General features: G+C 39.7%; 2 protein-coding genes across 9 annotated transcripts; one reads left to right on the top strand and one right to left on the bottom strand.

Moving 5' to 3' along the window:
* Window positions 1-357: 357 nt before the first annotated feature.
* Window positions 358-34,401, top strand: IL31RA (interleukin 31 receptor A). 4 transcript variants are annotated; one of them, XM_065662948.1, is made up of 17 exons: window positions 359-549; window positions 1,746-1,907; window positions 10,826-10,907; window positions 11,632-11,928; window positions 13,277-13,397; window positions 14,073-14,254; window positions 14,866-15,017; window positions 17,956-18,121; window positions 18,713-18,795; window positions 20,004-20,220; window positions 21,733-21,915; window positions 23,438-23,539; window positions 24,859-25,005; window positions 27,349-27,489; window positions 28,844-28,937; window positions 30,471-30,549; window positions 31,355-34,401. In XM_065662948.1, the coding sequence occupies exons 3-17, from the start codon at window positions 10,856-10,858 to the stop codon at window positions 31,952-31,954; spliced, it is 2,616 nt and encodes an 871-aa protein (XP_065519020.1). In that variant the 5' UTR covers window positions 359-549; window positions 1,746-1,907; window positions 10,826-10,855; the 3' UTR covers window positions 31,955-34,401. The 4 variants fall into 4 exon arrangements, with proteins under 4 accessions (XP_065519024.1, XP_065519020.1, XP_065519021.1 ...); XM_065662949.1 differs by having other exon boundaries at window positions 359-560; XM_065662950.1 differs by lacking the exon at window positions 359-549 and adding an exon at window positions 1,269-1,465.
* An 11,678-nt stretch (window positions 34,402-46,079) lies between these two features.
* On the bottom strand, window positions 46,080-81,820 carry IL6ST (interleukin 6 cytokine family signal transducer). 5 transcript variants are annotated; one of them, XM_065662001.1, is made up of 16 exons: window positions 81,705-81,820; window positions 74,540-74,620; window positions 73,188-73,499; window positions 71,266-71,398; window positions 69,852-70,012; window positions 69,358-69,509; window positions 67,390-67,549; window positions 61,974-62,056; window positions 60,585-60,804; window positions 59,335-59,511; window positions 58,560-58,661; window positions 57,838-57,984; window positions 56,765-56,905; window positions 55,404-55,500; window positions 52,772-52,853; window positions 46,080-51,911 (listed from the first exon to the last, which is right to left on the bottom strand). In XM_065662001.1, the coding sequence occupies exons 2-16, from the start codon at window positions 74,604-74,606 to the stop codon at window positions 51,186-51,188; spliced, it is 2,760 nt and encodes a 919-aa protein (XP_065518073.1). In that variant the 5' UTR covers window positions 74,607-74,620; window positions 81,705-81,820; the 3' UTR covers window positions 46,080-51,185. The 5 variants fall into 5 exon arrangements, with proteins under 5 accessions (XP_065518073.1, XP_065518072.1, XP_065518075.1 ...); XM_065662000.1 differs by lacking the exon at window positions 81,705-81,820 and adding an exon at window positions 77,354-77,384; XM_065662003.1 differs by lacking the exon at window positions 81,705-81,820 and adding an exon at window positions 75,679-75,698.
* Between the last annotated feature and the right edge of the window lie 25,196 nt (window positions 81,821-107,016).

Raw genomic sequence — 107,016 nt, 5'->3', positions numbered from 1 at the left:
TTCCCTGTGAGGGTGGTGGGTCCCTGGCACGGGTTGCCCAGAGAAGCTGCGGCTGCCCCATCCCTGGCAGCGCTCAGGGCCAGGCTGGACGAGGCTCTGAGCATCCTGCTCTAGTGCAGGGTGTCCCTGCCCACGACAGGGGTTGGAGCTGGGTGCACTTCAAGGTCCTTTCCCTCCCAGCCCGCTCTGCGACGCCCTGGCAGGGGCCCTGGCGTCACGAGCCCCGGCGGCGCCCACCGCCCGCCCGCCGCCCCGCCCGGCAGGTGAGGGGGCCGCGGCGGGCGGGGCGGGCCCGGGGAGCAGCGCGGCGGAGGCGTCGCCCCTCGGCGCCCGCGGGTCCCTCAGCGGTGGCTGCGCGGGGCGGGAGGGGCCCCGCTGCCCCCAGCCCCGCCCGGCGGCCGCCTTCGGGAGCGCGGCGGGGGGAGGCTGACCGCGCGGGGCTTGTGCCTTTCACGCTGCGGTAGAAAGCGTTACTTGCGCGCTGACTTCCTATTTGGCTGTGTCGGTGGCGGGGAGGCAGAGGTCCTGAGGCATCGCTCTGCGGCTGCCGTAAGTGGAAGGTTCGTTCGTGTGTCCGTGCGTTGCTCATTAGCAGAGGGCCCTCTGTTCCTTTGACAGTACGGAGCGTGGCAAAGCGTGATGTTCTTGCGCGGAGTGTTACTGGAGTGGATCCTGGCCAGCGGCGCTGGTCCCTGCCTTCACATCCCTTCAGATGCTCATCCCACGCTTGAGGCAGTGCCTGCTGCTTGTGCCTGCGAGCCAAGCGGCTCCTTTCAGTTTCTTTCTTTCCAGGCCATGAGACAGAATTGAAACTTCCTATTTTATCTGTTTGCAGCTGTCTCTTTTTGGGGAAGAATGTGATCCAGATGCTTGGCGGTGGTTTTCTTTGTGTGTGCAGCGCGAAGGCTTAGTTCTTAAAAATTTTGCAATATATGCAGTCATCAAAGACAGTAAAAGCTCTTTCCTAACTGCTGGCTGCTTAAGTTGTTTGATTTCACTCACATTTTCCAAAAGCGGCATATCAGATTTAAATACACTGCTCCCATCCTGCTTTTGTGCCTCCTGGAAAAATACGACTTTGTGTTACCCTTCTGTACACAGCTGTCATGAGTATCACCTGCCTGCACTCATGCTTAAATTGAGGAAGCTGTGAGGAACTTCTTATATGTAATGGACTGTTACTGGTCTTTTGAAGGTGATTATCTAGAATAGTTGAAATCCAGCTTCTAGCCTCTCTTTGTGGATTAAGACACTGGGCAAAAGAATGTTTCTATGCTTTAACAAAGCTCCATGTATTGGGCAGAAGAGCAGAATGGTCAGTTCAGATTTTTCTATTAGAGGCTAATTGGTAACAAGACAGGTCTCAGAAGGGATAAAAACAGGGACAAAAAAAAAAGCTTTAGGTTTACATCATAGAGGTTGCAGTACTGAATGTTAAAGATCTCGATTTTTCTATAATAATCAGGTAAGTCTGGTAATTTTTTGCATTGTTTGATACTTGTAGGGAACATTTTCAACTAAAAAATGTTCTACTGGGAGATCTCAAAACACAGCTGTTTTTCGTAGGTTCAATGGAGCCTGGTTTCACAGGCTGTGCCAGCTAGCAGTTTTGACTAAGATGTAAAATTATGGTTTTATGAACCATATAGTTTACAGTATATGCCATAAGCAAAAGAAAACCGGGATGTATAACCATTATGAGATGATCTGAATTAGCAGGGTGATATGGCATTTCTCTTATGCAGGTCAACACCAAGATAAATATATTTGGGATCAGAGAATACAGAGGATGCTCATCGGTACGAAAAGCTCTTGGAAAGCAGAAACATAAAGACCATTTTAGGTGACTGTATCCTCTGCTGCTGAAAAAAGGGGCTAATGATCTGCTTAGAGTAATAGGATAGCAGGTAAGTGTCTGGTAGTGATCTTACATTCCTGTAACGAGGTACATGAGGTGTTTAGCATCCAGCAGTGAAAGGTGGCGAGGAAGAGGTGAAGGTTAGCTCTGCAGAGGCTTCCCTATCATGTTGCACATTCACTGCATTAATGCAATGGAGTGTAGATCTAGATCCGACTACTCAGATATTGGGTCTGCACTTGAGGAGGCGTGTGAAATACAGGAGAACCTTCAAAAGAAAGAGAATATAAAAAAAAATAACCAAAAGAAATGTAAATCCAACTTTTATAAAAGGACTTAATATATAACTTTTATGTTTATATAAGGTTGAGATTAATATGGAGAAAAATATTTGATAGTGGGAGTGTAAATAAGCTTCTAATGGTGAAGATGTAAGCTGAAATGCTGTGTAGGAGTTGTTTGTATTGCAGATTAACTCATAAAAACGAGCAAATGATGTAGTAGCATCATAAATGTCCCTGTTGGCTGAGTCTTTAAGGAGTCTGAATTTATAATGTTTTCTGGAATATATGGTTACATCTCACTTTTCAGAATGGCCTGTTACGGGTACAGGTAAGCTGCAGGATCACAGTCGTCTTTTCTGAGGGGTAAGAAAGTATGAGAGTGAGGTTATGCTCTTTCCTACATATGCCTGTTGGGAGCACAGGATTACCTGCATTGCTGTCTGCATTCTTGTAACACTTGCAGCACTCCAGTGTTAAGTGTAAAGACAGGGATTACAATTACAGTCTGTGTTTTGGGGCTATAACTGATTTCCCTGAAGAGTTTCAGCCAGTCAAGTTTTTATTTGCTTTCTTGTGAAACACAGTTTAGTAATGTTAAGTGGATATGTGTTTTGCCTTGGAACATCTGGAACTGGTCTTAGTTTAAGAAGCAAGGCTGGACAAGGCGAATATTGCTCTAAAGTAGCACAGAAAATCTTCCTTTGGATTTCTGAGAGGTGTGTATTCTGCACAAACTTCAGGTTAAAAATACCCAATCTGAGAGGTCACGACAGTCCGAAGCAGAGTCATCTCCCAGAGTAGACTCTTGTAGCCAAAATAGACTTTGTATTCCCTCAGATGCTGAGCCTGAGAGGAAGGCTCTAAGCCCCAGCTTGGCTGTTCTTTCTTAGTGAAAGCAGAGCAAGGAATGACAGTGCCTCTATGAGAACCGCAGTTCTTTCTGGTAGTATCACCAGCATTTGTTTCTAGTGGTATTGATCGCCTAGCCTTCCTTTCAGCGAGCATTATCAAATCAGATATAGTCATGTAGTTAAAGTGAGAAGAGTGACCAATATATAAAATTTAAATCTTGGTTTGTGTTTGTAACTTTAAGCCTTTCCCCTATTTTTTTTTTTTTTTAATTGTGAGGTCTAATACATTGATTAGCAAACAAATACTTATTTTGCAGCTTTTGCATCTAGGTGAGCATTTTAATCCTTAAGATATATTTAGAGGCTTATTTGTTATGTTTGTTTAGAGAATAATGAATTCTATTTACTAGATAAGGATTATTTTTCTGTATTGGTATCAGGTTGCATTTAGGCAAAAATTGTACTTAAATTCCAGTGTACAGCATTTTATATTAAAATGTATTAATATTCATATGCTGCTAAGTATTAAATGTAAGTATTGTTCTGTAAAAAAAGAAAAGGTTTATCAAGAAATGTTTTGCTTCTGTAACTCCAGGGTATGCTAAGCAAAATAACTGTTATGAGCGGTTATTAACTGAACTGACCTTTCCTGATCACTGTCCTTCAGGATTTTAGAACAAAAGTATCTTATCCTTTTGTGGCATTTTTTTTTTTTTGTATTTAGAGAATGAAAGAGGAAAACAACTTTCCTGCCTTTTCTGTTTTGAGTTGATTTGCAGCTTTTGTATTAACAAGTCACTGAACTTGATGAATACAGCCTTTATTTCCTTCATTTTTTCCCCACTATTGCATTTTTAGAACAAGGTTCCGTGGTCAAAAGTTGGCACAGCATTTTTAGAGGCTCTGCTCCAAGCTGCTCCTTCAGATGTGTCCATAAGCTTAGTGGTTTCTGTTTTCTTAATAAGTATGTATTTGACTTAAGTGATTTTAGTAGATTTATGATAGCATTATGTTTTAAGTTGGGCTGTCATAATTTCACATTTAAATAGGGGTTATTTTTAAAAAGAAAGTGTTTGGATCAAGTTCTATTTAAATGTTAAAATCTCAATTTTATTCATCCTGGTATAATGTTCAGCTGAGTATTTTTAGCTTGGTTAAGGACTTGGTTAGTTAGACTTGGTTAGGACTTCATAACTAAGGCTTATGAAACCAGTGTGCTCAGATCTTTTGCTACAGTGTCTGTCATTTTTCCCATGGATAAGTTTGTCAGTGTGTGATTTATAGGGATTTGAGAGCTGGGAAAGGCCATGAGCTGTTCTTCACATCTGTTGCTTCCTCCAGTAAATTTACACATCATTCTCTTTTCTGACCTATGTAGAGAAATCTCTGTTTTTCTCTTCTGTTGCTCACTGGGACTCACTCTTGATGGAACCCTGACCAATCCTGGAAGTTGATGTTTCTACACCCTGTTATCTGGGAACGAGACTGAAGTTCACATTTGGATCATTAGCCTGATATGTTCTCTTTCAGAGAATCACAGAATGGTTTTGGTTGCAAGGGACTTTAAAGATCATCTGGTTCCAACCGCCTGCCATGGGCAGGGACACCTCCAAGTAGACCAGGTTGCTCCAAGCCCTGTCCGACCTGACCTTGAACGCTGCCAGGGATGGACAGCCACAGCTTTTTGGAGAAACCTGGTCCAGTGTCTCAGCACCCTCACAGGGAAGAACTTCTTCCTGATATCTAACCTAAATCTACCCTTCTTCGGTTTAAAGCCACGCCTCCTGGACCTACCCCTACGTGTCTCACTATATGCCTTTTCCCTCTAAGATTTGTGTAAGCACTGTTTAATTTGACTCTTGGAGTTCTGAAAACTGATGGTTATGGCTTTTCCTATTGCATCTGTCTATAACTTCATGGTCAGGTGCCCCAGTGGGGCAGAATGTGGGCTAGGGCTCCTGGTGTTCAGCATTGGCTGATCTCATATAGGGTAAGGTGTGTCTCTCCTTGTGGTAGCTGGCATGGCAGAGCTGTAGCCATTGCTACTTAAGCCTAAATAAAAGATAGCAATGACTATTCAGTGCCTTTCTTCTCTCACAGTTAGTAGAAGAGTGTCAGACTTAGTAGGAAAGGATGCCCTGTCAGGTTCCAGCGAAGCTGTTAAAAATTCTTGAAGATCACTGTGCTTATGTTTTATAAAGGCTAAAGGCATACTGCCTTTCCATTTATAGATGTACTGTGTTCTTTATTGTTGGTGTAACAGCCACACTGCATGCAGAAGTATGTGTTTGTGTAGTTAAAACCAATCTTGTAATTGGATCTGACTGGAAAAAGCTTTCCTGTCCCTAAATGGGGGAGAATTAAGAAATAATATTAAATACAGCATGGGTAATTTAGCACCATAGCTCTTTCAAGCAACCTAAATTTCAAAGTGAAAATAGAAATTCAGAGGTTTTGGTATTGAGCAAGCCTTGTTACACCAACAATGTTACACAATTTTTTATTTATCTAATGAGACCTTCATTGAGATTGACCCTTCCTGCAAGAAATCTGGCTTTGGTGAATCAGGGTTTTTTTTTTTTGTTTTTAATAGCTGAAGACCACAGTTCTGTTCATGGTATTTGCTTAGACATTAGAATTTAGCTTTTATAGTTATCTTTAAGTGAAGCGCTTCTGAATTTATGATGTGACTTTCACTTCAGGGATGTTCTTTCAACAATTTACACGCGCAGTTGTTCAAGTAAACAACCCAAAAGGATTTAGTCAAGTACCAGTATAATGACAACCATGTCAGACATGGGCAGGGTTGTAACCTGCTGTGTTACTATCATGACATACAGTAAATAGCAGCTAGCATGTCAAAGAAATGGCTGCTAATTGGTATTGGAGAAAGTGGAAGGAGGTGCAACATAGCATCAGGACTGAACTAAACTAACAGCTCACAGCTGGGAAGAAATGAGATGGAGGTCTCTCTCCCCCCATCGTCCTCTATTTCTCCACTTTTGGCAAGTGGGGAGTGACTTACGGTGTGATGCACATTAGAGGAGCAAAAGGAGAGAGAAAAGGTAGGTATGGTTATAGGATGAGGACCGCTTGCAGGATGAGGACCGCTCACTGAATGTGGATGGAATCTTTGGCTGTTTAAGGTTTCTGGTGAGCATGTGGAACTAGAATTTTTCAAGGGCTTGTAACTTGGATGCCAGATTTGCTATGCCTGATCTTTTAGTGCTGTACTCTCATGTGGTGGAAAATGCAATGGTATGTGCTGGTTTTGGCACATGCATAATTAAAACAATACTGTTATGATTTCCCAGTGCTTCTGAGTTCCAATTCTTGGCTAAAATAGTGTGTGGGGCTGTTGGGCCTTGTCAGAGGAATATGATAAAAAAAGTACTTCTGTTATTCTTAGAAACAGCTGAACTATTTTGGCTGAAATGCAGCTTCTTCTGTTTCATGTCCTCTCAAAAACAGTGAACCAGCATGTGCAGAGCATCAGCAGAAACTGCTAGAGCTTTGCCAAGTTGTAAGCAAAGACAAACAGTGGGAAGTGATAAGCTTATCAGGCTTTTCCTTTTTATTTTTTTTAATTTTTTTTAATATTTAGCAGATTGTTCGTCACCTCCCTCCTAGATTTTTGCACCTTTGAAGTGTTCTATGCTCTGACCAGAGTCATAGTTGTGCTCATGCTGTCTCTTCACTTTTCTGACAAGCCCTCAGAAAAGATCTATACAATAATTTAATTTCCGGGAGCACAGCTGCTCCCAGATAAAGTCGAGTCTGTTCAAATCATAGTTGCTTTTTCCTTTTTTTCAGTGGATTGTCTATTGAAATGGTTTGTCAATTTTATTAGAAATGTTTTGTAGATTGATTTTTTTCCTGGGCTGTAAAAAATCAATGACCTGTTAGCTGATTTTTTCATTTCTTTTTTTTTTTTTTTTGAGTAGACCGTGAAGTAGAAAAAGCTGTTAGCGCTTAGAACAGTGTAATCGTGTTCAGTATTGACAGCTGCTCTGTGGTGACATTGCTTTTCTCTCTTTTTGCTCAATTCTGTTATAGTTGCATATATTTGAAATTATGCTGCTGCCTGTATGACCTGGAAGCAGTTGTTTCTTGACATTCTGTTATCTAATCTATGTCAGCTTTTTACTGTTCTTTGTTACTGTGTAGTTCTGTTCAGTGAGTCTAAGGAAGGAGTCAGTCACCAAGGGAAATGCTTTAATTAGTCACGACCATAACATATAAGCGTTGTACTCCCATGGTTGATGCAGACAAGTGGAAAATCTCTGTTTTGAACTACTGGTTTTATTTCACAAGATCTTTACAATACCGAATACTCAGTCAGCTTTTATTACATGTTGCTAGCAGTTAAGCCTATGGAAAAGAAAGAATAGTGCTTTGTTATTTATATTAAGTGCCTTAAGCTCTTTCCTTTAAACAATTACATATACACTAATCTTTACATGCAGCACAGAAGATTTGGTATTCTCATGAATGAATGTAAGCTCCAAGATTAAAGCCGTATTTATAGAGCTGTTGTAAAAACAGTTGACTAATATGATTATTTACTTCTTTAAGTTTTAAAAGAAGTGGTTATGCCAGTGTAGCGTTTGTAACTCATTATTGATTTTTCTTTGACTCATCCTGTCAAAGTTTTGCTTAGGCAGATAATCTTGCAGTGCTCTTGGTTATTTTGCTTGCTTTTGTTGCTGCTGGTAATTATCTTCGAGGTGTGTTGGTTTTCTTAACTACTGGTTTCCCAGCTAATGAAGTACTGTCTACATCCGTGTTTACCACAGCTGTATAACAACCATTGGTGTGTGTTGCTGTGAAGTTGGCAAAGCCTTTTTTAGGTTAATAATTACAACTTTTCTTTGGTTTTGAATGGAAAGTACTTTTCGTATAGCCATGGCTTTGGGACTGATTTTTTCACTTTGAGATCTTTCTTAAACTTAAAAAAAAATATAATGATTGCATGCTTTAGTGCTTACAGAATATACTCCTAGCTTTAACAGAGCGGAACTTCTAGTATCTCATCAGCATTGCTACGGACTATATTTATTCTAAAATTTTAAAATAGCTTAATATTTTAAAATCTGCATCTGTTTTTAGTTCTGCACCTCCTCATGCAGAATACTGGAACAATTTCTTAAGGTTCTTTGTATTTATTGCCATCAACAGGGTAATTTGTCTTTACCGCATTGAGAACAAGAAGTTACCCTAGGTAAAGCTGCAATATGTTCTCTTTTGTAATTGCTTTGTTTCTTGCTGTGGTACACATCTTGTTACAGGTGAATTTGAGGAATGTGTCACTGTGCAAACTCCTCTTTCGTTTATCTTTTTATGCCATATGTCCTTTTCATTTTTTTCCTTCTGTTTTGCACTGTCACAACCTCAAAGTTTATCAAACGGTTCCTGAGAGAGTGTGAAAACAATGTTTAAGATGAGTTCTGGCAGAAACTGAGTACAAAACAATTTTTTTGTTATGGTTTTCTCTTTTAGGATACCATAAAACTTTATCTCGTAGCAAAACCAGGAAGTTTTTGTGCAAGGAACCTTAAAGTGAGGTTCACCATAGAGTAAACCCCTTCTGCCTACTCCCACCTATAGATCTGTGTCCCAAACAGTGACCTCGTGCACACCCGCTTCCTAGCGTTGTCTGAACCTGTCCTACCTTGTTTGGTCTGAAAGCTGCTGGTGTGCCTGTTCTAGGGAGATAGCACTTGCTTCCTGCCTGGAGTCCCCCTGAGATACAGGTTTGCATGGAGAACTGAAACCCCAGCAGCTCCTCAAGTGAATCTGAAATCCTAATGTGAAACAGGGACCCTAACTAACCGCAGCAATAGTAATGTCTGCTTTTGATATGAGCATGATAGAGCTACTTGTCCAGTAAGTAGGAATATTGGACCCTAGGCCCTCATCTGCTAAAGGGGATCTGGAACCTCTATTTTCCACAAGCAGATCTCCTGATTACTTGCCAAAGGGGTAGTCTGGGTTGCAATATATTCTGCCCTTCCTGCTGCAGTTGGGCCACTTTGCAGACAGGAATTGTTAGAGACAAGCTGGACTGATGAACAGACACTGAGGTGGGTTGAAAACTGGCTGAACAAATGGGCCCGGAAGGGCAGCTATCAGTGACACAAAGTCTGGTTGGAGTCCAGTGACTAGTGGTGTATCCCAGAGATCAGCACTGGTTCCAGTCCTGTTTATCATCATCACTAACGATCTGGATGATGGGGCAGAGCATGCCCTCAGCAAGGTTGCTGATGACACGAAACTGTGAGGGGTGGCTGTTATGCCCGGTGTTGTGTGGCCATCCAGAGGGAACCTTGGCAAGCTGGAGAAATGGGCTGCCAGGAACCTTATCAAAGAGAACTACCAAACCCAGCACCTGAGGAGGAGCAACCTCGGACACCAGTACAGGTGTCTGTAGGAGGGCAGCTTTGCCCTGAGGGTCCTGGTGGACACCAGGTAGCACATGAGCCAGTGATGTGCCCTTGTGGCAAAGAAAGCAAGTGGTATCCTGGGCTGCAGCATGAGGAGTGTAACCAGCAGGTAAACAGAGGTGATCCTTCCCATCTGCTCAGCACTGGTGAGGCCACAGTTGGAGTACTGTGTCCAGATGTGGGCTCCCTGGTGCAAGAGAGATACAGACATACTAGAGAGAATCCAGTGAACAGCCACAAAGATGATTAAGGGACTGGAGCATCTGTCATATTGGAAAAAAGGCTGAGGGAGCTGGGACCATTCAGCAAGAATGAGAAGGATCAGGGGGATCTCATTAATGGCTAAAGGGAGGGTGCAAAGAGGGGAGAGCCAGACTTTCTAGTGATGCTCAGTGGCAGAGCAATAGGCACTGAAACGCGGAAGGTTCCCTCTAATCATCAGGAAACATGTTTTCACTGTGAGGGTGACTGATCACGGGAGCAGGTGGACCGGAGGGTTTGTGGACTTCCCATCCTTGGAGATCTTCAAAAGCCATCTGGACATGTTCCTGGGCAAGTGGCTGTGGGTGGCTGTGCGTGGACAGAGTGGCTGGACCAGATGACCTCCAAAAGTCCTTTCCAATCTCAGCTGCTCTGTGATTGTTTGAATGATGACAGCAGTGCTTAGGGCAAGGGGAAATGTTTGACTGCTGTCATTTTCACCCTAGGACTCTAGATAAAGCTCTTCCTTTAGAAGACATAATTCTATTTTGTGTTTTTCCTTCTTCCCCAGAGTTTTGTGGTGGTTTTGGCTGCACAGCAGTTCAGCTTCAAAGAACAAGGCAAAGAGAGGTGCCTTCCCTTGTCTTTGCAGAGTGCTCCTCAAGTCCAGTGCCTGGGACACTTAGCTGGGATAAAAATGTGCTCACCCTCTCTTGGGCGGCTGATGACTGGAACTGTTGCCCACTTCCTGAACAATTGTTTTATTGAGTGGTGATGCACAAGGGATGAGGATCAATCCTTCTTCTGCAACAGCCTTCCTTTTTCGAAGAGTTCACACTGCTAAGCGGCTGCTCAGGAGATGGCTAGGCAGGCTGGATTTCAAGTAGATAGAGATGTATTTCTTACCAATTCTTTACACGGTCATTGGAACGCAAATTACTTTGGTGGATTGGATTGCCCTCAGAAGGATTTCAGGTGTAGTTGCTTCTCTCTTTATACAAAACGTATATGCTGATCTGAGGAAAATTGCATCAAACTTCTCCCATCGTGCAAGAAAGTAATAGACAAAGCAATACTTGACTTGAATGTATGTGAGAAATGCTGAATAGCGTTACTAACTCATACAAATGCTAACAAAGTATTAGGGGGCACCCTTAATTCAAGTATATTATTTTTATTTTATGACAGCATTTCCTGCCCATAGTTACTGAAAAGGAAATGTTCATCTGTGCGATTTTGATGTTCATCCTGCTCTGCAGCTCTATAGCAGGTATGTTACTTGACTGTTAGCACCTGCCTTGCCATAAGAAAGTTTTCCAAACAGTGACCTTCTCCACATGAAATTTCAAAGAATTCTGAAAAAAAGGAAAAAGTATTTTAAAAATAGAAGTTGATAGCTGATTGGCTTAGTAGTGTACAGTATGTAGAGAAAGATTTATTTATGGCAGTCTTGATTTATGCTTGTGGAATATTAACTGTGGCCATGATAGCCTGTGTTTGTTTTCTTTTGTATTTAAGGTATTAAAAAAGAGTATTACCTATTCAGAGATTCGTGCAATTACTACTAATGTTCTCATTCCTGATCTAAAAAGTCACCTAACAATGTGTGACTATTGTTGGGGTTTTTTTATGTGATAGTTCCATAGCCAGTTTAAGCTGACACAGGTAACTGCTGAAGTTGGAAGATCAGGTAGTTCCACACTCTTTTTGGCTCTCCTTCGGCTGGAGTGCATGTTTGTGTGGCTAGTTGTGAGCAATCTGATCTAGATGGGATAGAAACATCATTCTTACATAGTGCCTATGGTAATATAGTAATTAGTATGAACTGGCTTTCCAAACAGTGATATCTGATTCAAGTGACTGAGCATTTTATTTGAACTCCATATGGAAAAAAATCTAATTAAGTGATCTGTAGATAAAAGTAACTTATCTTTTTTTTCCACTGATATTTTAAAAGAAATTAGGTTATGTGATTTCTTCGATTTTGCTTTTAGATGAAAACTCTGTTGGAGGTGCTGACATTTTCCCTTCAGCTCCTGAAATTGAGAGAGGATCCACCCTGAGACTATTTTGTGTTCTCGGAAAACACTACACACCTCACCGAAATGCAAGCCATATCATCTGGAAATTGAATCATGAATTGATCACTGAGGAAAACTATAACATTGTGAACGAGACTGTGTCTAGTGTAACCATCCGTAATTTCACTTACAGCAAAGCTCATGTGAAATGTTTCATTAAGTACTTGGGCGAGGAACAGCTTTTGGTTCACACTGAAGTTAAATCTGGCTGTAAGTAGAAAAGCAAAAAAAGTAATTTTAACATTTTTTAAAATGCTGTAAAAATTTTGCTTTTAAAATAATTACTTTTTCCTTTTTTTAATCTTGTGGGATTCTAGGACATGTGTTCAAGTATCTCCTTTTTTTCTGAAATAAAGCATGAAATTGCAGGCATTCCTTACACACTGTGGTCCATAACCTCTCTGACCCCGACTTTTGGCCAGCTGAAGTGAGTGAAGGTTTTCTGTGAGTTCAGATGGTACCAAGTGTTTCCCTTTGGTTACGTCTTTTGTCTAGTTTAGCCAATGTTAGCTTTCTCTGGAAAGTATTTCCTCTTTAATAATCTGTTCCAAAACAATTATAATTACCATCTCTGCTGGAGAAAGCTACAGGATAAATATGTATGTGAATTCTCTAGTTTATTTAACAGATTAAGTCCAGATTATATTAATTTATATCTGGGAGTCCCATTCTAGTAAAGAAGCAATAAATGCAGATAAATAGATCTGTGGAATAAAATCCAGCAGAAGGTATTACGTGTCTGCGAAGTTAGGTGTGCCATAAGCTTGACAATAAAAGAAAGATCTTTTCAGTCTTATATTAGGTGGGACAGAAAAGTGCTTTTTTGGAGAGAGGGCTTTTTCAACCCATTTATTTCACTGGGCGGTGTTCTCTTCCTTTCAATTGCAGTTTTTCCTATTGAGTGAAGGAATCTGCCTTTAACATAGAAGTCTTTGAAGGTGTTAATTTTTTATGGATGACTTCAGACTACAGAGATCAGAGAGGATTGTTTTCTTTGTTCTATCTTGTTTATAAAATAAAGAGAGTCCAGAATTAGTACTCTTTTCAAGATCATACAGATATGTCGGCCAGCAAATTGTCTTCTGTACTCTTAGATTGTGCAGGCTTTTCAGACTAGGGGTTTTCATAGGGTATGTGGTAAGTCATTCTGGGAAGGAACCAAGAGGAGTTTTACCTTTCAGAGAATGGCTTTTCCTCAGCTTCTGTTTGTTTTCCTTGTACTCTCTGGACTGGCCTTAAAATACAGGTTCAGGACAATGTATGTAGTGGTTAGATATAAAATAGTTAATGAGTTACTGTGAAAATACCTTCAGGCCCCCTTAGTTAAGTACTTTAAGAAGTAGATGAAGAGAATCTCCTTGTCTCACAGGGAAGAATGGTTTCAATTTTAATTTTGTAACAAGTTCTGAAGGCAGTAAAAAATTATAAAATGAAGTGCTATGCAAGACGATTGGTGAAGTGTGCTGTAATCTGCTTTTTCATCAACAAAATCAGTTATACTCTAAAGTCACTTATTTTTACTAGAATTTTTTTTCATTTTAAATCTTTGTCATTTTAGTTCCACCAGACACACCAGGAAATATTTCCTGCATTTATTACTTTGATGTTGAACTTACCTGCACCTGGACTTCAGGAAGAGAAACTAATCTTAGGACAAACTATACTCTTTACCGAAAATTGTAAGTATAAAGTGTGTTGGGAACTGGGTTGCTGGGGTGAGACCTCCAACTCCCTTCCCCTCACATCCTGATTTCTGTGCAAAAAACCCCTGGAAATGTAGAATCATTTAGGTTCAGAGTCATGATATTTACTCAGTAAATTCAATTAATTTGGGGATGGTATTGGTTGGAAATAGTTGCAGTCTAAACCAATATTCAGTAGACAAATGTTTACATTAGAATTGACATTCACTTATTTCCTTGAAGTAACATTACTGATTAGATCAAAAGCTGAGTGAGCCTCGGCACAAATGGCGAATGGATGCACTTTTGTTGGAAGCGTTACTGAGGAACTTTCTGTGTAACTAACTATCCTCATTTTGGATGGGTAAAAGATTAAAGCCCATGTCAATTCTGCTTGGCACCAGTTGGGTTTAACCTAAGGGCCTCCGTAGTCCTAATGTTACAGTGAAAGAATCCAGAATTAGTTGTCATTTTTAGATCGCTCCCATCTGGGGATTTGTGTTTACAAAGACAAATTTTGTAGTCTCTTGCTGTTTGGTGACCTCATTTTAGAAACATAAATACTTGATTCTTTCATTTACCATTACATTTTAAACACTGTTTAGGACTTTACTTTTTTATAAGCTACTGCGAATGTGGTGAGATCAGTGTTGTTTATTTTTTCTTTTTTAGGATGACAGAAGGAGGTGTGACTCTTCCAAGTACAGTGGGCTTCTGTGAAAGCAAAATGGAGTCGTGTTCATTTTATTATCCAGATACTCCGTATAGTAGTTCTTTTTGTTTTCAGGTGAAAGCTGAAAATGTTTTGGGTGAAGCCTCATCAGGTTGTGTTCCTATGCCTATGGAAAAAATAGGTAATTTAAAAAAATGTTAAATAAAGCAGTGTATGTTGAGCTGTCTGCACTGCCTGCAATTCTTTTTTCCGTACAGATGAGAGAGCTCTGAAACAAATTGTGCAATCAAAGAAGAAAATAATGAAAAAAAAAAAATCAGTATACTAGTTTTGAAACTATTATTTGGGTTTCATTTGGTTTTAAATTGGTTTCAGTTTTGAAATGCTATGTAATTTTAATTGTTATCTAAAAGCATGAAGTCTCTGAAGTTACATTTAGGGTTTAATAAAATGTTTCATCCTTCCCAGATTTTTTTCATCCCAATTTGAATGCTTAGAATTTAGTTGAAGCAAGTCTCTTGTTACGTTTTTGATATGCCTTTCCATGTAAAATTCTTTGATCTGATTGGTAGTACAGCAGCAGTTTTCCGCAATTTCTTGGTCTTACTGAGAGGTGGTTAAAAATGACAATGTGGTGTATGCATACTATGAACCATCTAACTATATTTTTATTAAGCTGATGTCTTAATAGGATGTATGTTACTGCGATAATGATCAAACACAAATAGACGGCACAATTCTGAACTCTTAGAAGCATTTTTCCCTGTTAATGTTTTTGTTTCTCCATTCTAGAGAAATTTGAACCTCCTGAAATACTTTCAGTTAAAAAAATCACTGGTATAAAGCAGTTGCTTACAGTAACCTGGAAAATGCCTGAGAAGATTATCCCTTCACAAGATTTAATTTGCCAGGTTCAATACAGAAACTTATATTCAAACTCTTCGGTAAGCTATATAAATTTCCTTCTGAATGTTAGCTTCTTTGTGACTAATTAATGTTATAAAAGGCTGAATAGAAGAAAGGCAACATCTAGTTGGAAAAAACAATTAAAACCTTGTTATTTTAACAAAGTCATTGTTTTGTTGTCTGGGATGAATTGTTCTCTCTTCCTTTTGGTCAATGTCTGTTTTGGTACATACGATGCTTCTGAATATATTTCTGTGAAAGGCTGAAGGATTACCTTAGGCTAAAGGATTACACACACAGCCAAAATATTTTGTTTTCCTGTCACATTCTTGGTGTTGAAAACAGCATTTACTCCCAACCACAATAGTTGAATCGGATTAGCATACCCTAATAATACATTCATTTTTAATTACTTAAATTCATAATACATGAATTAAAGTATTATTTTGCAAGATAGAAAATAAGGGAAGTTATTTTTCTGAGTTTGTCTTTCTCACACTTAAATGTAACTGCTGTAGGAAAAAACAGTAGTCATTTGCTTCTTTCAGATGGCCTATTCCAATGCTCTTCACTATACAAGTGATTCAGTTTGCAGTCTTACTGTTTCCTCTTCCAAAACTAAGAACAGGCCAGGTTGCTTGTCTTTAGGGCTTTTTTTTTAAGCTAATTGAACTGAGATGTCTGCCTTGACCTTACTATTTTATAGATTAGATGTGTAATTCTGGGAGAGAAGAGTCATGAGGGTAACTAATACTAGTCTTCAGAGTTCTAAAAAAGTTCCTGATTCTAAAGATGTTTTTAATTAGCATCCTTCTCACATTCTCATGGCATTAAAGTGTCTTCAGTGTAGAGATGACATAGTAGTTGTTTGATCCAGGTTATGATATTCAGGATGATCTGATGGGCAGGAAGGCTCAGGTCCACCTGGGATATTAGAAACTGAAGTAATATTTATTTAAAAGACCTTTTCAAGACGTTGATCCCTTTGGAGTCAGGACACTGGTGTCCTACATGGATATGAGATCCTTCCCAGATGTTGAAAACATTTGTATTTCTGTGAAGTTAAGGTAACATTGTGTATTGTGTCTTTGTCATCACCTGCATAAGAAAACGCATGTCTACTTTTTCTCCATCAAATACAGTCTACATCCATTTTCTTCATCAAAACTTCCCTGCGTTTTAACACAGACATTCTAGAGAGAAAATAGTAGCAATGATTAATAATGACAAAAATTCAGTGAGTTTAGTTCTGCAGGATCTTACACAGGCATGATTCATAGTTTTGTCTGTAGCTGATCCAATTGCAGTGGCCAACAAAGACAGCCTCAAACAATCAGTTAGATATAGGAGCTTTTTTCCGTCTGTCAGCGCATACATGGGAGAAAAAGAATTAGAATTGTTTGAGCAAATTTTCTTGACCTTTTGAGCATTTGTACCAAAACAAGCTAAATGGATTGTTGTGAACTGCTTTTACTGACCTATTTTTCTACTTGTGTTATACGAAGTTTAACTAAATATTATTAGCAGCCTTTTGGCAAGTAACTAAAAGCTAATCTGGGGTATTTGCAATTCTATGCCAGGTTCTGCTAGAGTTTGGTAATAGTTTCTAAGACTGAATTCTCCTACAAGTAGTTTGCTATTTTTGAGAATGAGTTTTGTGAGATGAGAATGTACTAGAATTTTCAGTTTCATAAGGTAGTGCACTTCCCATTGCGGTGTTCAAAGGAGTGGGTGTCTGGATTTTGTCTTGTTATGGTTTGATTCACTTTTTGTTGGAAGGTTCAACTGGTGGAAGACAAAAATTTCTTCAGTTTTTTTGGCCCAATTATTGTCATTCTGCATGATATTACTACTTCAGTTTGGCTCCCAAGAGGGAATCTTCCTTAATCTAAAACTTATTTTCACTGATCTGGTTGTAATTTAGCTAGCTTGAAAATTTATTTTAGCACATTTCTGTTTCAGTCATCTGAAAGTTTAGCAGGGGAGAGTTGTTAATTACTGATTAATTTTTGCAGTTTGGAAGGGAAGACATTAATAATGGTGTAGTGATTATATCAATCCTTTACACAAACACTCAAATATTTCTGTAGTTCCCCTTGTTTTCTTCTACTTGCTGTTGTCAGTCCAGTTGAGTTGGTGCATCCACTCCAGTTCCTGTGTTTTGTGTCTTCTTTTGCCTTTTGCTTTGGAACAATTTAGCTTCTATCAGTGAGATGTGAGTGGATTCCTTTTAAGATGATCTAATTATGCTGTCATCACTTTTCCAAGAAGATATTCTTGCGCCATTTCTGGTATTCTTATCTTCCTTCACCATTTAAAGGCTCCCTCTGTTGTTTTTTTTTTGTTGTTGTTTGGGTTTTTTTGTTTGTTTTTTGGTTTTTTGTTGGTTTTTTTTTTTCTCTTGGTACCAGAGTTTTCTGTGTTTTCATTTGTCTTTTTATTTTAATCATATGCTGATAATCTTTGGGGTGGCCTACAGCCACACTGCTATATGGGTAAGACCTAGGAACCCTGTAGCCCAGAAAAGAAGACCAAGAAACAAGTACCTAGCTGGCTCACAAGCTGCAGGTGATCACTGCTTCCCCAGGGATGCTTCTGCTGTGCGCTGGAGCTGTATCAGGATGTTATGGTGATCCTGGCCTTAGCAGTACCCAGTTGCTTCCCAGCAGTGGGAAATGCAATCATCCAGCACTTCCTGTGCCAGCACAGCTGCTCTAGAATCACGTGTGAGCTGCACACACTTTGTGCCATCAGTCGGTCAGTACAGACCTAGTTATGGCTCAGGTTTTTCAAACCCTGGAGTTTTACAGGGTGAATGGATGCTACACAGAAAAATGAAATGTGAAACAAGTAATGTTGAATTTCAGAGGTGTGAGGTGGACACATGAAAACTGCATCCTTTGTGGTTTTTTTAAAACTAAGTCATATATCTGCATGCAATTTTATAGCAAATAACTTCTGTTCACATATTTTCAGGAATTTATCACTGTCCTACTGAATTCTGTGGAGAAAATAGGATCATGCAATCTCACAGGTCTGTGGGACTCCACAGAATATTCAGTTGCCATTCGGTGTATGAGTGCTGTGTCAATATTCTGGAGTGAATGGAGTAGAGGGAAAAGAGCAAGCACTGAAGAGAAAGGTAACCTAACTATTTTCTGAGCTTTTCTTTGCTTATGCTTCAGGGTATTAGTATTCAATAATGGAAAACTGTATTTTTAGCATATTACATCTGTTGAAGATAGAATTCTGTTTTTAGAGAGAACGTATATTTTGTTTAAATACAGAAGGACAAAAGCAATTTGTGGAGGAGATTTAAAAATTGATACACCCAACATGGGCTGAGGAAGAAAATGAGTGCATAGGCATTGAAGATGAGAGAAATGAAATGTAAATGGAGACTGAACATTGCTAGGTAGCATAGTAACAGAAATGCAGTGTAGCAAGTATGCCCAAGAAAAATAATTTTAAGTAGAGAAATTAAATTGCCAGTTATAAAACGCACCTAGAAATTTTCCTATAGAACTTAAGAAATAAAAGAAAGCAGAAGGAAATGTATTGAAAGATGGAGGCTGTAGTAATTAGAGAATTAAGGCACATTACCCAAGGGAAAAGGTTTTAACTAAGTTGCTCTCAGATTGCAGTTTTGAAACCTTTTTTATTGTTTCTGCTATGTTACAGTATCTTTTAAATATAACAACAAATGTCAAGATATTTTTATGTCTTTAAATAGCTCCTTTAGAAAAAGTGGATTTGTGGAGAGTCATTGAGCCTTCACACCCAGCTGGAAGTAGATCTGTACATCTTATGTGGAAGGTATATACTCTCTGTGAATTGGTAATCGTATTGGTATCCTGCAGCTGATGTTAGAATCATAGAATGGTTTGGTTTGGAAAGGACCTTAAGATCATGAAGTTCCAATCCCCCTACCATGGGCAGGTACACCTCGCACTAAACGATGTCACCCAAGGCTCTGTCCAACCTGGCCTTGAATGCTGCCAGGGATGGAGCATTTACCACCTGCTTGAGCAACACATTCCAGTGCCTCACAATCCTTACAGTAAAGAACTTCTTCCTGAAGTTAAACCCGTTACCCCTTGTCCTATCACTACAGTCCCTAATGAAGAGTCCCTCACCAGCATCCTTTTAAGCCCCCTTCCGATACTGGAAGGCTGCTATGAGGTGTCCACGCAGCCTTCTCTTCTCCAGGCTGAGCAGCCCCAAATTTCTCAGCCTATCTTCATACGGGAGGTGCTCCAGTCCCCTGATCATCCTCGTGGCCCTCCTCTGGACTTGTTCCAACAGTTCCGTGTCCTTTTTATGTTGAGGACACCAGAACTGCACACAATGCTCCAGGTGAGGTCTCACAAGAGCAGAGTAGAGGGGCAGGATCACCTCCTTCGACCTGCTGGTCACGCTCCTTTTGATGCAGCCCAGGATACGGTTGGTTTCTGAGCTGCGAGTGCACACTGAAGCTGGCTTGTATTCAGTTTCTCATCAGCCAACACCCCCAAGTCCTTCATGTTGTGTTGAAGTATTTTAGTGTTGTAGGACATGTAGCTGCCACGAGGTTTTGCTGTTTTTGGGAAAAAGCCTCACTGAACTGAATCAGAATAGAAAAGACTTTTTTTTTTTTTTTTTTTTTTTATTGAACAGTAGATAAATAGATTTTTGTGATCTGTGCAGAAAGGAAGGGTTTAATTTAATTCAAATCACTGGAAATCTGATTGAAATTCCTTGCAACTGCACTTAAATAATACAAATTACCAGAGCTGTGCTTAAGTTATCTTTAGTCTAGTAGAGTGACCAGAGGCTCTTTGTGTTTCTAATCTCAGTATTTGACTTCTGAACCTTTCCTTCAATGAAGTTGTTACAGCTCATTGTCCTGAAAATGGGAATTAAGAAAGCACCTTTCTTTTCTAAATATATATAATCATTTTGTAATTTGACCTTTAATACAGTATATACTTTTGATTATACAAATAACACTCTGAAATACTTACTACTGAATGTTTTTGTAATAGCCATTAAACAGCTTTCCACCTTCTGGGAGAATTCTAGGCTACAAAATACAGTATTTTCCAGAAACCAATGCTGCCCTTATAAAGACAAACATCTCTACTGATAAGAAGATGATTTTACTTTTAAATGAAGAGGCATATATAATATCTGTTGCTGCCTATAACTCTGCTGGAAATTCTCCTGAAGCTATTTTGAGGATTCCATCCACTGATGAAAGATGTAAGATTTCTCAAAGTTTTGCTGCATTTTTCTCATTAACAAAACAAAAAAAAAAAAAAAAAATTCTTCTTGACGTCTCTTTAAGTTCTGTTATAGTGGAAGCAAAGTTGTGCTAGGAACTTTTATCTCACATACATGTGTATATATACATATATATATACATATATATACATATATATACATATATATATATGTACGTATGTCTATATGTAGTATTTACAAAGCTGTGTAGTCCAGTACTTTTTAGTAGAACAATATTATCTGGTTATCTTATTTTGCTATTGCATATCATGCTTTCGTTGTAGGTGATTATTGTTAGGGTTTTTGCTTTGAGATGTAGTTGTTAAGATATCAGCACTTTCTGATATCTTATTAGAATTTCTATGTTATTACTTTCTGAGGGTTTTTTGGTTTGGTTTGGTTTGGTTTTTTAGCCTTGGGTCTCCAAATGAATTTATAGAGTCCCACTTAATTCTGTCTCATCCCTCTACTAGGTCACAAAATTTGTTACCACAGGGCATTATTGCAGTGCATTTAACATCATTCAAACGTGTTTAATACAAGTCCTTAAGAGATGTCAGTGGAAGCAGAGAGAGAAACACCGTGTTTATTCTCATTTCCTGTGCATTACCAAAATACCTCATCCCATCTACTGCCAGGAAGGGTCAGGAAGCTGGATTGCTCTAGCACGAAAGTTGTGTTCTTTGGCTTTTATGTTTAATTCTGATATCTCTGTGAGCCTTGCATTGCAACATCCTTATGCCTACCCATGATCCAGAAGAGAGGTTCACCTACACTGCTCACATATCAGTTGTTCATGAAATAAATGCAGGTGTTCCCCTGGAACTCCTCAGTCAAATTCCACTTCTAATCAGAAAACTGGGTATGTAGATGTGAAGTCATCTTGTTGTGGAGTTGGCTGGCTACATCTGTATACACTTACGTGTTCCACAATAAATGTTTTACTGATTTTTCCATGCTGTGACATGCTTTTTTTTTCCTTGCATACATTTGTTTTCCTTCTACTTCACCAAGTCTTTTTTGCCAGGTTGTGTTTTCACTCTGACGTTCATTATCTCTGTTCTGCAGTTTTGCCTCACTGTCATTCATGAACTTGCTGACTTGATTTACTGTTTTGCTATTGCCTTTGTAAGCTCAATCAAAACTTATCGACATTACCTGTAAAACTGGTTTGTGAAACTTTACAGTCTGTGAAATTTAGATCCTTAGATACTGGTCTTTGATTCTGTATGTGTAAATGTCCTTGAGTATCATGTTTTCAATTTCCCCTCCCCTTTTTCATTGTAATAATTCATATATGCTTAATTTTAAAGTATTTTGAGTACCTGCATGTTAACACAGGTGTAAACTAACTTTAAAATATCCTTTTTAACAAAACCTTGACTAAGTCCCATATTCTTCTAAAGGAGCAATCTCAGCTTGCTGTGAGTATTTTTCTTGCTGCAGTTTTTATTTCAATAGAACTGATGACACTTTCTGTTAAACTTTTAGCTTCTCAGATTATTGAAACAGTGAGGACCTTTATGACCAGTGAAGAAGTGGTTGTGAAATGGGTAGCCTTTGAACCGGAAGTAACTGAATATGTAGTGGAGTGGTATGAGGAATTGGAGACAGATCCTTTTGGTAGATCATGGCAATATGTATCAAATTCTACAAACTGGAGAACTAACAAAAGTATGTTCATTTATCAGTTACAGCTGTAATAATGCACAGATAGATACGTATTTATGTGTATTTATTTATAGGTAGACCAGAAAGAACAAACCAGTTTAAAAAATAACAGTATTATTATATGCTTTATTAAAATCTTTGCATATTATTTAGGGAAATTTTAACTTTCTTAAATTGTCATGCGGTATGCAAGATGATGTTTTCAAAGTTTTCAGAAAATATGTACCCTGCCTTTTCTAAAGTGTAAAGGAACACTCTTTTTATTAATTATAACTGTGATGAGCTTGCCCATGAAATTTGTCTTACAGACTTAGACAACAGTGATTTAAATACTGTTTTTATGCTACAGTAAAACAAATCAAAAATCTGCTTGAAGCAAATTCAACAGCAGTTAATTACACATTGAACTGAGATGGGCTAGTTGAGTCATATGCTGAAAAGTATGCTAATTCAGCAATTTACTGTGTGGAGTCAACACAGTTTATGGCTGTTCTCAATATATAAAACCCCCAGCTTTCCTCCTCAGCATTATTAGGAGATCTTTTTTTACCCTAAGCACAAGTCACATTAGAAATTTCAAGGCAAATTCAGACTTAATCAGGCCTAGTTCTGGCATTCTTTTGTAAGTTTTTTTTAAGGATGATATGCGGACCATCATAACTTCTGCTGGGCTGTAATAGGTATCAGGGACTGAAAAAGCATCAGAGAATTGATACAACACAGGCATCTGTTGATAGCTGTATTCTCACTGAACAAGTTGCAGAGCTTGAGGATGAACAGTTTAGGAAATTCTTTACACTACTTTCATCCCATGAGGAGTAATGCTACAGATGTGTCCTCTCAGTGTTGATGAGAGTTTCTTGTGAGTAGGATTGCACTCAATTACTTGGCTGCTGGATAGTTCAGAGTTCAAAACTTCATTTTCAGAAGCTCAAACTATGTCTTGAAACATGTGAAACATATAAGATTATACAGCAGACATTTCACTTGTACAATTGTACTTCTGAGTCAAGCTGCTTAGAGGCAGATCTGTGGTTGGCATAACTGGGAACATCAATGTAGAGTTAAGAGCCGGGGCTCCATTGTGCCTTTTAAGCTGTTTGATGCATGAGACAAAACTTTATTCTGCAGAGCAGTTAATTTAAAGACATGTGAAATTAAAAATACTCCTGGAAGTACCATTTTATACTGGTTATTTGAAAAGAAAAAACATCCGAAACCTTAGACTGTTACAAGATGAGTAAGTTGCTTCCTATAGAGAAGCTGAATAACGCTGGAGTATAATTACTCATTCAAATTTCTAGTTGAAAAATGAGTCAGAAACCTTATGAATACTACTAAATAAAATTATTTGTGTTAAAGGCAGTAATGGGCATTTGAGGCAATAAATATGCATTGTGCTTGCTAAAATGTTGAAGGAAAATAGAGGTCTGTAACAATGTATTTAGAACTGTGCTATAATTTATTCATTCTGTTAATCTTGCACAGAGAACTATATTTCAACATTCTTTCTTTTCATTTACAGAAAACTTTAAACCTTTTGTATGCTATAACATCTCAGTGTATCCTCTCTATGGAAATGAAGTAGCAGCTCCATATTCCATACAAACTTATATTCAACAGAAAAGTATGTATTTTAAACTAATAATGTTGTGAAATGTGTGTTGTAATCTGTTTATGAGTAATTTGGAACTGACATTACTGAAGGAGAGATACAGATGCTGAAAAAAACCCAGGATTCAGGATTCCTGATTTCTCTTCATAGATCAACTACTGAACTGTTCAGTAAAACACATGTGTATCTTGTGATACACATGCTGCTTGAATCCACTCATTTGTTGTAAAGTTTACATACTGTATACAAAGCATTTGGAAACATTTTAAACTGGCTATCTCTTAAATGTTACAGATTGTTTAGGTATATAATTAGACTTGATTTTAATGCTTGGCTGCATTTGTCAGTCGTAATATATGATGAAATTCTACTAATGGAATAAAATAATGGTTTGAAAAGCTTGCTTTAAAAAAAAAATGTTTATAATGTAACAAAATATTTACAGTCCTGCACATAAAACTTGGTAAGAAGCCATGATGTTTGCAGTTTGGGTAGAAACTGTGAATGATACTGTGTGTGTGGAAGGCTTCTTTATTTGTAGAAGTTCAATGTGAATTCAGTGATTTGTACAGCCAGCTGTAAGAATGTAGTTTACTGGTAATTTAAAGATTTCTGGTGAAAATGTCTATTTCTGTGTGTGTGAATATATAGGTCTGTGTAAGTGCACATGCACACATAGTACAAGGCACCACTAAAAGGCATTAATTACTAGGAGAAGGTAATAGGGTATTTCATGCTTGAGTAGTACTTCCTTGCATTATTAGAACTATGTTTTAAGTGCTTTCCTGTGTATAGGGACCTGTGACATTACTACAGGTTGTCAGAGAATGGGAAGGAAGGTACTTGTTTTAAAACTGAAGGACAGAGAACTCTTGCTTTGAAGTTACAAGCAATGCATGTGAGGCTGTATTGTATAAGTAGACTTTGTCTACTGTAATGAACAAAGACTGGGAGTGCTGGAGATCTCAGCTGAATCTCAGCTCAGCCAGAGACATCTTGTGTACATAGTGACCTTGCACCTGAATTCCGAGTGCATAAGAATGTTTTACCTCTTGATCAATCTGTGATGTTGTGAGGATTGAGCCTTTCAATGGTCTCAGGGTATTCAGATGCAGTAACACTGGGAACTATGCAAACACTAGGACAGATGAAAAGAAGTATTATTAGAAAAAAATCACACATTAAAGAGGATGAAAAAAGTTAAGGGCTATATCAGACACATGTACATGTGTTGCTGCTAATGTTACTGGTATGTGTGAAATAACAAATGGGTAACACTGTAATACTTAGACTATCTTACTACTTTTTTAATCAATAATGCCTCTGTGTAGAGCCATCAGAAGGACCTGTGGCTGACACAGGCATTCCAGGCAAAAATGAAGTTACAATAAAATGGAAGGAGATTTCAAAGGATAAAAGAAATGGATTTATCAGTAACTATACAATATTTTATAAACCTGAAGATGGAAAAGAATTGAGTAAGTATACATTAAACAGCAATTCTTTCAACAGGGTTAATGACAATCTGCTGTCTGAAGATAGCTATTTTCATAGTTATTAGCACACTTTCTTATGTTATGTTATAAATACGTCTGAAAATACTAGTATTAAAATGTGGCTTACATTAAGGCTAGTTTTTTTTGGGTTTTTTTAGGTTTAATTGAAATTAATATTGTAGTGAATAGTCGCTGCTTTAGTACTACAAACGTGTTCTTCCTCAGTTTCTTTGCTCTGAATTTATTTTGTACAGCACTGCTTGCTCTCCGTCTTTTTTACTGTCAGTGTTGTACTACCCATGGTACTATGGCCATGACTGTTGACCATATTGTCCTTTCTGCTTCTCAGATGCAAATCTGATAGATCTCCATGCGATAAATATGGTCAGTGTATGGTGACATTATCATTCCTCTTCCATTTCCAGACCAGTATGGAAAGTGAGAGGCTTTTTGCAGATTGTTATCCATTAACAGTAAAAAAAAAATAAATCAGATTTTCAGGAGTATGCCAAATTGGAGATTATTATTTGTGAATACTTGCTGGTTTTACCTTTTATGTAAGTACTAGTCTCCCTTCACCTTCAGATCTCTCATCCATCATGGCACACCTGTGAAGCTAATGGAAAAAGTAATGACAGAAGTAGAGGAGCTAAAATGGAGCTAAAATACACTGGAGAGTTGTAGATCCTGTGCACATTCATGAATTTGAACCTTGTGAGGGTTCAGTGAATTTAGAAGTTTCATGAATGTCCTTGGAAGGATGCCTCTCCCAGGCCCTAAGCTTCTGGAAATAGGGTGGCAATTTTCCAATAATAATGCTTTTTCCAGTCAGTTCTATAATAAAGCAAGCCAGCAAATGATAGTCAAGAAGCTAAAATATGCTGCCAAAAAATAGTTTCTTTGGACATCGTTTTTAGCTTATTGTTTCAAATGTGCTTGATTTTGTGTGTTTGGTATTGCTTTTCTGCTCTGGAAGCTGCATAACTTTTTGAGCATATTCTTAATCTCTGACCTCAAGTATAGTATCCATGCAAGGTGTCAGGATATTCCTATCTATTCAGAATTTCTCTAGCCTAAATCTCAGCAGAATCTTTTATGAGAGGTGTTTGGTGACCTAAATTTGTTCTTCCTGTATAGTTTATGAAGAATGTTATTGGATCATTCAGTGCTTCGGAAATGGTCCATTTTCCTCCTTTTTTTAGACAACACTGTTAGCAGATACGTAATATAATTTAACTTTTTTTTAAAGATGTCAAACTTACAAGTCTTTTGATGTCTTCAATTGCTTCTGGGTATCCAGTTTGGAGCCAGGGCAAGGGTATTCTTGGGAAATTTTAAATTAGAAAGAGGAAGCTCCTTATTTCTGTCAGATTCAGTCCTCTACAATCAACTTTTCCTGCCATTGTTGGTTTCTGAGTAATTTAATGTTGACTGCTTTGTGCAAGGTTATCCTTAAACATGCAGCGTCTTGTTATGGAGCCATGTATATCTGTATTACTTCTGCTTAGTAAAGGAGACTTCTGCCCATTTTAGGGGTTCAGATTAGTTTCTTTAGGAATTTAACCAACAACTCAAAGGAGTAAAATTTAAATGGCAAAACCTTACTGTGCTGGTGCTTTTTGAGGCTTCTCTCTGATGTCACACCTTTTTGATAAGAATAGAACTTCAGTGATTTAAATGTCATAATATGAACATGCTTTTAATAGTGTTTGTACACATAGAATGTTATGACATATGCCCTGCTTAAAAGAATTGGAAAGTGAAGCATATCATACTAGTTCCAGTAATGGAGGAAGTATTGGAAGTGTTGAGTTCTCTTCAGAAAAGTGTTTGAAACTTGTAAAAAAAATCCTGTTGAATTTGGCTTTCCTCTGATATTCTTGGAGGGATAACCCAGAGCTGATAAACTGCATCCTTTTGGATGATCCATGTCCAAATACATGTCCTAGAAGTATGGTTAAATTTAATGAGCTGCAGAAACTGTTTAAGAAGTTCTTAATTTCTGAGCCTAGGTCCCAGGACATAAAGTTCTCAAAGCACTGGTTTTAGTGATAAACTACAGGAGACCATAATTTGCCTATCTTTAATATCAGAAAAAAAGTGTATTTTTAAAAGTACATATCGTTTACTTTTTTTCTTGAAATTTTTAAGTAGCATTGATAAACGTTGTTTAGTAATTTTTCTCAAAGGACTGATAAGGTTGCTTTGTATTTCAAGTTGTCTGTAAAATACTTTGTATCACTGTAAAAGATGCTAAATAAGTGTATGATTCCCTGATATAATACTATTTCGTGTGTTTATTGACATAAATCTTCTCCTAAAAAGATGAAACAGTGAACTCTGATGTTCTGCAATACAGACTGAAGTCTTTACAGGCTAATACACAATATACTGTCTATATCATGGCAAGTAATGAAGCTGGTGGAACCAGTGGAGAGCCAAAAACCTTCAAGACTTTGAAATTCAGTAAGTAATATTGCTGGTTAGTTACTACTATTTTAAAAATAGTAGTAACTATTTGGGAGTTTGAATTTGGTTTGGGAGTAAGAATTGTAGAATAAGAGTAAGAATTATAGAATATTTTTGGTTTAGGCATTTGTTAATTTTTTTTTTTTATTTTTTTTTTTAATTTATATTAGTGTTTAACAAAACACTAGCTGAATTTAACACAGTTTCACTGATCATCTCACAGAATAAAACCTCAGGATTAGAAATCAAACCCCAAAATCTTGTTTTCAGTAAAGCTGTGGAATACTCTGGATGTTTGCGGGATCTGTCATGCTGTCAGTTATGTGATGGCGTGCCTAACAGTTTGATAAAAACCAGTCATTTCCATCTGAGATACTAGATTTAGAATAGCGGGGCATTGTGTTGCATTTCTTCTTCTATGTAAGTTTAAGCAGTAAATGAATGCACAGGTTGTGGCCATTGCGTGTGGGGAGATAATCTCTTCATTGTTCTAGACAGATTTACTATGGAGGTTGGTATGACACCCGTGGGTTAGAAGTTCAGATGGTTCCTCACTTATACTTCTGGAAAGAATGCTTTCAATACATACATATATTTTCATGGTGGTGGCCAAACTGAAATGTAAAAAAGTGCATGAACTATCCCTAATTTTTTTATGGGATTCAAAGCTTATTTTTTGTCTGTAAAGTCATCTGCTAGTTTCCTAGTCAAATGTAAAGTAAGGTAGACTATGCTGAGGTCTGGTCTCCATTGCTGTCAGCATTTACCTCTAGTAGGTTCTTGGAAGCCAGCTTAGAAATCTGTGCACTGTTTTTTGTGTAGTCAAAGCCTGTTTCCTACATTGAATTTGCTATTTATTTTGTAGTGATGGGTAGAAGTGGCACTATATGGCAGTTTTAGGTGATTCTAAAACAGCAGGTACCTGGAGGGGTGTAGACTCAATTCTAGGTGACTTCCAAAGATTGGCTTGGTATGACCCTAAGCAGCCTGATTCTGATTTCAGAGTTGGATGAGATGACCTGCAGATATCCCCTCCAATCTGAATTATTGTGATTCTGTTAAATAAAGGAAATTTTAAAATTCAGTATATCTGCCCCTGGGAAGGCTCATTATGAGCTGCTTTTCTGGCTCAGTAACTGTGACAGGCTGGATTGAAAATATTCACCTTTTGTCAAATTGTGCAATGAGTACCATACAGTATTCTGAATAGTTCTGGCTAGTTTTGCCATAGCATTTTAGAACTGTGTAATTAGATGTCTTGGATGTTGGACATTAGCTGTCTTAAGGCTGTACTTGAAGAAATTGTAAACATCTGTGGTGTTGGGTTTTCTTCCCCCCCTCTCCTCTAAAGATCAGGAAGATGTTATTTTCATTGCTCTGCCTGTTGGATTAAGCATGATGGTTCTGCTAGGCCTTTGGATAACATACATTTTGAAAAAACATGCGTGAGTACATTTTCTACCTTCTAAAACTGAATGCAATCAGTTAATTTTAACTTGTAAAAGGCAATTTTTTATATATCATATAAATGATTTTGTTGGGTTCCAAACCAATGTCAAATTAAGAAAATAAGCAATTAGAGTAACAAATAACTACCCATACAGGTTATCTTGTAACTGCTGTAGTCCAAAAATAAATATAAATTTTAGAAAGTGCAGTAAATCAAAAAAAAAAAAAAGAAATAGGAGAAGCAGATTTACATACCACCTATATCAGTTTATGGAAAATGCTGTATGCCATTTGCAGTTTCGTGGTCAATCAAGTGAGGGGGGCATACTTTAAACTAATTAGTGAAGAGTTAATAACACCAAAATACAGTTTTCCAGGTCCTCATAGTACATCTAGTACACCACTGGAACATGTCACATAACCTCTATTGCTTATCTTAGCTACATTGGTATTACTTTTGTTAATTTGTGGCACTTACTTACCCTGGACTTAAAGAAGTCGTGAAGAAACTAGAAATTACATCAGCTGAAATCAAACATTTGAATGTTCGATCCATTGGTATGGATCCCTATCTATACCTGATTCATAACACTTTAATATGCTATCGCAGGTGTTCCACGCCAGATTTTAAATTGCTTCCTAAGAGCATGGGATGCTATAACAGGATTTGTTAAGGTTATAAGATGTGCTTTTCTTTAGCATGAAAAGTGAATGGTTGTTTGGATGAAGCTTAATAAGAAGGTTGAAAATCTAGACTATTTTGGGGCATTCTAAGATACTGGAACCAAGATTGTGGCCATGCAAAACATCAGGTAATAAGCATAGCTGAAGTAGTAAGCATAACTTCCAGCTGTTTTACATACTCAACTGTGTTGTGTATTCTGAATTTTTACAGTAGTAAGAAACTATGTTTTGATTCTGGAGAACAATTTGAGATGTAGTCGAGTGTTTATATTCTTGTGTATATGTGTATTCATATCAATATGAAAAGTCAAGCTATGGCCTGGTTCTCATTCAGTTACACATACACCCAGAGTCCATGAGTGATTAATTTCTTTCCTGTTTACTACTCCATTGGACAGTTATAAGCTGCAGTGCCAGTTAGTGTCATTTATCTGCTGTTAACCTAAGAACTCAGAGTAGCTCTAATATGATGTAGTGCTAGGGACACTTTCCTAGAGCAAAGCTTACTTGAATTGCTTTTGTATACAGATTTTGTATACAGCCTTGTTTTGGCATGGTAGTATTTGATCTGCTATATAATAAAATAAAATTATCTTTGTGCAGTAGTAATTTTTATGTCATGTCTGTGACCCAAAAGTTTTACTTTCTGATACCTTTTGAAATAGAAATTAATGTGAGGAAAAACTATTATAGTGAAAAAGAAAATATTGTGTTAATATAGGGGAGATTTCCTTTGTGAAAGTTTGATATTTTAGCCGTGTCTGGAATTTCTGGAGCTTTGTTAGTTTTATTTTTAGTAATCTATTTCTTTCATCATTTGACTAAAATTCCTTTCTCAATGATAGGTTTAAAAAGGCTTGCTGGCCTGATATACCCAATCCTGCAGAGAGCATTGCAGTTGAATGGCCTCTTGATGCATCTATGGTAATTATTGCAATTTCATTTATTAAAAAAGGGTTCAAGTGGAGAGAAATTTTTCTTTGACTTTTTATGACTAAATAAAAAATCCTGTTGAGTTTCATTTTCCTGTTTAAGTGCTATGGAGTGTTCTTAACTGAATTTCAAACTGATAGATGCATCTTTATAAATTCATTTAATTCTTACATAATAATGGCAAATAGTGTTTTGAAGTTATAAAGTGATCAATGGACATGACTTATTAAACAAAGTCAACTAAATTTGCTCAGGTTATTGAGGCTACCTAGTCAGATTCCCACACCAGGGTACTTCCTCCCTTTTCCACAAAAAATAGAGGGTAATATGATAAGATTTGGTATATTATAATGGAAATATTTCTGTCTTATTTATTGTTGGATATTTATTCCTAAATAAAGTTTTGATGTTTATTTGAATGAAGTTGATCAGGTTTACATAGAAAGTGTAATCTATGGAGAATGGGATTTAAACTTTTGTCCCAAAAATTGATGGTTAAATTGGAAAAGACAGCCCAAGCCTACTTGTGAGCCTTCACTGGAAACTCCTTATTTTATTAAGCACAGAAAGCATAATATGAAAGTGTTTAACGAATGGACAGGATAACATTGTCATTTTTGGTACCTATTCACATATAACTGCATCCCAGCTGAAATGCACATGAACTCTTTTATTAATGCACTTTTAAAAAGGAGTTGAGCAGAGCTCAAATGGCAATATTTTATGTATTAAAAAAATAAACTAATACATGATCTATCCCCATATAACTTTCCAATTTATCTCTTTGTGTTGACAGAATAATTCGTTTTTGAAGGGAGTAACAACTGAGGCTAAAACCATAGACTTTGAAGACATAAGCGTTTTGGAACATTGTTTTCCTGAAGACAGCCAGGAAGGATCACTACTAATGAATTGTGAAAACCATGTTTCTGCATGTACTGATATTAATACAAAGGGCATGGTGAACAGAGATAAAAAGATACTGTATAATAAAGAAAATGAAGTTGCTAAATGTTTTTCACCATCCATGCCTTATGTGATTACTGATCAAGATATCAGAAGTCAAATGCATTCAGCCTTGATACCAGTGAAGGAAATCCAATGCATAGAAAAGCTGGAAGGTGGTGTATGTGGATCTACTCAACAGACCTCAATTAAAAATGAAGAAAATGATCATGAAGTTTTAAAGCTGGAAGACTTCAGTGAAAAACCATTGTTCAATCCATACCTTAAAAATTCTGTTAAAACTAGAGAATTTCTTAGTTCTGACAACTTGTCAGAACATAGTAAGAATGAACCCAAAAGCCAGACAACTGTCTTACCTCCTTTTCACCAAAATGTCGCAGGACAGTCCTATGTAACAGTGGACGTGTTTGGGCTGGCCACAGCTCATTAGCATGAAGAAACTTTCATCTGTAAATTCCTCTTATGAGATATATTGGGCACTGCTACTCGCATGTGTTTGTATATTCTAACCTGGCTGGTCTCAGTTAATTTGGGTGAAAAAACTCCTTCCCTTGGACAGCTGTGAAGTAATTTTTTGCCTTGTGTTTATACCCATGAAGGTTCACTTTTCGGTGTGGAGAGGGTTTTGTTTGTTTATTTGGTTGTTTTTTACCAGATAACCGTGCCAGTTGAGAGGCAAAGGAAGTACCTTTTCTTATTTCTTCTTAGTTCTCCCATAGGAGTTTGCTAAAACAAACTCATCTTTACTGTGGGAGCATCTGGCAGTGCAAGCAGCTCACTGATTTCCAGTTCTCATGGCTGAGCTCTGCTAGGGAGACATGGACTGACTTGAACAGAGCCAGTTCTTCAACAGAGCCAAATTCTTCCTTAAGTTACACAGAGCAGAACTACTTTCCTGTTCTTATTTCCCTCAATTGTTTTATAGTTTGTTGTATGGTAGATTTTAGTAATTGCCTGTATGCATCCTGACTCCTGAATCGGTGGTTTGGCTCATAGTTTCTCCTCTTTAATGAGAGGATATTTGTTCTGTATATGCTGTTGACGTATGTCCATTTTGGAAAAGGTAGTGTTATGCTGGCTTTGTTTCTTCCTTCCCTTTCTCGTGTTGCATTTTGTGCTGCATTTGTCTCTCCTGTTGTTTCCTGCCTTTTAAAACTCTGTTTACTGCAGGGTATCTTCTTATCTTTTTGCCCCTTCACCTCTAATTTCTCCCAGATTAAAACTGTTTCACAGTTGAGGTTTTGATAGTTTGAATCGAAAAAATTCAGCTAAATACAGCATCTTGTGCTGAGATAAGCACTGGGCTTATACTTAGGAAATTATTTTTTCAGGGAAGTATTGAAGAAACAGTACCTCTACAAAATATCCCCAGGTATCCTCCAATTTAGGATTAGAGATTTCTACATGAAGACTGTAAGTCTGTCATTTGTTTTATGATTTTGATAAGTCATAATCCTTCTCATGGTTTCCACTTTATACTGCGGTAATTAAGCAGGAAACTCTCCATCACACTAATTATTTTTATTTTTTTCAGCAGGAAAGAGGCTATAGCTGTAAAATTCTTCTAAAAATATTTACTGTGTTAAATGACATTTTTTTTTTTAAAAAGAGATGGAGAGTCATCTCTAGGTAAAATGTGGCAAAAGGGGATGTTCAGCATGACACGTGTGACATATAGCCATTTTAAGACTTAATTTTCACAGTATTTAAAGGCTTGATGTCACCAGTCTTATTTGCACATAATAACACTTCTTCAGGGGTGAAAAAGATACTGGAGTCATGGGGATAGAAAAAGGAAAGGCAAATGTGAATAGGAATCAAAAGCCTTTCCTTTCTGCACAGGAAAAAGAGTGGGAGAATGGAAAGACACGTTGTCCAGCAAGAATGGGGAGGCTGAGCCTTATCCTGGATGAATTGGCTATTACTTGCGTTGTGTTTGGAAAGACAGGGTGAAGTTTGCATTTAGGCTTTTCATCTATAGTTTGGAAGCTGATTTTACATGTATCATTGTTTGTTTAGTTTCCAAGGAAGGATGAGTAAACAATTAACTGCAAATGTTACTTGTACAGCAGCACTGATTTCCACTCGCTATGCTCAAGTTTGTTGGATCACTTCCACAACCACAGTGCTATAAGCCAACATGTAAATATATAAGCTTGTTCTTAAAAGCCCTTGCTTACTTGGATAAGTCATGCTCTGAAAAGCATGTGGACATGGTGTTGGTTGGGTTGATGCTCCTGCTGTTTCACTCACTTCCAGACTTCTCGCTCACAGCTACACTGCCATTTCCAAGGGTTCAGAAATCACTAACTCAGTCACAGCAGGTTTCCCCCCTTAAATATCAGTTTTTGTTTTAATATCATGAGATTTAAAAATAAACAGAGATATTTTGAGGCCTGTGTAGGAATTGTATAGCAGTCATATGAAAGCTACATACTCTGAGTTGCATGGTTGAGTCAGGTAAAAGATAATGCAACCTTTAAGGGAATCATTTGAAAGTAGAGGTTCTTACTGGGTGGTTACAGGGAGAGTAGGATCTCCCTATAACACCTCTTAGCTTCTATTACTCTGTTACTGCAGAGCAAGTAATAATCTGCTTCTCCATCCCACTTTATTTCCTTCTCTTTTGCTGTTCTGCTTTTCTCTCCTCACTTCTCATTTCCTTGCCTGTTATTTTCTCTGAAAAAGAGTAATGTAATGAATGGTCTTGGTTTATCTTGGAAATGAGGGCTGCCTTTTTTGCCTGTACTTTGGAACGCCAGCTTCTTGGACCTGGCTTGGTTTGCATTCAGTTGTATTGTTTCTGACCTTTTACAATTTGTCTTTCAAACTAATGCTGTGAACCATGAGGAAATAAAGCTGAGAATACATGGAAAAGTTTTTATCCGTTTATACTAAATACAACATTTCGACATCTTAGATTTTCATATTCATTTAGAAATATGATCATATTTTGAGAGGGGTCCACAAATAGATTGGGTATTTGGCCATAGGGTATTTTATAATGTCAGCTGGCAGTGACAGGTTGGATGTTACAATACTTTAACATTTCTGATACTGTTTTTAATGGAACAGCTGGTGTCATTAGTCCCAGAGAGTAGTCTTCCTAGATTTCATTTCATTTACCACCACTGATCTGAAAACCTCCTGTTTCTATCCTTCATTAAAACGCAGAAAATTAATCTCTGTGGTGTGTTGGTCTTTGCAAGGTTAACAGAGATCAGCTTGTGGATATTTTCAGGATGATGTTGATGCATCTTCACAGTTGTCATTCTCTGAGTATGACACAAATTACTCATTTCTGACGTTAAGGCTTATGCCTTGCAAAGAATTCATAGGTCATGTTTTTCATATTTTCAGCTAAATTAAATGTTCAGTCTTTGTTACCTGAACTTATCTTTAATTCCCCAGAATTTTGAATTCTTTGAACAGGAATCCCATAATCCTTTGATATAACAGAGCGACCTATTACAGTCAGATTTTTCAAACCATATAACCTATGGTATTTCTGTGTTCCTCATGCCCTTTACAATTGCCCAAATAGGGAGAAAAAGATATATTGATTGTTAATGCAGTGAAGAGAAAGAAGCTTTCTCCCTCCAGTTAGCGTGTGCTTGGCCAGTGCATGCTCCTCCAGAGGTGATGTGGCTGCTGCTGAGCAGCAGCTGCAGATGGACTGGCAAGGGTCTGGCCCAGGTGATGCTATTTAGTGTTTCTCTTAACACAACAGATAACATGTTGTCTTCTCCCATTCCTGAAAGGGTGATATATCATAAATAGATCTTTCTTTCTGAGATAGTTGATAACTTCTCAAGATAGATGTTACTGGCTAGAACTTACTCATGTTACTGGCTAGAACTTACTCAGAACAGTCGTTTTGCTGGTCCAAGTTTGGTATCTTGTGTAGCAAAAGTAAATGTTTGCATGAAGCGGAGACCTAATCTGCTCACAGAGTGTCTGTGTGTGACTCGGCTTCTATTGTTGCTTAGCAAATGGGCTCATGTCACCTTTGCAGTCATTTCAATACACCTGCTACAACTCCTTTTTACCAGTTTTTCACATTGATGCCACAGGCTTTGTGCTTGTATGTTGCTTTGAGATTTAACATCGCAAGATGTGTGAAGGAGTCCAGGAAGGCAGGACATTCTTCAAGAAGGACATCTTTAAGGTGCAGGAGCAGCACATCAACATGTGCCCAAAGACAAGCTGGTGGGGAAGACCAGCCTGGCTTAACAGAGAGCTTTGGCTGGGAATCAGGTTAAAAAAAGATAAGCTAACCTTTGGAAGAAGGAACAGGCAGCTCAGGAGGACTACAAGGATGTCATGAGGTTATGCAGGGAGAAAACTGGAAAGGCCAAAGACCAACTAGAACTGAACTTGGCTATTGCCGAAAAGGACAACAAAAAATGTTTCTATAGATACATTATCAACAGAAGGAGGGCTGAGAAGAATCCCCATCCTTTATTGGATGCAGGGAGAAACAGTGACAAATGATGAAGAAAAGGCTGAGGTACTTACCGCCTTCTTTGCCTCAGCCTTTAAAGGTAAGACCAGCTCTTCTCTGGGTACCCAGCCCTCTGAGCTGGAAAACAGGGACAGGGAGCACAATGAAGCCCCCATAATCCGAGGGAGATGGCCATCAACCTGCCGCACAACTTAGACACACAAGTCTATGGGGTCAGATGGGATCTACTGAAGGGACTGAGGGAGCTGGGGGAAGTGCTCACCCGGCCACTTCCCATCACGTACCAGCAGTCCTGGCTAACCAGGGAGGTCCCAGCTGACTGGAGCCTAACAAATGTGACTCCCATTTACAAGAAGGGCCAGAAGAGGATCTGGGGAACTACAGGCCTGTCAGCCTGGCCCCAGTGCTGGGGATGGTTATGGAGCAGATCATCTGGAGTGCCATCACACGGCACGTACAGCACAGCTAGCTGATCAGGCCCAGTCAGCATGGGGTTAGGAAAGGCAGGTCCTGCTTGACCAACCTGATCTACCACAGGGTGATATGCTTAGAGGCTAAGGGAAAGACGGCAGATGTTTTCTACCCAGGCTTCAGTAATACCTTTGACACCATCTCCCACAGCATTCTCCTGCACAAAGAGGCTGCTCATGGCTTCAAAAGGTGTACTTTTCACTGGAGGAAAAAGCCTGGATTGATGGGCAGGCCTGAAGAGCTCTGGTGAATGGAGTTAGATCCAGTTGACAGCTGGTCACAAGTGGTGTTCCCCAGGGCTCAGTACTGCAGCCAATTCTGTTTATCAGTGACCTGGATGAGGGGACTGAGTAAACTCACAGTGAATTTGCAGATGACACAAAGTTGGGTAGTAGCACTGATCTGCTGGAGTTAGGAAGGTTCTGCAGAGGGATCTGGACACGCTGCATTGATGGTGCGAGGCCAATTCCATGAGGTTCAACAAGGCTCAGTGCTGGGCTGCACTTGGGACACAAGCCCATGCAGTGCTACAGGCTTGGGGCAGAGTGGCTGGAAAGCTGCTCTGCAGAAAAGGACCTGGGGGTGCTCATTGATGGAGCTGGACATGATCCATCTTGTGCCCAGGCAGACAAGAGGCCAGCAGCATCCTGGCCTGTATCAGCAATGGTGTGGGCAGCAGGGCCAGGGCAGCGATCATCCCCCTGCACTGGTGAGGCTGCACCTTGAATCCAGTGTTCAGTTCTGGGCCCCTCACTACAAGAGGGAGATTGAGTGGGTCCAGAGAAGGGCAACGGAGCTGGTGAAGGGTCTGGAGAGCAAGTCTGATGAGGAATGGCTGAGGGAAGGACTTGGGGGTGCTGGTCGATGAGAAAATGAACATGAGCCGGCTTCAGTGTGTGCTCGCAGCCCAGAAAGCCAACCGTATCCTGGGCTGCATCAAAAGGAGCGTGACCAGCAGGTCGGAGGAGGTGATCCTGCCCCTCTACTCTGCTCTTGTGAGACCTCACCTGGAGTATTGTGTGCAGTTCTGGTGTCCTCAACATAAAAAGGACATGGAACTGCTGGAACAAGTCCAGAGGAGGGCCACGAGGATGATCAGGGGACTGGAGCACCTCCTGTATGAAGACAGGCTGAGGAAGTTGGGGCTGTTCAGCCTGGAGAAGAGAAGGCTGCGTGGAGACCTCATAGCAGCCTTTCAGTACCTGAAGGGGGCCTATAGGGGTGCTGGGGAGGGACTCTTCATCAGGGACTGTAGTGACAGGACAAGGGGTAATGGGTTAAAACTTAAACAGGGGAAGTTTAGATTGGATATAAGGAGGAAATTCTTTCCTGTGAGGGTGGTGAGACACTGGAATGGGTTGCCCAGGGAGGTTGTGAGTGCTCCATCCCTGGCAGTGTTCAAGGCCAGGTTGGATGAAGCCTTGGATGGGATGGTTTAGTGAGAGGTGTCCCTGCCCATGGCAGGGGGGTTGGAACTGGATGATCTTGAGGTCCTTTCCAACTCTGACTATTCTATGATTCTATGATTCTATGTTTAGTCTGGAGAAGAGAAGGCTCAGGGGGCACCTTACTGCTCTCTACAACTACATGAAAGAAGGTTGTAGTGAGGTGGGGGTCAGTCTCTTCTCCCAGGTAACAAATGATAGGATGAGAGGAAATCGGTTGTACAACAGGAAAAAATTCTTCACCAAAATGTTTGTCAAGCGTTGGAAGAGGGTGCCCAGGGATGTTGTTGAGTCACCATCCCTGGAGGGGTTTAAAAGACATGTAAATGTGGCATCTGGGGACACAGTTTAGTTGAAAACTTGGCAGTTTTGTGGTTGGACTCAATGATCTTAAGGGTCTTTTAAAACCTAAATGATTCTATGAGTCTATAGGGTGCATTGCAGACATGCACTCATTGCATCCACTCTGTTGTGTGGATGAAATTTCAGATCTCATTAAGTTCTCAGCTCCTGTCTGCCCTGGGAAACAGATGATTGCATTTCTTGCTTGTTCTGAGCTTCTTTCCAGCTAGTCTTATATGACTTACATGGGCACTTTGGTTTCCCCCCTAGCCCCTTTGTTGTCTCCCTACATGAAGATGTGTTCAGCGTTACAACACATTATGCATATTTGCCTGTCCTCATAAGATTGGTCTGCATGAGAAAACTTAAGCATCCTTGTTGTGAGAACAACAGATTTACGTACAAAATGGGAAGCATATTGTGCTGTTCCTGTCCACAGTATGGTTTTTACAGTGTACTGGACATTCACAGGTAAGGATAGATCAAATGTTACCTTCACTGTTAGCTTCTTTTAGAGCTTGTACAATCAGAGCATCTTCAGAAAGTAGACTTTCAAGTTGGTGTAGCTTCAGCAGAAGTGATGCAGTTATGCAGATGTGTATCATCTCTGTAAACACATTGAGAAACTGCGTGTTGCAGTTTGTGTACACCTGAGTATGTGTGTGCATGTGTGCCGGGGCGTAGACACAGTGTGATATCATAATTAATCTAGGTTGTACAGCAATACCTGCAGAGAAGGAAGCTGTTTATGTAATTTATATTGCTGCACAGCCTTATTCACCAGCACAGACAAGACTGCAAGCTGCTTCTCTGCTGGGATCTTCTGTTTTATCCTATGCTTAGAATCTATCCTAAGAGCCTGCAGAATCCTGGCCCTTGACTAGAAATTCTGATTTGTGTTTTTATTAATCTATGTATTTGTTCCTGTGCTTTTACATTGACACTCCTAGTGGCAGTGTGTGCATTGCTTTCACATCCAAGCGTCTGATGTGAGGTGGTAGCTAGCTCCTTCCATTTGCAGCTCAGTGAAAACCAGCACTTAAGCAGTCCCTATGATCAAGAAGCTTGAAATACAGGCAGGCTCAAGTCCAGAACTACAGTGATGGTGTAGGCATATCTTCCAGTGCTCTCATGGTACAGATAGTTTGTATGATCAATAGTACGATTGTAACTTTAAATGCCTGATGATTGCAGCTGTGTTAGGCAAGGCAACTCTCGTGGATAAGGCAAACAGATCTCTGCTGACAAAAAGATCTCAGAGTATTAACATCAGGCTATGTTTCACACCTTTCAAAATGACACTGAAATGCTGGGGAGAACAAACACCAGAGATCATGCTACCTGCAGCTTCATATGAACTCTGGTGCACGTGATGTGATGTGGTCATGCCAGTGACGTTTCAGCAGGTAGTTTTTTTCAGTTGAATGGTTCCAAATCCTTTGGCCTTACACTGTCAAACATTAGAAATATTACAAGGAAAGATGATGAATCAACTCTGAAATGCTATTTCAGTAATTCTGAGCTCTGATGAATTTGAGCGAGAGGGTGCTGTTATAATGGGCTTCAGGTATTAGGTTGGAATGTTTTAACTGCTAATCCTGTTGTCAAAATACTAAATACTGAAGATTCAACAGCATAACTTTTGAGAAGTTACATAGCAATCAATGCAAATCTGAATCTCAGTGATCACATGAAACAGTGGTTTTAATAACAAATTCACCCTTCCTAGCATTGTAAGAGGCAACTTGTGAATGTTTATTCAATAGCTTTGTATTTTACTAGCAGCTATTCTGAAATATTCAGGTAAGATACTCTGCCAAAGGTCACTTGAAAGTAACACATAGACCCTTATCTGTCATAAATGATTCGAGACTATAAATAACTTGCTTGTAAACAGGTGAAATGTGTACTAGTTTGAAATAGTGTTCTGAGTGGCTTGCTCTGTTTTCAGATCTACTGCAAAGATAGTGAAAGCTTTGTTTCGATGTTCTGTGTTAATGTTTGCCATACTGATTTTACTGCAATTTGAGGTAGTTGTTAATTGCAACCTCTTCTGCCTCCTGGCAAGACAGAAATAGAATATACAGTGGTCTTATGACGTGTTGGTAGGAGGGCTATTTAGCAGAAAATGTGCTCCCTCTGGCTAGAACACAGAGCAAACCTAAAGTAATTGTTTTGTCCTGTATACAAAGGGTGACATTTGCAAATGAGGCTGAAAGAAGAACATTAAGCATTCTTTTTGTAGAATGAACTGTTCTTAGTCATAATGTTTATTAGGCATATTCACCACAAAATATGAACTGTGCCCTTTGTGTGTACATTTTGTGCTTCCAGTCTCATAACTGTAGGAGGGAGGCTCTGAGCAAAATACTGTCTTTTAAATCCATTTTATCTTTCAGTTTTCTTCACAGTGTTCCTACTTACCAGAAATTACTTTTTCAGTGTTTGGCAAAAATGTCCTTGTTCTAGTGAATTGGGATTAATTTGCCAGCTCTTTTCCTGGGCTTTTCTAGGATTATTTTGTTTGCTCCTTTTTTCCAAGGGTAAATCATCATTTCATTGCCACCTCACTGTTTAGTTCAAACTGCTACTTTATCTGAACATGAACAAGAACAGTGACAATCCAAAAGCTGGAACAGACTAAAATATTCTTCTGTGAAACAAGACTTTTTTTAGTAGAATATCAAAACATGAAGAGAAACAGATGTGTGTATGTATGGTGTAAATTGGTTCTCCTATCTCTGTTTGTAACAGGATAGTTGAAAAGTAGACGGAGTGGTTGTTTCATGCTGCTCACTCCTATGCTGTATTTTGTTTAGCTCTCAAAGCCCACCACAAACAAAGCCCAACAGAAAATGCTGTTCCTAGATGGAAAGGGGACCAGTCAAGTATCTAAGTTTATCTGAGAGATCAGTGCTCCAGCACACTGACTGCCTTGAGCTGCCCTAACTACAGCCAAATAATGTCTGTTCCCAGGGCCCTGATCTATCCCGGTTATTCAGGTGAGCTTTGGCGCATACAGAGTGCGGAGGTTTCCCCTGCTGCTCATGTGCAGCAGGATATGGATGCTGGGAGAGTCGCTGCAACCCAGTGGGTGCTTAGTAATAGAATGGTCGATCTAAACTGTGTTTCTCATTGCAAGCAGTCAAAGAAACAATGTCGTAACGCAGTGTTTTATATGTCAAAAGTGCTGCTTTAACACTGACTAGTCCTACTGAGTAAGGAGGTCAACACTTTCAAGTTTCTATGTCTGCCATAAACATTTTTCTCAACCTCTTAGATTGTCTTGGTTTTTAGGGACTGTTAAGCCCTATACTGATGATCTACAGTACTTAATCACTGCTGAAAGCCTGCTGAGCCAACTTGTATATTATCTAGATTTCGGCATTCTAACTCAATAAAACTGAAGTTTTGATATGAGTACTTATTTCTTGGAAAAGCAGCCTGATTTATATTTCCTGGGGCTGTCCTCAGAGTGCAGTGCTGACCTACCTGAGGGTAACTTCTGCAGGATTTTCACCATTACCTGACCAACTGTATGTCTAATGGAATTTGGTGAAGAATTTCCATGTTTCATAATCATGGAAAGGTTATGCAACAGTACCCAGGGATGTCAGAAACAATGAGCATAAGATTATCATCAGGGTAAATGCTCAGGGATGCCACTCAGAAAATCACTGAACTAAACCAAACACTTTATTCTGAAAAAAAAAAAAAAAAAGGAGCTTGGAAGGCTTTCTAAAATGGTACTGTGGCAAATTGTGTCCTAATGTAAGAAAATGCAAGAAATCTCTTCTGACCCTTAATTCTGCCAAACGAGAACAGCGTGCCGAGCTGGGAGGCGTTTTAGGTTTTGTTTTCTTTTCCTGTTTGTTTTTTTCTTCTCTTAGGGGCAGGGATTTTTCCTGGAGTAAATATTTTATGAGCTACAGGTGCTTTTATTTGCGAAATGTGTTTGAAAAGCTTCTGGCCACAGGAAGAAGCAAAGAGCAGGGGAAAGTGTCTTTGCTTTTAATGTAAAGCTTTTTCATAATTAGCAGAAACACTTATATCCAGATGCCTTCATGGCTTGCTGCCTTTCCTGCTTCTCTCTCCCATGAGCTTCCAGCTCCTTCGAACATGCTTCCTGCATTTACTTTCCCCTTCAGTGATTTTTGCAGTTTCATAGCTGGCTTGTGAATAGGCTTCAAGTTTTGCACCTCTCTTCTGCTTTTGCCTTAATTTTCAGGAGAGTTAAATTGCTTTTACACTTCTGATGAAGTGTATCTGCAGTTTATGAGCCTAACAATGTTTCATGATGTCTGAGGTCAGAGGAAGGAAGCAGGGGGGCATTGAATCATTTTGGGTGAAAATGGACCCACAGTAATTTAGTTTCTGTTAATTTTCACCTTTCTTCCAGCACACAGGCCTGGGTCTCTGTCTGTAAGTACTGCCCTTATGAAGTAAAGGATGATCCTGGATGTAACCTGTGCACTGTATCTCCTGATATACTGGGTGTGCAAGGGAGAGGAGATGCTTGCTCTTCAGCAGACATGACCCTACCTATGCCCCCATCTCTCTTCACCCTTCCTGTGCATTCCCACTCCCCCAGCGCTGTGTCCTGAGGGACATATAATTTCCTCGTGCCATTGGGTGAGTGTCTCAATGCAAAACTACCAAACAAGTTGCTGTGAAATTACCTAAGTGCTGGGTTTACTAGCACGTCTGCTAGTCTGCAGATGTGGCCCAGGTTCCTGCTCTCAGTTTAAGGTAGAAATGAGGTAGCTCACTTCCCAGTGAAAGCAAGCTGGCAATGCTGCATCTAATATGGGGTAGGAGCATAGGCGTTCAGGGAAACTCCCTATGTGACCCTGCTTGCTTTGTGAGTGATTTTTGTTGCCATGTCCTCAGATAGATAAGTTCTTGAACGCATTGTCTCCAGCCTGTGGTTGTTCTGCTCCCACTGCTCAGGTTTACTCTTGTAAGGACTGATTTTTTAATTCAGTGATAGGGCTGGCTAACCCGAGTTTCCCTATGGACAGAAATGCACGTTGCGTGAGGTACCGCTATTCACTCCAGTGTTTGTGGATAGCCTCAGTTCCTCTGCCTTTAAAGGAGGTTGTGCTCCGTCAGTGTTTGTTTGGTTTTGGTGTTTCTATGTTGATGTTTTTATTTATATTACTCCACATGTTGCACTCTCGGGGAGCCTGACCTTCTGCCTGCATTGCATTCAGGCTAATTTTAAAGGCTGGTATGAGTTCCTCTGTTTTTCATACTTAGGTAATGATTCACTTTGATTTCATTTACACATTTCATTTATACAAATGTGATTGATTTATATTAATAAGTAGAAAGATAAGGCTTTCTGACAGACACACAGGAGTGTTACTAGTTTCACTTAGAGGTGGAAGATATTCAGCAAACGGGTGAGTAAAAATGCGTGCAGCAAATGGAGCACAACCAGGACTTGCTGAAGGAGGTGTGCCCTACCTGCTGCTGTCCTGGGGCTATTGGCAAGTGCCCCTATAGACAGCTGTCTGGAGGAAGATGGGGAGGGAAGGACGGCACCTCTTCACGTGTCTCTGGCTGAACACAGGGTATGCTCCACCTAATTCACAATAAACAGCAGTCAGCATTTGCTTTAAATTTCCATCAAGGAAGATTTGTCTTAGCACCAAAATAGCACCCTCACCTCATCCTTGACCAAGGATGCGCTGCCATGCATGTTCTTTCTCCAGTGCTGAGTCCTCTAAGCAGGGCGAAAAGCTGCATCTGTTCAAGCAGGAAGAGTTTTGCTGCCAAGTGTCTGCTTCGGAAATGGTCTTCAAGAGCCCCGTGTTTGTTCCCGAAGTGCATGGGAACGTACATTGGTAACAGCTGAGGGTCAGTAGCGGTTACTTGTCTGGATGGTGCAGGGACGTGATTCAGGCTGCAGCAATGCATGAGAACAGGCTTCTGCTTTGCAAATCCCAGCCTGTTAATCAGCCCGCGGGGAAGAGGAGCCGGTCATCTGGCCTGTTCCGTGTGGATGGGCTATTATGTGGCCCCGGCCAGCAGAAATGTGGGCCGGGGGGCATTGGGAGGCTGACCTGCCAGGCAGCACGGGCGCCGAGCCTGCCCGCAGGTCTCGATTCAGTGTCCCATCAGGACCACGGGTGGCGGAAGCACATAACAAAGGTCAGAGCTTTTACTGGCAAAGGGAGGAGGTGGAGAAGCCAAAGGGACGTGCTAAACCACTATGAAGGAAACATTAAAACAAACAATACGCGAGTAACTTGGTCGCAGGTGGGAGCTGGGGCTGGAGCAGTCAGCCTGCCGGCTGCTGACGGCTTCACGCTGCCGCCATCTCCCGGTACGGCTGCGGTGGGCTGAGTGTGTCGCGGCGCTGCGCCCATGCTGAGCTGCGCAGGACCTCCCCCTAACACACCTGGAGGTACGGGCACTGGGACACGCTGCGCCTCTGAGTGCTGGGGCTGCAGCGCGATGGACCCCACATGGTGCCCAGGCTCCTGCCCGCAGCCCCAGCGCTAGGCTGCTCCCTCAACAGTCCCTGTTAGGTCTGCGGGCAGGTCTGCTGCCCAGTGGCGTCTTGGAGGTAACGAGTGTCCCAGGCACAACCCCGAAGTGTTTTCTGAGGGTGAGAGGCTGTACCTGCAGCTGCAGAGACCGGCTGAGTGCTCATGGGTGGATGGCTCCTGCACAGCTGTCACCGGCCGCTGGCCCCTGACCCAGCTCAGTGTCACCGCACAGCCGTCGCACTGTGCTGCTGCCCGGTGCCTGCCCCGGCTGGACAAACCAGCTGCCCCAGGGCTAGCACACGGCTGGGCACATACCCAGCTCCGCTGCAGCGGCTCTGCTGGCCCACAGCCACCGGGATGGAGGGCTGTGCCCAGGAACCTTGCGGCTTCTGGAGTGCTGATGAGTACACTGCACAGTTACGTGTTTCCTGTGGAAAGCAGGGCATTCCTGTAAGTCACTGTCCAGCCTTATTTCCTTTGTTTATTGTTAACAGCTACAGGAAGCAATCGCACTGTCAGCAGTGAGGCAGCAGTGAGCAGTGACAACGACCCATCTTCTGCATATGCTCTGCCCTGCAGTTGTGAAGCACAGCTGTGCTGAGCTCAGGTGGGGAGGACATACAAAACCCCCATGTTCCTGTAGGTATTTCAGGGGGTGTATGTAAAACTGTGATAAGCGAACTACTGCACAGTGCACTAGCATTCTGGAAAAGGTGTCCAGTGTTACATTTGCACTTAACACCAGAGGGGTAACTGGGTGCCACCGATGGCTCTTCTGTGGCAGGGACAGGAACGATTTTTCGCACTGGAGGTGACAATCTAACGCATCTCCCCCCTTCCACTTTCTGGGTCAGATCAGGACTTCAGCCAGGAAGCGGAAGCTGTCTTCCCTCAGCTGCCACCCTTGAAACGCTCTGCAGCTGTGACCATGCTTTGATGCTCTGTGCCTTTTCAGTACTGAGATGTAGGTTCATGACTGGCCTGTGAGGGTCCATTAGACACAAAAGAACCAAACTGAGGTGAGGCTGAGGGCAATGCCAGAAAAAGCCAGGTCACTTCTTTCTTGAAATGAGTCTGGGGGAGCAGGCAGCATTACACCCTGCTCCTCACTCTTACAGAGTTCCTCAGAATGGGATTTTTGGACACATTTAGGTAGTGCCCAGACTCTGCCTTCTGTGGTTACTACTTATGTCAGCCTTACACAATGCTGACTCCAGCACACAAGGGATGTAGGGAATTTTGTTTTGGTTTCTTTTTGTACATTATGTACTAGACAAATGCAGCATTCAGGCACAGGTGGGTAACAGAGAAAGACATTCAAAACTGATCATAACGTAAATTGTAGAAAGCAGACTTTATATAACAATAAACATGCAGCTTGCAAAAGAATTAACATAGTGTACTGGTATTAAAAACATTTCCATGCAGAGACAGCTTACGCAGCAGTTTATGGGTTTGACCTCTGGCTGGAGTATGCAAGCCCTTTAAAGCTGGCATTCAAATTACCAGTAGCTTAATCAGCCATACTTACTTTTAAGTACAAAGTAACATCTGACTTAATGTTTACATTCACTAGCCATCCAATCCAGCATCAAGGCACTTTCCTTGTCAGTCTGTCTGTCTCTGTCCCATGCCTCCACTCACCTAGATGCACATATCGGCACAGCAATATTCACTACCAGTAGCCTTGACAGTCTCCTTAAGCCCAAACAAAAGCAGCTGGGTCCTAGACATCTCTCGCTGTATCAAAGTGCCCATCTGAATGTGACACTGTAAACAAGACTGGCGTGTTAAAAAAACATGGCAAGTTGACTGGATCCATAGTGAATGTGCTTTGATGTGAGGAAAAGCAATAGATGTTACCAGTTTCAACACTGCAGAGAATGCTTGTCTACCTCGCCTGCAGCCACTGGAGAAGAGCAGCTGGTGCGGGGTGCAGAAGACGCTTCAGTCTGAGTAGGAGGATGTGGAGCTTTCCAGCCATCTGTTGACAGTTGTGCCATAGGTGTTTTTCATCTATTGTTACAGACGTGTGCTTCTGCAGAGTATTGCTGACTCTGCTGCGAATATCCCCTTCAAAGTCGGCTTTGCAAACAGACGCAAGTACTGACTAAGGCTGCATTCTGGGAGGCACGCACTGCCCGCCCTCTCTCTGCACTAAAATTAAGAGTTGGGGGGAAGTGGGCGATTGTTGACATCTGGCCCTCAGTCAATTTTATATTTTACAAATGCACCCTTGTGCATTAAGTCAGCACTGCTTTCGTTTTTAGGAATGGCTCAGATTGCACAAGTATTACAAAGGAAACAAGTGAAAGCAAACACACAAATGCATTTTAGATTTTTTTTCTTTTTTTTTCTTTCTTAGCAGATCCTTTCAATTCTAAGGAAAAGAAATGGAAATTTGTGAGTTCAATGCAAGATACTAAATTTTACCCGTCTCCAGACTTTTGCACTTACACTTCTACTTAACTGCAGTTTTCTTGGTCAATAGCCAAGCTGAAGACTGTGCGACTGGTTGTAATTCCCAAATGGCTGTGTGAAAAAAGACTCGACATTTTTGTTATAAACTGCTTCCAAATAACATTAAAAGCAACTCTTGGAATTTAAAATGACTACATGTACCCATCCGAGGCAAACAGAGGTTACAAGGGATTAATGAAGATTTACAATCCATCAGTCAGGAGAACTTCTTAACATAGTTAAAGGAATGTACCCAAATAACAAACAAATGTCTCTGGGAAAATAAGCTAGTATATTTAGTCCCACTTAATGCACATAAATTACAATTTAAAATGTGCATGTCCTCATACAGGGCTGACTATTAACACTTTTGTCAGTCTTTGGCGTTTCAGATCCCACTGTGAAGTCTGTACCATAGCAGCATGTATTTATGTGGGTATTTGATGTTAAAGACCTGGCACTAATTAAACAAGTTCAATTACTTAAGTTAAATCAGTATGGATATTCCCACATATTGGGCACACTCATTTAAGTTTTAACTATCCGGAGCTGCTCATCATTTACAATCAAAGCTGAAGTTGTAAACCCCCCAGTCTTCTCCAGTGCCCAGGAACAGGACTCAGCCCTCACACACAAACTGCCTCCTCTCCTCCCAGGGCCAAAGGTTTTTCCTAGTCCTGGTGAGAAGTGTTTTGCTAGGCTGCTGTAGCATAGATCAGCACGAGCTTGTTGCAAACAATCCAGAATAAAGCTTTAAAGAAATAAATAAACTCAATTTTTTTTCTTTTAACGAAGTTCTGAAGAATTTTTGCTCTGCTGTGCTTCGCACTGCCAGGTTAAGGCTTAGCAGGCAGTTTAGTTCACTACGGTCAGGCATACGAAACAGTCCCAAGACTTTTACTACATTGGAAGGGGATATTCCCAGGTTAACTGCTCTGAAAGTGAGCCAACACACCCCAGAAACAACCTCCTGTTCTAATGGCAACACCATGACAGAACTATTGAGATAAATAAATTCACTTGTCTTAAAAGCTGAGGAGCAGTTAGCCAGCCTGCACTTAAAAGATGTTTCAGGCATGCTAATTCAGGATAAATACTCTCTATTTCTACTAGCCTGCTTTCCCTGCCACCAAAGTAAAAAGGTCTTCTCTCACCCCCACCTGAAAAATTCCAGTCCAGGAAATCAAGATGGACATGGAAATGGCAATACTGAAGGGTAATTTCATTTTAATAATGCCTTTATTTTGTAAAGTGCACCCTAGTTACTGGGAGGGGAGAAATCTTTTTCTTTAGTCACTATGTTAGAGCCAAGTTCAGAGAATTTAAGTGGACTGCTATCATTATATTACAGACTCTCTAAAAATCTGTATGCAACTGTTTGATACAATTAGATTGTTACAATCCAAAGTACAAAATCAAATTAAACCCTGAATACTGCATGATACAATATTTGGCACATAAGTTTACAAACAAGCCGTAAACCTGTTATTCTTGTAAACCTGTACTGTGGCTTCAACAACCTGTTCACCCACCAGCATGTCCCGCTTTGTCTTTAGCATTTTATCCCTAGATAAACGCACAAGCCTTAAAGATATAACTGTGCCAGACAGATAGAATTCTTTCTAGGATACACTCCTATATAATTCTGTAGGTTTATCACCACTGGCCAATAAATAACAAAGAAGGATACCAGAAATGACAGGCCAGAACTCTTTTTAGCACAGACCTTTAAAAATGAGAATCTCTTGACAGTAGTTGTTTCATCTTGGAAATGGCCCATGTAACAGCAGCTGAGAACAAAATGCCTTCCCTTTATACAAGGGAAAACAGCAATTTCAGGAATAACTGAAGTTACCCCTCAAAAGTTAGTATTACTGGATCACAATTAAAAAAAAAAAAAAAAAAGAAAAAAGCCATCAGTGTGTTTTTGAAGACATCTATACCTTTGAAGCAATGTTCAGACTAAGCAGTCAGGCTGTGACCCACAATATCTCAGCGATGAGGAGGTGGATTAGATGCATATGGCTGTAGGGCAGTTCTAATAGGCACGCACACTGCTCAACAGAGACTTCCCCTTTTACTTGTGGTTTCTATAGTCACTATGAACTTTGCATAGAAAAGACAACCCATCCCCCAGTAAAGTAACTGCTACTATTTTCAAAGAGGAATGTGTTCTGATAAAAGAATGCTCCTTCAGTCTCTGAAAAACCCCCACAGATGGTCTCTGCTGTCTTGTGACAGCACTGTTCTCATTATGCTCTTGGTCTCTGGGAGAGAGTTTGAAGGTGCTGCAGTGGAGTAGAGAGAAAAGGAAGGGGACTGGTTTGAAGACATGTGTAGTTACAGAAAGCTGCAACATAGCCTTTTAGTGTAAAAAAGTGCCCAGGTATAAAAATACCACTGGGAGACAGGAAATGTGGAATAATTGAAATGTTATTAAAAATTCTGCATTCCTTATCTGCTTTAAATAGTCCAGACCTCAAGAGGTAATCTCAGGAATTTAGCACTGAATTTTTATTACAAAAGCAGAAGTCATATGTGAACATTTATATGTACACCTGTCCTACCATGCAAGCTGGCAGATGAGGACAAGGCAAGTTGAAATGATACTGACACCTGCCTTTCCAGGGCCTTTAGCAAGTGCTTTGCAGAACAGCAGCACAAGAGGTCACAGAACAAAAGGTGGTCTTAAATACATAGTTATTTTGTGAAGGAGAACCAAAATCCTTGTTTTATTCTCACAACACAGCACTTAGTGTTCTGAATTAAGGTTTTATTAGTGTCAGATTAGAAAGCTGACTAGACTAAGGTTAAAAAAAATGCAAAAAAAAAAAATGCAAGAGTGCTGTAAAATTCCTAGTTATCATTGGAGAAGGGGGTTTATTTTAATGTAATTTCATTTTTCTTTAACCCCTAGTAGAGACAGTCTCCAAGAAATGCATCTTTTTCAAAAAAATGCAAACTGTATGAAACAGGGTAAAAGTGAGAATAAGAATAAAGAATTTTAACAACTATGTAAGTGTTGTGGCTCATGATTGCTACTAGAGAGCAATTAGAAAAATGGTGAAAACTTACAGCTTGTTACTTGCTTCACAAGCTGTAATCAACAAAGGTGCACTTAATAAACAGAAGCAATTTATATGACAAGAGGGGTATGGTATAATCTGACAGTGATTTGGGTAGAAAACGTCTAAGTAACTGTTGATTAGTGTTTTCATCTGGATTTTTAAACTTTTGAATACAAGACTGAATTACTGTGCGTCAAGTTGCAAGGCACATTTTTAGGCCAAATTAGTATACAGTTCATCTGCATGCACATCTAAATGTAGGCAGAATATCAATTGCTATAGTAGCATTCAGAGTCAAGCAATCATGGTGTTTTCCTATTTGCACACCATAGCAAGTTCTATTTAACTGTTCTAACTTTTAAGTGGGGATGGGCATGATTTGCATGTCTGGTAAATGGGAAACAGACACTGGGTCAAGTAAAAATTCAGAAAGTCAATCAAGGTACTGAGAGCGTTAGACGAGTATTCTTTGACATTAGAATACTAAGCTTCAGTCTTACTTTTGCACAAAGATGCTCCAAGCAACTAAAGCTGGCTTTTTATGCTTGTACATGGTCACAAATTGAAGTATTTCTTCTAGAAGGTCTATTGGCTGATGTGATTAATTGAAACTTGCCATTTTCGATCACGTGTAAATCTGGTAAGATGCAAAATCCCCAAGGTAGCACAAAGGCTTATTCAGTTATCCATATAGAAGATTTTATGTAGTGCATAAAAGTCAAGTCTCCAGTAGGTCTGGACTGCAAATCTTCCACAAAAACAGTCCTTATTGTACTTTGTCATATTACTCTTCACTTAATTTCAATATTTCTATCTTCATTCAGATAAAAATACCTAGCTTAATTTATCAGAAACACAGGAGAAAGTGTGAACAGGCACTAATGAAGGCCTAAAACAGAGCCAGTCTCTCCTCTCACTGTGGCATATAGCCCCCTTGTCTCACAGTCTGTGGGAGGTAACTTTTTGGCATTTCATCAGCTGATGGTGGATTTCCTTCCACTATTTCAGGTACCACATTTTGTCCTTCAGTACTTGCCTGTAAAGCATCTGATACAGCAGCTTCCTGGGTACTTTTTTCCAGCCCAAGGCCCAATAGCTGTGAACTCTGACCTGAGATCTGCAGTTGTGCAAATCCAACAATATCCCCCTCATTAGCAGAAGTGATTTGCTTCACTCTTTCAAAGCATGGCCTGTCTGTGTTGGTTTCAGCCTGAACACCATTTTGTTTGAAATACTGCTGCCTCTGTGTTGTACTGTCACCTCCTCCAGTGTGATCCTCTGATCTCTCTTCTGAATCTAGCAGTGGCTGAGTCGACTCAGACCTTGAAAAGACTTGGACAGGTGTTTGGTCTCTGTAGCCATTAAGTACTACAGTTGAATATTGTACAGTGCTTGAAGTGTTTTGTGTAGTTTCGCCTTCGTCGCTGTCAGAGACACTTTGCCTAGGAGAAGACATGCATGAGGACCCTCCAATACCACTGCTATGCCCTTCTGAAGTACTTTTTTCCTTTTTAAGTAAGTCAAAGGGTTTTAGATCTTGTTCTGAAAAAGACTTCTTGTCATCAGCTTCTATTTCTACGACGCTTACATCTGTGAAGCTACCTTCTGGATACATCTGATCTTTGGAACTAAGGTTATGCTGAAAGAGAGAGATGGATGTTGCCTTAGAAGAAGGTTGTGTTCAAAATAAAAAAAATCCCATTAAATACCTGAATTTTTATTCTGTAATTTTTTCAAGTTTCTTCATTTAAGTTTTTTCCTTACTAAGTTTGGCAGTATCTCCAAATTATCTGTTATGAAGGATGTAGCTTTGTTTCCAATACAAAGCCTTACTTACGCAACTATTCTGAAAGCACAGTTGGTGTGCAAGCTTTCCTCTAATTTTAATTACTCTTAAGAGCCATAAACATAGAACCATTTGCTCTGCAGCACAGGAATATTCTATATTGAGACCCATACTTACCTTGTTTCTAGTAATGCATGCAACGTGATGGCTATTACTCACAGAAGTTAGTCAGTTTATTGTACAGAATTTGCTATGTCATTCACCCCCCACAGGGCATAAATTTTGCTGCCACCTTGTCATGCATGAGTAACTTAGAGCTTTCTCCCTCATTCATGATTTAACTGTGCAAACAAATCACACTTGAGGGTTTTAAGAATGGGAATAATGAGTTCCATTTACTTAATCCTGATTTTCCATGAATGAGTAGAGTAATCAGGACTTGACCCTTCCAACTACTAAACTGAATACAGTTCACAATGTCAAAGCCTGCTATACACTGTGAACTTGTGCTAAGGCCCATATATTTCTAATGCTGACTCTATTAATGCAAAAAAATCTTATAACCATATTGTACCACAATGTCACAAAACTTAATATTCAGGGTTTTTTCCCTTGAAATCTACGTGTGCTAGAAGACAGAAGACTTCCACTGGTTAGTTTATTTGAAACCTTGTGGACTAGGAAGGTAGAGGATGCAAAAAGGTGAGTATTACCTTAGCTGGAACTTGAGGAGACCACTGAGCAATGTTACTCTTGGATGGATCAGGGACAATAGGCCAAATATGCTTTTTAATTCTGTAAGGATTAAAACCAGAATAGAATTACAAGATGCAGTTCCCAAATTCCTATGTTAGTAGCAAGTACTGCATAACTCAGGACACTACTCCTTTACATAGGAATTTTGCAAGAGTATTTATTTCCAAATAGGAGTGCTTCCTGGACTACTTTATATCTCTGTAGGAAGCTCTACTACTTAGCAGAACACAGCACTACACTTGTAACTGCTCCACACTTTCGATGTAGCCATCCAACACAAGGCAAACAGAATCACAGAATCCCAAGGGTTGGAAGGGACCTAAAAAGATCATCTAGTCCAACCCCCCTGCAAGAGCAGGGTAACCTACAGTACATCACACAGGAACTTGTCCAGGCGGGCCTTGAATATCTCCAGTGTAGGAGACTCCACAACCCCCCTGGGCAACCTGTTCCAGTGCTCTGTCACTCTTACAGTAAAGAAGTTCTTCCTGATGTTAACGTGGAACTTCCTATGCTCCAGTTTACACCCATTGCCCCTTGTCCTATCACTGGATATCACTGAAAAAAGCCTAGCTCCATCATCCTGACACCTACCCTTTACATATTTGTAAACATTGATGAGGTCACCCCTCAGTCTCCTCTTCTCCAAGCTAAAGAGACCCAGCTCCCTCAGCCTCTCCTCATAAGGGAGATGTTCCACTCCCTTAATCATCTTTGTGGCTCTGCGCTGGACTCCTTCAAGCAATTCCCTGTCCTTCTTGAACAGAGGGGCCCAGAACTGGACGCAATATTCCAGATGCGGCCTCACCAAGGCTGAGTAGAGGGGGAGGAGAACCTCTCTTGACCTACTAACCACTCCCTTTCTAATGCACCCTAAGATGCCATTTGCCTTCTTGGCCACAAGAGCACATTGCTGGCTCATGGTCATCCTCCTATCCACCAGGACCCCCAGGTCCCTTTCCCCTTCACTACTTTCCAGCAGGTCAACCCCCAACCTGTACTGGTACATGGGGTTGTTCTTCCCCAGATGCAAGACTCTACACTTGCCCTTGTTAAATTTCATCAAGTTTCTCCCCGCCCAACTCTCCAGCCTGTCCAGGTCTCGCTGAATGGCAGCACAGTCCTCTGGTGTGTCAGCCACTCCTCCCAGTTTTGTGTCATCAGCAAACTTGCTGAGGGTGCACTCAGTTCCCTCATCCAGGTCATTGATGAAAATATTAAACAGCACCGGTCCCAGCACCGACCCCTGAGGAACTCCACTAGTCACAGACCTCCAGCTAGATTCTGCGCCATTGACCACAACTCTCTGCCTTCTTCCTTTCAACCAGTTCTCGATCCACCTCACTACTTGATCGTCAAGCCCACACTTCCTTAGCTTATCTATGAGGATGCTGTGGGAGACAGTATCAAATGCCTTACTGAAATCAAGAAAAACTACATCTACCGCTCTACCATCATCCCTCCAACAAACAGTAATGAGTTAGTGAGGGATTTTAAAATTTATGGCATTCTAGAATCTACAGAGCACTTATATGGTTAAAGTCTATGACACATATCAGTATAAAAATAAAATGTTGCTTCTTTAAGATATCGATATCACAGCTGTCAATCTAAGCCATCTTCACAGCTAAAAATAAAGTGAGAATACCTGAGGAAAAACTTGCCTGGTCATTTGTAACTAAACTCTCAAGTTTAAGAATGTAGTAAAAAAATAGATACAGTAAAAATAAATGTTTCTGTAGATAATTCACTTCTAACCAAACTAACTTTGAAACCAATGCATCTATCTCACTCTTTAGACGAGGTGCAACAACAGACACTCTGCAGAACTCTCAAGAAAACTGCAAGATGGGCCTTGCAACTGACATCCACTAAGAACAGATTTTAGGAACAGCAGGGAGGTCAGAAAGAAAAGGGCACAAAATGCTGTCTTGGATTAGAAAGAAAAGATAGTTGACTGGGGACATGGGATATGTGCTACTCCTTGCCAGAGAAAAGACTTCAGCAATAAGTACTCAGTTAAAGCCACACACAAGAGCTCTGTGGTAGGCAGGGGGAGCGGGAGGAAAGAGGATGTTTCCCAGCAGGCAGTAAACAGGCACAGAGTTTGACTGAGGTTATGCAAGGTAGTTAAGTAAGATGCCTGTCTGATTTTTTTTGGCTGTCAAGTTTAAGGTTTGCTAACACTGTAATTAAATAGCTCAAACACATCCAGCAAACAGATCATCTGTGCTTCACAAACTAAGCACCATCATTCCACTCTGATATGATGACTAAGAAAACAACACAGAAGATGTCATGATCACAATTTAACAAACATAATCATCACCAACTCTAGTAAGAAAGGCAGCAATTTCCATGCAGGATTGAGTCATGGAACATTTAGGTTGTGTGCTAATCCTTAGCAGTACGAAATTAATATCAGAAAAGGCAAACTTCCCAAGGGAAAAAATGTTTATCACTAGTGAATATGTGTGTTTTACCTTCTTTTTCTGATCTAGCTGGAGAATATTTACTTGTGTTGAATTATTGCCATCTGTTATTCCCAGAAATATCAGAAATGTATGAAAAAGATTTCATTGTACTTACAAGTCCCGTTTGTTGAAGCAAAACAGAACCCCAAGGAGCACAATCAACAGGAAAGCTAGACACACAGGTACAACTATGGCTTCAATCTCTCCTTTCCCTGAAGGAAATTAAGAGAAGCAGTTATAGCTCACTTTGACATTTAAGGAACTCAGCAGCAGCATACATTTCTGAAGGGACAGGGAGAATCTGAAACTGAATACACCAGCAGCATTCAGTCTTAAGATTCACCTTCAGAAGAACCTTTCCACCATAAGAAAAGAGCCTGTAAGTGAAAACACGAAAAGCTCTGTCCCAACAATCTAATGCCTTGCATCAACAAAAAAAACCCAGGTTGCTCTAGATATATAATACTGATGAACCAAGTAAATTTACAGTTTGGGCAGATACGACAGGAACACCTATGTGAATTCACTTATGGTCTAGGTGTTTCAGTGGCCTTATGGCTGCCATAACATCATCATGGGCAAGTAAGTAATGTAAGCAAAATCACTAGTCATCTATCAGTTTATTCTGTACATGAAAACATCCTCTGACTGCAAACACATAAGCTGTACTATTGTTATGTATTCCTTCCAGTGTTACAGACATTAAGTAAAAATTACAGAATGCTTAGGGAAAAACAACACTATACAGAAAAAGAATATTAAAACCTACCAAATCTAAAGAAGTGCTTTCCACAACTAAGTTGAATTAACATTATTGCTCTGTTACAAATATGAAGCACTCTCTAGACCTAAGCATACAATAAATGTCACTCTTCAAAATGAGCCTCTGTAGAGAATTGTAACAAACTTTAATCGTGATATGAATAAGAATGTGGAACCTGATGAAGGGTTGCAAGAATGGCATGTACTGACTGGCACCTAGATTAGCAAATCAAGATCCCAGTAAGTCTCTGCAGCTTCTCAGGACACCCATGTCAGGATAATAAAGGCCAACCTACCTTGAGATTATAACAAAAATTATGGACACTTAAGACCAGAGTAGGAGCCATCACACACCAGAAGAGAAGACAAGGGCACTGAGTAAATCCTAATGGCTCACACAGAGTTGGGACAAAATAATAGTATAACCCAAAGTATACATAAAACACTCCCAAAACAGCGTTTACCAACATAAAAGAGCAATCCAGGATATTGTCCTCTGTACAGTCAGAATAATAGTGACTAAACCGTCTCTTTGTGACCGAGTACTATCTAGGTAGCCTATCTAGGCTACCTGGGTATCATATACGTAGTGAGTATGACTTTGAAATGTTTTCTTTAGTAAAGTCACCTTCCCCTCCTATCATGTCTTGCACAGAACCTTGCTATAGTGTTGCAACATTACTTCCTACTTATAATTGTGCCGCTTTTCCTTACCAAATTTTTGTGTCGTAAATGTAAAATCAGGACCACTCCTGCCTCCTTCATCTGTGTACGCCATCATCCGCACAGTATACAGTGTGTCACTGGCTAGAGAAGAAAGAGTATACTCTGTCTTGGAAGGATCCACTGTCACAGCTAAACAAAGGAAAAAAAATTATACTAATTTTCTGTACAAAGGATTAGATCTCCACAAACACAGTAACATAGTCCTGGTTTTAGCAGAATGAATGGGTGTATGGAAAATACAACAAACACAGAAAGACTACAGGCTTGTACAAGAAATGCTGAGATACATTTGTTTCTGTTCAAGTGTCTGAATTTAATCTCTTTCTTGATGTCATTTTATGTGTTAATTTCTTGTGGGTTTCGTTTTTCTTTTGTTCCCCCTTCCCACCCCCCAGTGTAGCTACAAAACAAAACCAGTAGTAATGTTGAGGCTTAAAGGTTTCTAATAAGCAGATCACACAGCTAACTAGAAATAGCCAGTTGCTAACTAGGAAAACACTGTTAACAAGCAGTAGAGTAGGCATAAGTAACTGGGTCCTTGCAATTTAAGCAAATCTAAAAATTAAAAGATTTTGATAGTGCTTACCCCCTGTCTTATGCCTACTGGACACACACACTACTGAGAACAAAAATGCACTTCAAACAAGACGTTTTACATCAGTAATATTGTATTGATCTAGGGCTCCAGGAGGATTAAAAATACCTCCCCTTCTTTTTAAAGCTTTAACCTATTTGAATGCAGTCTTACATCTCAAATGGTCCAGCTTTACCTTGCTACACCAGCACCTCATCCTGTATTTAAATAGAAAGATGGGAGCAAAGTACTCACCAATCAGGTTTCAGCAACTAAACTCACTACCCTTTTATACACAAGCTGAATGTTCTGAATCCTTTAATAGGGACTTTTCTGTTTGGTCAGTTGCCTCAGACATCAGCTTTATGTTATCAGAACTGAATCTCAGCCACACTTGATTCTGTATCTCTTTCTTCTGGAACATGAATTAGGAAGGAGACAGATAGAATACTTCAGTGCCACAAAGTACTTCTCTGCTTTTTGTTACCTGTTTCATTTCCATCTATAGTTTTGTAAAATATGATATAACTCCTGATAAATCCATTTTGTTCATCCACTGTGAGATGGTTCCATGTCAAAACAGCTTCAGCTTTTCCTACTTTTTTTGTCTGAACAGTTGGTCCTTTCGAAGGACCTGTAATGGGAGATGAAGATTAGTTTCTGTTGTGCACCCTTGCATCCACAGAAACAGTGTATTAATTATTATACTGAATTGGTACTGTGTAAAAACTTCAATGGAATAGCTGGACTAACACATTTGAAAAGCATTACTTTCAGACAACACAGAGAGATGTTTTGTTCCAAAGATGCTTTGGAAGAGAAACCTCCAGGAAGAAAAAGATGTGAAAAACAATAATCAGCACATCACATGAAATCTTCAATTGAAGGTAATTAGTCTTGGCTTGATACTTGAATTTGAAAATACAATAGCATATAAATATTATTATATCAATAAAATGATATACTCATGCCAAATTATCTGATAAAGGTTGGAAAAAGGGAAAAGGTCAGCCACAGACATCTGTTTAACTCCTAAATACTGTAAATAAGCAGAATGGATTTGAATCAAAGGGACAAGATCAATTATAATAGACGACCTTCAAATGTAGGACTACTTTTCACTATGTAGCCCATATTAAAGAAAAAGTCTCATTATCTTTAGTCAAAAAAGTCAGTTTACGTGCTCCAAGATTAATATTTTGTACTTACGATCCTGCTGAAGATAAGCTTTCACAGACTGTCCACTTCCCTGACCATCAGCATATAGAGGGTACACAGTTATCAAGTAACACTTGAAAGGCTTTATATCACCTAAAAAAAAGATATTAAAAAATGTGTAGTTTCAGATAGTCAAATTCCTCACCATCTTTCTTGTTTACTTCAGATACAGGGTTCTGGGTTTTGCCTGTATTATTAACTCCACAATATTAACTGATGGATTAATATAATAGTTCACACTGAAACACTAAATTTAATAAACAGACTTCATAGAAGTTTCTGTTCTTTTGTTTTCTGGGGTTTTTTTTTTCATTTATTTTAATAAAAAGCCTTTATCTGACTGCAGCACTGAACCACAAAATTACTGAGTTGAGGTACTGATCACAATCTGAAAAGAACTGTAAAGCTGACGAAGTTTCATTGTTTGAACTGCAAGAGGGATCAGAGAATTTGATTTTGATGGAACTCAACCTTTTCACTTCTTTAACGGTTTCCAAGAATGAGAAGATTAAGACAAAAATGCAGACAAATCCCTTCCTGTTACATAACAAATTTCAACGTGAAAGATCACATAAAATTCTGTATTTGACAAAAACACACGGATACTTCTATACTCATCGTAAACTAACAGAAGCCCTCAGCAAAATCCCAGATTCTTGTCTCACAGTAGAATTCTAGTAAGTATAAGAATTTTCCTCACTTTGAGAATACTTACCAGGCTTAGACAGTGTTTTACAATGCGTTTGTAGACTTATGAGCTAAATACCTTTTAAGTATGTTCCTTGAACATTTCCTGGTTCACTTTGCCATTCTATGATGCAGTCTGAGCTGTTGGACACCAGACACCATTCTATCACATATTTAAGAACATAACTGTCAGGAGGAGTCCACCCTACCCACAATTTGCCATCTTTAGGCAGTGTTCTAACATTCTTCACAGGAGCTGTGATGAAAGAAAACAGAAAGGTTATATGTACTGACAGTTCTTCCACTACATATTCATGATAGCTATTCTGTCAAATGTGGATTCTTTTGGGTTATAGTAATGGTGACAATTTGACAGAACCTAAGTAAACATAAAAGCCATTTTCTGAAATACAAGCAGAGTTAGGCTATTTAGGAACTGGAAATTACTCAGCTTCTCCGCTCTCAAACACAGCAGGTTGCCTTACTGCACAGTAAAAATACTGTTTCTTCCAAAATAAAGGATTTATTTCAGAGAGATATCAAACTTTGAGACACTTCTGAATTCCCATTCTAACACTTACCTTTTAATACATATATCTTACAAAATACTTCTATCTGCAATACTACTGCTTGGAACATACCCTTAATTAGCTCATCTAACAGTTTTAGAATCTGTGTCTCTCCTTTGGTGTTTAGGCTAAAAGCATCACCTGCCTATATTCTTGTTTCTTTGCTTCCTATCCTGGTAGTGTTCAGATTATCTAAAAGGAGGCTGGAAGTAAGGAGAAACCAGCCTGTAGTTACTACTACTGGATGATGAAAGGAGCAGAGTAAAAAGAAGTATGAGCAGTAGGGAATCAGTGGAAGGAGATGACAAAGCAACCAGGCAAGATACTGAAAATGTGGGAGAGTGAGACTGGAACAAGAAAATAAAGGGCTGAGGGGAGATCAGAAACCAGAAAAATGGTGAGATGGTATATACAGGAACTACAGGATGCTTTCTTCCCCAACCCTTTGATTTAAAAAAAAAAAGAAAAAAAATGCCTACTATGCTACGAAAACCTATAAGGAACATAGTGTGTGGTAGCTCTAGAGATCAAAGCCAACAGCAAAATAGCACACACAGCTTCAAGTGAACCTGCAAGTATAAAAATCCACACATTCCCTGGTATATAAATGGTAGCATAATTATAAGGCATATGACAGTAGATACATTCAGTAATACTTCAATTATGTGTCCATATTAAAGGTATCATTTTACAACACTGAAGATTTCTTAAATCAGAAGCCATGCAGATGCATTTGAAAGAGACATTACTAGGCACTAACCTTTTGAATTACTGGCTGGGATAAGCAAAACCGATGGAGGGGATGCTCCGGCTCTGTTACGGGCAACCACTGTCACTTCATAAGTTCCGTTTGGTATCTTTAATGTAAGGTCAGTGGTATTAACACTGTATTTCTCTGGTGGACTGGAGAGAGACGACTTGGCTCTGACAGTCACTTCATACTGCAAGATTACTCCATTGGCTTCAAATGGCTTCAATGCCTGTTAGAAACACATCTTTGATTATAATGACACTGTACAAACATGACTTAACCTTTATTCTCTTTAATGCGCAATTTAAAAATCTGAGAGCAAGACAAGCTACACAGATTGAATAGCTGTGTGTTTAAGGAAAGCACAAGTAACCTGCATTCATTTCTGGAAAGCACTAACTTCTGAAATTATTTCAGGTTTAAATCCTATTTTTCTTGGCTTACCTGTAAAGCTACCTGTAAACTTACCTGTAAAATACCCTGCAGTTTAATAAAAGCTATTCTGTAAAGACTGCAGAACATGTATTGATAAAACCTGCATTTTATGTGACCTTACCACACAAGACATTAAAGAAATCTTACATCTCAAGCTGTGTTAAATCCTAATGCAAACCAGTCTGAGTAGTCGTCTTCTAATGCAGAAAAATACTTGTTTTGTGTTAATAATAGTTTCTGTGTAACAGTACTAGTTTTCAGACAACCTAAGAGAAAATTGTTGAAACTGTAAAGTAGCTCCAGTTTTCCAACTTTAAGCTAAATAACGTCAGAAGTGGCAAGCGGCATATGAGCTCCATCAGAAAATGATGCCATATCAATATACATGGAACTTCACGAAAGCCACCTGGACAGCTGATCAAATGTAATGAAGTTCACAGACCAAAAGAAAGCTTTAGATGGGGACCAACCATAACTGCATTTGCTTTCTCAGCTGAATTAATCAGCCAACTAGACACAGCAAATGTGTAGTGCTGTATTAATAAGCTGGGCCTCTGGAATCTACCTAGGCTTAACGGATTTTACAGGTGAACTATCCCTGTCCAGACAGTGTTACAAAAGTTTTAGGATATAGCAGAAGGCATAACATGAAGGCTTACTTCGTTCAAGGGAAAGTTTCCAATTCCAGTGACTGGTTAAGGACAGCAAGTCAGGAATCTGAAAGTGGATTCTGTATACTCTGGATCACAGATATTTATCAGTTAACTGATAGCCTTTACAGCTGTGCTTTCAAATTTTTCCACAACTAAATGATATAGTAAGAATACTAAGGGCACTTCTCATGCTGATAAAAGCCATACTATCCCAGCTTTCTACCCAAGCATGCTGAAGTAAATTTTGACACTTAAAACCTCATGTTTTTACAAGAATACTCCATTCCTGCAGTTTGTCATGTTGCTTTACCTTCCACATCAGATGTACAGTCCAGGAAGGTGGTGAGCGAGATACATCAATGATCCTCCATATGGGTGGTCCTTTAGATGGTTCTGGTGAAAGAAACAATGAATTCATCCTTTGACTATCATCAGACGCTTAACTTTTTCTTTTTTAATAAAAGCATATTCAGAAAGTGTATCCTTAATTCCTTAAAGAAAATAATGCTTGGTATATTAAGTGGAACACCTGCATGGAAAGACTTCCTGAGGGGGTGAGCAAAACACCAGCTGTGCTTTAAGTATAACATACCAAACTGAGAGTCACCATGCTGAGCAACTGCGAGAATGGGCTTAAGATGACAGTGCTGAGTGAGGCCAAATCTGCATCACGCAGCCTGTGTCCAGAACCACAGTCCTGCACATCTGTACACTGCAAACTTTGCTATGGTCTGTAGCTCAAACACTTTCCCTAGACCTCAAGTCTCCTAAAAAAGGAAAAGTGCAGAAAAGTTAACGAAGAGACAAACTTCTCCTCTGAGTATTCCCCAGGTTTCTTATACCCATTATGCTAAAATGGTTAACAGCACTGCATTAGTTTTTTACAACACAAAAAGGAGCACTAAGGAACAAACAGGATTATTACAGAAAGGAGAATAGGAGGAGTGTGAGCAGGAAAGGCTAAAGCATATGGGAGGGGCCAGGAGTATGGAAATCAGGCTGAAAGAAGTTGAACAGATATAAAGTATTTGTAATAACTGGAGGGAAGAATAGAGCCCCTGCTGGGTATCAAGATCAGAACTGGAATGTCCACTTGTTAGCTTCATACAGAGTATGATCAGTATGGGCCAGAAACAAAACTAATCTTGCAGTCTATCACAGTAGAAATAAAATGAAAACAGGACCAAGCTAAAGTAGTTTCACTCCTCACAACTGTAGAAGTTTGTAACTGATAAACACCAAGTTCCCAGGAAAATGAGACAAAATCCCCACACCTTTTAATTCTCCCTGAAGCCAGGTGTCACCAAGTGATTTGCAAAGCATTCAACACTGTCCCACACCACACCCTTCTCTCTAAATTGGAGAGACATCAATTTGATAGGTGGACCACTCAGTGGATAAAGAACTGGCTCGATGGCCACACACAAAGAGTTGTGGTCAATGGCTCAGTGTCCGGCTGGAGATCAGTAATGAGCGGTGTCCCTCAGGGATCCGTGTTGGGACCGGTCTTGTTTAACATCTTTGTCGGTGACATGGACAGTGGGATTGAGTGCACCCTCAGCAAGTCTGCCGATGACACCAAGCTGTGTGGTTCGGTTGATACCCTGGAAGGAAGGGATGCCATCCAAAGGGACCTTGGCATGCTTGTGAGGTGGGCTGATGGCAACCTTATGAAGTTCAACCATGACAAGTGCAAGGTCCTACACCTGGGTCGGAGTAATCCCGGGCACAGCTACAGGCTGAGCAGAGAAGAGATTCAGAGCGGCCCTTTGGGGAAGGCCCTGTGGGTGCTGGTCAATGAGAAAATGAACATGAGCCGGCCTCAGTGTGTGCTCGCAGCCCAGAAAGCCAACCGTATCCTGGGCTGCATCAAAAGGAGCGTGACCAGCAGGTTGAAGGAGGTGATCCTGCCCCTCTACTCTGCTCTCATGATACCTCAACTTGGAGTATTGCATACACTTCTGGTATCCTCAACATGAAAAGGACATGGAACTGTTGGAACAAGTCCAGAGGAGGGCCACGAGGATGATTAAGGGGCTGGAGTACCTCCCGTATGAAGACAGGCTGAGAAAGATGTGGCTGTCCAGCCTGCAGAAGAGAAGGCTGCTGGGGAAGGACTCTTCATTAGGGACTGTAGTGATAGGACAAGGGGTAACGGGTTCAAACTTAAACAAGGGAAGTTTAGACTGGATATAAGGAAGAAATTCTTTACTGTAAGGGTGGTGAGGCACTGGAATGGGTTGCCCAGGGAAGCTGTGAATGCTCCATCCCTGGTGGTGTTCAAGGGCAGGTTGGACAGAGCCTTGGGTGACATGGTTTAGTGTGATGTGTTCCTGCCCATGGCAGGGGTGTTGGAACTATATAATCTTAAGGTCCTTTCCAACCCTAGTTATTCTATGATTCTCAATGCTGCTGCTACTGATGATTCAGGAGGAAATCAAACCAGCTTTTAAAATCAAATCCCTTTGAGGGTGATTTACTGAATCTAGAAAACCTAGAAATCTGAGTGTATATTTTTGTAACAGCTACAAAGCAAACCTGGTCTGTTGGATACAAAGACCCTTGGTTACAGTCACTATTTGGAGATACAAAGTACATGTTTTCTGGTAAGGATCAGGTAGTAAAATAATTGTCAAAAGATTTCAAAATTGCTGAAATGCTTGCATTACTCTTCAGCATCCTGACTGTACATTTGTACCTTTGCAGTAAAAGGAATCCATTGAAACTTCACTTAATAGTTACAGTACTTAACGCTTGGAAACAACCACGTGGAAATGCAGGCATATACCTTCCTGAATACAACAGTGATAATACACCTCTATCTACGTAGCTTGCTATGGAGACAAAACCCAAATCTTTTGAAAGCAGAAGGCAAGCAGCTGTGGAATCTTCTGGGATATGGATCTAATAGTCTACAACAAAGTAGCTCATCTAAAAGTCAGTTTTATAATTTGATTGAGGGAAACAATAGTGGTGTAAGTAACTTAAGTGTCAGGTGTCTGCCCATTTCATTTAACCTTTGCAATAGGCAACTACTGTACAGTAAAAAAACCCCACAAACTCAAAAAAAAAAATCAAAAAACCAAACTAGATGAAGTTTTGGTACAGGTTTTTTGCCAAAACTGCAACCTGAAGTCTCTTGTCCAAGCCTGACATTTGGCAGAAAGATGATCAAGCAACAATAGTCCTTATGAGCTTCTTTCCAACTGGAGTTATCCCACTATCCTATAAATTTGTAACTGTATCTAGGCATTTACATTTATATAGTTGCGTGTAAGCAAACTCAGGACAGGAAACTGTTTTACTATCAAGTTACCTTACAGTAGCTAAAAATGCTAACTGCAAGCAGTGTAGAAGTGCAACTATCCTGCTATTGTTAGGAAGGCTACTGCCAACAATTTGTTAAAATGCTTTTCTATTAGAACAGCTACTAAGACTATTTACATTTGCAATGCATCCCAGCTAATGGCACAGGTCTTCTTCCTCAAGATTTTACCTTTAGCAAGAAGCAAAATGCTCATATGCTCGGTGTTCCAACACCAACAGAAGTTCAAATTCAGTAACACACCAGTTAGCACCTCCCAAACATCTATTAAAGACATTAAATCAGTTCCAGTTCAGTCTAAGTGGGCTACTCAAGTGAATTATAAAAGGAGAATGGATCACAGAAAGGAAAGCCTGGGGTTTTTATTTGGAGAGCAAATAAAATGGCCAAATGCATAGGTCTAAGTTGTGTTTGTTTCTACACTGCATGCATTTTTGTTCTGCTACAGGAAAATGTAGGAATCCACTATGTGAGAACAGGATCTTTGATACTGTAACAAATACATGGGTGTGATTTTACTGTCAGTGTTCCAATAACTACTGCTCGGTTATCGTTGTGCAAGTTTATTTTGTGTAAGTTTAGAGTTCATGCAACAATTGCTAAGTCATGAAAGTGCTGCAAAATAAAATGCCCAAAGTTAGGAAAAAAAAATTATAAATCAGTAACAGAAAAAGCTAAGCATATTCAACTAACGGTTTTGGCACAACTCAGTGGCAGAACACACAGTCTTTGCACTTAAGAACAAACTTGCAGAAGAGATTCTCAGGTGGGGAAATACTGAAATGAATTCCATGATCTGTGACATATATTAAATTCATAACAGTGACTTGTAGCTACTTTAATGCCTCAGTACATTTCAAGCAATGTACGTGTTGATGAGCAACTGGAAATTATTAATGAAGGTAAAAAACATGCTGTGTAATGCAGTGGACACAGATCTTAGACGATACAGACTGCAGTTAACAGTCTCAAGTGCCACTGTCCTGAAGGAATGTGAATGAGTCCAGACTGATGCAGCATGCCTACAGATCATACAGATCAGCAGTAACAGAATTTCAGTGGCAACAGATAATTTCATAACAGCTGACTGGAGCATCACAAGATGTTAAAGAGTCAGGGAAGTCGATAAGCTGGCTGTAGCGTGAACAGATTCGGCGCATGGCAGCAACTTTGCAATGCTGAGGATTTCTTCCACGAAGCACTGAAGCCTGACGCTTAACTAAGACTCTCTCAAGGGCAGTTTTTTTTTTCGGGGCTGTGAATTTAAAACTTAACCTAGTGGTCTGCTATCTTCTGTGTATCTTGAGCAGTAATCTGTTTATACTTTCAAGTTGTATATAATCTGCTGGCAATGTCCTTTTGTGCAAGACTAAACATGATCCAAATATTGCTCCCAAAAAGCTGATGCTAGTAAGGTTTTCCTCATTAAGTCATAGTAGCAGCAATTCAGTGCTCACCCCTACTGTAGAGGGACAAGGTATTCATTACAAGTCCAGATGACAACTCCAATGATTATGTAAGCCATCAAGAAAGGGAATTGTAAGGTGATTGTGATTTCTGTGATTAAATATTAAAAATAAAACCATTTTCTACATAGACTCAATCATGCTCAAAGTCAGCTGTTTGTACATGGCATTCTCTTCCTTATGCCTCTCACTGCGACAAACAAATCAGTGATGAGACTTTATTACTACCTGTAGAACACCGCAAACAAGCGGGTACAAGACAGTGCAGAGGCAGCTGTGACTGTGACGAACAAGAAAGGGTTGTAGATGCAGAATACCTTGGCAAAGTTAAGAGTGCACCAGGGTGTTTTATTTAGATGCTTTGGTGCGTAACGGGCTAAACTTCCCATACGCGCATTATTTTGTATCACTGTTTTTACAATGTTTGCAAAGAAGACTATGTACCCTATAAGATTAAAAATCTTGTTTCATACTTTGATGCTTGTTCACTTATAGCTTATTTATAAGCCTCCTAAACACCAAGTTTTTCACAAACTAAGGCAGTCTGTCTTCCAAAAATACCCCAAAGCCTTTCACATAGGCAGAATAGCTTCTGAAGAGGGTAACCTTCAGAACAAAGGAAACAAAGCATAAAACATACATCTCTTCCAAGAGACTTTAAGAACATAACTTTCTGTGAAAAAAAAAAAAAAAAATCTTTTTTTCCCTACTTCCTGTTTTAGCTGTTTTCAGGGAGCATCTCTAGACTAGCCTTCTGGAAAGCTACTCTCGTGCTCCTTGGAATGCACAGGTCAAGTTGGTCACTACAGAAATTAACTTGGTAAAGCCTTATTGCACGTAAATCAAACAGCTCAAGCAAGGATACACACTTTCAGCTGACTATTGCCAAATTGCACATTTTGAAAGTCAGTGACCTACTTTCATGTATTACTTACTATCTTCAGTGGTGACCCCAGTTTTCTCTTCACTCCAGTCACTCCAGTAGCCCACTCCATCTTCCTTCATGCAACGAATTGAAAAGACATACTCTGTGTAGGGTCTGAGCCCTTGAACACTGAATGAAGTTCTTGTTGAAGCTGTATCTTCAGGAGGAACCTGTAAATGAAAGTAAGGTTTTAGAGGCACTGATCAAAAGCTATAAAGCTAAGTTCTGTACTACTACAGCTGTCATCCAAGAGGGCTCTCCACCACATACATGCCCAATACAAACAACAGTTTTTCTTCCCTCTTATTTCTAAAAGCTTAAATTCTCAACCATAGTTTGGTAACAGATCAGAGTTGTGTATATTTATCAGGTGTAATGCAATACATACAGTAGAATAGGTAAGCAGCTATCTCATTCTGTTTTCTTTGATTAGTTTATGTCTACCTCTCTTTCTTTCCCATGTAATTCCTCTTCTTACTGATCTGTAATAACTAAGCGAAGTCCTGAGAGGCAAGATAGGATATCTGCTGGAACATCAATTGCAAAATACCTGTGCTAGAAGCCTCCTACATGATCCTACAGGATCACTGCTCCCACTGATAGGAAATGTTTCTTAAATGACATGGGCAAGAGTTTTAGAGTAGTTTATACTTTTGCTAATAAATTATTTCTATAAGCTCTTTCCTTTATCTTAATCAGCAACACAATACCAGAAAATATTCTTACTGCATATATACAGAAACAGATGTGTGATGTGGATAACAGCTATACGTAGGTACACACACTGAGTGTCTCCATGTGTTATTACACTTGCCATTAAAGAGTTTGTACAGTGAGCAACCCTACAAAAGGGATGACTGCAGATTAAACACATGCAGAACACTCAAGAAGTTAACCCTGAGTGCAATGAATCGCCAAAGCAGTCGAATTTTACCACAGCTAAGCAAGGCCAGTCATTTCAAAAGTTGCTATTTCAATGGTCTTGTGTACATGTTTAAAAGGACAGGACAACCTCTCTGGGCAGCCTGGTCCAATGCCTGACAACCCTTTCAGATAAGAAACATATCCTAATATCCAGTCTAAACCTCCCCTGGAGCAATCTGAGGCCATTTCCTCTTGTCCTATCACTTGTTACTCGGGAGAAGATACCAACACCCACCTTCCTACAGCTTCCCTTCAGGTAGCAATACAAAACTGTAAGGTCCCGCCCCTTGAGCCTTCTCCAGACTAAACATCCCTAAATTCCCTCAGCCATTCCTCATCAGACTTGCTCTCCAGACCCTTCACCAGCTCCATTGCCCTTCTCTGGACCCACTCAATTTCCCTCTTGTAGTGAGGGGCCCAGAACTGAACACTGGATTCGAGGTGCAGCCTCATCAGTGCCCAGTACAGGCAGATGATCACTGCCCTGGCCTTGCTGACACACTATTTCTGACACAGGCCAGGATGCTGTTGGCCTTCTTGGTTGCCTGGGCACAAGCTGGATCATGTTCATTCAGCTGTCAAGCAACACCCCCAGGTCCTTCTTTAGCCACTCTTCCTCAAGCCTGTAGCATTGCCTGGGGTTGCTGTGGCAGTGCAGGTACAGCAAATTCAAAAAGCATTCCAGCACTTAAGAGTGTTTGCCCAAGCTTTAAATGACATTTGCATCACAAGTCTTCATGTATACAGGAAGATGAAAGTTCATGAATGTTCTAGATGTTGAAGGTACAGAATAAAAATGCAAAATAAACATACTGCAATATGATGGAGAGGATAGCAGACAAGCCCATAAAGAACAGACAAGGTCGCTGTACTCCAGATTGTGCCAAAATAGCCTAGATAACAGCTTTCATGAACAGACCAGATAAATTGCCTTGGGAGGCCTAATGATAATAAAGTGAGTCCTCTGAACTGCAGATGTGAGGGAACAACTTCTGCAGTTTGACATAAGGCTGCATTACACCAGAAGAGTTACAAGGAACATTAGTGGTATTACCTGCATCCAGTTTGTGTCACCCATGATCTTATAGCGAATATTGAATTTCAGCTTCATCGCAGTGTCTGAAATCTGATTCTCCCAAGAAAGCTTCAGAACAGTAGGCAGTATTCCTGAGTTGACTGATAAATTGTGTGGAGGCAGAAGTTTAACTAGAAGAGGAGATAAAAGTCAACTCTACAGCTGTATTTTATCATGCCTCTAGCAGTTGGTACACTATGCTGTACCAACTTGTATTACCATTAAAGTCTTCCATGAACTCAAATGGCTGCTACTTCACACTAGCTTCTAAAGCAGACTATTCAACAAGAACTTGCTAGCTGAATTGTGGTCAGATCTCCCACCTTCTTTCCTTTGTCCAGCGCAGTTCTAGTCAACAATATTTCAGTAGTGTTAATTTTTATAGCGAAGGAACATTAACACAGCAATTCAGCAATATACACAGATGCAGCAGTTATGTACAACTAAAGTTTTATTAATAGGCGTATAGTTACCAATCTCAATGGGATCAAGAATAAGAGGATCAGATTCAGCCTTCCCGAGGGCATTTGCTGCTTCTACCCAGACCTTCGTATTAACAAAGAACTGAACATCACGAATCGTACAAGAATTGTTTACATCTTTTGGTACACAGTCAGGAAAGGTCTCTTGTAGCCTAAATAAAAGAGGGGGGGGGGGGAAAGTACAAAGCAGTAAGTCTGGTTTCGTTTAGAGAATCTTTTACGCAGATCAGAGCGATCAATCACTTTAGCTTGTATGCTTCCCCTCTGCCATTATTTTTGTAAGCAGACAGGTGGGATGAAAAGGTGAAGAGATATAGAATGGCTTGTTAAGCCATGACTGCATTAGGATAGAAACTACAATAAAACCTCTTGACTTCCAAATCACATATCTTCAAAAGCACAGGATGCTACTGTTATTATAAAGTTGTATAGAAACCTGACTTAGCTTAAAGAAATAAAGATCAAGAACCGATACATTTAATCAAAAGCAATACAGCTAGTAACTAGAAGCATATCCATGTATTAAAAGATGTAATCAATATTATCTGCATACCCTTCAGGAGTACAGTGTTGCAGATACACATCATTTCTGCTCACTGCTCTCTGCTGCATTAACAGCAGACAGTTCTAGGGGTGTCAGCAGATTTACAAAGCATTAAGGTTTTCTATTAATCCAATCTTTCTACTACACTTGTTACCAAAACACTTTAGTGGAATGGGGTAGATGGAAAGCTGTGGCCAGTCATTCCAGTTTAAAAAGCAGAACACCAATTCTGTCCACTCCATTTTCAACTACAAGAGACCATCTGAAGAGTTTGAAAAATACTTCTTTTGCTTTCACAGGAAAAATACTTTGGCTGAAACTTTCATGTTAGCATTACTCATGGACAAACGCCATTCTGAGTTCTTAGGAAGTATAGAGTAGATAATACCTCTATAAAATCCAGTCACTTAAGAATCAGATTTATTTAGAATCATAGATTTACTTAGAATCACAAAATAGTCTGGGTTGGAAGGGATCTCAGAAGGTCATCTTGTCTATCTCTCCTGCAATAAGCAGGGATATCATCTACTTGTTTGGAATGCGATACAACGTCACTACAGAAAAATGCAGAATACAAAATTTGGAGCCAGCCACCTGATGATTATGTACTGTACTCAAACTACACCAATAATTTGTTTGAAGAACAGAAAAACAGGAGATAGAAACAAAATTTCAAGTCTGACTTAGAATGAGTTTAAATATGAGCTCTTCCCTTCCCCCCCCCACAATAGACAGCTATGCTTCAGAAAACTGGATTTAAGTTAAGAACCTTCCCAAAGTACCATGGAATTTCATGGAAGTTTGGTTTAGCATGCAAGTATTTTCCAAAATTCTTTAGAAATTCTATAGAGGGTTACTTACCATCTGTATTTCAATCTAAAGTGAGTGTCCAGGAATGTATGCCTCCCAGGATTCCAGGTACAAGTCATAGGATATGTGATTTTTGACAGCTGATGTACAATGCAACTTAAGTTCTTGGGCTTCTCTGGGGGCACTGAAGACAAAAAGTTACAAATAATTAACCTATATACGCATTTCAATCCAGTAAGAATCACCGAAGTGCCCAATTAGAGCGATTTCTATGAACATCATAAGTATTTATAGTCAGTTTTATTTCTAAAGGAGGGGGCAAAAAGTGCTAGCTACTATCCAGCAACAGAAGCCAAGAAGCTTAACCAGCTGCTCTCAAAAGCAACAGGCTGTATGAGGAACAAACACTTGATAGTAAGGAAAAGCACAGATTTCTCATTGAGGCAGAAAACCTGATATCATCTAAATCTATTTTAATTCACATGCCAGTGAGCTCTACACCTGGATCAGCAAATGCTGACTTTGCCAATAACCTGAGCTCTAAGGCAGTTCTGGATAGGTCTGTTCTCCCCTACCTGAGCTATAGAAGAAGGATGCTATAGCTATGAACAAGTTCGAGACAGACAAGGGATCTTCATCAATGCACTTCAGTAGTGTGTAAGAAAATTCTTCCGAGTGCAGCTGAACTATTATTTTTTTCCTTCTTAAATATAAATCATGGCATACAATAAGTTTTTCCTCCAGCTTTTAAAATACCACTTTATTTACAAGAGTAAAAGGTACTTGAACTTGATTTTCTTTCCAGCAGAATGCTATTTTCAACAGAGCTATCTTATGAATATATGGTTTTGCTCCTGAGTAGTTGCATTATTCTCAAACTTGTTACATTGTTTACAGAATTTTTCTTTAACTGATACTACAAAAATATAGTAGCTTTAAATACAAATGCCTCAAGACTCATAGGTGAATTACAACTGTAGAATGTTATCTGTACTGTCATTCAGTTTACCATCTTAGGAATCTGTCCTCACCTTTCCATATATTTTGCCTGTTGGATCATTCATGGTAAGAAATTTACTCATCAGAAGTTGAAAAATAAAACTTTTTTTCTGTGAAAGCATTTTGTAACTCATGTTAGAACCACACTAGCTTAAATTGTGAACTCAACCCAGGCTTTTGTACAGAGACCATGCAACAACTGCAATACCTTTTCCTAACACTAGGCGGCAAAAATAAGTCATCAGCTATTCATACTCTGTTATTAAGGACACCTGAACACACTTACTTTATAAACTGTCCACCAACTAATTATATCATATATTAAAGTGTTCAAGTTACTTTCTCAAAATCCCAGTCTTGTCTCAAAGAGCACATGCTCGGAGCTATGCAAGTGCTATCATACTTGAACAAGGAAAGTTTATAGTTGGAAGTATTTTCTTCTGTACTGAGGTAATTCAACGAAAATGTTCCAACCTTAAGGCAAATGTTAGTTTTAGTGATACAGATAGACTAAATATTTCTCAGACCGTTAATGAAGAAAACATTAATTTCAAAGTGGTATTATGAAAGCAGGACATACCACCTGCTTGTATTTCCTTGAACTCTGGCACAGAAGCAAGAAGGAAAAGTTAGTTTACTTCCTAGGAGTTGTTTCAGTTAAATTCATATCTTTCTGTAATCTACATTTTCCTTCGACACTTTTTTCTACTGTTTTCTATTATTCTGTTTTCTTCCTATATCAACACAAACACTCCAGAGTATTTTCTATTTTTTTGAATAGAAATCATTATTCTGCACACATTTAAGAGATTTGATGTCGGGTAATTTGACAATGTTTTTATACAATTATCCAGGAACTGAGGGAATGAAGTGTCTCAAGATGTGCACACTTACTATTGTTTGAATTCTCTTCCCTGTTTCTCAGAAACTTTTTTTTTTTAAATAGAATAAAAGGCAAGAAAAATGGTACTTACATCCTACTGTAACTGTAATTCCATAAATGTTCTGCTCAATCTGTCCATCTGCTAAAATGTTGCATGTCAGAGGAGTAGCTAGTGAAGAAGTATCATTAAATGTGACGCTGGAAACTGTTCTATTTATTTCACGATACTGTTCTTTAGGTACCACTCTATTTTTAATTTTCCAGATAATCTGACTAGCATAGATATTGCCAAAGTCCAGACAACTCTCATTCAAAATGCATAATGCTGTGAAATTGGAACCAAGGGCCAATACAGGAGACTCTGGGATGATGTGACCACATGACTGTACAAGTCCACCTGAAACTAAAGAGAATTGCATCTTTATTAAAAAATACAGAACATTCCGTAATATTGCTGATACAACACCTGTGTAACATTAAAAATACTACATGTATTTAAGCAGGAAATGAGTTAATTACTTGACAGTTATAAACCTGAAACGCATTACCGGACCACCAAGCAGATCCAAAGGGCAAAATCAGTGTAGTCCTCCCTAGGCTTTGCAAAAGCATTTTACCATGCAAGAAAAGCTCTATTAACAAACATGGGCCTTTAGAGAGAGAGGAGAGCAAAGGATTGAATGCTTACTATGTTTTGAATGAGAAGGGTAATACAGTTGACATGACTGGGATAAATGTGCACCTTTGTTGTGGTGAACTAGTTTTTGAAGAATTGCATGCAAACAGTTAAATATTTGAGTTGTCAATTTCAAAAGCTTCAGCGGGCATACTGTAAGCATATTTGGTAACTATAGTGAACTCTGCACATTTTATCGTACTCTTTTTACTAATGAACTTTAACACAACAAAAAAATTGTGATTACTTCTACAGATGCACATAAAAAGTGCCAAGTTGTAAGGATGAAACAGACAACTGAAATACTGCCTTGAATCAACAGCCATACTAAACATATTGAGGATGATCATTTTCAACACAACAGCAGTGGCTCACAGCTCCGAATTGATCACAGAGCCTACTACACCAGTTCACTGGTAGCTTATTGCTTTAACAGCATTCAGTTTGACCAATATATGCTTTCATTTAGATACCATTTGGCATATGTGAAATTAAATTTCAGTTTGGTACGACAGCCCCAGTGATGTCAATGGAACTAAAGCAACCTTCCAGCAACCAAAGTCATTCTTTATTCTTTGTACACATGAATAGAAGCAGAAGTATTGCTTTAACATGCATTAGCACTCTATTAAGAGCAATGACTAGTCTCCCTATTCTAATACATCTTGCTTTCTTCCTTCATCTCAGAAGTATCTATACAAAAAGCAGTATATGCTTCAAGCATCAAATTAAATAAGTCTCTTGCATTTGAGACAGGGAGGTCTTACCTTCAAGAGAACAGATGCTCAAGAATAGATATAAGCTGTGGGCCACCCAGTTCCACCCAGAAAACATGCTGCACAGAATTCCTGTAACACAGAAAAATATATAAATATATAGTTAATTTAGACTATTACTTGTCACTGCAGATCACTGTCAAATTCAGATTTGTATTTGATCTATGGTAATTTCTTAAGTATGCACATTTCCTTTTCTGAAACAGTATATTCTCACTCTAGAGAAACAGTGAGCATACAATTTCCGTTTTGCTTACTGCTGTAACAAAATCCAATGTCTATTTAAGACAACTGATGCAGTTTAAAGCCTCTTTAAAGCAGTTAAAATTTAATACATCAGCTTAAGGTTTTTGTGCCATGTATGGGAACAAACTTCACTGGAACTTCTGCAGGAGGTTCACGCAGAATAGAGAGCATAACACTGTGGTTCAGGTTTTGAAACAGAACCCTATGAATTTGATTATGGTTACCATACTTACGTAGCTTTCAAGTGCACTGATATAAATGCTTTGCTTAAGGTTCATGACAACTCACCCCAAAACCACGCATCTTATTTATTCACAAGAGTGACTTAAAATACATACAAGAATTACAAAGCACAATATTTCCGTATCAAGAACCATATAGTGTTGACTACTATAGAAAAAGCATTAACAAGCCTTCAAAATCTTACAAGGGTTCACAATTCCTCAGAAATTGTACAGATTTTTAACATTTTATGTTCTTTATTTCTGTATTGTAGCAAAGCTCACTTGTTCTCCATTTTGACAATTCTACAGAACAGGTCAGAGAAACTGAAGTGTTCAGAGTAGCTTCCACTCCAGTTGTTTTGAAGCCACAAAAGTACCCTCTGTGTTTCTCAACTTGCAGTTTTATAAAGCAGCCCTCAATTACTAAAAGCAAGTGACCATTCTCTAGTCATATATTATTGGTAGTTACACTTAAGCACCTTTACAGGAACAAGAAGATCAGCTTAGTCAAGCTAGATATCAAGTCCACAACCTGATTTCTAGAAGCAGACTTCATAGTATTCTTATAGCTAGAAACTAAAGATGAATTTCTATGCTTACTAAGATTTAAGATGATATTGCCTGTAGTAACCCTGCTTCTGTAGTTTTATTTTCACTGACCTGAAAAAACTTCTTTGGAAAGTTGTATTCTGAACTTTAGCCCTACAGAACGCAACTGACCAAGTTTTTAGGAATTCGAGAGTTCCCTACAATGGAAAATTTAAATGCTACATTTACTATTATCAGAAGGAGAAGAAATTGCAGTTTATGATAGGAAATACTCTTTTAATTTGATTGCATGTAGTTTGCAATAATGGCAGAAAGACACAAGGCATGTCATAAAGATCAATAAAATTAGGCATTTTAGCACTGACGTATCAGTAACAAGCTAGAAACTCATTCCTTAGGTATCAGCACATACAAACATTTTCCAACAAATCAAGATTAACATTATAATGTAAAGAAAATCTTTATTTGTGAGAATTAGAAACGAACAACTAAAGCTAATCTGAAACCTTTACAGCAGTCTTCATAGGATTCACCAATGTAGATGTGTTTCAGTTACACCTAAAATAATAGCAATCAGAATCACTCAACAGTATATTTGCTTTGTGTACTTGTGAGTTCATCACTCAAATCCTACCAAGATTTTCTACATAGAAATTTAATACTAGAAATATTGCTGATTAGAAGACTTGACAATTATGTTAAGAAGCATTAATATATGTGTCACTAGAGGTTGTTTGGAACTGTAGTAGTATGAAGTTTAGAATCAAAAGGCTATTCATTTTTTCTGTGTTATACTCAAGTGCTCTCACTGGGCTGGATATGAAAACCATTATGCAGTTTCAAGTGCAGTACATGTTTAGATATTTATTACAAGCACACAGTAAGAGAACTAAACCAATTGATTTTTTTATTATTACAGATGTAGAGTCTTCTAACATCTGAAAAATAAGGTGTCTGCTCACTCATGCCTTTCTGCATTTTAAAGTCCCAAGTGGTTTCACAAATTTTAACACATTCATACAGTGAATACACCCAAACTCAGAAGAGTATTCTTTTTTGTTTCTGGTCTTCAGACACTGAATAGAACTAGCACACAGGAATCTATTTTAGTGTCTTGACTTACTCTAACATTTATCAGAAATACTGCTTGCTTGTTGTCAACCTAAAGCTTGTTGTGCTCTATTAAAGATAGAGCTTCAGATTTATTTATTTTATTTAAGCAACATTCTGTTACAGCTATTTAGTTGAACAATTTGAGTTGCAGAAGATCTGAAACTCATGGGAGCCCTAAGGCAAGTACAAGCTAGGTGGAAAGAAGCAGCAACTCCTCTCTCTTCTGACTGCTAAAAGCTGCAGAACAGAAGCTGCTTCCACAGTGAAAGAGGAAAGATTGAAGCAGATATAAAAAAGCAAAACCAAGAGTTTTTAAAAAGAATGTTCACTACAGCATTTCTCTCCCATTTGGTATCACAACTGATGACATGTTAGAATACTGACACATCAGCTAAGGTAAATATTCCATCATTACAAAGTATTCTTTTTCCTTCTGGTAGCAACTTAATTTGGGTTAAATTGTATTTTCACAAAACTACTCAGGAACTGCTGGTTTTACAATCCTAATAAGTATGGCCCAGGTTAATACAAAATACTATGAAGCACCTGAAAGACCATAAAAGTCAACACTGAGCTAATAACAGACTCAACAGAAATAATAAGATAGAATTATCACACACTTTGCTCTAAAGTATAATGTTTTTCAGAACAAATCAAAATAAGATGACTTCACCTTTTAAAATGTTATTTTTTTTATGGACTTCGTCCTCCATGTCTTCCAGACCTGAAATACAAGATTTTAGGGGGATGAAGTCCAAATCTCTACTACTTTGCAGTTGGGAAAGTTTAGTATCTGTTTTGAGGGAGCAAAGAAACCATCCACAGTTTATAGCACTTATTCTACCACACTCAGCTCCTGAAAGGCAAGGTTAGTAAGACTAATGCTCTATCACCTGCAGCGGGAAGTTCAGAGGAAACCCCACCTACCTACAGCACAGGAAACAAACAGTTGTGACTGTGGTGTCCAGATCACACTACAGTTCAGCATTTATCTGCTTCTAGGCTGTTCTGATGTATTTTACTTCCTCCTCCCTGATCAATGCAGTTTGAAGCTACACACTCTGAACCCATGAAGGGGCTACTGCCTTCTAATGCATGCTGCTTTTAAGAACATTAGTCTTTCTGGCTTTTACAAGGCTGATTCCGAACTGAACTTCAGTTCTACACTAAGCACTTCCATCCATCTTGCTCAGGTGAAAGCCATAAAAAAAATTAAAAATAAAAAAATGATGGGGCTTATAACCAGCAAAACAAGGAATTATACTTCAGATAAGAGTGAGGAAGAGAGTTCTGTGGAAACCAGTGTTTTCTAATCCGGGCATATAAAGATGCTCAGGTGCAGAGCACAGAAACCCTACATAAAATCTATACTAAAACTTTGAAACATAGTTCCATCACCATTACTCAAAAGAAATGCCTCTAAACCATAACTACTTCAAATCAGACTAAGCTGCAAGTCTGGACCACAGAAAACTCAATAGTTTCAGCAGTTATGCAGCACAGCCCAAAGTTTTACAGGCTAGTGTAGTGTATTAGGAACCTAAGCTGAGAGTTTAACCAGACGCTGAACTAACATTGAAGGAGCAGGTTTTTTGGTTTTTATTTTGTTGTTAAGAGAAGTCAAATAAACATTTTATCTATACCATGTAGTTGTTGAGGACCCCTAAGTGGAAAGGAAAGGGAGACAGAAACTGATGTTCAAAGTTTGTCAGGTTACTTTCATAGTTAAGTTTGCCAAAGTGGCAAAGGACCAAAGTCCATCAAAATACTACACAGTAAAACCAACATAGTCAATTTAGAACTGATGATGATGACAGAGCTTAACTCACAGAACATAAATTATCTTAGCAAAAAAATTGTTAAAACATTGTTATTACTTCAACAAAGCCAGACAAACTCATATGCCATGACATCACCCCATTTAATCTCCAAATCATATGGGACTTTTATTAAGCTTCACATCCTGCTACATTTTGAAAGAAAAGCAGTTAGCCTTTATGCCTGAACCTTAAACTGATGCTTCAGGAAGTGTCCTATAAAAAGCTAGTAACAACCCTAAAATCAAGCTTTATATGAACAAAGTAGCTCATTGAGTTTTACGGCTAAACTATGAGTAACAGTTTTTGAAGAAATGTCAAGCGTTCATATAAAGCAAGTACCACTACTTATTCTGAGCAACTGAGAGAAGCCTTACAAATTATTCTGATTTCATAAATCATGAAAACTACCCCAAACTTAATACAGATATATGTCATATGATGAGTTACCATCTTTCAGAGAGGTGACAATTACTGCCCATGTGACCTACAAATGACAACTTCAGTTTAAGAGAAATAGCCAAAATAACATATTATCGCCAGCAAAGCCAGCTTGCAAGGTGGGAACTACAGAACACACCCTAACCACCACAGGAAGGTGTTAACTCTATTAAGGCTCCTTATCACAGAAGCCAAAAGGTTGCTGACAAACAGATTTCCAGAAATGCCCCCCCAAAAAATTTAAGAGCTTACAGCTTCAAGTGGTAAGAATCCACATAGCTCAGAAAGACAGAGCAAGTGATACTGCACATAGCAGCGTTACTTAAGGTTTAATAACAAGCCAGGTATTACTGAAAGCCCATCTGAAAGCTCTAACTATTTTAATGGAATTTTGATTACTCACTCCGTAACTACTTTCTAATTAGAAGCATTTCCTCTGCAAGCTTCCTTCCTTTCTCCAAACATACTTCCTTCTCGAAAACATGAGACTCAAAAAAACCCTTAACACCTCTAAAAGAATCACTTGAAAAATCTTATGTAACACTAGATACACAGAATATTTTGAAATTCTTTTTCACATTTAAAATGCCTACACACAAATTATATCTGTCCCTTTCATGAAACAGATAGAGGATTACTCCACATTACTAATTCCTTTTGCTCTAAAATCCAGGGTTTTAGTATAGCACTCGGAATAAAAAACCCAAACAAAGCAGCACAGATTAAAATTATTTAAATATTTCATCAGACCACTAACTATTTGCTTGTAAGAATTACATTCTTCTTTCTGGTGTCTTCTAAAATTGCAGATTGCTTTCTCTGAAATAATTTGGATTTTTCTCTTTGCAGCTAGCAAGTAGCTTTAGTCTAAAAGGCAAATGAACTTACACAAAACAATGTTTTACCATTCTATGTTCTCAGCTTAAAGTCAAACCTGCAAGACTGACAAGCACCAATGCTGGTTCTCCAATTTAGATAGCTCTGGATAATATAAGAATCACTCTACAGAACTGGCCAAGAAGTTTATTTATTTTCATACAACTACGCAAGTGCTAATCCTCCAGGAAAGCAGCAGTGGAGACACTGTATCTCCATTTTGTGTACACACTTACACATGTGCCTATGTAATTCTTCTCACCCCTCAATTGTATTTACAGGCTTTCCTTAAGAGATCACATATCTAGACATGTAAACAAGACCCAAATATTTCTTTTTAATGCTTTACTTTTAGGAAAAAAATCTCAAATTTTCATCATCCTCTCCTACTGTCTTAATGTGATACACCAACATACAGATTAAAAATTTAAGTTTAGAAGTTACATACTTTCAAAATCCTTTTTACATATTATTTCTCTGCAAGTAACAGTATTTAGGAAGCATAGTATAAATTTTATGTTCTATAGGGAAAAGAGGATAAAAGAACCTTCAACTCTCGAAAGTACCCAAACTCCTCAGTTTGTTTCCCAACCCCTTCTCAGTGACAGCACAGGTCACTAACTACTTAACTACAACCCAACATAATTCTATTGCCAGGTTTCTCCTTCAGAAATGCCTCAGAAGTAATAAGCAGCCACCAGCTGGCAATCACCTAGTCAACCTAAAACAAGGATGAAAACTTAAGAGTGGGATTTATTCTCCGTGCTGCCAGCACACTTGGCAGACTGCTTTCCTTTGTGCCTCAGTTTCATCATCTGAAAGATGAAAATAATGGCTCCGTTTTCCTTTAGGAAGAGCGTCAGAGACCAGATGCAAGGATGACTTGGAGCTTAGGAGCACATCGGAAGTTAGCAGACGACCCACGCTGCTCCCTGTACCCGCTCCTCCTTAATTCCTCAGGGAATCGCTCCGGTAACTGGCCCACGTGTAAACCGAAGTGTGCCTTTCTTTCAAGGCCAGTGGTTTTCTACCTTCTGGTCTACACGCAACAAGAACAGGCCATCTGTGGTGAAGGCAAAAAAATACACCGCTTTTCAACAAGAAAACGCCTGCCGATAATATGGCCAAGCTTATCAGTCAAGAAAGCCCGAAAGACACTGTAAGGGTCGCAGCACCTTTATTAATTAAAATTATTGAAACTGTCGGCATGAACAGCCCCTGCACTAGAGAAAACCCCAGCTAATCTTCAGTCTTACCCTTCGCGCCACGCCAGCGGGTCAGTAAAACTGGACCGAGACAGGGGAAGGGCAGCCGATGGGGCAACCCCAGCAACTGGTACCACACGCACCGGCAAGGAGGGGGCCTCGACCGCCCCTCAGGCCCCACACCGAGGAGGCCCCGAGCGGCCCGGAGACGGGCGAGGCCATGTTGCATTTTAAGCCCCAGCGCCGTCAGTGCCCGCCGACGGCAGCCGAGACTCCTCTGCGGGGCACCCTGTCCCCAGCACAGGCAAGGACAAGAAAGGCTGCACCCGGACGCCCCCGCCGCCTGGGTGGAGGCGAAGGACTGGCTCGGAAGCGAGCGGCGCAGGGCTGCCGTCGTCGTCCCAGTCAGTCCTGGCCAAGCGCCCACCCCTCCGCCCTCCCCAGCATCCCCGCCCCCGGTGCAGGGCTCGGCCTGCCGAGCCCGGCTACAGCCAGGAGGAGAAGAACGGGCCAGCGCCGGCGGACGCCCCTCAGGGAGAGGTGCGCACACAGACGGCGAGGACGCTGGGAGGGGGGTAAGACAAGGGAGCACCGCCAGCGGCCGCAAGCCTCGTGAGCCGCCTGCTGCTGCTGTTGTTGTTGTTACCGTTGTTGTTATTGTTGCCGCCGCCTCCCCAGCCCTTACCTGCTGGCGCTGCTAGCGCTGGCACCGCCGCCACCTCACGGCACCGCCGCTCCGCCGCCAGACCCTAAATATCAGCCCCGCCGCCCCGCGCCATCCCGCCGCCGGCCCGCGCGCCCGGCCCCACGCCCGGTCACGCTCCCCCTGCCCCCCGCGCCCTTCCCTCCACGGTTCGCGCCGCCATTGGCTAACGGTGCCGTGACGTTGCCTAAAGGGGCGGGGGGCGGAGCTTCCCGTAACGCGCCTGCTGGTGCCAGGATCGCAGGCGGGCGGGGCGGCGGCGTCCCGCCCCTTGCGCCATCCGCCCCGCGGTGCCGCCCGAGCAAGCGCAGCGCGCAGGGGCTCCCCTCAGCCGGTGTGTCAGAGTGGGGGAGCAGCGGCAGAGCTCTGCCGCCCGGGCGGGGGGCGCAGCCGCGGGACCCCCAGCTGAAGAGAGCCCGCCCCTGCCCGCGCCGCCGTAGGCGAAGCCTGTGAAATCTCCTGCGGGCCCTCAGCCGGCCGGGCCGCGCTCCCCCCGGGCAGCCCTGAGGAGCCGGCGGCCGCCCCAGCGTTTCGCAAGGCTCCCGTGGGAGCGGGCAGCTGGAGAGTGCTCTTATCGACAGCAGCCGTGTTAGCAGTGCTGTTAATCGAGAGCGGTCCCTAGGAAAGGTGTTCTTGGAAGGCCGGGTTGCTGGGATATGTTCCTTAAATAGATCGTTCATGTGATCAGGGTCCAGGGAAGCCCCTGGGTTCCCTCGATGGTTGTCCTTGGACATTTTTTCATTCCATAACCCTGAAAAGTGACTTTTGTAAATGAGACACGGTCATGTGCTCTGAGAGGTCCTTTTCATTCCAGATTCTTTTTTTCCAGTTCACGAGTGAGAAGGAACACGTTTCAGGGGCACATGCACAAACTTGCACCGTGCTAAGAGTGTCCAAGTAGGCTGCCTCTAGTCAGGAAAGTACCAGACATCACTGATGCATGCCAAAGTTGTTTCCTGCTATGTACTTTAGGCTTTTGCCCGTTTACTTCTTAGGTTGTCTTTGGGCTTGAGAGGGATATGAGAGATACTGTATTTTTAGTTACACCTTTAGAGGAACAGGCAGGTTGGCTAGACAAGTAGGGCATCTAGTCCGATATCCTGTTTCAAACACTGGCTGGCATGAGCTGCTAATGAGAAAAGATTAAGAACTTTGAATAAAGTTAATGGAAGATAGCCTGTTTCTCACGTGTTTAGTACCAATCTCTGCTTGTGTTTGGTTTACTTTCTGAGGTGGCTTAATATCCCCAACAAAAATATTGCTGGTACTAGCTCTGAGAATGTAAAGCTGGCTGAGAGTGTAAGGCTAACTCGGAGAATGTAAGTGACCACTTTAGAGGTCATTTAGTTCCTCTGCTTTCCTCAAGACAAAATTTACTATACTTAAATTCTTTCTGATAGGTGTTTATCTAACCTTCAGATTAAATCCATTACTTAATGTCCCTATTAACAGCCTGTGCTCTTTCTGGCAAACTTAGGTGTTTGTAGTGCTGCTGTTTCTTCCATTGGTAGTCTTTACACTCAATAGACCCAGTCTATTCCATCTTAATCGACTTAATAACACCCAGTCCTTTCCATCTTCTCTTACAGGATTTTTGGTGTTCAAACCGTTCTTAATGTATCAGGACAACTGACATCTGGGGAATAAGTTTCACAGGTTGTTTTATTATTATTATTATTGTTATTAAAAAACAAAGTACTTCAGCATTAGAATTTCTTATTTTGCTTTCTCTTCAGATTATGGTTGCATGGTTGCTGTGTTTGTGCTTATGTTTATGTAGGAATACAGTTTGAAAATCACATATAATTAGTAGATTTCCAGTCTATATAGATACCTCTGCTTCAGTGCCCTCAAGATACCACTCTTTGGCACCAAAAGGTCAAGTGGAAGCACGCTCCAGCTAGAGTTACTGAAAAAATAATGTGGTGAGTTTTTTTTTGGTTCATTGGTTTGTTTTCCTGTGTGTATGTGTGTTTTTTTCCCCTCTTGTTTTACTATACCTTATGTCCTGTAAGATCATTAGAGTTCTGCTGTTAAATGGACATTCCAGGAGTAGATGCTCAACTCTCCTCCCTCCCCCCAGCCAACAGAAAGCCTCTTGTGACATTCTCATTCCGAAATCCAATAGCCTGAAGCGATTCCTGGTTTAGTGCCAGAACTTGTAGAACAACACCCCCCCCCCCCTTCAAAACCAATCCTGTCTCAGGCCTCACTTACATATGACATGTATTGTAACTCTTCAAATAAGCAAGGGTTCTTGTATTTCACAGGCTATTTATAGGCTCAATGTAAAACTATTTCCACGTAGTTGAACAGAAGAACAAAACAATTTGTTTGCAGTTGTACTCAATTCTTCTGTATCAGCGCAAAATATCTTTGATAAAGTAACAATTTAGTTGCTGAAAACCTGACTGTTCCTACAACATCATTACATGTTTTGTGGTGCAAGCAGGTAAAAACAAGTTAATAGCAGCATTAAGACCGCCATTTGATAGAATCAGGACATTTGGGATCCCATGTAAAGCATGTTGTGAAGTGCCTTTTCTGCACATGGACGATTTCCTGAAAGACTCTTTGGTGTGATTATGTTCTTCCCTGTTGATACACATTATACTGCTGTATACTGCACTGTGTACGCAGAATAGTACTGATATGTAGGTAATATAAACATCAGTAATTAAAAGTTTCAGACACCCTGAGAAATTAAAAATTCTGGTCACATTTTAAGAATGTGCTTACAAACCAGTGTTTTAATCTGCACATTGAATTAAGCTTATATGAAATTAGTCTATTGAATTCACTAAATATATGAGCAAGAATTAAAGGAAGTAACTGGCAGGGAATCCTTGAGATGAATTATCTATCTGCTCATTTACACTGCAGTTTGTGTTCCAACACTGTGCTCAGATCAGGGCTGTATAAGATATTTCCTAGGTCCCATGATCCACAGGAGATCCTGTGAAGGTGGTGAAGCATGCCTTCATATCCTCTGTTTTTTCAGCCCCAAGAAGAAGGGGATAGCCTTGGCATACAGGGATGGGCAGCAACACTTGAAAAACATTCAGCAGTTGGCACTGTTTGACTGTGGGAGAAGAGATATTTTTAGAGATGCTCTTAGAGATTGGGTAGGAAAAAACTTGTAGCACTCTTTATTGAGCATTTCAGCAGTTTTGTAACAAGTTGTGACCGACCACAGTCAGTACAAAATCTATTGAATCCTGCAAGAGATGAGCCACAGAGAGGAAAAGATCTTTCTGGAATGTATTGTTGTCTTGGTATAAGGACGTGGAGCATCCCATAGATAAATCAAGACTGCGGAAAGATTCCTCAGTCCTGGATACATGTGGTTTTCTTGCAGATGGGTCACTATCAGAACAGGATTATGGGAAATATTTTCAAAGTCATGGAACGGCTGAACAAGAAGAGACCCTTTAATGGTGGCGTTCTGCCCCATGATGAGTTAAAGACTTTCTCTGAGATGGCTGAATCACTGTATAGAACTGTTTCTATGGGAAGTTCGGTGGCACAGCCAAACCTCTTGCTGAAGTGATGATGTTATCTTCTTATCACAGAAGTGCTCAGCTTGTCAATATGGGTGTCATTCAGTGTCCTTACACTCAAGATGGGTCTCCGTCTTCTGACATTCTTTAACAGTAAGAAGACTCACTCTCACTTTGTTTTCTTTCTTTCCTTCCCCCCCCCCCCCCCCCCCCCCCCAAGAGAGGAGAGGACTAGTCTTCTGGTCCTTTGGCCCACCTGGCTGGAACAGTACCAGACTTCTGTGTTGAAGCCATAGTCTTGTAGGTCATGGAGTCATGGTAAAGTCCCCTAAAGAAGGGGGGAGGCAGGCTGGGGGGCAGCAGGAACTTAGAAATAGATGATATAACTGCTGAAAATGATGTAGTGAAAGTTATAGCATTTCCCAGCTTTATAACTTGACAAATATGAGCTGCTGAGAGGCAGCAAAAAACAGGCTGGTAATTCCTAACTTCCTTTTGAATGAGATCGGAGAATATTGTGGTTTTTTGCTAGAGTAACTAGGTATTTGTGATCCTTGTGATAAAGGGGTAAAAGTTCACCAAAGCAAGCAGCCACTATTGCAATCAACCAAATATGTACAACCTAGGCAAAAGCAAGTCCACTTAATAATTGATGGCACTTGTTACATCAAGCAATGAATGGTGCATAAGGCAACAGGGCTATCTTTATTTAGCGTCAGTACACTCAGCAGGTTGCTAAAATCTGAGACTCAGGACAAGATCTTGCAAAAGTCAGTCAGGGTCTGCAGAACTATAAATAGGCTTCAGCAGTTCAGGAAAACCTTGTCATTGTTGGAAGAAATTAGAAATGGGGATAGTTGACTCCTCCCCATGTGATCAGCTTGACAGGGAAGCTTTAGGTTGTTGGAGAGGACTTCAGCCAATTCATCCTTTGTAATTCTCAGGAATAGGAATGGCAGCACTATGAAGCTGCAACAGGGCATTTGGAATAGAAAGAAGATTGATTATAGCCCACTGAAAAATAATGGCACATCTGACAGAGTGGTGTGGAACCTAGCAATCTTCTTGTTTTTCTGGGGGTGGAAATTGTACACAACTATTGTCATCTTAGACCTAGGCTGGATGTTTTGATATATAGAATATGTTGCTAGATGGTGTTTTTTTCCCCTAAAGGTAGTGGGCAGGACAATCAGAAAAAAAGGGTTCTGACCTTCCCTGGAAGAACAAGGCCAAAAGTGAGACCAGAAAAAGAAAAGACTTCTAAATTAAAGAAAGCAGATACAAAATATCAGTGAAGATAAAATAAAAATTCTGACTAGGCTGAAATTAATCAAACATAGAAAATGCTTAAGTTTGAGTGATACAGTTCACTGCAAAGAAGCACTGATTCAGACTGGTAGCTAAGATGAGCTGAAGGCGTTAGGACATGCTGTGAGCACTTATGCAACATGTACAAGCTTCCCATGAGTTTAGCGTGCTTTTGGCAGCTGCTGTAGCTAAAAGGCCTTCGGACTGATGCTACATACAGAGCCCAAAGCATAGAATATCTTTGGATAAATGCTTAAGGTAGCATTCTCAAGACAGTGGACAAGGAGGGCCAATTGGGAGTAGCAGAAAACCAACAGAAGAGAAAGATGTCCTCAGAATGTGTGGGTTTGTCTTTCCTACTTGGCCACAAAGACCTTAATAAGCAGTATGGCCAATAACAAATAGCTAGGAAATGTTACTCTGCCTTTCACTGCTAATCTAGTATTTGGACAAAATAAGGTCATGTGTGAAGAACAGCTGAGCTGAGCCTGAATATGGGCTGACAGAAGTGATACTGGCAGTAGAAAAAGGCATACTGAAAACATCACTGTGACACCCAGCTCCTGAAGACCTGTAGCATGCTGTGTATGAATCAAGCTATTGTTATGGATGGAAACATTGCCTTTCTGATACAATAGCTTGTGACTTCTCAGGATGGGATTGTAGAGACCTGTTGAAGAAACAGTGTATATGGAGCTTGCAAAGAGTAAATCTGCTACAGGCAAACTACTGACAAATCCTTCTTGTATTTTTCCATGCTATAACTACTGTTAGACAGAAATCAATACAGCGAGATACCTCTTGATTTCCAGGAAGAGAGCTATCAGCAATGATATATAGTTAATTGCCTTGAAGTGACACATTTTTAAAAAGGGATCTTGACAGCTTTGTGCTGGAAGTTTTCTGCTTGAGCTGTTAAAAAACACAAAAAGCTGGAGCTGGTGGCTACAAGTAAAGGCTTTGGGACTCATGGGCAAGTACATTTTCATCAGTAAAACTGAAGCCAAGTTCTGAATTAGAGAGCCCCTCATTCATGGCTGCCTTATACTTTAATTGGCTGGTGCTATTCAAAGCAGCTAAGGCCATGCAAAGAAAAATCTATTAATTTCTGATTATTTTACTGATAGTATCAGCAAAAGTGAGTGTATTTACGAGGAAGTGCAAAAACTTCATACCATGAAGGATTAAAGACTTGAGAACAGGAACAATGGAAAAAAACAGTAACAGAATTCAGCATGCTAGTTATATTTGAGTGTGAATGCTTAACAAAGAGATAAGAGTATAGGAATTTCTGTATGAAACTAGCACAAAAGGGTTGTGTATAGAATGAAGTAAGCAACAGAATAAAGGGACAAAGGAGAATATATGCTTTTGGGAATAATTTCCCACTGCTAATACAGACTAGACTGTGGTATAGCTTCCATCAGCTAGAGGTCTTAAATAATTTATGTCTGGATTGAACAATATATTTAGGTACCTGGGAAACTTATGCATTCACTGGAAGATAAAAGAAGCAATAATGATTTGTATTAGATAATTCATACTGCAACTTTATGTATGGTATAAAGATATAAAGATATTTGCCCCATATGCTTCAGTAGCTTTGAGGATCTACTTTGCATTTACATTTCTGGTCTCACTAATCTATATTCTTTCCTCCTTCCTCTACTTTGCCATTATTCTTTACCATTTATTAGGAGTTCTTCCTTTCTTTTATCTACATGTGCTCTTTTTCTCCTTGTCCATTGCCAACATTATTTTCATATTTTTTTCTCTTTTCTCTGCTCCCTTTAACATTACTTTAAATAGAGCTGTTAGATTTACAATTTGTCCAGAATCAGTCTGTCAAAATAATGTCTTCTAATGTGGGGGGGTTAAAAGGATGAGTATTTGTGTGTCATACAATCACTCAGCTATGTAACAAAACAGATTCTGCCAAAAATCTGAACAGAGTTCGTTTTCCTCCTGTCTCACCACCTGCAGTAGCAAGTGCTTTGCATTCAGAGTTTAGCAAACAAAAATGATAGTGGTCTTGCATAAGACGTAGCAAAATCAAGCCCAGTTTTTAAGTACTGAAATTCCTTTGTAGGTCCAACAGCAAAAAAGCTTGCTTTAAGAGATTAGCCAGAGAGACGATTCATATGAATCATAGCCTGAAAGCATCTCCTGCACTCAGCTGTGAAGCATTCCTTCTAGAGCCAAGACCCGATTTTAGAAATTGTCATTGTTACTTGAAATTCTGGTATGAATATTTGTAATCAACCTTTGACTTCCAAGAATGGAATTTTGCAGTTTTTGTGATTTCTTTTTGTTGCATCACTCAGATTTCCTAGTCTGGTCTAGGAGCTCGTTGTTTTGCTGGTGTATAAATGGGTGGAACATTCAGAGTTCTCAGGAATGACCTGGTAGTTGCTGTTTCCCTGCTCTCCTGCGGTGTTTTAGGTGTCAGGCTCTACTTTTTCTGCTTTGTTTTCCTTTAGAAGTGTGGTTTGATGTTGGGGTTATTTCCCCCCCCTCCCCTTATTGCTCACTTCCACTGTATTTCCTTCTCCTGACTTTTGCATCTGGCTTTATTTAGTGTCATCCAGGGTATGTCCCAGTGTCAGGAGGCAAATTTGGTAAGGTGCATTGGTGTCACAGCCTGTGATATATAGGAACCCTTGACACAGACAGAAGTGCTAGGAGCAGACAGAGACAGGGAAGAAAATGAAGACGTAATTAACAAGCTACTGCCCCTACTGCCTGAATTAGAACTTGGTGGCAGCCAGAAACTAGTACCTCACATACAGATGAGCTATTGACTGTATGGTGGTGGGATCTTGCCTCTTGGGAAGCAGCAGTTCCAGGCTCCTGCTGACTTCCTTCCAGCAAGTTCAACCACTGACTTAGAAAAGAAAAATACAATCTGACATACAATCCTTGACAAGTTGCTGACCCTTGTATCTGAGGGATGAGAGGAAACTATTCTTGGTGTTCACACAGTGCTGCTCTCTATAAGCAGTAATTCTTTGTCAACAGCCTTAAAAAAAAAAAAGAAAAAAAAAGACGTCTGGGTGGGAGACAGAAAGTTCAGTCTCATTTCTGTGTGAGAAGTCACTTTTACAGATGACTGAATTCAGCTGTGTCTGGGGTGAATGTAACAATTGTTTAATTATGTGAAACCTTAAATTATATCCAGCTGATTCTGTAGGGGGATTTTGCAGGCAGGAAGAAGTTAATTATCCAAAGCTGGCTCCAGATCAAGATTAGGCTTACTGGCTCACACACTGTAAACTGATAGCTCTAAAATGGTAACTGACACACTTTTTTTGTATAATTTTTGAGAATGTTCTATGCTGTGAGAAGGTACTTTTCCAGCAAGCTCAAGAAACAACTTTTTGCCTGCATAGTAATCAATTACACTTTTCTTAAGAAAAAGAATGTAACCTAACACAGTACTTCAACAGCTACTGTAAAAAAAAATGGAAGTAGATTTTCATCTCATCATTTAGGATTTTAATGCCTTTTCAAATCATGGATGAAATGAAAGATTTATGTTGTTAATAACCTTACAACGTTTTTTAATTTTTTTTTTTTCAAAAACTAGTCAGAGTCAACATGACCACTATGTTTTCAGTGTTCTCATTGGTATGAATAAGTTGAAGAATCATAGCTAGAGTTTAATAATTTTAAGTGCTACCCGATTTAGTTCCTGAACTGCAAAGTGAAACTTACTGATGAAATTCTAGACCCACAGAGCTAATGAGTGTTTTATTATTGATCCCACAGGGTAAGGGTGTTCTCTGAGGAATTAAAACTTTGGTCACTATTCTAAAGCTAAGCATGAGTATGAATGTATATTAATCCTGACTTCATGTAAATCAATAGGAATTTGCTGTTAAGTTCAGTAACAGTTGAACTGGATACCCACTGTCAAGTTCTGCAGGGTTTTAATGAAAAACCTTCTAGTAACCCCTCATGTTTATATGGAACCTAAGCAATCAGTACTATGAATTTTTAACAATTTCCAGGAAAATACTCAATCATATAAATAGTACTAAGAATTATCTTTTTTCATCTTTAACTTACAACTTGACTTAATTTGTCAATTTAAGTCAAGTTAAATTGACTTAAAAGGCACCAGTTAAAAGATTTGGAGGCTATGGTCCATACTTAAAGTGAAGTTGGTATCCCCTTAGAAAGTTACATTAGGGAGGATGAAACTCAGATTCATGAAGGAGGGCAAATAAACCTGTCAGTGTTCTCTTAAGATGGGCTGCTGCTCAGAAATTAACAATAAGAAAATACTGATTTTCAGTTATAACAGGCAAGATGTTTTGAATTACATACAGACATATGGGATCATTGTGGAAGTATATTGAACTATTCAGAAACTTTGTAATATACTGCTATACAAAACAGAAGTGATTCAAAGGTCCAGTAGTAGTATTGGGTTTTTTTATCTTATGTTGTTAAAGTTAACTGAGGAGAAAAATTTTTCTAGGATGTATAAAGCCTATGTCTGGTAAGAGAAATCCTTACTTCAGCAGCAACCTTCTTATTCTGTACAAGACTTTATACTGTTAATGCAGTGTATTTGTGTTAAATAAGTTAATATATACGTGCTAGTTTTGTAGAACTGACGTTTTGCAAATGTATCTAAAATACAGACAAAAAATGTCTTCCCTCTGGCAGACAGAATTAATTTTCTGCAAGGGAATTTCAGCCCTTATGTGTACAAATATGTAGTGCCCAAATAATGTTTTGTGAAAGTTGCCCATGTACAAATGGAGGCTGAAAAACAAAGTTTCCTTGGAAAAACCTAATGTGTAAAGAAAAAGTAGAAGGGGATTCTGATCTCCCTGAAGCGTGGGGTTTTGTGGCTTTTTTTTCCCCTTTTTCCTTGTCTTTTCCAAGGTCAGTTTTCAACTTCAGTTTTCCAAAAATAGGCTACCCAGGTGAGATGTTACTAAAAATGTAAAGAAAAGTCTTGGTGACAGAGGTCTTCTGCATTTTCAGCCTTTAACAATACATTTTTTACAGGGTGTATCTTTTCAGTTACTGTTGATTTTTGAATCATATCTTGATTTTTGAAACAGCACTTCTGTCAATTTCTTTATGAAATGAAGCTACAATGTAATGGTGAAGTGAAATGGAAAAGCAAGAAAACAAGAACAGGATGCTTACTGCTTGACTGACTGACATACACACAGCTTGAAAGGAAAGGAAACACAGCAATCCACTTCCTATTCAAGTCAAACCCTAGTGCTAAAAAAAGAACTAGGGATAATAACAGCAAAATAAGTTATCTGAAAAGGGCTATAAATTGCCAAGGTAAAAAGGAGGAAATGCCAAATAACAAGATTATTGAAGAGATACAGAGCACACCATGTATAAACTTTAGCTTGTGCAAGAAAAATAATAAATCTTTTATTATTTACCTTACACAAATAATGTTTAAAATGGTTTAAAATAAGGTTCTTTATGCAATAAATTGCTTTTAAACCCCACCAATTATCAGACTACTCTATTTCTTGCACTAAAACCTCTGCATTTTCTGTCAGTTTTTAATTACATTTGTAAAATGGGGTACAACTCACTCTCCTGTGAAAACCAAACATACTTCTCTAATTATTATTATGGTATTATATTTCCTAGGTAACTTATTTGAATTCTTGCCGATTATAGTATTTTCTTACTTTAGTAAAGTATTTAAAGAGCTGAGGTGGCTGTAAGTAGGTGCATCAAATGTTGTGTTGTCCAATGTTGGTATGGGAAATGCTTCCTAGCCCAGCAGCTAGTAACACAGTATAAGATTTGATAGTTTTATCATCTTAGTTTAGTATTTGTGGTGTTATACTAGTAGATGAGTCAAACCCTGCACCGTTTGTCTCAGATACAAGCTTGTTAAGGCTTATCCTAGCAGCCTGTATTTCCTAGACAACAATCAACATATAAGTGGTGTCTGACATGCATTTAAATGAGGGGTTTGAATTTGTGAGCCAGACTGTAAAAATTTACTGACTCCAGATCTTTCAGAATCTGTAAAATTTTCATTTTTTTGGGATGCCTGTTATTTTCCTAAGCCTGATCATCAAGTAAAGCTCTTTGTGTTCTCTGCTAACCATGATTAACCATCTGGCAGCTATCTGTAGATTTACTTTCCCAAACCATAATTTCTTTCCAGTGCTAAGCCTAGGAGGACGACTAGGGGCCTCCACTGGCGTCTGCTTTTTTGTTATTTTTAAAAATTACTTCCAGTATTTCTGCCCAGTACTTAGCATCCTTATTTACTTTAGAGTATTTCCAGAAGATGGGGAAGAATGTTCCATTTTCCTCACATTCAGCACATTTCCAAAGAATGTAGATTTTTTTGGGGGGCTATAATGGAACAATATACCCCTGGAATAATATGTTTCATAAGGGGTTTCTTTGATGGTTGCACTTCTTGATGTTCCCAGAGAACTCTTAGGTGCCAGTGTTTATCATCTTTTACCTTATGTTGCTTTGACTATGCCATAAATTCAGAAGCATAGTCTGGAGAGACAGTCTGCTCTAACAGAGTACTGTTAAGTCGTCTCTACTTCTTAAAGCTCTGAATTAATGAAAACCATACTAACCATGTCTGATTACAATTTAGAAAACAAGCAACTGCTCCAGCTTACAGGAAGAGCAAAATAACGCTCAATTTCAAGATAATAAGAATTGTTAAAACAGTGCTATCTATAGTTTTCTTCCTGGTTTGGAAGAGTGCCAAATTTGCATGTTATGGGGGCTTGTTGAAGCTTTAAAAAATAAAGACTAACTGGTTTTGGTAGTGCTTTGTGTCAGTGACCTGGCTTCCATTCCCTCTGCTGCAACAAACAGGATTTGTATTCTAAGTATATGAATCAATACCATTGCAAGGGTGGAAAGCACAAGCTTTACATGCACTTAGCAGCGTTGTGAAACCAGTGAAGCCATGCTGAAGTTATGTTCACATTGAAGTGGTTTGCTGTTAAGGGTGATGGAGATGATGTTGTACTTCACCTTGGTAATACAATGTCAGAAAAACTGCAGCTCTCCACTCACTTTTTGGCCCACTTGCAAATTGTAGCTAGGTAAGATTATTTCAAGGTGTTCTCAGCAGCCAGGTTAATACATTTGCAGTGAAACAATTCTGTTCTAAGCCTAGGAAGTGCAGGTAAGAAATAAAATAAAGACATTAATCTAAACTTTGTGGTTAAATAATGATTGGAATAATTTTTCCTTTTTTTTCACCAGCTGATTCATCCAGATCAGGTCTTACATCAGTTCTGAACACACTAAAGTCAGTGTAGTTTAGGGGTTTCTGAACCTTTTCAATTTATGGTAAGAGAAGCTGTGGGGTAGCATAGCTGCACAACAGGCCTCTCTGTATGTGCATAGAGAATTATTATGCCGGACACAGAATAGGCTCAAATAACATTAGTGGGGAAAGTCCAGGGAAGGACCATGGGAATAGGTCACTGTTTCTGATCTTTCCAGGCTTCAACACAGGCAGAAGCTGTTTCAGAGTGTATTCTGGAAGAGAGGATGTGGAAGGTCGTCCAGTCCTCAGGGAGTTCATGATTTGGCAGGTGAATTCCCACTTCACAAACATGCTCATAGCCTGTAGCTCCTGGCATCTTGCCTGTTTTTCTGGTTTGAAAAGGGAGGGGTGAATTTCCATGTATAAAAGTACCTCTGTCTACAGTTCACTTCAAATAGTTTCTGAGAAGCTGCCACACACACTTAGCTGGCCTTACACCTCAAACTCTGTGACAGAGAAACTTTTTTCCCTTAAAACACCAGGGAACATAAAATATATTTTTTTGTGTGTTTATATATATATGTATATAAATATATATATACACTTGAACTACATTAGAAATATTGTTCAGTAGCAAGTTGGAGTTTGTTCTAAAGAGGATGAGAAATATTTGGGGAAAAAGATATTTGTCTTTCTATTTTCACTTTCTGCATTAGATCATTCAGAGCTTGTGGGTGCTGACTGTAGAATTTCCTCTTCTTGTAATGCTGTTATTCAAAGACTTATCTACGCAGTGCCACAAATGGGTCTGTCATATATTTCTGTTTTTTGGTTTTTTTTTCACCTCATGAATGTAAGTAAGCCCCCAAAAAAGTTAAAATTTAAAAATCTCAAATATTTAGAAAAATGCTTAAAATGCTCCATAATACAAAGAAAACATCAAGGTTTTATACTAAATATATCTTGAGGCTTTTGTGACATGAGACAAAAACAGTTCTGAAAACCCTGCTGACCTTATCTTTTGGTATGTATGTTTTGCAGTCCGATAGCATCCCATAGCTCTACAAATGTTGTTATAAAATTGACTGGACCATTTGAAGCTAAATCACTTATTTGATTCTGGCTGGCCTAATGTGCCTCTACCATGATTTCACACTAGCATATGCAAGAATCCAAGCCCCTTTGTTTTCCAACTGGCCTTGTATCCTACATCAAACACAATCTTCTGTTTTAGAGAATATGTTTAAATCTCTGGCTTCTAAAAATAGTAATGGGAATGAGGTAAGGGGTCAGAGATGCTCTGCAGGAGGACTAAAGAGCACTCTGTGAAAGATCATTCAAAAGAGTGAAGATGTGTGTTGAAATAACATGGATTTCTTAGCTTGTATACGTCGCTGACATGTTTGGAGGAGCACAGTCTGTTATCATTAATTTAAAAATAGCTAATGCTTGGCAAAAGCCCAAGGAAATATGCCTATGTGATGTTTATATTTTATCCACTACTAAAATGCAGCAGCCTTCTAGGGTGGTACACAATGACTGTTAAAAGGGGTTTGATCAGCACTGCAAGGGTTGTATGTATCTGTGTTAATAGATCCATCTTGTCATTTGACAGTGAGAAAGGTGAAGCTGTATGAGCAGTACATCACTAGGAAGGACAGGCAGTGCGTATGCAATGTCTGTAAAACAGTGAAAAAATCCCACATTCAGATAAAACGAGGATAAGATGTACAAGCTTATGAAGATCAAATAGCAAGGACATTAGTCTTAGTTGGAAGACCCTATTGCATTGCAGTGACAATATGAAGGGTTTCAGTCTATTTGAGAATTAAAAGGCCTCAAGAGAGTAGTGCTCCAGGGAAAACAACCAGCAGAGGTGTAAGAAAGAGAAAGCAGACCTTTCACACTGACTGGTTTCATCAAAGTGTCATTTAAAGGACCATTTACTTCATTCCTGAATGTTGTTTTACAGAGCTCATGTAGAGAAAGCCACAAGGGGAGATTATATTAACGACTTTTGTGATTTTCTTACCGTGGTTCTGTGGAGAAAGAGCTGAATTTTACCACATGCTATCAGCAAATTTTCTGTCTGATTTGTGGATATCAGAAATTAATAACATAGTCTTCCCGTCTCCAAAGAACATCTCTGAGGAGAGAGCACTCCCTGCGACTCTGTCAGGCTCCTTGCCTGCTAAGCATTTTTGATAACCAGAGTGACTGATATTAATGGATAATGACATGAGAACAATTATGAGTCATTAACTGCAAACTGTCTTCAGTTTCAGAAAACTACTAACAGTACAGCTGAATCAAGAAACCAACCAAGACATCTTTGCTATATTACTTTGACCAAATTGTTTAATTTCACTGCTGCTGTTATTCTTGCTATTCTATGTGTAGCTTGCTTATTTCCATTCTAAATTTTGGGATTAGAGGGTCTATTTCTTGTCATGCATTTCCATAGTAGGAAGCACAATAAGATTTATATCTTCACTGGAATGTCCAGGTGCTATTCTGATAGAAGTAAATCTATTACAAACAGTTAAATAAGTAGTCACATCTTATGTATAACAGATGAACTTGAGTGCAATTAGAGTGTAATGGAACAAGAATGAATAGCAAAAGATTTGCCTGCAGCTTGGGGAGCAGACTGATGCAATCTGAGGCAACGCTGGTTTCTGCCACAAGCTGTATTTCCAGTATCACCAGACTGCAAAGTGAAAGAATATTTTGCATAATGGAATTTCCTTTTTTTTTTTTTTTTTTCTCTGTTAAAGCCGACCACACAAATCACACTGAGTAGTTTCTCCTTTATAAATCTCGGTACAGCTTACTGTCACGTGCCCCGCTGCTCAGTGACATTCCACTCTCCCATAAGCATATTTATTGGTTACTTTCTTAAACTCTTGCTATAGGCTATTAAGAGTACTTGCCAGTAAGGTCTTAATTTAAAATGGATAAGCATTTCCAGAAAGTCAACACTGTTAGCACGGTTCTGGCACTGTATGACACAGCTATATGATGCTAAACAGTTTGCACGTATATAGGAAACATTTCTGAGGTGGTGCCTGAGCCAGATGTGTTGATGTTGCCCGGTATGAACAGGTGGTGTGAAAATCAGCATATGTTCACAGCAGAAAGTGGCCAGGAATTAACAAGAAAAGGGAGAGTCAACTGTTAGGGTATCAATAGGAACAAGAGGAATAAACTCGTCTTGTGCTGCCTGGAAAATAGGTTCCCATTTTTGAATGCAGAAACTTAAACTGTATTCTGGCATTTGTTTGTTTGTTTTTTTTTTTTTTTTTTTTTTTGTGGGGTTTTTTTTTGTTTTTTGTATGTAGGAAGCAAAACACGGCAGATATTCTTGCAAAATAATCACATCAGAGACCATGCTGATACCTCTCTTGAATACCTTATTTTGATTTATTTGCTAGTCACTTAGGATCCAGTGGGAATAATTGCTTTCACAACTGCTGTATATATCTCCTTGAAGCTCTTGATTTAGCTCAAATCACATTGCAATGTTCACCTTGGAAACATGGCACTTTGTGGTTGTTCCTCAGTTCCTTCCTTCTCCCTTGGCAGCAGCTTCCCAGAGTGCCTCTGTATGGGCAGATGGGACTCAGAGCTCAACACATTGTCATCTGTCCTTTCATTTTGCTGCTATGCTGCTCTGTTGTGCTGAAGTAGGCACTATAGTTTCCTCTTTCCAGAGGAGTGGAGTGGCAAGTGTAAGCTTAAGGAAGCAGGTTCTGACCTAAAATTAATGCATATTACTAATCCATTGAAAACACCACTGAAATAAGTGAAGGTAAAGTATTGTTTTTATAAATTCCTTTATATTTGTTTATATAAAAAAAATTATAAAGTGACATTTGTTTCAGAGTGCATGGTAGAAATGAACTGATGATCAGAGATAGATGGTTTCGTTTTCCGAGAATTTCAACATTCAGCTGACACTCCTTTACCACTAAAAACAAAACAAAAGTCCACCCAACCATCCCACATCACCAAGTATTCTTATTCAATGTTATCTTACTCACTGTACAGACAAGACTACGCACTCTGTGAGACCTGCCCGGGAAGATTGGGTTATCAGCTTAAAAATGACAGATCAACAGTTTTAGTCCAAAAAATAATGCCTGCACAAATACATAGCATTACACTGAGGTGGTACACCATACCCTGATGTACTGAAACTAATTACAGTAGTTTGGTATTATGACATGGCTGTTTGAGAGTTTGTGTAGTGTGGTGTGTTCTAATCTCCAATAATGCATCAAATTGCTGTGTGCTGATGGCATTGAGTAGCTAACACTGTTCATCCTGCCATATGGACATTTCAACAGCTGGAGGGTCAGTGCTGGCTACTTCCAGGGATCTGCCATAAACAGAAGGCAGGAATACTCCCCAGCAGAATTCAGACTCTTGAAGAAATCCAGATGGCTGCCAAATAAAAGATGTCATAGAATCATAGAATCTTTTAGTTTGGAAAAGACCTTTAAGATCAGCGAGTCTAACCACAAACCTAACACTGCTGAGTCTGCCACTAAACCATGTCCCTAAGTGCCACATCCACATGTCTTTTAGATACCTCCAAGGATGGTGACTTGACGCTTCCCTGGGCAGCCTGCTCCAGTGCTTGACAGGCCTTTCAGAGAAGAAATTGTCATTAATATCCAATCTAAACCTCCCCTGGTACAACTTGAGGCTATTTCCTCTTGTCCTATTGCTTGTTACCTGAGAGAAGATACCAACACCCATCTTGCTACAACCTTCTTTCAGTAGTTGTAGAGAGAGATAAGGTCGCCTCTGAGCCTTCTCTTCCACCCCCAAGTCCCTCAGCCGTTCCTCATCACACTTGTGCTCCAGACCTTTCACCAGCTCCGTTGCCCTTCTCTGGCCCCTCTCCAGCACCTCAGTGTCTCTCATGTAGTGAGGGGCCCAGAACTGAACACAGGATTCAAGGTGCAGCCTCACCAGTGCCCAGTGCAGGGGGATGATCACTGCCCTGGTCCTGCTGCCACGCTATTGCTGATACAGGCCAGGATGCTGCTGGCCTCTTGTCTGCCTGGGCACAAGCTGGATCATGTTCAGCTGGCTGTTGAGCAACACCCCCAGGTCCTTTTTCTGCAGCCACTCTTCCCCAAGCCCGTAGCTCTTTGTGGGGTAGTTCCGACCCAAATACAGTACCAACACTTTGCCTCGTGGAACCTCATGCAATTGGCCTCAGCCCATCGATCCAGCCTGTCCAGATGCCTCTGCAGACCCTCCCTATCCTCCAGCTGATCTACACTCCCACCCCACTTGGTGTCATCTGCAAATTCACTATAGGTGCAGTTGATTCCCTTGTCCAGGTCATTGATAAAGACATTAAACAGAACTAGCCGCAGTACTGAGCCCTGGGGAAGACCACTTGTGACTGTCTGTGTCCCTTCAGTGGATCCCATCTGGCTCCATGGACTTGTGCGTGGTTGATGACCATTTCCCTTGGATTATGGGGACTTCACTGTGCTTCCTGTACCCGTCTTCCAGCTCAGAGGGCTGGGCACTAACAGGAGAGCTACTGGTCTTACTGTTAAAGACTGAAGCAAAGAAGACATGAAGTACCCCAGCCTTTTCTTCGTCCTTTGTCACTATGTTTCCCCCTGCATCCAATGAGGGATGGGGATCCTTCTCAGCCCTCCTTTTGTTGCTAATGTATTTACAGAAACATTTTTTTTGTCCTTTATAGCAATAGCCAGATGAAGTTCTAGTTGGGCTTTGGCCCTTCACTAGGATGTTTTTCTCTCTAAAAATTCTCACTTGAGCTGAGATACAATTTCTGTTATGAAATTAGATTTAAAAATAGCTTGAGAATTGGCTTCTCAGGCTAACTCTGGGTTGGAGATTGTTGGTGGGTATACTTGAAAGGAAGAAGTTCACACCTGTGGTGGTATTTCTTTGAAGGTCTCTATTTAGAGAACATTTGACAGAGATCTCTGACATCTCTCAGCTTCAGGCAGCTGAGGAATTAAAAGTTTTCTTGAAGAATGTTTGGGGTAGAAAAATAAACTTGACTGCCAGTGTAATACTGTTACATGCTTATATAACACAATGTGGTTATGCATAGCAACCAACAGAAAAAAAACCCCAAACTGTGTTGTGTGGAATGCAGAATTTGTCACGCTCTTGCAGACTGTAGAAAAGCAGAAAAGCACATCAACATGGGAATTAGCCTGATGTTCTGTCAGACTTGAGAAGATGGGCCAGGAGATGAGTAAAGCTTTTCTGGTGTCATGGCATATTCAAAGAAAACGATAAACAAGTGAAGGTTAGTACTGAGAGGGAAGTCTACAGGCTTCTTATGTGTTTTAAACTGGGATAATTTCAGTCACCACTTGAAACGATTCGTACTTGTTAGTTTGAACTGGCCCAACTGTTGAACTTAGCCCAACATTTGGGTTACTAAACTGGAATTCTGGAGCTTAGAATAGTAAACAAAGGAATTATGCTAATGTGGGTTTTATTTCCATGGCTGCATGTACCTTGATGACACAGCAATACAAGAAACTCTTCAGAGTAGACTTCTGGCTGAAACAGAGTGTGTCAGTAAGAACCAAACTCATCTTATAGCTTTCCAGTGGCACCTGTGGTTTGAGCTGGTGATTTTGGTGCAGCTCACAAAAGACAGTGAGCTGTCTCACAAAAGAGAGCTTCAAGCACTGTTAGTGCTGGCCTTTTAAGTTTTAAAGGCAACTCAAAGAAAAGAACAGAGAAACTTGTGATTTAGTTTATACTGCAAGAGTTTCCTATTTGTTACAGACAGAGAACATGACAACTCCCTGCCTCCCCAGGAGACTTGCCTGTGGTTAACCTGTAAATGCAGCTCTGTGTTCCCACGTCCTGGTCACCCACCATCTTGTTTGGATAAAATGATGTGCTGAGGTACCTACCAAGCAATGCTGACCAAGAAGGGTTGTGCTGACCTCATGTACCATATTTGGTGTCCCTCCATGGTCAGTACTAGAGGGCAGCAGATTTTGGTTTGGATTATCTAGAGAATGCGAAACAAAACTGTTCTTTGTGAGAATGGCTGCAGCTCTCCTGTGTGCTAACGGTCATAGTCCAGTGACTATTGGAGAAAACTGCTGTACGTATTGTATAATGAGTTCAGACAGAATTCAAAGCTGTTGGGAGAGCAGTTGGAACATGCTCTTTATATAATTAGCTTGTTTGATCTCTTTTCTGTTGTTTGAATGTCAGTGTGGTACTGTGACTCCAAAATCTGTCTGTTCTCTTCCATCAGCTAAAGGGATTGAGGAGACAAGAGGACAAGGAGGATCAAGGAGACAAAGGAAGAGCTAATCTCAGCTGTCAGATAATTTATCTGATGCAGCTCTGCACCTTTCCTAGCCCAGACAGTAATCACACAAAGTAACTGCCATGAGGAAGTTTGCTGCTCAATTTTTGTGAAGATAAAGTTCTTTACTACTGGTCTGGGGTTGTGGTTCCTGGCAAAGATCCTTAGCATCCTGTGTGAACTGTCCATAGCCGGGGTAATGTTGCTTTTCAGACTGTTAGTGATAGCACTGTGACTACTAGACACTGCCCAGCAGGAGCTTTGCAGCTGAGCTGGCCAAGGTGGCTTTTGGCCAAGAACAAGCGTAGGCCAGTGGTCAGGATATGCTGTCACCCTCTGGCTCTGCACCGTGCTCTGAGGAGAGCCATTGATAACCTTTTCTTTTCAGCCCTTAATTTGCTTGCTGCATTTCTCCATCTGGGTGGCATAAATACTGAACAATCACAAGCAAGTTCCTGTAAGGCGGGAAAACAGTAGCCACGGTTTGAGGGTTAAAACCTGAACATGTAAGATTGCCCTCCAGCCTGGTTCTCAGAAGCCACTATTGGAACTTTTGTGTCTAATCTTTCTACCTTAGTTTCTTCATACGTGACATCAGGATAATATTATTTACTAGTCTACTGGGAAGGTTTCATTGATGGGAGTACTTTTTTTAAGTGCTAAATTTCATTGGAATGTATTAAAATATCACCCAGTTGCTATAACGTCTCCATGGGTTTTAGCAGCCAGGTGCTGTCCTCACATAAAAGCTGAGAGGACAACAAAACCTGTGTGAGAACAGGCTGTTTTCCTGTTTACTACCTTACCAGAGAGCACCAGAAGTGTGCAAAAACTGGTGCTTGCTTTTGTCTATTTAGATAAAGAGCTTACCCTGGTTCCTGCCACAACTTTACATTCTATTTTTGACACTTGTTTGGCATGTGCTGACCTTATGTTTACAAAAATAACATTGAAAACTGATGTTGATAGATCTTACAGTATTGGTATAAAATGAAATTTTCTTTATGACAAAGGATTTGGGAAAGTATTTATTGCTGTGTGAACCACAATTACCACGGTTAAGAAGGTGGTGTCTGAATTCTCAATGACTGCTCCACAGAAAAGAGTAATATTGCTGAAAACCCTGATGCATTGTTTTTTGTATTTCTGAAACTAAGTAGTATGTATGAACTCTGCACCAGGAACACTATAGAAGAGGCTTGAGCTGTGCCTTTAAAGTGCCTATAAATACAGTATTTGATTAACTGTATATTAGGCATGTACGTAAGAGTGAAAACAATAAAATCCCAATGTAAATTCATTGGCTATTAAAAAACCCGGCAGAACAGAAGGAAGCAGAATGGCAGCAAGGGCTCCTTGGTTGTGCCGCTGGCAAGTCACTATATCTCTGAGTGGAAATTTCCATGCATATTAATTAATATGAACCCTTTCAGTGGGCATGGTTTTGTGTCTCATGAAAAAACCTAAGCAATGGCAAACCAGAAGTGGCTTTCCAAAGATATGTCTTGGAATCCACAATAAGGATTTATTTACAGGAAAATCAATCTTTGAAAAATGTCTAGCTGAGAGAGGAATACCACAGGGACAGTGACAAGCTTCAAGTGGCTTCAGTGTGTAGTTTCTAGGACAAACTGAAAAAAAGCCCAAATGAACAATGGGAGGAAAATCTCCGTAAGATCACAACTGAGTGATCTGTGGAAAAAACACCAGACGGTGTAATAGTGCAACTAGGCCAAAGTGCAAAGACATTTTTAGAATTGTAAGTATTAGAATTTTCAAAAGCATACAACCCTTTTTGATAATTTCCCTACATAGGATGTCTCTGTGGATCCACAGCTGAAGGATGAACTAATCTTTAAGAAGCTCCAGACCTCCAGATCAGAAAAGAAGTACATCTGTCTGATGCTAAGAGCTAACAGAATGGGAGGCAGAGCCTCCGGGTTAAGTCATCATTTAACAGTTTGGTTTAGCTGTTTTTAGTAATAAATCTCTGCCTTATTTCCAAGCACCTACTGCAAGTATTCACTTCAGAAACAGGACAGAATTGGCAGATTTTAGAAACTGAAAATGCAGTCTTTACAACTGTAAAGGATAGCTTTCTGGTTAGACTGTAATTTTTTCCTTTCTTGGATTACCTTGGATACCCTCAACTTCTGTGTATGAAAGATAAAGTTCCATTTCTTTTCAATCATTTAAATGCACTGTGGGAAGGTCTCCCTTCATAGTTTTCCGTATATGTGCTAAGCTACTTTCAGCTCAGTTGACAGGCTGAAATTAATAGCTGAAGTTATTGGCATGGTGTGTAAGCAGGAGATCCTCCTCTCCTGCTCCTTTCCCTCACTTGTCCTCTTACTGAGCCAATCTTCCTAATGTAATTTTGATAGGGAATGCTGTGACTATACTTGTCTTTTGTAGTGATGATAATCAGTACAGAGACACATTGGGAGGGCTGCTCTGAGCCTTTTCTTTGTGCACTGATGTGATGAGCTCTTATAACCATTAGAATTGTTTCAAAAGTTGCTGTGCTTTTATCTTCCTAAGTGTTAACTAGGATGATTCTGATGTTCTGCACTGTAAAAGCATAGAGGTTGTGCAGACTCATCCTTGATGATGGTCTATTTGGGATGAAGAGACAGAGATCTCCATCTTTGGCAGTGGTAGGGGTGTTTAAAATTCTTTGCTAGGGCTGAATCTTAGAGGATATAGCTTCCTCTTTAGGTATTTGTACCAGAAAATTAACTGGCTCATCAGATACTCTGCTCATCAATAGAATAGCCTTTGAAAGACCCCCATAATACTGGATGATCCTTTGTTTTACATATGTTTACATTTTTCTCTGTTTTAAATGAGTAATACAAACCTCCTGCATAGTTTACTGGGAGAGTGGACCACTTGCTTCATTCAGTATCTATGTATAATTAAATGGTCCACTGGAATAAAGGCTGCACCATTTTTAAAAGCATTCTCAAATCCTCTTCGTAAGAATGATATATGAAATGCAGAGTGTGTTCCAGTGAGGAAGTATGTTGTGTTTTTGTCAGAAAATGTATCCTCTGTGTACATATATTTTCTTAGCTTTATGTGGCAAGCCAAACTCCCCAGACAGCTGGGTACTGCAACACTCTAGGAGTTAACTAGTGTCACAGAAGAATATGCCAGAGATATGTAATTGCTAGACAGAGGAAAAAAAAATCTCTGTCATGACCTACTGACCAGACATTTCTTGGCAATTGCTAATCAACTGTGTTAGCCTTTTATTGTCTCTCCTGCCATTATCTTCCAGGAAAGATCTGAACAAGAGGTCAGTGTAGCTGAAATAGGTATTGGTTCATTTGCTGTCTTTCATACGGTGTGCTGCAGTCAACAGTCTGCTCTCCTCTGAAGGTGAAAGACTTCAATTTAATTTGATTTGTCTATTTACTGTAGATGTTTGCTATCAAATACAAAAGATAAGAATAGTTCTTGGTGAGAACATTTCTGAGAATAATTTTTATTGCCTTCTGTAAGCATTAATTTTTAAAAGATCTGTATTTGGTAAATTGTGGACTGCTTCTTTATTGACAGTACAGAAGAAACACATTAGAAAAGTGACCTGGATCTTAGTTCAGAATACCAACCATTTAAGACTCTTTCTGTTAAGTACTGTATACAATGCTTTCCTTTGAGCATAGAGTTTATCTTGTGGGTTGTAGACCCAGGGGAAAAAACCATTCCTTCTATGGAAAAGGTGAGCCAATAAGAAGGCAATGATAGGAAAAAATCAGCTGGTGGATATCTTCTGTCATGCAAACTGATTGTATAGAGAGGAGGTGGTGGTAACGTGTCTGACTTCAAATGACTGCACCCAAAAATCTGCATTTCTGAAGGAATTTCATTTGAAAGGCAGTGTTATCTTTGATATTTTTTTTTCATTATTTTGCTTCATCTGTCCATGCTGCTTTAACAAAGCACTGCTGAATAGGAAAACCAGAAAGCTGATTACTTCCTTTCTGGGAATGGAAGCGTCTAGCCTAGGGCATGGGGGAATGTCTCTCCCTTTCTCTTTTACTGTAATACTGGAAACATTTGAAATTTGTTCAAGCTTCTGTGGAAAGCCAACACAGACTGCTCCTGTATCTTCGTCTCCAGCATGGAACTGCAGCTGGCAAACAAATGAGCACCACCACAGCTTTTACATCATTGTTATTAGGCAGCCCAGGACTTTCCTTATCCCTGGACTGGCAGGGTAACATAGGAGATGAGAGATTCACCCTGTCTCTCAAACCCAGTCATAGCAATGAGGATCCCCTTCTACTCAGGAAAAAATGGAGTTGCAGCATGTGGCCTACCTCTTTTGATGCATTCCAGTTTATAGCAAAAAGCTCCATTTTCTTACCCACTCAAAAGGGCTAGAGTGGCTATGGAGATGATACAAACATTTGAACTCACTGGGATTTTCTTGCTGTGCCATTTGGTCTTCTCTTCCTTCTACACACTGAATCCATTCCCAAGAGTGTGTTAAACTAAAGAAAATTAATCCCTGCCAGAGTGGATACTCTGGGCTCTCATTTTGTGGAGACAAACCTCATTCTCGTGATGTCTACACTGACACTTAGGGTTAACATAGAGATTATTTGCTGCCATCCAGAGATGTATGAATTAGTTTTTCTTTCTCCTCTCTGCAGTCTGCATCAGAACCATCTGCTCTATACTGTTTGATAGTGGCTTAAGGTTTGCGCTGAAGTTTGAGTGTTTCTAGGAACTGATTTACGAACCACTTGCCTCTTGTGTGGCCGCAGGGAGAGAAAGGTATAAAAGGGCTGGAGTCAGATTAGAGAATCTGGGGGTTGCAAGTGAAGTTCCAGAGAAGTTCAGGGGCTCTGGAGAGCTCGAGGGCCTGTAGAACAAATACCAGTCTGCTACATGGTATGAGGGATTCTGGACTTTTCAGTGAGACTAGACTGAGCAGGACTGGTCAGGTACAAACACAGCACACCACAACTGAGTTTTCCTTAGTAGAGAATGCTCCTTTTTTGCAATATTTTTTCTGTCCAGCCTTAGGGACTAGGTTGCCTGTCAGGCCCAAGCACGTGAGCTTTTTCTCTCGCAGATTTCAGCAAGAAGCTAGAGGATTACATCACTTGTTGAATTTGGGCCTTATACCCTTACATTTGGATTAGACGTTTAAAAATAAAATATCCTTTTATTTGTGTGCAAAAGTTCCCTCTTCCCTGTGTTGCATCAGAGCAGCTGTTGTTGTGCTCTGCTTTTTTCTTTCTGGGACTGTCTGTAACAGCCACTAGCCATCCTTCTATTTACAGTCATTACCACAAGGAAACTGAAAACTTCAGCTATGGGGACATGATTATCTTCTTTCATGTCAGGTTTGTCTTTTACTGTGACACAGCAAAATAAATGTACAGCTAATAAAAAGTTATCTAGAGATAAACAGAAATGTTATATCTTGGTTGAAAAAGCTGCTGATGGAGACCTAGTGTAGGACAGGTTTACTAGAAATGGGGTTACAGAACGTGTTACGAAAGGGGATGATCCTCGCTTTTCCCCTACCCAAAGTAATGCCCACAGCCCCTCTGCAATAAGTGGGAAAGTCTCCAGAGTAATAGCAGCAAGATTTAGGTAAGCATTCTGGAGCAAGTAGAGGTTGGCATCTTTGTCGGCCTCTAGGAAAGGACAGTATTGTGAAATGTTTAGTCAAAGGCTTATAGCTCTTGCCAAGGCTCTTGAGTGAACAGCAGTCTACATATAGATTTCCTTCTTCAGTTTGGTGATCAAAGGGATGTAATAATGGCAAATAACTCAGGACTGTGAAATCCTTGTTTTATGAAAATAACAATGCATAATTGCATTTTTGTCACTGAGGAATGTGAAGAATCAAATGAAAGAGACATAAATTTG

Source organism: Lathamus discolor, chromosome Z (assembly GCF_037157495.1).
Source record: "Lathamus discolor isolate bLatDis1 chromosome Z, bLatDis1.hap1, whole genome shotgun sequence".
Taxonomy (NCBI): Eukaryota; Metazoa; Chordata; class Aves; order Psittaciformes; family Psittacidae; genus Lathamus; species Lathamus discolor.
This window is presented reverse-complemented; position numbering and strand designations above follow the sequence as displayed.

What these genes read in the sequence shown, in the direction of transcription:
- IL6ST (XM_065662001.1), bottom strand. Translation starts at nt 74,606, where the DNA reads ATGTTTTCTGGGTGGAACTGGGTGGCCCACAGCTTATATCTATTCTTG. An exon ending in GTGACACAAACTGGATGCAG is followed by an intron (nt 67,550 to 69,357) that starts GTAATACCACTA and finishes TTTCATTTACAG; the next exon opens with GTTCCTCCTGAAGATACAGC. An exon ending in ATTTACGACACAAAAATTTG is followed by an intron (nt 55,501 to 56,764) that starts GTAAGGAAAAGC and finishes AATTTCCTTCAG; the next exon opens with GGAAAGGAGAGATTGAAGCC.
- IL31RA (XM_065662948.1), top strand. Translation starts at nt 10,856, where the DNA reads ATGTTCATCTGTGCGATTTTGATGTTCATCCTGCTCTGCAGCTCTATA. An exon ending in CTGTACATCTTATGTGGAAG is followed by an intron (nt 18,796 to 20,003) that starts GTATATACTCTC and finishes TTTTTGTAATAG; the next exon opens with CCATTAAACAGCTTTCCACC. An exon ending in TCCATCCACTGATGAAAGAT is followed by an intron (nt 20,221 to 21,732) that starts GTAAGATTTCTC and finishes TTAAACTTTTAG; the next exon opens with CTTCTCAGATTATTGAAACA.